Genomic DNA, 144,179 nt, shown 5'->3' with positions numbered 1-144,179 from the left:
TTCAGTTTCCACTTGTGCTTGTTCATGGTTACTCTGCTTAAGAAATCTGCTTTTATATTCTGTACTCCCGCAAGATGGAGGGCTGACAAATTCTGCAAATTTTTCTCCAACTACTGCATAATCGGTTGCAGTTCCTCCATTAATCTCCAACTGCACATTCCTCCCTGCTTCTTTATGTAAGTCACAGCCGCTAAATTGTCCATCCTCACCATCAGTGCTGCTCCCTTCAGGTAGGTACTCAATGACTGAATCGCCTTCAAGGCTCCTCTCCCCATCCCCAGGGACTGGAGTCTTTTGTTAGAGTTTCCCATTGAATCTCTTTTAGAGTCTGACCCCTGGTTAGATTGGCATTGACTTACCACCATCTCATTTGTATCTTCACCTGTTGATGAATTAAAATTTTCTGATTCCACTCTTGACTAGGGATGTAGCGAACGTCGGAAAAAAAGTTCGCGAACATATTCGCGAACTTGCGCAAAAATGCGAGCGGTTCGCGAACGGTTCGCGAACCCCATAGACTTCAATGGGAAGGCGAACTTTAACATCTAGAAAAGACATTTCTGGCCAGAAAAATGATTTTAAAGTTGTTTAAAGGGTGCAACGACCTGGACAGTGGCATGCCAGAGGGGGATCAAGGGCAAAAATGTATCTGAAAAATCTGCCTGTGTGTGCTTGGAAGAGATAGTGTAGGGGGAGAGCTGTTAGTGATTTCAGGGACAGATGATAGTAAGTTTGCTGGCTAGTAATCTGCTTGATACTGCTCTGTATTGGAGGGACAGAAGTCTGCAGGGATTTGAGGGACATTTTAGCTTAGGTAGCTTTGCTGGCTAGTAATCTACTGTTCTCTTTAAACAACTGCCATACGTTGACCTTGTAGGCATTGTTTGTCCAGTTTTTTTGGACGCAGCCACTGAAGCACAGTTGCCAGAAAAAATATGCCATATAAATGCTGAAAATAGTAATTTTTCGCCATACGTTGACCTTGTAGACATTGTTTGCCCAGTTTTTTTGGTTGCAGCCACTGAAGCACAGTTGCCAGAAAAAATATGCCATATAAATGCTGAAAATAGTCATTTTTTGCCATACGTTGACCTTGTAGGCATTGTTTGCCCAGTTTTTTTGGTCGCAGCCACTGAAGCACAGTTGCCAGAAAAAATATGCCATATAAATGCTGAAAATAGTCATTTTTTGCCATATACGTTGAGTCAACGTATGGCAAAAAATGACTATTTTCAGCATTTATATGGCATATTTTTTCTGGCCTCTGTGCTTCAGTGGCTGCGGCCAAAAAAACTGGGCAAACAATGCCTAAAAGGTCAACTTATACACTACTACAGCGGTAGTAAAATAAAAAAAAGTAAAATAAAAAAAAAATGAATATTAAAAAAAAAAATTAAAGTTGGTGCTGCTGAACTACTAGGAGCAGCAGATTAGCACACCAGTCCCACTCCCCAACACTGCTAGACTAATAGCACTGGGCTCTTATAGTAGTAGTAGTAGTAGTAGTAGTAAAACAACAAAAAAATAAATAAAAGCAGTCCTTACAAGGACTACTGTTATTGCAGCAGTCAGCAGATGAGATCAGAAGCAGGACAGCTGCCCACTGCAGCTACATACAGAGCACTGCAGTAGAAGGTAGATTACTAGCCAGCAAAGCTACCTAAGCTAAAATGTCCCTCAAACCCCTGCAGACTTCTGTCCCTCCAATAACAGAGCAGTATCAAAACGATTACTAGCCAGCAAACTTTCAACTGTCCCTGAAATCACTAACAGGCAGCAGCTCTCTCCCTACACTATCTCTTCAGCACACACAGGCAGAGTGAAAAAACGCTGCAGGGCTTCGGTTTTTATAGGGAAGGGGAGTGGTCCAGGGGAGAGCTTCCTGATTGGCTGCCATGTACCTGCTGGTCTGGGGTGAGAGGGCAAAAAAAAGCGCCAACAATGGCGAACCCAAAATGGCGAACGTCGCGCGACGTTCGCGAACTTCCGGCGAGCGCGAACACCCGATGTTCGCGCGAACAAGTTCGCCGGCGAACAGTTCGCGACATCTCTACTTACACGGACAAAGAGTCTTTCTCTAGAAGCTTGTCTATTGCAGCTCTTATCTTCTCCTTTGTCTCCTCTGGTAACATGACAATCATTTGTGCTGTCAAAATTCTCGCCCCCAGCTATATCAAATCTTGAGCTGGCTCCACTGACTCTTCTGAAAATTTAGCACCCAACAGTGATGCTGTAAGAACTGTATTACTTATTGCTTGTGTTTCTGAAGGATCATTGGGTCCTTTGCTCTGAGTAAAATGTCATCCAGATAATGATATATTAAGACTTGCAACACCTTTGCAAAAACTCTTGGCGATGTTGCCAACCCGAAGGGAAGGCATGTAAACTAATGAAGCTCTTCTGTTATTGCAAATCTTAAAAATCTCTGCAGATATGCATCCTACAAGTCCAACGATAGAAGCCAATCTCCTGGCTGAATTTCCTTGATTATTGTAAAAATGGACTCCATCTTGAAAGTTTTATCTGCAAAAATAAATTGATTGGTCTCAAATACAACACTGGTTGGAAATCTCCTGTCTTCTTCTTGTGCATGAATACAATTGAATATATTCCCTTTCCCCAAAACTATTGAGGTACCGGGTGTATTGCTTCATCAATTAACAGCTGCTGAACATACAAAATTAACTCTCTTCTCTTTTCCGTTTGCTGGGGAATCTGAGAGATAACAAAAAGATCTTGCCTCGGCATTTCTCTGAATTCCAAATAATAACCTCTTGCTAAAGTCCGAATGACCCAATAATCTGAAATGGACTTCGCCCAAACTTCCGCAAATCTTTGAAGTCTTCTGGGTATTTCTGAAGCTTGAGCTGTCGAAAATTTAAGAATGGCTTCTTTGTGAATTTAGTATTATCGCTCTTTTGCTTTTGGGCCCTAAACAATGAAGTTTTTCCTTCTCTCCATTGAGACTGCCTACCTTCACCTGCAGATATAAACGGACCTGTCACCCAGACATAAAAATCTGTATAATAACATGAATTAAACATGAAATCCGAATTCTTTTTTTTATTAAAGCATTCATAGCTGTTGTAAACGCATTTAAAAATCTCAGCTGTCAATCAAATATAGTCTGCCCCTTCTCTATGTCATAGGCATAGCATAGCATTCAGCACTTACTAGATGTCACTGCTCTCTCCACATTCCCCCTCTCTCTTTACAATTTAATTGTGTAACCCTGGCATTGGAATGGACATCAGGTCCCCCATTCTGGCGCACAAACAAGATTTTGAGATGATGCAAGGCTTGCCTTAAAAACAGTGTCCACAATATGAAGTCAATTAACAAGAGAGCTGAGAGAAAGCAAACGAAGAGGCAGAACTTGCTGCTGAGTGCTCTTTATTACACACAACATGTTTCGGGCCCAGAGCCCTTTATCAAGTGATAAAGGGCTCTGGGCCCGAAACATGTTGTGTGCAATAAAGAGCACTTAGCAGCAAGTTCTGCCTCTTCGTTTGCTTTCTCTCAGCTCTCTTGTTAATTGACTTCATTTCCTACACCTGGAGCGGGGGTGCCTTGCTGAGATTGAGAGCACAGCTGCCAGTCCCCCAGTCACTCTGATACAGTGTCCACAATATGACTCCTGCCTGCTTGCTATTATTATTAATTCCCAGACTGAAGGAAACAAGATTCAAATAATTTATACAGTGTAATTAAAGTTTATTTTGCTTGACAAACGGGATATAGAAGTATTTGGAATATTTTTTTCGGGTGACAGGTTCCCCATTAAAATAAGGTCTCCAATGAAACAAACGTTTGTCCCTTGTTGAATCTAATGGTCTCCCAATTTTTTCTCTTGAGGCAAGAAGATGCTTTTCCCTCCTGTTACTCTCTTAATAATATCATCTAGCTTTGGTACAAAAAGAATCTGGCCTTCAAATGGGAGATTGCATAAATTCATCTTCAATGCTTTATCCAGATTCCATGCTTTCAGCCATAATACTCTTCTAGCGGCCACAGATAATGCCATAGCCCTTGATTTGGTTATGAAATCCGTTGCCAAATATCGCTGCTAAAGCATCTATGATGTTTCTTCTCTCCAATCCTTCTTTTAAGGCAGTCTCGATATTCTGTAACCACATTTCCATTGCTCTGGACACAGAAGTACCGTATATACTCGCGTATAAGCCGAGTTTTTCAGCACCCAAAATGTGCTGAAAAACTCGACCTCGGCTTATACGCGGGTCATATGCGGGTCTTATACGCGGGTCATATACGCGGGTCATACCGGGTCATATAGCGCAGGACTGTCTGTGTGATCGCCGCCCGGAGCAGGTCCAGGAGCTCCGGGCGGCGCGTCCTTCCCTGCCGGTGTTCGCTCTCAAAATGGCGGCGCCCATGGCCGCCACGATCACACAGACAGTCCTGCGCTATGGGAGAGGGAGGTGTGTTGGGGCCGCGGAAGGAGCGTATCTGCTCCGGGACCTGCACAGACAGTCCTGCGCTATGGGAGAGGCACAGACAGTCCTGCGCTATGGGAGAGGCACAGACAGTCCTGCGCTATGGGAGAGGGAGGTGTGTTGGGGCCGCGGAAGGAGCGTACGGTACCTTTTTTCTGCTTTCCTAGGTGCAGCACCTCATTGATCTTCTGAGCAGCCATGACAGGTAGGAGGTCACAGGGAAAACAAGTGGCAATTGTCCAGCTAATAGTTCTGACTCTTTTAAATCGTTTTAGATAGATTTCTATGCCATAAAACATGATTACACATTTACACTTTCACATTTTGAAATCTGACATGGGGCCCCTAGGCTTATACACGAGTCAATACATTTTTCCAGTTTTCTTAGGTAAATTAGGTACCTCGGCTTATACACGGGTCAGCTTATACACAAGTATATACAGTAAGCGCTAAAGCAGGTCTACAAGTTGCTCCCAACACCGGATAAGATTTCTTGAGAGATGTAATGTAACGGTTGGCATACTGAATCTAGAACCAATGCCAAGCACCCTGGTCTCGGGGCAGGCAGGCAAGGGTCAAACCAGGAAGTCAATCAGAGGGGTTAAGCAGAAGAGGTAGTCGGTATTCAGGCAAGGGTCGGGATCCAGAGGTCAGAATAGTCAAAAGGCAGGCAGGGGTTACAACAGGAATCAAACAGGTTCAAAACAGATTAGCAAAAGCTCAGATAGCACATGGAACAAACTCCTATAATGGGCAATGAACTGCAGCCTAAAAATCCCTTTTATACCGTTTGAATTTCGTGCCTCTGCACGCTGACGTCATCACGCCAGCGCGTCCGCATCTATAAAGAAGACGAGACGCGGGCACGTGCGCCCTATGGAGCAGCCATGATGCAGGTAGAAGAGCGCCGCGGCGGGCGTCCCCGCCGCACCACTAGACCACCAGGGTGAGTTACTTTTATCACATTACCCCCCTCTCTAGGGGGGGCCACTGGACCCCCAGGCCTCTCAGGAAATTTAGAATGAAATTGCTTCCTGAGATGATCAGCCCTAATATCACCAACAGGAACCCAAGAGTTTTCCTCAGGACCGTAGCCCTTCCATTTCACAAGGTATTGCAACTTACACTGCACTAAGCGAGAATCGAGGAGTTCTTGGACAATGAATTCAGGCTGAACCTCAACCAATACTGGGGGAGGAAAGGATTGTTGGTGCACCTGTGTGGCAGGTTTCAGGGGGGAAAAATGAAAAGAATTAGAAATTTTGAAATTATCAGGGAGTTTGATACGAACAAATGAGGGGTTAATTATTTCAATGATGGGATATGAACCAATAAACCTGGGCCCCAACTTGAGGAAACTGACCTTTAACTTAATATTTTTTGTAGACAACCATACTGAATCTTCCATATTTGGGTGCCTCTCTACGAGACCTATCGGCTGCTCTTTTCTGAGCGGCTGTAGCTGCATACATTTTTGCAAACTGTTTGATAGAAGAATTGACAGAAGGTACAGGGGACAGAACCAGGAAAGGAAAATGCTTTGGGATGTAAACCGTTAACAATAAAAAATGGAGATTCACCAGTTGAAGAATGAGTTGCATTATTGTAAGCAAATTCTGCCCAGGGTAATATTTCATTCCATGAGGACTGGTCGTCAGACACATAACACCTTAGAAATTGTTCAAGGGACTGATTAAACCTTTCTGTCTGTTCATTAGTTTGAGGGTGGTATGCGGTAGAAAAAGATAACTCAATTCCAACCAAAGAGCAAAATGCTCCAAAACTTTGAAAAAAATTGTACCCCTCTATCAGAAACAATATTGACCTGAAAACCATGTAACTTAAAGATATTGGAAATGAATAACTCAGCCAAGGTTTTGGCAGAAGGGAGGTGTGGAAGGGAAATGAAGTGACTCATTTTGCTGAACCTGTCCACCACCACCCAAATTACAGTCTTCCCCTGAGAAGGAGGAAGATTGACAATAAAATCCATCGAGAGATGGGACCAGGGTCTGTCAGGGATAGGTAGTGGCCTTAACAATCTCTGCGACAAATTCCTGGAGGATTTTGATCTTTGGCAAACAGGACAAGACTCAACAAATCTTTTGACATCCTGCTTAAAGGAAGGCCACCATACATTGCGAGATAAGAGGGACACCGTTTTAGTGATGCCAGGATGTCCTGCCATCTTGGAATTATGGGCTTCGCCCAACACCTGTTCCCTCAAATTCTCGGGAACAAATAATTTCCCAGAGGGAGTTTCTACAGGGGCAGAAGACTGGACTGAGGATAATAGGGTGGCAAGGTCTGATCCTAGAGCTGCCACAATTAACTCACCAGGAATGATAGGAATGCACTCACTAGAATCAGATGAGTTGGATTCGAAACTTCTAGAGAGTGCCTCTGCCTTGGTGTTTTTGGAGCCAGGCCTGTAGGTAAGGGAAAAATTAAACCGGGTGAAAAATAAAGCCCATCTGGCCTGCCTAGGATTCAGCCGCTTGCCAGACTCGATATACAGCAAATTCTTATGGTCAGTGAAGACTTGAATAGCCTTGGGGGGCCACATACTTGGATCTGCACCTTTTTTTGTTAAATCAGTGATAGGGGCAACGATCAAGAATTTTTTTTTTAATAAATTGGTAGTAATAGTTGGCGAACCCTAAGAACCTTTGGGTTGCCCGCAAAGACTGAGCCTGGGCCCAATCTAGTACTTTAACTTTCCCAAGATCCATTTCCAGACCCTTACTAGAGATGTTAAACCCCAAAAATTGGACAGACGAAACCTCAAAGGTTCATTTCTCTAGTTTGGCATAGAGGTTATTTTTCCTCAACCCGAGTAACAGCTCCTGCACGTGTTTACGGTGATCACTCAAGTTAGAAGAAAAGATCAGGATATCGTCTAGATAGACCACTACGAGTAACCCCAACAGGTCCCGGAAGATGTCATTGACAAATTCCTGAAACACTGCGGGGGGCGTTACAAAGACCAAACGGCATTACTAAATATTCGTAGTGGCCGTCCCTGGTGTTAAAGGCCGTCTTCCACTGATCCGCTTCCCTGATACGGATGAGGTTATAAGCACCTCTAAGATCAAGCTTGGAATACATTTTGGCATTTTTAACCTGGTCAAATAATTCGGAAATCAAAGGAAGGGGGTAACGATTTTTTATGGTGACCTTGTTGAAGGGATACTGTCGTGGAAAAACATGTTTTTTACAAAATGTATCAGTTAATAGTGGTACTACAGCAGAATCCTGCATTGAAATCCGTTTTTCAAAACAAGAGATGGATTTTTTTTATATCTAATTTTAAAATTTGCTATGGGGTTAGACATTTTGACATTTCTCAGCTGCCCTCAGGTCATGTGACTTGTGCTCTGATAAACTTCAGTCACACTTTACTGCTGCACTGCAAGTTGGAGTGATGTCATTACCCCTCCCTCCTACAAGCTGCTGTAATGTAAATAGAGCCTTGTCTGCTGAGCCTGTAAATTGAACAATAGGCAGGTATCAAGATAAGCTCCCACTGACACCACTTCAGAAGGACTGAAATAAGATAGTCCTGTGATCACTGCCCCCACTTACGTTTCAAAAATAAATATATATATATACACACACACACAATTCATTTTGGGCACTGGAAAAAATATTTTATATAGATAGTTTATTATATTTGTTTACACAAAAATAAATGGCAGAAACACAGGAGTACACTCCCAGGACTGATGACAGGGAATAGAAAAAAAGGATAAAATAAGGAGGACATACTTGAAACCAGGAAAACTTAGGACAAAGTCTAGGAAGGGTTAAAATAACTAAGGAGAAAGGAGGCAGTAAGTAGTTAATGTAAAAAGAAGTATTGCAGGCAGGAAAGGAGCAAGGTGTGTGTGAGGTGGATAGCAGAGGGAACTCACAGCTCCTTTACCTCATCTAGTAATCAGTAAAACAAACTAGGAAGGCAGCAAGGAGAGAAAGCTCCCCCCTCCAAAGGAATGCAAAGAACAAACTTAAAGAACAGCAGGAGGAGGGGCTGCTAGTGCACGCTGTAGAGCAGGCAGGACGTAGGAAAGTGAAAGTAATTCCCTGCAATACGGAACGCATTTTAGGACATCCTGCTGCGAAATACATCTCCTTCATGCGATGTCCTATGTTTTCGGAATGGTGCATCTGTTGCTTTTACCGTCAGTCATCGTCCAAATCTGCAATCGCACCTGCGTCCTCTACCCTTCATTCTCAGCCGTCATACGAACTGCGCCCTCAGTCTTCCCCCTCAGCCCTCCACCCTCGCTCACCACTTCATAAAGTTATGAATAAGACTGTCGGCTGAAAAGAGAGATCTGCGGGGGAGTACTGAGCAGGGAGGGCGGAGGGACGAGGACTAAAAGGAAGAGGACTGAGGGCGGAAGGCAGAGGATTGAGGGCGGAAGGAAGAGGATTGAGGGTGGAGGATGGAGGATTGAGGGTGGAGGGCTGATGGCGGAGTTGGTAAGACTGAAGGTTGAGAAGGGAGGGTAGAGGACGGAGGTGCGATTGCAGATTTCAACGATGACTGACGGTAAAAGCAACCGATGCGCCATTCCAAAGACATAGGACATCGCATGAAGGAGAAGTATTTCGCTGCAGGATGTCCTAAAATGCGTTCCGTACTGCAAACCATGTGACTTCTCTCCTCCAAACATCACACGCATGGGCAGATAGGGGAGGGGGAGTGTACAGCTAGATTCTCATGTCGTAGTGCGACCTGGCTTTTCATTACAGAGTGCTGGCTTTTCATTACAGAGTGGCTGCCTCCAAGCACACAGGTAATGCTGTGCCTGCTGTTAGAGCAGCACAGGGTGAATGTGTAATGAGCAGAAATGGAAGCCACCATGACAAAATACAAACTAAAATAACTTATGCATGGAGTTGTGGATTAACATTTTATTTGCCAGACAGTGTTTATGGATGTGTGTTTTTTATAAAAATGCAAAAAAGATTCCCTTTAAGACCCCTGTATCTATACAAGGGCAAAGACCACCATCTTTCTTGCCGACAAAAAAGAATCCAGCACCGGCAGGGGAATTAGAGGATCTGATAAAACCTCTTTTAAGGTTTTCACTGATATATTCTCTCATTGCCTGGGCTTCAGAGAGGATAAATTCTCCCTCGAGGGGGAGAATACCCAGGGATTAGGTCAATTGGGCAGTCATACTGCCTATGTGGGGGTAAGGTCTCTGCGGCTTTCTTGGAAAAAACATCATAAATCATAAATTCGGCATATGCCACAGGTAAACCTTCAAGGGATGCAACCACCATTACCTGAGGAATGCAAGAACCCTCCCATTTTAAACCCCATTGTAAAACCTTCCCAGTTACCCAGTCGATATGTGGGTTATGTGTTTGTAGCCAAAGTAACCCCAATATCAGAGGAGAGGAAGCACTCTCAATAATTCCTCACAGTGCAAGTTGTTTGAGCACATAGATAAGACCGCAGTCTTCTTGGTTACCAAACCTGACCCCAAGGGTTTTTTGTCAACCGCTAAGATTCTCATAGGAGGATTTAGAGAGGTTAAAGGAATATTAAACTTTACTGCATCCAAAAAATTCCCCTCCCCCCCAGAATCCACAAAAGCGGAAACTTTAACAGAGCCCGTAGACCAGGTTAACATAACTGGTAACATAATCCTAAAGGAAAAATGGGGGAGAGGAAACTTCTTTACCCAAATGGAGCTCCCCTTCTCCATTTAGGCTTGGAAGTTTCCCGGTCTCTCAGGACATTGATTTAAAAAATTACCCTTTTCCCCACAATACATGCATAGACCCAAAGATTGCCTGCGAGCCTTTTCCTCAGGAGTTAGATGGGATATGCCCAGTTGAATGGGTTCTTCCTGATGTAAAGGCACAGAGGGATTAGGAGGTTTGACATTGTTAACCATATTTGGAAAGAAAGACTTAACATTGGTAACCCCAGAATGAAAGGAAGTACCCTTCTCACCTCTTCTCTCCCTCTGTCTTCTATCTACTTGGATGGCAAGAGACATGAGGTCATCCAAGTTAGAAGATAATGGATAATTAACTAGGATGTCTTTGACAGAATCTGAGAGCCCTATCCAGAACTGGCTACGAAGAGCCATGTCGTTCCACCCAGTTTCTACTGCCCATCGGCGGAATTCAGTGCAATACATCGTTTTCCCTGGCGTAATTTACGAATCGCAGAATCGGCAGATGATGCGAGATCTGGGTCATCATAAAGTATCGCCATAGTGTGAAAGAAGGTTTCTAGGGAAAAGTGGGCAAGATCAGTGGGAGGTAATCCAAGGGCCCAAATTTGGGGATTACCCTGTAATAGGGTCATTACAAACCTTACTTTTTCCTCGCCAGTAGCAAAAGACTGAGTAAAAAAGCTGAGGTATAATTTGCATGCCTCCTGGAACACGAAAAATGTTGTTCTATACCCATTTAATTTTTCGGGAAAGATAATTTTGGGTTCATGGGTTTTTAATACGTTACCCATCATGGCAGAAGAACCCACTGGATTGGCCATAGGAGGGGTGACTACTGGAGCTGGAGACTGTAGAGAAGTATTCAGTCGGCAGGTCAGATTATGGAAGCCTTGCATCAAATAATCCTGCTTCCGCTAGTGGTCTTCCAAGCACTGTAGCAGAGTGGTGAGGAGCGCTTCAGTAGTGGAAGGAGTAGCGGCAGCAGCAGCGTGACCTTCTTCATCCATGGCCCATTATAATGTAACGGTTGGCACCCTGGTCTCGGGTCGTGCTTCTGCCTGTAGCAGCCGCCTTTGGCCTCGGGAGGAGCCCTCAGCCACTCAGATGCCGCCAGGTTTTAAAACGAGAGGTGCAAGGCGAAAGGTTCTAAACGTAGTCAGGCAGGCAAGGGTCAAACCAGGAAGTCAATCAGAAGGGTTAAGCAGAAGAGGTAGTCGGTATTCAGGCAAGGGTCAGGATCCAGAGGTCAGAATAGTCAAAAGCCAGTCAGGGGTCACAATAGGAATCAAACAGGTTCAAAACAGATTAGCAAAAGCTCAGATAGCACCAGAAACAAACTCCTATAATGGGCAATGAACTGCAGCCTAAAAATCCCCTTTCTACCGTTTGAATTTCATGCCTCTGCACGCTGACGTCATCACGCCAGCGCGTCCGCGTCTATAAACAAGACGAGACTCGGGCACGCGCGCCATAAGGAGCAGCCATTGTGCAGGAAGAAGAAAGGCATGGCGGGCGTCCCTGCCACACCACTAGACCACGAGGGTGAGTTACTTTTATTACACGTCTTCATCTTTCATGGGATTCAAAAAAGATATCGCATCCTCTACTGGCAATATCGTACTTTGCAATTCTGCTGCATCCACCTTTGGTGCCTTATCCCAAATCTATTCCTCTTTGGTTGAAAAAGGATACACTCATTGTACATTTGATGGGACTAGAAACTTTGCATCCATCTTTTCCCACTCCTTAATAATCCATGCAATGCAATGGGAAAGTAGCTTTTTCTTTTTTAAGAAATTTAAACGGATTTGACAATGCTTGCTGAACTGCCATTGTCTCTGGTAAATTAAGTTGCACTCTCACTGCTCTAATTAGGGGCTCCACCAATGATGCATCAACGGAAGAGTAATTCTTATCTTCTAATGTATGCTCCTCATCTGAGTTCTCTACTTCTTCCCAACTTGAGGAGCTGGCTCAATCTGGACTACGTCCCACTTCCTCTCTGGCATGTTTTGTTGCATTTAAACCTTCTATAACTGCTCCTTTTACCCATCTCATGACATCTGCTGTATCTGCTGCTGCATCTCCCGACAAGCTTCTTGTGCATCTCTGACACAATCTTGAATGCTTTATTGCCGGATTCTCACATGCTTAATTTAGCATCCACTGCGCAACAATGTTTGCTTGATAGCTGGTCTGCAAGGTTGAATACAGTGTATCACAATCAAAAAACAACTGAAGTTAGAGTCAGGTGTCCTGATAGCCAGAACACTTGCCCTACAACTCCCAGCAACCCCATAAACAGTGCTGGTAGTAGCTTAAGACTAGTTCCCCATAGCTTAAAACATAACTTTTAATAACTTAGTTAAAAAACCACACACACCCTTAGTGTGCCACACTTCCCACGACCAAACAAGACCCACTGCATTAACTCTGTCAGTGCTGGACTGTGTCCTTAAAAACATACAATAAAATTGCCCAGGTGGACGAGTGGATGGTCTCGTGCTAACGTGACCAGATTCACCAAAGCGTTCCTATTAGGAAAGTATACCCCAATCAGGACTGTAACCCCCTCCCTTCCATTTTTCCAGGAGTACCTGCCTATCTACGTAGGGAGCGGTCGGAGCTACTCTCACCACCGTCCACCTATGCTGCCCAACGCGTTTCGCAGACTCAGCGGCTTCTTCAGGGGCATAAGTGGTGCGTGGTCGTGGTCCCCAAGTTTAAATAGCCACAATCGGTACCGCGCGGCCGCGCGCTTCCGGTGGTCATACGTCACTTCCGGTTTTGTGGTTCAGCGTGATTGTGATGCGTGTTTTCCTTTTGAAGTTCTAGCTTCTTATGCACAATTGCGCATGCATGTTTTCCTTAAGCGATAAGGGCTTATGCTTGATTGCTCCTGCGCATAACCTAGTGCCTCTTGTAATTATACTTGGGTCCTATGTTTAGGATTATTGTGCCATTTATGCCATTAGGTCCTAAATTGGTGTAACTTTCATTTGGTAGTTATAAAGATGTGTATTCTAATCATAATTACATTATCCATAGCAGGCTGCCTTTATCATCAACTGTTTTAAATCTAAAATAGAGGCTATTTATTAACCCTATCTGTACCAACGTACTGCGTAAGCAATGATGTGCCCTATAAAAATGGGGAAAATGTGAACCCCTCATTGAGACCCACTGGAGATCTACTATTCATTGCATATATCCACCTGGCCTCAGTTTGTAGCAACTTCTTGTTAACATCGCCCTCCCTCGAGGTTTGATTCAGCTGTTCCACCGCCATAAACTTCATTGCACTTGTATTGCCATTGTGATATTCATTAATATGGACTGCCACTGAAGTGTTACGTTTATGCTTAGCATCCCCTACATGTTCTTGAATTCTCCTGCGAAATTCACGTAACGTTTTGCCCACATAATGTTTTCCACATATACATTGCATGATATACACTATGCATGTGCTTTTACAATTCATGTAGTTTTTAAGTTTGTACTCGATATTATCCCTTGTTAGGATTATTGTGGACGTTCTTTCCACTAGCGGGCATGCTATACAATTTCCACACTTATAGCATCCTGTTATTTTAGATGTTAGCCATGTAGGTTTGACAGAATGAGTTTAATGACTATGGGTTAACTTGTCATGTAAATTTTTACTTCTCCTGTATGTAATCAACAGGTTCCTTCCAATTACTTTGCTCAGCTGGTAATCCTGGTGCAATATATGCCAATGTTTTTTGATGATTTTAGTGATCTCCTTATGTTCAGCATTATAATCGCCGATGAGCCTAAATACTTTTTTGTCTTTCCCCGTGTCCTGTCTCCTATTTTTCTTGACAACTAACAGATCTTGTCTATCTGTGTCTAAAGCTCTTTTATAGGCTTTTTTTTAGGGAATTGTGAGTGTATTCTCTTTCCTTAAACCGAGTGTATAGCTTCAATTTTGAAGGCCTCCTGAGTACTACAAATTCTCCTGAGTCTTAAATACTGTCCCACTGGAATCCCCCTGATAGTGTTAACTGGATGCTGACTCTCAGCATGCAGCAAGTTGTTTGTTGCAGTCTCCTTTCTATAAAGGGTGGTGGACAGATTTCCTTGTTGGTCCCTATAAATTGTAATATCCAAAAAGTTAACTGATTCTTTATGAAACTGTGCGGTTATCTTTAGGTTAATGTTGTTGGTATTCAGCCTATCAACTAATGCAAAAAATTGTTCACTCGTGCCTGACCAAATGAGCACTATATCATCTATATAGCGAAGCCATGTTGAGATTAATTGTGTGAATTCCGTTAGTTCTTCTCCAAATACTACATTACGCTCCCACCACCCCAGGAAGATATTTGCATGTGTGGGAGCACATGGACTCCCCATGGCTGTACCCCTTATCTGGTGGTAATATTTATTATTGAATGTGAAGTAATTGTGAGTTAACACAAATTCAAGAAGTTTAATGACAAATTCGTTGTGGTTAGAGTACTGCTGACCTCTTTGTATAAGGGTTTCTCTCACTGATTCCAAACCCACTAGATGCAGAATACTTGTGTATAAGGACTCAACATCTAGGCAGGCTAGATATTGATCAACTTCCAATGTGATCCCATCCAGATGTCGGATGGCATCTGTGGTGTCCTGTACGAAGGAGGGAAGACTGTTAACAAAGGGTTTTAAGATGGCGTCTAGATAGATGCTGGATTTTTCAGATAGGCTGCCTATACAGGACACTATCGGACGACCTGGGTGGGCTTTAGAATTTTTATGAATTTTCGGTATAGTGTAGAATGCGGGTATTATTACATTTTTTGTATTCATAAATTCAAATTCTTCTTTACTTATTACTTGTAGTTCTACACCCATTTTTAAAATTTTAGATAGCGCCAACTGAAATTTTTTGGTAGGATCGTCCTTTAGTTCTACATAACAGTTTTTGTCGCTGAGCAATCTCCTGCATTCAAGCACATATGCCATCCTGTCTTGAATGATGGTGGTGAGAGTAGCTCCGACCGCTCCCTACATAGATAGGCAGGTACTCCTGGAAAAATGGAAGGGAGGGGGTTACAGTCCTGATTGGGGTATACTTTCCTAATAGGAACGCTTTGGTGAATCTGGTCACGTTGCGAGTTAGCACGAGACCATCCACTCGTCCACCTGGGCAATTTTATTGTATATTTTTAAGGACACAGACCAGCACTGACGGAGTTAACGCAGTGGCTCTTGTTTGGTCGTGGGAAGTGTGCCACACTAAGGGTGTGTGTGGTTTTTTAACTGATAAGTTATTAAAAGTTATGTTTTAAGATATGGGGAACTAGTGTTAAGCTACTACCAGCACTTTTGATGGCGGTCTGAACTGGGTTGCTGGGAGTTGTAGGGCAAGTGTTCTGGCTATCAGGATTCTCACATGCTAAACAATTTTTTATTTCCTTACTGGTCCTCTTCCTAGAGGGGACACACTAAAGAAAATAAATAAAACAATTACCAATATAGCCATCTTTCGCCTGCCTAAAAACACTACAAACTTACTGCTACAGTGGCTCACCTCCTACCTTCTTTGTCAGCATTGTCTGGGCTACTAGGTACCTGGTCACTCATATCTCTTCTAAAGAAAAAGTACCTTCATGAATTCAAAAGGAACCACTGAGAAAAATCAGTTTGAAAACTGTGCATCTGGCAGTTCTTAGGCGCTTATAATACACGCCCCTGCTGTATTTGCGCCAAAACGAACACATCACATCATCTCCGCGAGTTCTATTTCCGACGTGGCTAGTTGGATGACGATCCTACCCGCGCAACACCATCTCTTCTGCATCTGAACCACCCGAAAAAGATTTTAAAGACCCTATCTAATGTGCCGCCCTGCTGACTGGTCCAGGATGCAGTCCCTGCGCCCCATACCATTATGAGTAACTCAGTCCTAGGCATGGTACAGTGAAATATGAAATCTCACCTGCTGATTTCCTCTAAGAGGAAGTACTCTGCACTCTCCAGAGAGAGAGAGAGGTTGAACTCTCTGGGTGCCGGATCCCAACACAGGTCCAGGTGAGTCACAAAATAAAATAGTAGAGGATAAAAACTCCAAATCTCATCCTATCTCCAGAGGGGACAGAAAAAAGACACAGCAGGCAGGGGAAACAAGTGCTATATAGGGTGGGTTTTCAAGGTGGAGGGCTGGGAAAACCCATATGTGTGAAGCCTGCCATAGTGACCAGGGAAATTGTGTATAATACATTTCCCTGATTTTACATTTTTCCTGGATTTTATACCATTTTTTCTGGTCCCCATAAAACATAAAATGGGGTTTCTACTGTAGTTGAAAGGGGGCCCTCTGTACAGTTATGTGCAGGGGGTTGCAGTGTTAATATTTTTGTGGGGTTAATCATTCTGGACAATACTTTGGTTTTAAAATGAATGTATAGCTCACGGCTCTGAAATAAAAATACAGATGTTTCCATCCTGAAATGCCCAGATTCCCACCTTCCCCCCCACCCAAAATAATCTGAAATTACCCTTTATATCACCATCTATATAAATGCTCAGTAACAGTATGCTGATGGGACAGATTTAAAGTCCCCTGCCTACAGGCGTAACTACAGAAGAAGCAGACCCTGCAATTACTAGGAGACCCAGGAATTATTTAAGCTATTATGGGGTCCAAGATATTATATTCATATGTTCAATGGAAATAAAATCCGAATGCTTAAGCATACAGCTCTCATGTTGCTGAACTATAGCTCACTGCATGCTGAAAGCTGTCCCATTGTGCCCTCTAGGCGCAAACTGGATGAAAACTGTAATCAACATGGGACCCCCCATCTCCCTCCCCCAGGCTCTAAGCCCCTTCTTGCCCCCCGGCTGCAACCCTTCTCTGGCTCCCCCACCAACTGCAACCCTCTCCACCCCCCCCCCCCATCCCGATCAGGATGTACCTTTTGCTTCAATCAGCAGTAACCAGGGCCAGTAAAGGAAGTCGGGCTACTGACCTGGACCAAAGAAGGCGGTCGGGTTACCGACCAGGGCCAGGGAAGGAGGTAGGGCTACCGACCAGACCAGGGAGGAAGGTTGGGGCAGGGTCAATGCTTCAAGCAGGGAGCGGGCTTGGGCTGATGGAGCCCACAAGAGCTGGGGACCACCAGCTTTTTTCCCAGTGTCCCGCTGGCCAATTCCGACCCGACACAATTTTACTGACCATAAACGTAATGATAGTGGCAAAAATATTGACCAATGGAAATGCTGATTCCCAACACTATGTCAGCCAACTTGCTCTTATATAAAGAGATTATTGTGCCATTGTTGCTTCATTATACAGTAGAAACCCCATTTTAAATTTTTCAGGGGACCAACTAGAATTAGAGATTGAATATGTTCCCTGGCCCATCCATGTTTTTTTTTTTCTCACGTATTAAAGAAGCATTCTGCAGTGTTTCTGTGCAGCTGTTTATATTGGTTCTGTACCTCTGAAAACACAGAAATAAAAATGGTGCTAATGGCAATTCTGTGTCTGACTCAGTATCAAATCAAAATTTGTGGCGCCACACACTGTCGTTCACACATGCGTGCAGTGCCCCAGCATTCACACATGAGTGTGAGGGCCCTGGAGGTTTGTAACCCGGTGGGCCCCAATGTCCAGTTCGACCCTGGATGTACCACCAACATGCTGGGGACGAGGCAACTGCCTAATCTTCAAATGCAAGGATGAGATCCTCAGCACTGATATTAAGGGAAATAACGTTATTTGGCACCAGTCTGAGAGATACAGATTATTAAGGAACATAGAACAGGGGGATGTGTCTCTCAACCCAACTGACCCTCAGTGACTCTGGAACCTACTGCTGTCGGCTGCAGATCCCTGGTTGGTTCAATGTCCCGAAGAAGGAGATACAAGTAAGTGTAGATGAAGGTGAGCATTCCTAACTCAGTTTTCAAATGTGCATATATTTGCATCCAATATTTTATTATGTTACTGATTTTATTCAATATGGAAAGTTACTCCAAACACTGTAAGGCTTTTTCTGTTTGAAACACACAGTATTGTTTCAAACAAACAGGAAAAAAGGCCTTCAACTAAGCGGTGCAACTTTTACTCTTGCAGATTAGCCATCCTCCTTGCTACACAGTGCCATTGTTGGAACAAACCATCTAAGCAACATGCACTTTATTTACTCTGCCAAGTCTTCTGGGAGGTATTATATATAGAATTGGTCCTGTATTTATCCTGCCTTGTGTTTTAGGATATTATACACGGAATTGGCACTGTATTTAACTTGCCGTGTGTCCAGGGGTATTATTTATGAAATTGGCGCTGTATTGATCCTGCCATATGTTCTTGGTTATTATACATGGAATTGGCACTGTATTTATCCTGCCGTGTGTTCTTGGTTATTATACATGGAATTGACCCTGTATTTATCCTGCTGTGTTTTCTTGGTTATTATACATGGAACTGGCACTGTATTTATCCTGCCATGTGTTCTTGGTTATTATACATGGAATTGACACTGTATTTATCCTGCTGTGTGTTCTGGGGTATTAAAGTAACATAGTTACATAGTAACATAGTAAGTACAGTTGAAAAAAGACACACGTCCATCAAGTTCAACCTTTTTTTTTTTAAAAAAAAAATCTGCCTAACTGCCAGTTGATCCAGAGGAAGGCAAAAAAAACCATCTGAAGCCTCACCAATTTGCCTCAGAGGGGGAAAAAATTCCTTCCTGACTCCAAAATCGGACTAGTCCCTGGATCAACTTGTACTATGAGCTATCTTCCATAACCCTGTATACCCTCACTTGCTAAAAAGCTATCCAACCCCTTCTTAAAGCTATCTAATGTATCAGCCTGCACAACTGATTCAGGGAGAGAATTCCACATCTTCACAGCTCTCACTGTAAAAAACCCCTTCCGAATATTTAGGCAGAACCTCTTTTCTTCTAATCGGAATGGGTGACCTCGTGTCAGCTGGAAAGACCGACTGGTAAATAAAGCATTAGAGAGATTATTATATGATCCCCTTATATATTTATACATAGTTATCATATCACCCCTTAAGCGCCTCTTCTCCAGCGTGAACATCCCCAATTTGGCCAGTCTTTCCTCATAACTAAGATTTTCCATACCTTTTACCAGCTTAGTTGCCCTTCTCTGTACCCTCTCTAATACAATAATGTCCTGTTTGAGTGATGGAGACCAAAACTGAATGGCAGATTCTAGGTGGGGCCCTACAAGTGCTCTATACAGTGGATGAATGACCCCTCCTCCTGCCCCTTTTAATACAGCTCAAGACCTTATTTGCCCTTGATGCTGCTGACTGGCATTGCCTAGTGCAGTCCCATTAAGGGTATAAGTTTGTCAAGATCGTGTTGCAAGGATGCCACATCCTGGATGGAATTAATTGGGCTGGATAGTTTTGTGTCATCTGCAAACACTGATACATTACTTACAACACCCTCCCCTAAGTCATTAATGAACAAGTTAAATAAAATTGGACCTAATACCGAGCCCTGGGGGACCCCACTAAGAACCTTACTCCAAGTAGAGAATGTATCATTAACAACCACCCTCTGTACCCGATCCTGTAGTCAGTTTCCTTTCCATGTGCAAACGACTTCATTAAGTCCAACAGACTTTACTTTAGAAAGCAGTCGTTTGTGGGGCACAGTATCAAATGCTTTGGCAAAATCCAAATAGATCACATGTACTGCCACTCCCGCACTGTCCAGCATCTTACTTACCTCATCATAAAAAGCAATCAAATTTTTCTGACATGACCTATCCTTCATAAAGCCATGCTGATTGCTGCTCATAATGCAAATTCACTAGGACAAAATTTTGAATGTGATCCCTTAACAAACCTTCAAATAACTTGCCCACCACAGATGTCAATCTTACTGGCCTATAATTGCCAGGCTGAGATCGTAATCCCTTTTTAAATATTGGAATAACATCATCTTTTCTCCAATCCATAGGCACCATACCAGATGAAAGTGAATCTGAGAAAATCAGAAATAGGGGCTGGTCTAAAACTGAACTAAGCTCTCTTAGAACCCAGGGGTGTATGCCATCAGGCCCTGGAGCCTTGTTTACATTATTTTTTATTAAAGCTTTATGAATCATATCCTGAGTCAGCCACTGACAGATTGAGCTGAACCATTAGTGCAGCTATAAAGTGAGCCTGGGAACTCAGACTCCTCTATTGTATACACTGAAGAAAAGAACTGATTTAACATATTTGCCTTTTCTGTATCTGTTACAACCATACTGGTACCATTATTTAATGGAGCAACACTCTCAACCTGCATCTTTTTACTATTAATATATTTAAAAAATGTTTTAGGGTTAGTTTTCACCTCCATCGCAATTAACTCTTCATTTACTTTCTTTGCCTTCCGGATTGCTGATTTACAACATTTATTACAGTGTTTATATTCATTAAATGCAGCTTCTGTCCCAACAGATTTGTAGTTTTTAAATGCCTTTCTCTTCTTGCCTATTAACTTCTTTACTTCTGTATTAAGCCACATAGGATGATTCTTATAGCATCTACATTTACTCTTTAAGGAAATAAATTGAGAGCAGTAATGATTTAATATCATTTTAAATGACAACCATTTCTGTTCTGTGTTTTTAGCTGAAAACAATCAATGCTCTGTAGGGCAGCCCTCAAGGCACTAAAATTAGTTTTTGCAAAATTCATGGTTTTTGTTGCCCCTGTATATATTTGTTTTTTGCACCAGACATTAAGTGATATAACTTTATGGTCACTATTACCCAGGGGTTCAATGACTTGCACATTTGCTATAAGTTCTGGGTCATTTACACGGGATGGGCACTGTATTTATCTTGCCGTGTGTTCTGGGGTATTATACATGGAATTGACCCTGTATTTATCCTGCTATGTGTTCTGGGGTATTATACATGGAATTGACACTGTATTTATCCTGCTGTGTGTTCTGGGGTATTATATTATTATACAAGTAAATCTGACACTGTTTTAAAATCCAAAATGGGATGCTATAAATTAATTTGTGTAGAAAATGTCTTTAACCAGCCTCCCCAAGCAGTGGCATACCTAGATATTACTAGGCCCTACAGCAAATTATTAAAAGTTTTGGTTATTTAACGATAACCCTTCCTGAAACAGATTTCCATTCCTCTTGTTTGAAAAAATTATTATCATAATATTATCACCAGAGAACTTTCTAGGAAACAGCTTCAACAGATCCAGCAAGTGAGGACAAGCAACTCTCTGTAATCAACATTGTTTCAGATTGTTATATATCCTTCCATTGGCTCTGATTGTAATTATGTGTACCCATTGTGTGGCTAATAAATAGTGATACTAGTGTGACAAATTTTTGAAAATGGTTTGCTTACTGCTACCTTGTACCTTATTTGTTAGTACCCCAACTTACTTCTGCCTGTTGCAAATCCCAGTACAGCAGGTGATACATGGGAAACACCCCAGAGGTAGTACTTACAGATTGTTGAACTGGTCCCCAACAATAGGCGATGCTCACAGTGGTCTTTTACTCCTGAAGTCTCCTATTCCTGAGCCTGGCCATTTGAGTCCCTATACTGGCAGGTAACGACGCAGGGTACTAACTCAGCTACCCTTCTTGCTGGATCTGGCTGCTCTACTGACTACCCCAATATTGCCTTTTACTCATAGAGCAAGCTATTACAAAACTTTCCTAGCACTTTACCTACTGAGGCCTACCTCTATCCCAGGCTCTTCAGAACATACAGTAACTGTCAGCTCCCCTCCAGCCAAGGCTCCAGTTTCCACACTGGGGCATACTTACTAAAAGAAAACTGTGAAATTTATCGCAAAACATCTTCAATTCCATCAGATAAGGGGCTTACCAGCATGTTTATGCAATCCTTGACTGAAAATACTTCATAGGCCCCAGTATATGATCTCATTATTGTCCCCAATAATTTGAACATATAAAGATAATAACCTCTGTATAAACAACATCCCCCTCCTTCCTAAGCTGCAGCTTATCTTGGGTTTTGAAATCTATTTCTTTGCAAATGGTGGAGCTTATTTAACAACACTGGGCAAATATGCCTATTGTTTTCATCAGAAAAAGTTATTTTCTTGTTATTCATTGCAATAAACAAGAAAATAACTTTTTCTGATTAAAACAATAGGCAAAAAGTATGTTCAGCACAAGCCCTATTCATTGGGCTATAAGGGTATACTGGCCTGTTCTCTAGAGACCTATAGGTATTTACTGCAAATACTACAGACCTGTTGTGTTTATAGGCAGCTTGACAGCATCTAGATTTGCCGGGGGGGGGGGGGTCTGTGGTGAGCAGATACAGAATATGATGTTTTGTTTCCACTCTGAAATGACCAGCACAGTCTCTGGCCTCAATACCCAACCTCTAAAGGAAGTATAAAGTATTTGCTTCATATACTGTAACAATTCAAGCTGAAAGAAGACCATTTGTGCTGAAGAAACATGAAGCTTTGTACTTGTGTTCTACTCTTGCTCCCAGGTAAGTGTCTTGATGACTGTATGTGACTCCAGAAGCTTTCAGCATATTATATTCCACCCCCCCCCCCCCAAAAAAAGCTTCTATACCAAACTGATGAGACAGAAAACAATCACTGACAATGCTGGGGGGATCCAGAAACTACAGTATATGGGGCTATTATGAGCACCAATCAAAATTAAGTATGATTAGCATCAATGTGCACAGCATAAGTTATTTCCCAAAGTTAAGAGACCCTAAAATGATTTTGCCATGGTAATATAACATAGTAGCATAGTAAGTTTGGTTGAAAAAAGACACGTCCATCAAGTTCAACCTTTAACGTCTGTATATAACCTGCCTAATTGCCAGTTGATCCAGAGGAAGGCAAAAAAAAAACCCCTTTGAAGCTTCTCCAATTTGCCTCAGAGGGGGAAAAATCCTTCCTGACTCCTAGAAGCAATGGGACGAGTCAACTAGTTCAGGTAATTGTTGCAACCATATATCTAAAACATAACTTTTAATATTTATTGCAGTTAAAAACTTGCTAGTACAACCAACACTGACTCACAGCATATTTCCATCATAGCTCATAACATAGAAAAGTGGAGCGCAGCCAGCACTTATGCCCCTGACGAAGCTGCTTGGCAGCAAAACGTGTAGAGCGGCGTAGGTGGAAGGTGGTGTGGATAGCTCCCACTCTTCCCAACATAGATAGGTAGGGGGTGAATGAAGGGAAGGGTGGAAAGGTGGGCACTGATGGCGACCTGAACTCAATGATTAACCCACACGGTGCAAGATTGAATCATGGATATTAGAATCCTTAAATAACTAAAATATACTATTCACCACTGTTCCATTCTACACACTTTTTTAGTAAGTGTGATTTTAGGTACAACTGATTCAGGGAGAGAATCCCACATCTTCACAGCTCTCACTGTAAAAAAAAATATTTAGGCGGAACCTCTTTTCTTCTAATCAGAAGAAGGATTAGAGAGATTATTAAATGATCCCCTTATAGATTTAAACATAGTTATCCTATTACCCCTTAAGCACCTCTTCTCCAGTGTGAACATTCTCAATTTGGCCAATTTTTCCTCATAGCTAAGATTTACCGTTTACCAGCTTAGTTGCCCTTCTCTGGACTCTCTCTAATACAATAATGCCCTGTTTGAGTGATGGAGACCAAAACTGTATGGCATATTCTAGATGGGGCCTTACTAGTGCTCTATACAGTAGTAGAATGACCGCTTCCTGCCCTTAATCAATGCCCCCTTTTAATCAGCTCAAGACCTTATTTGCCCTTAATGCTGCTGACTTGCTTGCTACATTATACCAATGAGCAACATGGAGCAATCCACTTCCGTCTTCCTCTTTCCTTCTCGCGGCGGCGCATGTGCAGTAGAACGAAAAGCTGAACTTTAACTAAAAAGTTGTCTATTTCATTCAACTGTGCATGCGTTTAAAGAAAGAAGACACCGGAAGAGGATCACTCCATGGTGCTCAATTTTCCAGGCTGGTCCAATTTTCTGTTGATAGGAGCACTGGCCCAGGGTTTCAGGTAATTAAATACAATCACTTGGGGGTGCATATAATTTCGCACCCCGAAGTGTACCAAGCCTTTCCAGAAGGAAAGAACCTTTAATGCCCTCCATGATGAGCTAGAGAGTGTGGATGGATAAATATGGAGCTAACGCATATTACATTTTTGTGTCTGACTCAGTATCATCTTCTGGCTTCTTTGCAGCCCTGTCAGTAGGAGCAGAACATGTGAGAGGATCAGTCGGGGGGACAGTGATATTACCCTGCACCTACTCTGTTACTGGAGGGACTACCAGCATGTGCTGGGGACTAGGCCACTGCCCAAAATCGAAATGTCTGGATCAGATCCTAGGGACTGATAGTGATGGAAAGAAAGTTATCTGGCACAAATCTGAGAGATACCGATTATTGGGGAAGATCAAACAGGGGGACGTGTCTCTGACCATCACTGAACTGACCCTCAGTGACTCGGGAACCTACTGCTGCCGGGTGGAGATTCCTGGTTGGTTCAATGACCTGAAGATGGAAATACAAGTTAGTGTGGATGAAGGTAAGAAGTCCAATAGAATCCCTTAGGTATTATTTATATAATGGCACCAATACAGTTGATTACATTTCTTTCCTTTTCCAAACTCTTAAGGTGGCCACTATCATGCCTCAATAATTAGTAGTTGCTATACACAGTAATCCCAGGACAGTATGGTCAAAATCAATGTCGGCATGTCGGGCCACCAGTGGTTGATGAGGTTTGAGTTTCTGATATGTTATTAATGTTCTGATATATGTTACTTTCCCTGTTTATCTCTCATAGAGGAAGAGTATTTTGATGACATTGTAATCCTACCCAAGGTTTTCGCCGTCTTTGCTCCAGAGAGAAAGGCCCTTCAGGTCCACCCAACCACGGTCACACAAGGGAATCAGGTATCAATCATTATTTTGTTACTTTTGTATTTATTTAAAGGGGACTTTACGTAAAAATATAATTTTCAGGGGGACCCAGCTTAATCTAGTTGGTAGCTTCCACTCCCCTGCATAATTTTATTTCAAATATTATATTATTATTATTTTGTTATGAGCATAAAACTAGTTTTTTTTTGTAACTAAAATTTTTTATTAAGAATTAAGTTTTCCAGAAAAAAAAAATAAAACATTCCATGCTGGTGACATTACATATGTACATTATGTAGTAAAGAGCTGATCAAGACAATAAATGTAAACATTGTCTCAAATCTGTATTACAAGCGAAGATCGTTCTGGATATCTTCATACATGTTGAAACATTAACAAACAAACATAAAACAAAGCTCTACCTTGTAAAAAGTGTTTGCGCTTTTGATTGGTACAATATTGTACATTACACTGCTTAGCAGTTCTAACGCCTGACCAAATTCCATTTCTAAGAAGACATCGTACGCTTATTATTGATTAAGAACCTATAATATTAACATCTCAACATATACCACCTGATTATCTGTAAAATTAGTTAGGGATTCTATGGTTTTGCCAACAACTCGTAAGGTGCCCATATAGCTAGAAACGTATGTGCCCTGTTTTGAGTATATGCAATCATGCTTTCAAAAGTCATATTTGAAATAAGTTTTCTATGAACTTCTTGAATAGATGGGGGTTCAACCGATTTCCATTTAGCCGCTAACAGTATTCGAGCCACTGTTAATATATGATTAACCAAAACCTGTGATCATCTAGAGATCTCTTCAATAGGTTTTCCCAACAGAACGGTTATAGGGTCTTTCACCTCATCTTTGCAAGTGACCTTCGATATTATACTGTGGATTTCGGTTCAATAAGCAGTAATAATTGGGCATGACCAAAACAGGTGATATAAAGAGCCTGGTTCAGGGCATCCTCTCCAGCATTGATTAGCGATTAGTGGGTATATTTTATTAAGCCTTAGAGGTGTCATATACCATTGCATCATAACTTTATATATGTTTTCTCTCTGTTTGACACATGTGACTCCTTTCTTGGCATTGGACCAAATAGCTTCCCAGTCCTCTAATGACAAAGTGACATTAAGTTCTTGTTCCCAGAGAGTAATATATTTATGTTTTATGAAATCTGGGAGAAAAAACTAGTTTTATCATTTCACATTTCATTTTCCAGGAGACAAAGGTGACAGATCCACTGGATCCAGTGAAAGAGAATGAGCAAATCTCTGTGAACATCATTCGGATTGTCTTAATATTTTCTCTCCTTCCATTGGCTCTGATTATATTTATGTGTACTCATAGACTACTTGTGCCTAATAAACAGTGATACTGTGCAGCTACACACAGATCAGATATGTCAGTCTTCATACATATCTCATTATGATTTCCATCTTGTTTTATATCACCTCCCCTCCCCCCAGCTTCTATGATGTTACTGGCTCTCCCTGCACTTTCAGCCTTGTGTAAGGCTCCATTGTTCTCTATACAACATTCATATGGCTTTCTATGTCCCACCATGTTTATTTATCTCAACTTAACCCCTACAATGAATGCTGTGAAACTTGTACAACAAACAACACTGGTTCTCACGTTGCTGCAGTCGTTGGACTACTTGACAATTGCAGATGCACCCACCTACAAGAGACTGACTATGTGTGTTGACATGTGCTTTAAGAAGCAATAAAGTTTTGTTGGCAGCATAATGAGGATCATAGCTTGTATGGAGTATGTACATACTAATGTCTATATAGATACATGATAGATAGATAGATAGATAGATAGATAGATAGATAGACAGATAGAGGATAGATATATAGATAGATAGATAGATAATAGATAGATAGATAGATAGATAGATGACAGATAGATATGGATAGATGATAGATAGATAGATAGATAGATAGATAGATAGATAGATAACAGATAGATGATAGATATGGACAGATAGATATGGATAGATGATAGATAGATAGATAGATAGATAGATAGATAGATAGATAGATAGATAGATAGATAGATAGATAGACAGATAGAGGATAGATAGATAGATAGATAGATAGATGATAGATAGATATGGATAGATATGGATAGATAGATAGATAATAGATAGATAGATAGATAGATAGATAGATGACAGATAGATATGGATAGATGATAGATAGATAGATAACAGATAGATGATAGATATGGACAGATAGATAGATGATAGTGTGGTGTGGGCCCTTTAACAGAGGTTGCTGAAGCTTGCTTGGCAATGAAAAAGGTAGCTTTATTTATTTAAAGCAGGAGGAAAAGTATTACACAGCTCTATTTCAGCATGGCATCAGAACAGCAGAGCAGTTTCTCTAGGTCTTTCCTTGAAGAGAGCCAACATCAGACAGAGAGTCTTGCTGACTGGGAGCGGCCTTTTATACCCAAGGCTCCCAGAATGCTTTGTGGTTCTGTGACATCATACATCTCACATTAAACAAAATGTTAAATTTTAACAATAATTGCAATTTCCACATATACATTTACATATTAGTCTTCATGGATTACAACATAAAAAAGGTAAAAAGAAACTCACATTTAAACAAAGTTTAAAATTCCAAGCTGTGAAATGTCTGTGCACAGCTGACAACAATCAGGCTACACCCATGTGTTTCACCAAACCCTGTGCAGACTCATCAACTTGGGAAACTCAGGTAAGTATTTTAAACTTTAAATGTTAACGTTTGAACTCATATATGAAGGGTATATTTTAGTGGCAAGTTGCTTTTCTAAGAGAAAAAACTAATGTTTAAGTGTTGTAACTTTATAGAGCTGCAAATAGACTGCTTTCACATGGCTTTTAACCCTGTTGTTGCCATGTTGAACACAGGAGAAAAAATATGTTTCAAGGCTGAGAATGGTGTAGGACAGACAAGAAGTAATGAAAGACAGATTAAGAAAGAGAGTTTGCGCTGGCCAGCAGAGGTAGAAAAGACAGAGAAGAAAGAAAGTAAGAAAGTACTGTCCTCCACACATATCTCAACAACAAAAAAAAGAAAAATTTATTTAAGTGACATAACTCTGTCACAGATAGATATATAGATAGATAGATAGATAGATGATCAATGATAGATAATAGATAGATAGATAAATTGATATATGAAAGATATATATATATATATCTATATATGATAGATATGGATAGCCAGCTTCCTCTATAGCGTTAAACCCCCCCCCCCTTCATGCAATCGCCGGCAGAAAATATTAGGGTACAGGTTAGCTTTTTGGCTTAACCTCACCTGTGAATTAAACCTCCCCAGAAAATATATTTATTAAAGGAGAAACATAGCGGAAAAACTAAAATCTTGGAAAATTGACTTGCTGCGAAGGCTCGAGATACTACTAGCCTTCTCTGCATTTGTAAAACTCGTTTCTATGTGATCTCCCTGCATAATGGGTTTTTGCTAAAAAAACAGTTACATCAAAGGTTGAAAGGCGTTGTAGAGTGAGAATCTAATTTTTTCCCTTATCTCCTTGCCCCCCCTGTAAACAGGGAGGGCTTATCTGCATGAATGTATAATTTGTTTTATGTCTACCTCTGTGCAAACAGGGGGCCTTGTTTATCTACACTGTGCTAGTCTGCACCTGGACAATAACCCATAGGAGCCTATTCTCTAGAGACCTATGTGTCTTTAAAGGGGACCCGTCACCCAAAAAAATTATTCAAAATCCTATTTTCTCACATTAGTCAAGCAAAATGAACTTTAATTACGCTATATAAATTATTTGAATCTTGTTTCCTTCAGTCTGGGAATTCATAATTATAGCAAGCAGGCAGGAGCCATTTTGTGGACACTGTTATTAAGAAAAGTCTTGTATCATCTCAGAATCTTGTTTGTGCACCAGAATGGGGGACCCGATGTCCATCCCCAGAGCAGTGACATCTTTTCGTTTGGCCGTGTAATGTATGGGGGGTCTGTGGTGAACAATAACATAATATGATGTTTTGTTTCCATTCTGAAAAGTTGGTCATGGCCTCAATAACCAACCTCTAAAGGAAGTCTGAGAGGTTAAACAGTCAGTTGAGAGCTGAAAATATTCTAATATTCATGCTGTAGGAACATGAAGCTTTGCAATGGCGTTCTCCTGCTCCTCCTGATGCCAGGAAAGTGCCCTGCTGCCCCTTTTAGTGAACTGAAAGCTTTGAGAAATGTATATTCCTCCAAAAATAATTAGCTAAAACAAGGAACCAGGAAGAACCACAGCTAGTGGGCAACCAACATAAATATTTTATTCTACAGATAAATATGCACCGGCTTCAGTTAAAAAATGAACCACTTTCAAAGATTGGGCATCTTGTAGGGTGGCTGCCCTCAAGTTAGTCCATAACAGTCCTGTTCCTTATTGCAAGCACCATCTGAGTGATGAGGTGAAGTCTGTAGATGCTCTTTTAATAGAGCCTGCCATTTCTTGGTGGGTACATATTCAAATAAAACAGGTTGGATGGATAAGGTGCCTCTGACATCAAACATGGCACAGGCTAGAGGTGGTTGCTTTTGGGCAGCTGAACAAGCTGAAAACAGAAGATCATTAGAAATTCTGGTTGAGGTTTGGTCAAGTTGTTTTGGCTTTCATCCATTGTTCTTATCTTGTTGTTTCTTCGCAGACCCGTCATTGGGAACAGAACATGTGAGGGTTTCAGTCAGGAGGCCAGGGGTATTACCGTGCACCTATTCTGTAGGCGTTGCACTACTTTCAGTTGTAACAATGAGATTCGCCGGACTGACGGCAGGGAGGTGACCTGGAAGGCATCAGAGAGATACAGATTAATGGGGAACATAGAACAGGGAGACATGTCTCTCACCATCACCCAACTGACCCTCAGTGACTCTGGAACCTACTGCTGCCGGGTGGAGACTCCTGGTTGGTTCAATAACCAAAAGACAGAGATTCAAGTCAGTATCTATGTAGGTGAGAATTCCTTTTACTCAATTGTATCTGGTTTTGTGCCACCTGAAGAACGTCTCTGTTATACTGTCAAAACAGAAACCTGACCAAACAAGTAGAAAAACAATCCTTAGCCTGGAATTTCTTCATTTTTATTCATAGCCAACTTCCTTCACTGCAGACGGGTGGCCAGAGGAGGGTGTTCCATGTGAAGAAATTCTTAGATTCCTATGTTACATAATTGTTGTTCATAGATTCTGCTGTAGACCTATAATGAAGAGGATTTAGGAGTACACTCACTTCTATAATGACCATCCATGCTGATAGGATCACTGGATAGTCTGTTGGAACTGACCCCCTAACCCTAAGGTCCATCTTCACTGCCAATTGTTTCCATGTTTAACAGTGACGGTGGTTAACGTTGCCTTTACCTCCTGGGCTCATGAGCACCCCTTTAATATTATAACATGGCTATTGTTTTCCCCTGATAGCTCCAATGAATGAAAGGCATGATGATATGAAAATCCTACACAAGATTTCTGCTGTCATTGCACCAGACAGAGAACCCCTTTAGTTCCACCCTACGGAGGTAACGCAAAAGAATCAGGTAATGTTTTCTCTTTTAGAGTAATCTCCCTCCAAGAATGAGAATCAGACCAAAGTTATATTAGTTGCTCCTGGAGATTTATCCCCAGCCCAACTCCTTCTACCCTCTCTGTCCTCAGACTCCTCCATGGAGAATGGGGACAGAGACACAGATCTTCCCTGCTAATGGGCCAGGATGACCTTGAGTTGCAATAGAAACCCAAAATATAAGATTTTAAGCCAAATTGTTCGTTCAGCTTTAGTTCTTCTTTAGGAATATATCTCTATGGTTTTGGCAGTGGCCTACTGCTCAGTGGAGTAACTAGTATCAACTGGGCCTGGCTGCAGGGACACGCCCCCACCAGACTCCCCTGTCCTTCTGGTTGTGATAATCCTTTATCATGGCTACAGCAGGCACTAAAGTGGGGTGCGCCCCTGTAATTACACCACTCTCATTATGTTTTAACACTTAACATGCTGGAGACTACTGTGCAGGCTTGGACTGGGGGGCCCGGGGCTCACCAAGGCTGCTATTTCGGAGGCTCCCTGCGCCCCCTCCCCGCGCCCAGAGGCATTTAGGCAATGACGCGAGTTGAGAAACTCGCCTCAGACGGCAGTGCCCCACTGGTTACCAGGTGTGGCAAAAATGCCACTACTGGTAACTGTAAAAGCCTACTTTACAGTATTCAAACCGAAAATTTGCCTCTTATAGCAGAGAGTGCAACTGTGCTCTCTGAGCTATTATCCTGCACTCCCTCCAGTGGCATCATAACCCCCTCTTGGTCCCCCTCCGTCTCCAAAGAGGTGAGCGTGTGGGGTGGCAGTGGGGCAGGAATTGCCCCTGCAGCAGAGCCCCCTCTGGGCCCGCCGCCCCAACTCCCTCCAGCTCTTCCCCCGCATGTACCTGATGTATAACACCACCATATCTGGGTGCAGCAGCACTGCCATGGAAGGTTTACATTCTCTGCAAGACAATATGGAATTGTTTTTGTCATTTAGTTGCTATGGTCATTAACCATAGCAATTTAGTTGAGAATGGGTGCTGGCCAGAAGTCTTATTAAACATTTTTACTTTTGGAATCCATCCCATCCCAATTATTATCTGTTATTATTATAGCAATAATGTAACATTTTATCTTCATTTTTAATCATTATATAATATACTGACTTTTCTAGAAGATGAAGGTTACAATTAACATGGTTCGGATAGCTTCAGCAGTCTCTTCTTCCATTGGCTGTGATTCTATTTAAATGTATTCATATATTATCAGCACATTAAACTACTTAATTTCTCTGCTGCATTACAGCCTGTAATAATACTAAGCACATCAGCCAGTGATGCCTCTATTCAATGCACGTAGTAAGGTAAGAGACTGTAGAAGAAGGTGTTACTGGCACACCTTTCAGTTGCTGCCCTCCTACATGGTTTATTTCCATTAAAAGGAAAAAGCTGTGATCAAGCTTTAATATGGCTAATGGGAGACTGCTTTGGAAGAGAAGACACTTCGGGAGCAGAATCAACCAGGTTTGGAAAAAACTCTAGGCCTGGTACCCTAGAACTGCCCTAGTGCTTGGGGGTATTCTGTAACGCCCAACCCAATACAGGACTTTAACACAAGGGCTATTATATGCTGCTGACTTGTCCCTTACAAAATTCAACCAGACATCTATTGAGCAGTTTAGAAATTCCTTTCTTACCCAAGGAAACATTGACCTCTTCCAAGGGGTCTGCAGAGGCGTGCATCATGAGATAAATCATCATTCCCGGCCTAAGCTCGATTTGAGCTTTTTACCCTTTGATAAGTGTCTACAGGGCATGAAACACATGGGGCCATTGGAGATGCTGATTTTTCAATCTTATTTCTATAATTATTATTTTTACTTTTATATCTGTGGCCCTGTGGATTTCCTAGAGTGTCTGGAGGCCCCTTTTGTTTGTTAAGCTCAGCCCAGCACACAGGTGGCCAAAGATCCATAAAATCAACCAAAGGCCACGTTTAACTTGCACAAAGTGCCAAAGAACTGGCATTGTTTGCTGTGACATTGGTCCCAGTGGTGCTGTATGAGCTACGATATGCCAAGATGTAATTTGGCTCTTTTAAATGTTATGTAAATACTTAGCAATAATATTTATTATTAAAAATAAGTGCAGGGTTGGACTGGTCCAGTGGGGCGCCGGGAAAAAAACCCAGTGGGCCCACTGGCCCAGACCCACTCCCTGCCCTGATTTCTGTCTCCGTCCCTGGTCGCTTCCAAACCGGGTAAGCACATGCGCACTTGGGGGTAGGCGGACAAGCAGAAGGTGGCTCAGGCCGGGTCCAGAGGGAAATTTGCCGCAGTATAGGGGCTCGGGGGGGGGGCCTGAGACAGCAGCCCCTATGGGCCCTGGGCCCCCCAGTCCAACCCTGAATAATCGCTATTGGTCTGTTTTTTTCTATTACTGCTTGTCCTGACTACTGACACAATGTAGCAGTTGTCAGCTCTTCTGCAGCTAACACTGTGATTACCATAATACCTTGTGTGTTCTGGGATTCTCTTTCATTACAGGATTATTAACTGCAGAACAGTGCAAGGAATGATGAGAAATGCAGTCTTGGTGTAGAGATGCTTGCAATAAACATGGCTTGGCTTCCATACTCATGTGCTCTGAGCACATGAGTATGGATGCTAAGCCATGTTTATTATTGGCTGCTATTCCAGCCACTAGATAGGAAAACTCCTGCTAGCAACAAGATTGGGCACATTCAGTCAGACACTGGGGTGATGCGGGAGAAACAAGTGCATTTTTATTATTACATATAGGGGAAAAAAATCATTATATAGTATATATGATACAAGGTGGTTTGTTTTGCCGCATAGGGAGCAGATTGTGTCAAACTTCCCTGAGTCACTCAGCAATTAGTAATTTTTTTAATCCGACAAGTACTTCTTAATTCCATCTTTTTGAAATGTGATCTGCGTTTGTATCCAGAAGGATCCATCCAATGATCCAGCCGATGCCCTGAAAGGAATATAAACATGTCACTATTTCTGTGCTATATTTATGATATACTGAATATACGCTGGAATTGAAGACTTAGGGTATTTACTTTATTTGGCACAACACAATGTCCTTATTAATTCTGCCTACATTACCCCCAGCATTCCCTAAGTACTTATTCTCCACCCCCAGGACATCCCAAACTTTAAATGGGTTGTTCACCTTAACATTAACTTTAATATGGAGTAGAGAGTGATATTCTGAGACAATTTGCAATTGGTCTTCATGTTTTATTATTTGTGGTTTTTAAGTTATTTTTAGTCAGTTTCAGACATCTAGTTGCTAGAGTCCAAATTACCCTAGCAACCATGCATTGCTTTGAATAAGAGACTGAGATATGAAAAGGATTGGGACTTAATAGAAAGATGAGTAATTATAAGCAATACCAATACGTGTAGCCTTACAGAACATTTGTTCTTAGATTGGATCACTGACACCTATTTGAAAGCTTGAAGAAAATAATTTAAAAACTATAAAAAAAAGACCAATTGAAAAGTTGATTAGAATTTGCCATTCTATAACATACTAAAAGTTACCATACAGGTGAACCTCCCCTTTAATGGTGCAAAAGAACTGAGGGGCATATTTATCAAGGGTCAAATTTAGAGTTTATAGGAGTTTATAAAAACTCCCATAAACTTGAAATTTGAAAAAAAAATCGAAATGTATTAAAAAATTCGATTTTTTTAAATTTGGGTGAATAGGATCGACCTTTTTGAGAGTTTTTTCTAAAAAAAAAAACAAAAAAAAACTTTTTTTTTAAAAAAAAAAGTATTTTCAAAAGTCCACCAAACTACTCCAAATTGATCGAAAGAGGTTTCCATAGGCTAAAAGACCAATTCAGCAGGTTTTAGATGGTGAAAAGTCGAATTCTAACTCTTAAAGTGACAGTATATGTTAAATTTCGAAATTTAAATTTCAAATTTTCTTTTAAACTCAAATCTAATTTGGACTATTCCCTAGTCAAATTACACTAAAAAAACTTGAAATTAGAATTTAAAAATTAGAATTTTCAAATCGACCCTTGATAAATCTGCCTCTGAGTGTCATTGGCTTTTGGTACCTTTATGAAACTACACCCCAAGCCTTACTCATGTAGGAATTTAATTACAGATATTCACCCAAATGCCAATGTATTTTGGTTTGGATGTACTTACTACACTTGTATATGATGAAAATCAAGAAAGGGAGGAAGAGGACGATAACCAGTCTAATAATGTTTCCCACTGGACTGCCTGTGCCATCCTGTGCCAGTTCTGTGTCTGATGTCAGGGTTACTTTCAGGATGAAAAGAGGAAAAAAAATATGAACACAGAAAATTGATCATGCCTACCAACAAAGGCATAACTAGAGTGCGCCAGGCCCCCCTGCAAAAAAAATCTTTAGAGGGGTCTAGTCGCACTCCCATCACCATCCTCTCGCCCACTTCCGACCCTGTGCCGAATTGCATCCCCCTTACCCGCAAGTAAGAGAGAGCCTGGGGAAGGGGGTTTCTTGTTACCTATAGAGGAAGCAGACCCCACAGTCCAGGCCCCCTTGTTCCCCAGACCCCCCTTTAACTGTGCTGTTTCCTCTATAGTTACATCACTGTCTACCAATGCCACTTATGGGCCCATTTATCAACTTTCTAATTTTAGTGATTTTAATGGTGTTTTAGACCACAACTAAACCTGTTTTCTCTAAAACCATGGATGCCATGGAATATTAAAAGATACGAATTTAAAAAGCATGAATAAAAAAAAAAGCCCTGAACAATCGAATAGAAATACAAATACATGTACCTCTAAAAATTATAGTTTTTTGGACAATTCCCAGCAAAAGAAAAATACCTCTAAACCTCTAAAAGCCCGAATTAAATGAAAAAGGCCCAATAGGATCAACTCGCAGTGACTTCTATGGGATCTCCACAATTTTTGCCTGGTGAATTTTTTACATAGTAACATTTTTTCGTGTTTCAAGTTTTTCGTTTTATTAAACGTTTTTTAAAACTCTATTAAATTTGAATATATTTGAAATTTGACTGGGGGGTTATTTATAATAAAAATCTAATATCTAAAACTCAAATCGAATTTGACTAAACTCGATTCGAGTTTTTTCAACGAAAAAACCTTGAATTTCAGGAAGGCTACTAACATGTCCAAATTGGTCCCTGGACGTCTACATGAACTTGCCAGGTTTTAGGTGGCAAATAGTCAAATTTGAGTTCTTAAAGGGCCAGAGTATGATAAATCTCGAAATTCACAACTCAGAGTTTTGACCATAAAAAAATGTAAGAATTAGAATTTTCAATTCAACCTTTAATAAACCTGCCCTTTAAAGGAGAAGGAAAGTCGTTTAGCATATGGGGGTGCCAAATGTTAGGCACACCCAAGTTATTGTATTTACTTACCTGAAACCCCCGGATCGGTGCTCCTATCAACAGAAAACTGCACCGGCACATTACAGTGAAAAGCCGAACTTTAACTAAAAAGTCGGCTTTTTCATTGTACTGCGCATGCACCTGCCCCGGAAAATTTGAAGAAAGAAGAGGCCGGAAGAGGATCGCTCCGTGGTGCTCATTGGAATAACCCTGGGCCTTGGGGGCTTTTAGGTGCCTAACATTTGGCACCCCCAAGTACTAAACTACTTTCCTACTCCTTTAATAAATCTTTGATTTGAGTTTTAAAGAAATATGGAAAAACCACAAATTTTTAGATAACTGAAAAAAGTCGACACTTGAATTTTAGTATATAGACCCATTAGAGTTTTCTAACATATATAGCCACAAAAACCTGACGTGTGTGTAGCACTGAGAGCCCAAAAAACAGAATCTTTTTTTGCTGAGCAGGAGTTGGCTGTTTATTCATTGGTATTTACTTTTACTTTCCTGAATCTCCAAGTGAATCTCCTTCTTGAGATCGTTCATTATCCCTGGCACCCTCACCCGGCAGCAGTATATCCCGCTGTCACTGCTGGTTGCCCCCGTGAGGGTGAGAGACACGTCCCCCTGAGTAATATTCCCCAGCAATGAGTAGCGCTCAGATTCACTTTGGATTATGTTCCTGCCCCTCGTGCGGATAATCTCACGGTGACATCGGTGTAATGGGCAGCTGCCTCGCCCCCAGCACATTCTGGAGACGTCCATATTAGGAGGGTAGGTACAGGGCAACACCACGGTCTTTCCCACAAATCCCGTCACGATCTCCTGTGCCGCCGTCAGGACTGGAAAGATTCAGAAGATAACAATGTAGCAGCTTGGCTACCGTGCCCCTTCTATACCCCACCTTCTTGGCACAAAGGGCAATTGCATATTCATTGTAGCGATAAATATAAGAGATCTATTCATTACACGAACATAAGGCATCGGATAAGTTGCATATTGTTTTAAAATATGTATATCATTCTGGTCCATCTGGATTAGCCTGATATGGAGTCAATGGAATCTAGTGACTCTCAGTGCAGGGCTTTCTCTGTAGAGCTATGGGATTTGTTATCCAGCAAGAATTATGCTGAATTATGGAAAGGCTGTCTCCCATAGACTCCATTTTATCTAAATAATCCAAAATTTAAAAATGATTTCCTTTTTCTCTGTAATAATAAAAAAAGTAGCTTGTACTCAACTAAGATATATGTAATCCTTATTGAAAGCAGAGCCATTATACAAACCATTATCCAGAAAACCCCAGGTCCCAAGCATTCTGGATAACAGATCCCATACCTGTTTAGAGATGCTCTCTTTCCCATGGTCAGGCAGGTGCTGTAACCAAATGCACTCAGTTCCAGGGCAAAAAATCAGCATAGCAAATGCGTTTGTGCTTCGGGAGTCATGGAGCCCTTATTGGAATTTCTGGCTGCATTACAGCAGACCAGGGCCGCTGTAATTTCCCTTTTTCAACACGGAAACTTATCTCTGCTAGTGCAGCAAGCGCAATGGTGCTCACTGCACTAGTGAACCTGCTTCAACGGTATGGGGCAGATTTATTAAGGGTTGAGGTGAAAATTTGAATTTTAAAATTCAAAAAAACTCTCAAATTTGAATTGTTAATTATCCAAACTTGATTCGAGTTTTAATTTGAATCCAAATTTCGAGATTTTTCATACTCTGACCCTTTAAAGGGGTGGTTCACCTTCAAACAACTAGTTGTTTTCAGATAGATCACCAGAAATAATGACTTTTTCCAATGACTTTCTATTTTCTATGTGTCACAGTTTTTCTAATATTGAAGTGTCTTTTTTCACCTTCTGAAGCAGCCCTGGGAGGGGGGGGGTCGCCGACCCTGTAAACTGTTCTAAATGGATACATTTAGTTGATACATTTCTTATTTTTGTCCCTGCTGAGCAGAATCTCTGGGTTTCATTACAGGCAGCTGTTAGAATTGATAAAATAGTTGCTAATACTCCAGAGATGCTGCTGATAAATGTATCAACTAAATGTTGTAAAATTGTAACAGTTCAGAGTCTGCACCTGAATTACTGAGCTGCCAGACTCAAACACCAGAGACTGGAATATTCAACTTTAAACTTAGATTTTGGAAAAACAGTAAAAAATAAATAATGGAAAGTAATTGGAAAAAAACTTTATTTCTGGGGAACAATCTAAAAACAACTGAATTGAACAAAAGTGTTTGGAAGGTGAACAACCCCTTTAAAGGGATACTGTCATGGGAAATTTTTTTTTTTCAAAATGAATCAGTTAATAGTGCTGCTCCAGCAGAATTCTGCCCTAAAATCCATTTCTCAAAAGAGCAAACAGATTATTTTATATTCAATTTTGAAATCTGACACGGGGCTAGACATATTGTCAATTTCCCAGCTGCCCCATGTCATGTGAGGTGGGCAATATCGGGCAGATCTGATCGTGGGCCCTAGGGCCCAACGATCGGATCCTAGCATTCGGTAAACGGGCGGTCGGATCGCGGGACCGCATCAACGAACAGATGCGGCCGCGATCCGACGGGATTTTCTGTCCCATCCGATCGAGATCTGGCCGACTTTCGGCCAGATCTCGATCGGGGAAGCCCGTCGGGGGCCCCCATACACGGGCCAATAAGCTGCCGACACAGTCTGTCGGCAGCTTTTATCGGCCCGTGTATGGCCACCTTAAGCTGAGAGCAATAATGGGACAGGCCACACCTACCTGCCATGTTGTATAAAATGTACCAGAAGCAGGGGGGTAACTACAGAGGAAGTAGACCCTGCGGGGGCAGGGTGGGCCAGGGGGTATAGGGGCCCCATAAGGCCCTAATTCATATACAATTTCAATAAATATTGGTAAAACAAGTCAACCACTAGACATTTTAGGGGCCTGAAAGAAATCTCTGTCTGTGTCAGACATCTCATCTGCATTGTGGTAAAAAAACATGGCAACTGTAGTTATAAATGACCCCTAAAGTCTATGTAGTACAATGTGTAGCCTTGGTGATTAGGGTTAGTGATGGGCCAATAAATTTGCCCGACACAAATTTGCTGAGAATTACCACATTTCATTGCAAGCAAATTAATTTGCCAGCAAAAAATCTGCCATCAAAAATTCCGCTGCATCAAAATGAAAAATTGGCGCTAGTAAAATTGACACACATTAAAATTATTCAGACGCCCATTGACTTTAATGCATTTGGACCAAATAGTTGCACGTAGTAGCTTGCGTCAAAATTGACACGGGTCAGAATTATTTTGACGCCCATTGCATTTTGTGAATTTTTGCTGTTTTGAGAATTTCAAGGCACAGATTTGTCCATCACTAATTAGGGACATTGTATAATTAATACTGTCAAATCTGAACTGCGGAGTTCCTTGCCCAGCAGCAATCCAGGTGCATGACATACAATAATATAGTTAGAAAAATAGTATTTTACTTAGAGTGAGTTCAGAATTTTTCAACAAGACTGTGCTGCTGAACTCCATCCGCCAGTCGGTCATTCAGCTGTTTTTACCGGATTAATCCATATGGGAAAACGTCACTAATGAGTAGTCTCTGCTCACTCACAAACTGTTACACTGCTTTTGACAAAGCTGCCATAGTGATGAAATGGAAACTGCCAAGAAACTGCTTATAATCCTACTCCTAGATCTTGCCCCAGTATGGCCACTGGGTGATGTTCGTCTGATCCCGTTTGTGGGCCCTAGGGACAGCTTGGTCTTTTGGCAGCTTTTATTGGCCAGTGTATGTCCACCTTTAGTCAGCCACTCCAGACACTGGGGATACAAAACACAGTCTGTATAGTATGATGTGTGGGCCCTATAAGCAGTTTCTTAGTCACATAGTTAGTTGTAGTTTAACTACTACATAATTTAAATTTCATCACTATGGCAGCTTTGTCAAAAGCAGTGTAAAAGCAGTTTGTGAGTGAGCAGACACTACCCATGTGTGAATGTTTCCTATTGGATTAATCTGGTATATGTGGCTCGCTCAGTAAAGCAGCTGAGTGACCCACTGGCGGATGGAGTTCAGCAGCTCAGTCTTGTTGCAAAAATGTGAACTCACACTAAGGAAAATATTATATATGTATTATGAGTGGCTGCTTATAAGACCTACACATCATACTATACAGAATATGTGTGCACATGATCAGTCCCACATTTGTGTCTAAAACTATTATGTAGTAGTTGAACTACAGCTAACTAGATATGTCTCAAAAGACCCACTCATTATACTATACAGAATATGTGTGCATATTTCCAGTCTACGGTTGCCACCTTTTTTTTTAGCAAAAATGGACACGGGGTGGGCTAGTGATGTAGGGGGCAGTGCAGGAGACATCAGGGGCAGGACTGATTATGTGGCAATCAGCAATTGTCATTATACTTCAGTGTCCTGTTTGGATTTCCTAATTTGGAAATCCAGACTTTTCACCCGGGCAGCCCTTCCAAAAACCGGAATGTCCGGGTGAAATCTGGAAAGGTGGCAACCATAGATCAGTTCCACATAGGGTCGCCACCTGGACGGTATTTTACCGGCCTGGCCGGTAAAAATGAAGCTTGATGCCAATGTTATTAATAGAAAAAAATGGCAAGAATATAGGAAGGCCGGTATTTTTTTCCAGAAAAGGTGGCAACCCTAGTACCACTTTTCTGGCTAAACCTATTATGTAGTAGTTGAACTATAGCTAAGCACATTATAAAGAGACTGCTAAAAGCTAACAGGTGCAAGATTACAGCTAGGAGGAGACATTGGAGTCTAACAATAATATACAAAGCTTATTACTGACTCTGAGGGGCAGATTTATCAAGGGTCAGGGTGAATTTTCAAATGAAAGAAATTCGAGTTTCAAGCTATTTTTGTGTACTTCGGCTAGGGAATAGTCCAAATTCGTTTTGAATTTGAAAAAAAATTAGACTTCGACCATTCGCCATCTAAAATATGCCAAATTGCTGTTTTAGCCTATGGGGGACCTCCTGGAACCTATTTGGAGTCAATTGGTGGACTTTGAAAAATCTAAGCTTTTTTAGGTAACACTTTGAATCGAATTAGATCAAATGCCTTATTCATTTGATTCATACAATTCAAATTCGCTCGAATACGGACCTATTCAATCCAAAATGGACCTATTCGGCCAAAATAAAAAGACTTAACGGGAAGAGGGAAACAGAAACAGGAGTGAATCATAAAACAATGGCAAAACAGCAGGAATGCCCTTAACCAAAATGGCCACACAAGCAGGTTACTACAATAAGAATAGTTATATCACCTAAAATGATCATATTTATGTTTTGCATACTTTTCTTTCTCTACAATCATTATAAGTGCAGCATTATATTTCTCAGCCATTTGTAAGAACTTCCAATTATGAACCTGTAGTGTTTAACAGCAGCCCTTTTAGGAAATGTTTGTTCATGTTTATTACTATGCAGCAGACATTAGAGGGCGCTCTCTATAGCAGGCCACATACTATGCCTTAGGGATGATGCAGCCATGTGCTGGCAACTTCTCATCTTGTTTGTTATATAGCAATAAGCTTTGTTCTTATTGGTTCAGGAATGTGACTGACAGTATTGCTTCACAGAATGGTTATTTTATCTGTTTTGTGAAACAAAACTTTAATTTTGTGGAAAGAATGAATCCTGTACTATAAAATCGTGCTTTGTGTCACAAATATCTATTTTGTCATTCAAATCTAGCTTGACATGTACTAGTTACTTTCACTATTATATATTATGTCCAAGTTTTTTTTTACATAATTCATTCTGTAAGTAACTTTGCACATAAGTGTGTCTGTTACATGGAGGTTATACATTTGTGAGACAGATTGCTTGTTAAAATGTACAGAATGGAGTTTGTGATATAATGACATCCTTTTGTGCACTAACCAGATTTTGTTTTCATTCTTTAATAGAAATAAGTCTTTTGTATATTTTTTTTATCTGTGTATGGTTACAAATACTTATATACCATGAGAGACATTCATTCTGTGTATTAGGGATAGTTTTGTATACAGAATGTATTTGGGTCAAACGTCACCCCATATGGATGCCATGGGTTACTTTTCCTGAGAAAACCTTGTGCATTTTATTGAATATGGTGTTTTGTGTATAGCATTTGTTTCCATTTAAAACCTGTATATTCTAATCGCACATCGGCTGCTTAGATGTTTTTGCCAGGGCTGCTTTTAACTCCCAGTCCGGCCCTGCTTACAATCTAATGTCACACACACACTCTCTTCGCTAGGGGCAGTTGTATCAGGAGCCAATTAACCTGCATGTAGATTTTTGTAGTGTAAAAGGAATTGTACACAGCATATAATATATATGCACATATATACATATACACACACACACATATATATATGGGTTTTATACTTACAGGAAAACCCCTTTCTAGGCCCGAACTGTCAGTGCAGACATAGTGCGTTATGTTATCCTTCACAGGACAGAAAAACTGTTGATCTTGGCTACTCCTCCTGCTTATATAGATTGACTCCACCTTCCCTCCTCATTTCTGTTGAAAAGCTCAGCTGGTGGAGACATTGCAGATAGAAGGAAGGGCAAGAGACAACAGATTGAGTAGATAGCGACAGAAGATATCCCATTCCCATACTAAAATCAGCCTGGGTAGGACTTACTGCACTGACAGTTCGGGCTTACTAGAAAGTGGTTTTCCGGTAAGTATAAAACCCCCTTTTCTCTAGTCGGCCCTCCTGTCAGTGCAGATGTAGTGGGACGTCCAAAAGCTGTCCTGTAATCTAGGGTGGGTATTATTGCGGCTGTGTAGCTGAATTTGCCTACTCACTGTGCTACCACAGCTTGAATAACTTTACGACCAAACGCTGTCGATTGAGAGGCAAAAACATTTAACTAGTGAAACTTAATAAAAGTGTTCGGTGAGGCCCAGGTGGCTGCTTTGCTGTTGCCATATTCTGAAGTGCCCAAGATGTGCTTTGTGCTCTTGTAGAATGCGCCTTTACTGAAAAAAGTCTGGGCTTTTGTTGGTAATCGTGGGCTACGTTAATAGTCTCTACTGATAGGGAATAATCCAAAGACCGGAGATCACCGAGGTAAAAGGAATAATCCAAGTTTATTATTTATATAATAAACATACACGAGCTCCGTGGGTTCTGAAACACAAGTAGGTCAGAACTGAGAAACAAAAGATTGACCACACATTATATACCCTTCAGGAGAGGAACTTCAATGGGAAAAGGCCTCTCTAGGGAGAAAAGGGAGTATTGCCAAGTATCTATCATAGTGTCTCAGTGTACAATTATCTAGTGTTAGCTAGCTATGTGAACGAGAAGGGAGTAACATAGTGGGAGAGCTTCAAGGCCAGGGCACCTGCTAGAAGCAAAAGGATAACATAACATACTACTGATAAGGACCTTCTCAGATGGCACACTGTCTCCTGGGTAGTCTTGAAACAGTTCATAGAAGGGCCCCATGGGCACTTTGAAACTGCTCAGTCTACCTTGGAGGGGGGCTTAGGAATGCGAGGGGCCATCTAGGGCCTGCAAGACTTTTCCTTCCACAATCCCCCGTTTTGTCAGTTCTTCTGACAACCATAATACAAAACAAACAATTAAACATAGCATACCTTATAAATGCAATGCATACAACCTATATGAGAATACATCTGGTATATAATGTTCATACACTGTGGTGGTTCATTGAAGTCAATTTTTAGACTTTTAGTGTTCTTAGGATAGAACAGAACAGGTTTAGAAGAGCTTGCCTTTAGAAAAGAGTGAGACAATAAGGAGGTACAGCAAGAACAACAGCAACAAATGATGTTAGGTAGACAATAGATGACTAGAAGGATGACACCAACACCAACGAGGACATACAGAATGGTATGGAAAATCTTAGCACTGATATCTTGGAACCATGTGGATGGGTCCAACCAGGGGAAGATGGATTGTTCCTTGTGATTGGTTAAAAAGGTGTCCTTCCTCTGTTAAACCTTTACCAGGTGCTTGTCATCAATGAAATTAAAACTGTACCTAACCCTCCTTGACTAGCTGGAAGATAATCTAACACTAAACAATGCGGCAGAACTTCCTTCTTCAATTGTTGGAGTTCATGACTTACTATCTTCAAACTGTTGTCATATTCATTAGTAATGTTATCAAGCAACAACATACTAGACATAAGGCTAAAGGCTTTCTTAAATGCAACATCTATTTACCTCAGGGGAAGTTAAAGAGAGCTCTTGCCTTACCTTTAGGAAGTGTGCTGGAATCTGAGCTAACTTAATATCTTTAGCTTCCATATACCAGGTGGGATGAAGCAATTTAGCAATCATACATACACCATGGGAGCCTTTTGGTAGCCACGGAAAGGCACATTTACCACAAACAAAGTAATAAGGTGAAGGTAAAGTGTAAGGAGGTGTAGATGATTAGCGGAACTGTTGATACAAAGGCCATCAGAACATAAGTGTACCAACTTACCAATATCCTTGGGCGACACCGTTTTATGAAACTGGAGAAGTGTCAAATTACCCCAAGGCCTGTTAACTATATCCTGACAGGATAGAGATTCTGCTACGTATGTCATACTGCGAGCTGACAAAGGATAATGTGTACATATCCATCAATCAGTAATAGTGTGGATGCTGTTATAACATACATTTTAACAAAAGCATTATCATTAGGCTCAAACAGTTATGCATATAAGTCTCTTTTGACAACCTTATCCTGAGCGGTTGACGACATATTAGCCTCCGAAGTTGGTGAGGCTGCTGTTTGTTTACTTGTGAGTTGTCGTTGCCTGCAGGCTTTATGAGTGCTATCGTCCGCACAGCAACAAAGATAATGATGTGCAGTACGGAGACACAGATGATAAGTCTTTTATCTGGCTTTGGGCCAAAGCATCTTGCACACAGAGACATGATGGTGCTGCTGAGGATCTTCACCCGATGGGGACCTACGTCTTTTGCACTGCACGTTAGGGTCCCTGGGACTTAGGTGGTGGAGGGAAAGAGGCGTTATTATGTCCTACAATTCCCCCCCCCACTTACACCGCAGGTGGAAGTTGAGATTTCGGTTTCCCTTCAACCTTTACAGCTGTTTCTGTGACTAGGAGTACCTGGAATGGTCATTTTCAGCGAGGTTGAAGATCTTTGGCACTGTGTCTCCTTATGAGGATCCAATCTCCTGGAATGAGAGCATGTGGTTCCAGAACATCCGCTGGATCTGGTAATGAAGAATAAACTCGAGAACACAATTTGGTCAGTTCCTTATGTAACTGAGAAACATATTCAGTCATTCGTCCATAGTTCATGCAAAGAAGATGAGTAGAAGGAAAGTACTGAGCCAAGCGTGCTTGTCTCCCAAACAATATTTCATATGGGGAGAGTTTACTTAGCCTTTGGGGAGTGTGCATGACAGACATAAGCACTATATCAAGGGCATCTGGCCACACAAGTTTAGTCTCTGCACATACTTTACTTAGCCTGCTTTTAATAACAACCTTTAGACTTTCCCACTAGCTTGGGGATGAAATGGTGTGTAACATTTGATGAATCCCAATGTCTTTGTGCAGATTAATTACATTACCTGTCCCGTGAAACGTGTACCTTGATCAGAGGATAATACCTCAGGCAGTCCATAACTGCCGACAATCTCTGCAATTAACTCATTAGCTATAGCTTCATCTGAAGCTTTTACAATGGACCCAGGGAATTGGTCAACACAAACAATTACATATTCATAGGTACAACATGTAGGTAACTGTAGGAAATCTATCTGCAATATCTGAAATTGTTACGGTGGTTTAGGTCAGTGTTTGATAGGTGTTGGAATAGTCTTACCTAGATTATATTGCAAACAAATAAAACATAATTATACATACTTGGCTGCAATAGACGAGAACCCGGGGGCAAACCACATTCCTGACACTACATCACATATCCCCCCATAAAAAGTGTGGGTGAGATCATGTGAGGCAGCAACCAAATATGGTAACAGAGCACGGGGTGCAACAGGGCAATCACTTAAATGCCAAACAAAAAAAAACATCACCACTTGGAGTTTGTGTGCATCCGGCTTTAAGCCAATGTTCCTTCTCCTCAGGTTCCATTTGGTCCTGAAGGGCTGATAAAAACAGCACTAGAGGGAACAGGTAGAGTTGGTTCTTTTACAACACATGCTTTAAACATTTTATAACACAATGCTGCTTGCTTTGCAGCTACATCAGCATAGGCATTATATTGTGCTACAGGGTCAGAGGACCCAGTGTGGGCTTAGTACTTAATGACTGCAACCTGTTTCGGTAGTCGGATGTGGCACTACCGTATGGGCTGCAATAACAACTTCGTTAACTGCTCTGAGATCCTTAACAAACCGCCACTCATTCTTGCCGGGCTTTTTTTAATTGGCAAGATGGGCATATTTACAGGGCCAATCCTATGGTTGAACACTCCCTTATCAAGTAACCCTTGAATTACGGGGCAAATCCCCTATACCTTTGCCCTGGACAGTGGGTACTGTGAGATTTTGGGCGGGGGGGGGCCCTTTGGGTCTACTTGTATGGACACTGGTGGGATGGATGACATGAACCCAACATCTGTTGGTGAGAAAGCCCACAAATCACTTGAAACACATTGTAATTTAGGAGGTACAGAATCTTCCTCCTCAGAAATTTCCTTTAGTGACAGAAGATTAGTAGTATCTAGTGCATTGGTCATCTCAGACACTTATGGAGGCAGGACAGGCACAAATACTGCATCCGGATTACAGTATATGGTGCACACTGGTTTAGAAAGGATGTCCCTACCTATGAAACTGTCAGGGATGGAGGCACTTAAAAGAAAGGCAGCTTTTGTGGATACAGGACCAATGGACACTAGCGATGGGCTTGTTTCTGCCATAGGGAGAGGATTTCCTCCAACTCACACTGCCGTGACTACATTACCAGATAATGGCAGGTTTGAGTGAGTCTTTAAAACTGAGCGGGCAGCACCAGTATTCAGTAAACAAAGTTAGGGCCTTTTAATTAATAAACACTTCAATTAGGAGGTCTGGATGGTGATTAGAAGTGTTTGGAAATACTGGTACCGGGGCTGCGTCGCACCTTCAAGCAGGATTTATGAGGGATGCATTGGAATGTGAAGGGGCTGCATCTCCTGCAGGGAAAGGGCTTTCTTTGGGGATATGCACTTATATGCATAATGCCCTTGATTATTACAATTAACACAAACAACTGTCTTTTTGTCACGGTTATCTGACCTGTTCTGCTGTCTGTTAGTTATTGTTTCTGGAGTTTTGGGAATTATCCTGGAAGTTGTTAGACTGTTGCTGAACGAGTAACACCTGCTGGGGCTTAAGAAAGGAGTTCTCAACTTGTGGCAACGGCAATTATCTTTTCTAACTTCTTATGCTTCCAGGCAAGACTATGTATGCTGAGGTTACTTTGAGGATCATTTAGTAGTCCTACCACAAATGTAATAGCATACTGGACAGCAGACTCTTTGGCATCTTGGTTAAATTTGAAAACTATTTCCCAAGAAGCTTCTGAAAGAAAAAAAATTGGTGCTTACTGTACTTTTCAGAGCATGGAAACAGACTCCGACTCTGGCTGGGTCAACAGGGTTAGTATCTCAATACATTTTGTCTAACATTTGGTAATCCCCTGGACCACACACTTTGAGTACAAATAATATATTGGTCTAATTAGGCTTATGAGCACCATTGACACACAAGAGTTCCTGTGCAAATTTGTTTGGATTAGTATGGGGCTGTGGAACATCTTGAAAAATCCTTCTAAGATCTGTGTGTTTTTAGTTAGACGCACTTCTGCAGCGTCCCCCGTCGCCCCCCTTTTTCTCTACTTTGTATTGTACGGGCGGGGTAGAGCTTAGCTGTGGGGCTGGGGACAGCCTGCTTGTCTGTATCTGAGCTATAACTTTCAGAGAACTTATTTCTGAGCTGTTTGTCTTTTTGGTGTAAATTTTTTTTTTTTTCACTGTTCTCTATTATCTAACTTAACCCTTCTGCTATCAACTTTTCTTGTTCCTCTCTTTGCTTTCTAGCTTCCTTTGATTCTGAGGCACTTTCCTGACTTTCTAGGGCACATACTTGACCATTTACCTCGTTTGCTGCCTCTCTCTTGCTTTTAGCTATTACGGGAAAACAACCCATCATAGAGTGGGGAGGCTGACGGCTCTATGTATGCCTTATGAGTTACAACCACTCAAGTCTGTGGGGCTAAAGCTTCTGATATATCACTGCTGTGCTGCGTATGTACTTAAATGCTTGTACTCTTGTCTGGTGATCCCATGTATCGTTGGGAGGAATGGCAAATGACTTACTCTCTGTAAGTGTACTCCACTACATCTTTGCCATATTCAACAGCAATCATACTACCTGGTGAATGCTCTACAGTCACTCTGCCTAGCGACTGTCTTGCGCTCACTCTCCTTGGTGAACGCGCAGAGGTGATCAGCCTCTGTTCACAATCCTCCCCGCTAGGGCGAGATGCTCCTAACGGAGTCTTACACTCATTCTGGCCAAATGCCTTAGTGAGCCTATTTCATCTCAACTAAAAAAATGCCCTCTTCCCTCAAGTACGCAGACTATCTTGGGGTATACTGGGGTCTGACCAGGTAAGTTAGTACAATTCTTATAAGCAGCAAGAGTATAGAAAAGTTAGAACTTTTTCACTTTGCAATTAGTCCCAATCACATGCACATTCATACAGGACACATGGTTAAGACAAACATAGATACCTCGAGTGATCACCTTGGGTCAGGCCTGCTTGCACAGCAACACCCTGTCCGTTTGGAACCGGAGAAGAAAGGAGACAGAACAAGGTATGCTTACCCTGTGTGGCCACTCCTGTCCCGTTAGTTCTCCGGGTCCTCACTGTGGATGGGTGATGTCAGCGTCTTGAGCCTGCCCGCATTATCTCCACCATTTGATAGGGAATAATCCAAAGACCGGAGATCACCGAGGTAAAAGGAATAATCCAAGTTTATTATTTATATAATAAACATACACGAGCTCCGTGGGTTCTGAAACACAAGTAGGTCAGAACTGAGAAACAAAAGATTGACCACACATTATATACCCTTCAGGAGAGGAACTTCAATGGGAAAAGGCCTCTCTAGGGAGAAAAGGGAGTATTGCCAAGTATCTATCATAGTGTCTCAGTGTACAATTATCTAGTGTTAGCTAGCTATGTGAACGAGAAGGGAGTAACATAGTGGGAGAGCTTCAAGGCCAGGGCACCTGCTAGAAGCAAAAGGATAACATAACATACTACTGATAAGGACCTTCTCAGATGGCACACTGTCTCCTGGGTAGTCTTGAAACAGTTCATAGAAGGGCCCCATGGGCACTTTGAAACTGCTCAGTCTACCTTGGAGGGGGGCTTAGCAATGCGAGGGGCCATCTAGGGCCTGCAAGACTTTTCCTTCCACACTACTAACCAATGGGCAATTGACCTCTTCGAAATAGCTAGTCCCTTTTGAGAAAGAGCATAGGAGACAAACAGACTATCAGAGCGTCTGTACGCTGCTGAGCGTTTGAGATAGATTCTTAGGGCTCTCACCACATCTAGTGTATATAGGAGTTTCTCTCGCTGGTGTGTAGGTTGAGGACAAAAGGATGGCAATATAATGTCCTGGTTTAAATGAAAGTCAGACACTACCTTAGGAAGGAACCCATGACCAGTCCTGAGTACTACCTTATCAGTATGCAGTGTAGTCCATGGTTCTTTGCAGGACAGTGCAGCAAATTCTGACACTCGCTTAGCTGACGTAATGGCTACCAGAAAGGGGACCTTAAGCGATTTCAGTTCATGTGATGTTAGTGGCTCAAAGGGAGGTTGCTGCAAGGCAGTTAGTACTAGTGGAAGGTCCTAGGTCGGTAGTGGCTGTGCTCTCATCACACCTTTAAAAAAATGTTGGATTTCTGGTTTGTCAGCCCAAGGTATATGGGTTAAGACGACTAGAGCCGATACCTGAGTTTTAAGTGTGCGTAAGGCCCTTTCTGAAGCCTTCTGTAAGAAATTAGAATACTATGTATTTGGGACTTGTCTTCCCAGTTGAAGCTTTGTCGCTGGCACCATGCTAGGGGATGTTCTCCACACCTTGTAGTATAGTCTTGTTTTGGACTGCTTGCATGCTTGTAGCAAGATATCTATGGCATTCTGTGAGTAGCCTTGCTGCCTCCGCCAACCAGACTCAAGAGCCATGCCATCAAATGTAGCATTGAGGAGTTGGGATGTTTGAGTGGATTCTTGTGATTACCCTGGGAAGAATGGCTAGAGGTGGAAATGCGTACACCATTTCAAAGTTCCAGGGAGTGATCAAGGCATCCACGAATGCCGCTCCTGGATCCGTTGTCCTGGCACAGTAAAGTGGCAGTTTGTTGTTGTGCTTTGAGGACAGCATGTCGATCTGTGGCGTGCCCCACCTGTTCACTAACTGGTGAAACACTTCGTTGTTGAGTGACCATTCGGCATGGTCGACTGTCGCTCTGCTCATATAGTCCGCCTCCCAGTTCAGTATTCCCTGGATGAATACCGTTGATAGATGTGTTACTGTGGGTTCTGCCCATGCTAGGATCCTTGTGACCTCCTGCATGGCTGCGAGTGCCACCCTGTTTGTTTATGTATGCCACTGCTGTGGCATTGTCTGACTGTACTCTGACTGCGTGGGATTGTAGATGTATGGTCCAGCCCTCCAGTGCTAGGGCAATCGCCCTGAGCTCTAGGACATTGATGGGTAGTGAATTTTCCCTCGGTGCCCATGTGCCCTGTAGCGTGTGATTGCGATAAACTGCTCCCCAGCCTCTGAGGCTGGCATCTGTGGTTACAATCTCCCAGTGGATGGGTGCCCAGCTCCTGCGCTTGTCGAGATTATTTGCGTTCGTCCACCGCGACAGACTTTGATTGGTTGTGTGAGATATGTTTATGATCTGTTGTAGATCGTTGTGGTTCTTGTTCCGCTGGTTCAGGAAATTGTTCTGAAGTGGTCGTAGATGGAATCGCCTCCAGGGCCGATACCATAAACCCCAGCAACCTTAGACAATCCTCTGCTGAGGTTGAATGGGCAGTTTGAAAGGCTTTGGTTACGTCTGTCTATTTTGTCTTGTGGTAAAAACACTTTGGGCATGGGAGTTGAAGTTGAGGCCCAGAAATCGAATGGTTTGGCTGTAGTGTATTTTTTGGTAGTTGATCAGCCATCCGTGTTGAGTTAACACCTTTATACAGGTGTGAGTGTCTATAGCTGCTTGAGCTGCTGAAGGTGCTGTGATCAGTAGGTCATCCAGATATGGTAGAATGTTTATTCCCAGTGACCTGAGGTAGGCTATGATCGGGGGTTAACACCTTGGTAAACACACGTGGCGCAGTACAGAGCCCAAATGGTAAGGCCATAAACTGGTAATGACGGTCGCCCAGGGCGAAGTGTAGATATCTTCGAGACTCTTGAGATATTGGTATATGGAGATAGGCATGCTGTAGATCTATGGATGTCATGAAATTGTTTGGTTCCATAGTTGCTATAACTGAACAGATGGATTCCTTTCTGAACCTCTGGTTGGACACCATGGGATTGAGTGGTTTGAGAGAGCACTGGTCTGAATGTGCCGTCCTTCTTTTTGATAAGAAAGAGGTTGGAATAGAATCCTCTGAACCTTTGAGACAGTGGAACTTCTTGTATCACTTTTGCTTGTAAAAGTGAGTGGATTGCTTGTAGTAGAAGCTGCTCTTTTTTTAGGAGTAGTTGAAGAAGTACAGAACCTTCTGGATGGTAGATGGGGTGAAAATGGAATTCTGTAACCTTGTTGAATTATTGTTAGTACCCATGTGTCTGTAACGTGCGTCTCCCATACCCCCAGAAATGTTTGTAGTCTGCCTCCAACTACTCCCGACCCATGCTGGGTCTGTTTCTTGCCAGTGGGAAGGAAGGTACTCTTCCCCCCAGTAACTTCTGATATGATTTGTTTAAGAACGGGGCTCAGTTTCGATGCAGTATCTCCTGACCAATGTTTGAGCCATAATGCTCGTCTTATGACAACTGCGTTTGCTGTTGCTTTGGCTGCTAGTCTGGTAACTTCCATAGATGCTTCTGCTAGAAATGTGAAAGTGGTCACAAGTTTGTCCACTTCAGTTTGTAACTCCTGTATTGATGATGGCGGTTGCGTGGCTAACTCTTGTGCCCAGTGTCTGGCTGTGTGGGCTAAGCCAGCAGAAGCGAATGCTGGTCGAAGTATTGCAGCCGCTTGGACATATGCTCTCTTTAATGTAGACTCCATGCGGCGGTCTAAGGGATCCTTAAATGCCTCCTCAGCTGGTAATGCGGTGTGTCTGGATAGGCGTGCTATTGCCGAGTCCACTCTAGGGGCCTTGTCCCATTGTTTTTGGTGTTCCTCTGGTACGGGATAGGTTTTAAAAAATCTCTGAGTGAGAGCGATACGCCTCTCAGGTTGATTCCACTCAGTCTCAATGGCTTGTGTAATAGAGTTGAATACTGGAAAAGTTACTTTAGAATTCTTTTGAACGCCTAGTAGTCTATCGGCTTTGGAAAGTGTGACTGTCTTGTCTTTGATTTCTAGTGTTTGCATCATCTCCCTTAGTAACCTCTTTGATACCTCTGGATTGGTAGTTAGGGTGTGTTCAGTTTCTGATTCTGAATCAGTAGATGAATGTATCTGATCGGATGTGTACTTATTTGGGAAAGGAACGACACCATCATCTGAGTCTGACAGTAACCCTTCCTCAGAATCAGAAGGGGAATCTGTTGTTAGTGTGACCTTTCTCTTCTTTGTTTCTATAGCTGTCTGTTTATTACTTGTAGATGTTGTAGGAAAAGGTTGGACTGATTTCATCATCCACTGTAGGAATTCCCCAAATTGAGGGGGTACTTGAGTCTGAGGGCTAGGGGGTGGTTGATTCCAGGGTGGAATTAAAGGAGAAGAGTCAGTTGTGCCTGGTTGTGTAGGAGTAGGTGGTGCTGGTAGTAAGGGCCCCCGGGGATGACCTGTTCTCATCCATATTGGGAGTAGAAACTGGCCCTTGTGATAAAGGAGGTTGTGGGGACAATGTGGGTGGTTCCTGTATCCCTGCTTTGTTTGTCTTAGCCTTACAGTCTGAACAATAATTTCTCTCAGACGTTCTCAGGGAGTGTTTGCAAGTTTTGCACTTAGGTAATTTGTCTGGCTTCCTAGTCTTTTTGGTAGCCTGAATGTATGCTCTGAGATCAGTTAGAGAATCTGCTTTCTCCATGTTTGAGTGAGTAGTTCCAATAATTAAGAACGCTTATACATTCACCATCCATCAGGTATAATGTCTCTAAGTCCGTGGTGGATTAGTCATGAAATGTGCCGTCTATTAGTGCCCCCAGGCTCCTATTATGGCACCTGCTCTGCTGCACTGTTCTCACGCCGCCGACCGCCTTACAATGCCTAAAGCTCCCGATAGACGGGACGATTCCTCTTGCCGAACGACCGATTTTAGGGAAGCCTGTCCGATCCTTCGAAATTATCGTGCGGTTAGTGGGATTCGAACGGTCGTACATCTTACGATTTTTCGACCGACATCTGTCAGGAAATTGATCGGCCAGGTCAAAAAATCTTTGTCGGTCCCAGTACAATCTATCTATGTTTGCAGGGCCAAGCAGGCAGCTCTCCTTTGTTTTCCTGGCAAATTGGTCTTTTTAGTTGATGGTAAATTCGTACGATCGTTCTGAGAAGATCGTGGTCTCACGATCAGGATCTGATCTTTTAAAAATCTCAACATCTTTGGCCAGCTTAAGCGCGGCTATGTGGCGCGGCTTTGCGGCGGGGATTGATGACGTCACTGCGTCTGTTGCGAAAGGCACGAAAACTCTTTGGCGCCGTGTAAGTGAACACTTTTGTTGCTAAGCAACCATTCGCGCCGGTATTGCGGCCGCCATGCCCATCCCTCAGTGACTCTAGCAGGGAATATTGCGACTGTTCGCTAGTGAGTTGCCCTGATAGACAATCTGTGCTGTGCTGGGACTCTTGGTCTATTTGACCCTTACTGTCCCTTGTGATACGCAGCGGTGGCCACAGCCCTGCTTGGGCTCTCCTTGTCCGTTGGGGTTCAGCAGTAACCTTGGCCAGAGGGTAGCTCTGTGTACCCTACAGGTTCTGCGCCTGTGACAGCTCTGCGTGTCACCTATGGCCGCCACTGAAACAACTGAGTGAGCTGGTCCCTGCTTCCTTGCTGCCATGTGGTAGCAGGATTGCCTCAGTGTGTTTCCGTTGCACCTGATGGACAGCTCAGCATGTCCTGAAGGTGTTGGAGTTGTCTGTGAAAGAAAAGAAAACTCTAAAGAAAAAAATTTATTAACTAAAATAAATGAAATTAAATAATTATTGCGGTCCAACTCCTGAGGCAGGACAAATAACTGAGGAGGGAAGGTGGAGTCAATCTATATAAGCAGGAGGAGGAGCCAAGATCAACAGTTTTTCTGTCCTGCCTCCAGAGGTGAAGGATAACATAACCCACTACGTCTGCACTGACAGGAGGGCCGACTAGAAGCTTGCGGCACTCACAGGTTTTATGTTGCAAAAAACAAAAAATGTTTATTTAGCATCAACATTTTGATCTCCCACACAGTTCCTGCTGTGTGCTGTGGTTTCATTAGCTTATATTACATAAGAGAAGATGAATTGCTCATCACTTCTTATGCAACCCGAATCCTGTTATTGCGTTATTAGGAGACTGAAGCTGGGCCGGGCAGAGAACATGCATTGTCTTTATAACATTTTAATTTAGCTTCCCCAATTTAAATGTCAACAGTCTAGCGGAAAAATTAGTATATTTAGTTTACAATAAGTTTAAGGAAAATGCCATTAAATAGTTAAAGAGAAAGATAGGGCTCTGCCTATTATGCCAATTTACTTGAAATCCACAGTTAAACACTTGCTCTTTAAATGAAAAGGAAAGGTATTATTATTAGGAGTTACCGAAAGTTAGGCACCCCCAAGTGATTGTATTTACTTACCTGAAGCCCCAGGCAGAAAACTGTACAAGCTCTGGGTTATTGCAGCAAGCATCACAGAAAGATTATTTTTGGGCTTCTTATCGCGGGTGCACATGCGCAGTAGAGCGCAAATCCAAACTTTTTGTTCTATTGAGCATGCGTCTGCCCCAGGAAATTTGAATAAAGAAGAAGCAAGAAAATGATCACTACATGGTACTTGCTGGAATAACCCCAGGCCAGTGAAGTTTTCTCCTAATAGGAGCACCGGCCCAGGGTGTCAGGTAAGTAAATGCAATCACATGGGGGTGTCTAACTTTTGACACCCTAAGTAAAAAGACCTTTAATTCTCTTTTAAAGGAGAAGAATACTCTCCATACAATCCCTGCACATTCCCTGGGCTGCTTGTTCCTCTGATCATTCTGCTCAGTGCTGAATTAAATCAGTGTTAGATGAAGAAAAGGTTCCAGTGCAGTGTTCTGATTGGAAAAAACCCTTAAAGGACAAAGAAAGTCTAAAATAGAATATGGCTAGAAATGCTATATTTTGTATACTAAACATAAGCATGAACTTACTGCACCACAAAGCCTAATCAAACAAATGATTTATGCTTTCAAAGTTGGCCACAGGGGGCTGTCATCTTGTAACTTTGTTAAACATCTTTGCCTGATCCTGACCCTGCACATTCTCAGTGTGGTCTGGGCTGCTTATGGATCGTCATAAACAAAGCTGCTTGAATTCTGCATGGCTGGTAAGTAAGGTGGGGGCTCCCCCTGCTGTTCATAAGTAGGATTGTTTCCCTGCTCAACAGTTAGGGACCGTCTGACAATTTCTATCCACAGCAGTAAATGAAGGGAGAATTTCACTGCATACAGTCAGGTTTCTTATAAAAACGGTACACATTTTTTAATTAAAGTATATTGGAGATAGGTTCCTTTTTCATTAAAGAAAGTAAAAATGGGATTTTATTTTTTTGCCTTTCCTTGTCCTTTGGTTAACTTAGTATTTATACTAAGCAACTTTTCAATTGGTCTTCATTTTATAAATTTCGTTTTTGGGTTATTTGCCTTCTTCTAGCTTTAAAATGGGGCTCACTCACCTCGACTAAAAAAATAAATGCTCTGTAAGGCTACAAATTTATCGTTATTGCTACTTTTTAATACTCATCTTTCTATGCAGGTCTCTCCTATTCAAATTCCAGTCTCTTATTCAAATCAATGCATGACTGCTAGGGTTATTTGGATCCAGATTGCTGAAATTTAAAACAGGAGAGCTGCTGAATAAAAAGTTAAATAACTCAAAAACCACAAATAATAAAAAATTAAAACCAATTGCAAATTGTCCCAGAATATCACTCTCTACGTCATACTGAAAAGGTGAACAACCACTTTAATCATTGCAAAGTATCAAAGGCATGGATGGAGCTGAATAAATTCTTCCAAAAATGATTTGCATACAGTACATTCAAAGTTTGTTAGTATTAAGTGCTCTATATGTAGGTATATACTACTGGTCCACAGATTGTGTCAATTAACCTATGGGTTAATTATCCTAGTCAAAGTGCTTTCATTTTCCAAATTCCTGGTTCTTCAAGAATATGAATAACTTGTTCCAGTTCCTGTATAAAGCTAAATCCTCCTTATCTGTAAGACTTGTTTATACAGATCTCCTTTTCTTTATTTGAACAAACTCTCTTGCTGATGAGGGAGGCCGACAGTTAAATATAAACCATGGTTCCTTAGGGTATTGGCACGCATGACAGAGAAAACTCTGTCTTCTATAACCTTTAGTGCCTTATAATATAAACTATAAAGAAAGGGGGGACCTGGCTGCCAAAATCCAAGACGCATTTTGAGTTTCCCTGTTCTAGGAGGTCCAGTAGCACTATTTGTTCAGCTTGTAGCAGGTACAGTAGCAGCTGCATTATGAGTCCATCCTGGATTGCAGCCGTCACTAAAAACGTTTTACCGATTTTTACAGGCCATAGCAAATATAAAGCCCGACTTACACTCATTAGGCCAGTGACAGATAATATAGAAGGTCAAATTTGGGAATTTGTAGGTATAATGAGCTAGTAGATCCCCATGAAAAACGGCAGGGTATAACGGATAGGCTGCAAACAAAACTAGCGGACCTAGAGGATCATTCAAGGCACAGTAATATATGTTCCCTGATGCTCATCCCTCACATATCTTAACTGATAGGGCCCATGGATGGGCAAAAAACCATATGGCCCCACAATCAGCCCCCAGGAACGTCATTACCAAAATCCCTTATTCCACACCAACGAACATACACAACAACGTGCAGTAATCTAACCATAATTTAGCCGTCTAACATAAAGGTCATCAGCAACACCATAATTTGGCACTATTTGCCCATGATCCTGGGCATCATCATCCTGATGATCACCGATCCTGACACATCTCTCCCTAACTTCCATAGAGTCCTCTACTATTAGCAAATCTAAAGGCTTATTATTAGTCATGGGCGAATAAATTTGCCAGGCACAAATTTGTGGTGAATTTTCCGCATTTCGCTGCCGGTGAATAAATACACAAAACTGCAGCAAAAGTTCACGGGCGTCAAAAAAATTTGGACGCAAGGCGGAATAGTTGCTGCATCAAAACTGTCACGTGTCAACATTATTTCACTCTAAATTTGCTAATTTTTCGGGAAAGCAAAAAGCGACAGATCACTGCTTATTATCAAAATCCCAATGGAAAACCACAACTGTAACATACTTAACTAGAAATAACCTAATCCCCTGCACAAACAAATCTAGAAAACCAGGCTAAGCAATTTAGGGAAATCAAGAAGGACCTAGCTAAATTGAGTCCTATGTTTCTCAGCTTAGACATATTACACTACTTGCCTTCTGGATAATGGATCCTGTACCTGTCTACCTCTAAACCTGTCATAATTGAACTTTATCAATTTAAAAAACACATCGATTTATATATTAGGTTTGGGGCTTTTTCTTACCTGGAATTATCAGCAGGAGAATTGGGGGGCTGTACCTTCTAACTCGCCCGTTCCTGGAACAGAGTAAGGCAATTGAATTAGGTTGTCCCCACTTTAGATATTTAAGTTATAGGCAGTACTTGAACAATATAAAAAATGTATATAATGGGATGCTAGTCTCTATAGGGCCTGTCAAAAAAGGGCCCATGGTTCTAGGGATAAAGCATCCAGTTCACAAGGGTATAATCATTCAAAACGCGTTTCATACCCCCTGGTACTTAATCAAAATGCCTATGATTAAGTACCAGGGGGTATTAAATGTGTAAGGCGGAATACCATGTGGTCTGTTTACCTATCTTTTTTTGATGATAAATGATGATGATTTTGGGATAACTTGTTTGGTTTTGAGTACTTGAACAATGGCACATGGAGTTGCAGACACCCTAACTGGCAAAACTTTGCTGCATGAAAATGCGTGAAATCACCCCAAACTGTCCCTACTCCTCGTTGTTTACTGGTAGATCTATGGCAAGTAGTAATGGAGCCTACGCCAACACAACTCTAACCATTCCCACCCGGCACTTGGGTCTACACCTTGCACTCCTTCCCCCTTCCAATTCTAACTTTTACCCTTAAGCAGCTGCACCAAATCAGCTGTTTTGTCTTAAAGGGGTAGTCCCCTTATTGCTCAGCAGCTCTACAGTTTGAAATTTCAGCAGTTTTCAGGTTGCTAGGGTCCAATTTACATTGAGAGACAGGACGATGAACAGGAGAGGGGCTAAACAGAAAGAAAAATGTAACTAACAAAATTGCAGCCTCGTTTGAGGCACAATAAAGCTGGAAAGATGAAGAAAAAGAAGGTAAAAAACTCAAAAAGCATCAGATGTGAAGACCAATTCAAAAGTTGTCATGAACAGGGTATTCTATAAAAGTTAACTTAAGTTTAAACTAAACCTTTAATAATGTCTCTTGTTACTTTTTAATCTAATGGGAGCAAAAAGAAATATTGGATGAGCGGAAGCTGCTGTTTGTGATCAAAAGCCACAAAACCAAAAAAAAAATTAAAGGGGCACAATCATGGATAACAATTAGTAGTTTGGCACAAGCAGCAAGAATAAAATGTGTAGATGGAGAAAGAAAGACTGACCAGAAGATGTTGATTGGCCCAGAAGGGTAATAGAATATAGAAATACAAAGATTGAGGGACAGAAGATGTAGATGTGCATGGTGGGGCAATATAACATGCACTTGGGCAACGATGAGGAACATACAGATGCACAATGGAGTAGAAAAATATGAGAATATGTAGATGGTGAGAAAATGATGCTCATGAGCATTGAAAGGGGGGCAATACTACAGATGGGGGAAACTATCTATTTAGCTGTGATGGATTATCATGTCCCTCTAATTAAACAGAATAATACACCCTTTCCATCTAAATGAATGCTGGCAAAATTTGACAAAATTTGCTCCATCTGTATCATCTACAACGTACTAATAGTTAATCTACAGGTGGACTTTCCCTTCAAAGTTATATATCCAAGACTTATCTCCTTTGCATATTTAGTAATCAGATACCAAAAACGGTACATTGCTGGCACATAAACATAGTACTGTATATCAAGTGCCAACAGCAAACCAGGTACAAGTGCAAATCTATAGTGGGGATTCATTGTTGGCAAGTGCTCTACGTTCTGGCAGAATTGCTGAAGGGGGGAAAGTACAACCCCAGTTATATAAAGTGTATTCATAGGCACCTACCTGACAGTATCAGGATACAGATGAGGTTCTAGGGCCCAGACTGGCATCGCTCTCCTCTTTCTGCCAACACATGCACTAGGGACCATTACATACGCTCAAAATGCAGACAAGGCTGTACCATCCCACAAAAGCCTCTGAGGTCACTTCCCAAAATTAAAATTTCAGAGACCAGAAACAGCAGTGTCACAATTTTCACATGATGTTGAAATGTCAGAATTAAGCTGAACTTAAACCAATGAGCAAAACCTCAGCAGCAACCTTAAATCTTACTCCATGAATAAAGGGCTACGTTGACAGAGGAGTCAAGGCTACTTTCATAGGGCTAACAGCTGCTTATAAGTCACCTTGAAGGGGCATTTGAGGATGACTGTAACCCCCACCATCACCCAATATATTTAGGCTAAGGAAGGGGCATGTGAATTAATCAATATAGCTCAGTTAAAATTCTTAAACAATTTTTAATTGATTAAACAAAGGTGTCAATCCGCTACTGATAATCCCTTCTGGATACTAATTCTCAAAAATAAATTTCTATGAATGCTCATTTAGCAGCGATGACCTCTTTAAACTGCTCACTCTATGTCCATGATGACCTGGGTGTTTAAAAAACCCAGGTCCCACCCTTCTGGGTTCGCAAGCACTTTAACCAAGAGCACTCACAAAAGTAGACTAGTGGCTCGGGTGCATTGCCTTGAACCCATAGCTGGAAGTGAAATGCACTCAAAGAAGAAAGTTGGCAAGCACTTAGTGTTCCACTCGGTTAAAACTATCAAATTTATTTCAGCAAGTTAAAAACATCAAACATCCCAACGCGTTTCATATCGAAGATACGTAGTCATAGTCAAAGAGTGGAACATGGAGTGTATGCAAGCTTTCTTCTTTAAGGAAGGGGCACCCTACAAGCTAAGGACCGCTTTTTCATTGTTAACACCTAATTATATTTAACGGAATAAATGCCAATACTATAACATTAGTAAGTCTCATGCCCTCTGGGGGCAATAGGTTCTATGATAGGAGCAGTATTGAATAAAACAGGATATTTGTAACTCACCGTTAAATATGTTTCTCTGTAGTCGATAGGGGGACACAGGGACCTTAGGGGTTAAGCTCCATCCTCCAGGAGGCAGGACACATCAAATTATTCAGGGGCAGTGTATGGATAACCAGCTTAACCCCACACACTTACTTAATCCATTTAGTTTGTACCAAAGATACTGCTATATTAACTTAAAGGGCACCTATCACAGCCAAAATCAAATACATATGAACAATCTGACCAGTACAAGCTAAACACGTTTAATCAAACTACATATATAGTTTTTTGAAAAAACTGCAGGTTTTAAAAAAATCCCTTACTTTGTCAAATGGGTTCTTTCACTGAGGAAGGCCATACTGAGACTATAACAGAGACTCTAATATGCAAATTTCAAGAGCATGCTCAGATTGCTTTGAGTATTCTACCCAGAATGCCTTGTTTAAGTAAACTCCTCCACTAGAAGTATCATGAGATTTCCCTATCTTGTCCCCTGCTGGTAAAATCATTATGCAAATGAAGGGCACACACTAACTTCCAGCAGGTGGCAGCACTACTGTACAGCAGCTAACACACAGGTTTGGCTGATTTGAAAATAGCTTAGAAGGGTTGATAAGCAAGCAAGGAATTTCAACTGAGCATGTGTGAGATTTCAGAGCTACAGTTGGCTGGGAAGATATAGGTAGGAGGAGCCAGTGAAATCCAAGATGCCTGCCTCAGCTAGAACTGCAGGGGAGATAGGGGAGAACTTGCAGAAGGTATAGTGAGCTGATCATTTACATTATACAAACAATTCTGTTTTAAAAATCAGATTTCTTGAACTTTCACATAGTGTATTTACTTAGTAAATGATTTTGGTCATGATTGGTGCCCTTTAATTACAAAACGAATAACCAATGGCAAAACAAAAAAACAGAAGGAATAATATTCCCACTTAGACCAACAGGTCAACAATTCCTCATATGGGCGGGAAGCCCTGTGTCCCCCTATCTACTACAGAGAAACAGATTTAACGGTAACAAAAGATAGATTTTACTTACCGAAAAATCTTTTTCTAGATGGCCCGAACTGTCAGTGCAGAACGCCTGGGTTAAGTATCCACCTCCGGAGGCAGGACAGAAGAATAGAAAGCTTCAGCTGCACCCTCTCTATATAATGCCATGCTACTCATGTTTCCCTCAGTTCCGTTCTGTCAGCTTAGTTAGTAGGAGAAATAAGAGGAGATACATCCAACATACCAGATATATAAAACATCGCACAACATATTAAACCATAGATGAACTATTACTTGTCTAACTTATTAGAAGGGTGGGGCTTACTGCAGTTCGGGCCATCTAGAAAAAAGATTTTTCGGTAAGTAAAATCTATCTAGCTTGATGCCACTGCAAATCATGGGAAGCACACCATGTTATAAATGTTTTCCAGGACCTTTGTGGTGGTTGGTTTCCTAGCCTTCATAAATATGTCCGTGGCCTGTTTTGAAAAACCCTTGGACCGCCATATTTCGAATTCAATAGCCATGCCATCAAATGCAATATTGATAGGTTTTCGTGTTTGATCGGCCCCTGAGTTAGTAGGTCCGGTAGAAGAGGAAGTCTCCATGGAGGAGCTACAGACATGTTGATGAGTTCTGAATACCATGCTCTCCTTGGCCAATCCGGAGCAACGAGGATTGTTAACCTTTGCTCCTGTTTGATCTTTTGGATTATCCTTGGCAACAGCACTAGTGGAGGGAAAGCATACACTTTGTTGAAATTCCAAGGAATGACAAAGGCGTCGACATACGCTGCTCCCGGGTCCCGAGACCTGGCGCAGTAAGTAGGTACCTTGAAATTGTGTCTTGACGCCAATATGTCGATGTCCGGCATGCCCCATTTGTGTGTGATCTCTTTGAACACCTCGGGATGGAGAGCCACTCTCCCTGATCTAACTGCTGGCGACTGAGGTAATCCGCCTCCCAGTTTAGTACTCCTGGGATGAATACCGCTGAGATGGCTGGAACATGTTGTTCTGCCCAGGCGAGAATGTGAGCAACCTCCTGCATTGCCTTGTCGCTGTGTGTACCTCCTTGTTTGTTTAGGTATGCCACCGCTGTGGCATTGTCTGACTGAATTCTGCATGGTTGTCCGTTCAGTTCCTTCGACCAGTGGAAGATGGCATACCTTATCGCCCTGATCTCGAGTACGTTGATGGGCATTCGAGTTTCCTTTGGTGACCAGACCCCTTGACATGTGCATGGTGGGAAAGTTGCTCCCCAGCCTTTGAGTCTGGCGTCCGTGGTCACAACTGTCCACTGGTGTAGTACCCATGATTTTCCTTTGGTTAAGTTGTGGTGTAATGTCCACCATTGTAAGGATTGTTTGAGATTGCTGGTCACAGAGATCTGTTGGGAGAGATCGAAATGGTTCTTGTTCCAACGGCTTAGAAAATAATTCTGGAATTCTCTCATGTGGAATCTCCCGTAGGGAAGTGCTTCTAATGCTGCTACCCTGTACCCTAGAAACCGTAGACAAAACTCTGCCGAAATTGTCTGTTGGTCGAAGACCTGTCGTGCCGTGCAACTGATTGTCTGAATCTTTTCCTCTGTTAGAGATATCGTCTGTAGGGAGGAATCGAGCCACATTCCTAAGAATTGAATGCGCTGTGTAGGTTTGAGTTGAGTATGAGCCAACCGTGTTTTTTTTAGAGTAATTTGACACAGATTTGTGTGTCTATTTAACTTTGTTCATGTGACGTTGACCTAATGAGTAAATCGTCTAGGTAGGGAGTGAGTGCAAGTCCTCTGCATCTGAGATGTGCAATGAGTGGACTGAGTATTTTGGTGAAGACCCTGGGTGCCGTGCAGAGGCCGAACGGCAGTGCTCTGAATTTTTGAGATTCCACTAGTATGGGAACATGCAGGTAAGCGTCTTGAAGATCGATTTTTGTCATGTTACAGTCCTTTGTCATTGACATCAATAGTAACCGAATTGATTCCATGCGGAACCTTTGTTTTGTTACGAATGGATTGAGGGGTTTTTAAGTTTAGTACTGGTCGGAAGGTCCCCTCCTTCTTTGCGACCAGGAATAAATTGGAATAAAACCCTTTGAATTGATCCTGTGCTGGAACTTTTGTGATGACCCCATGATTGTGTAAGTCTGTGACTATTGACTTGAGGGCAAGAAGTTTGTGTGGATTTCTTGGATTGGAAGATCTTTTGAATGTGTGAGGAGGTTGTGAGCTTGCCATGTTGTGAGCTTGCCATGTTGGAAAGAATCTTTGAAGGCGACCTCCTACGCCTCCAGTTTGTAGTCTGCGTGAGTCATGTGGATGTTGACTTGGGAGGACCAGGTTTCCTGGTCTGCCTGGATTGGTTGGCCCAGGAAGGCCAAACTTTCTTTGTGTCACCGCTCGTTTGTGAGGGGCGAAAAGAAGTGTTTCTGAAGGGACAAAAGGAGCGACTTTGTGAGCCCCATTGTCGATTGTATGGTCTACTCTGTTGCTCAGACCTGGGTCTTTTGCCGGAAGGTAAAAATGAACTCTTTCCTCCCGTAAACCTCTGTTATGATCTGTTTGAGGTCAGGCCCAAAAAGTGTATCACCTGTGAAGCGGAGATTAAGCAATTTGCTTTTGGATGCAGTATCCCCGGACCAATATTGGAGCCAAAGAGCTCTCCTGGCTACAACTGTATCCATACTAGCCTTAGCTGCTAGTTTAACCGTGTCCATGGCTGCGTCCGACAAAAAGGCTAAAGCCGAACTAATATGTTGTAATTCCTCTTGGAACTCTTCTGGTGATCCTGGATTTTTTAAAAGCTCCTGGCACCAGAATCTAGAGGTGTGTGCTAGTCCCGTGGCTGCTACCGCTGGTCTGAGTATTGCTGTAATACGTGTGAAGCCCTTTCTTAAGGCTACTTCCATCTTCTTATCCATTGGTTCCTTAAAGGCCGCTTCCTCTGTTGGCAATGTGGTATTTCTAGAAAGACGAGCTACTGCAGAATCAATTTTAAGTGCCCTATCCCAAAGCTTTTGTTGTTCCTCTGGTATGGGATAAGTGCTTTGGAATCTCTGAGTTAGAGTATGGCGATGATCTGGTTTTGACCATTTGTTCTCAATAATTTGAGATACAGATTTAAATACAGGTTGGACCCCCAAAACCCTGTCTGCTTTAGAGGCTGCCGTTGTCTCATCCTTTATCTCTAATGTTGCTAGCATTTTGCGTAGAAGGCATTTTGCTATGTCTGGGCCTGCAATAGAGCGATATTGATGTTCATTGTCTGAATCATTAGACGATACGTCACTCATTGAGAGCTGTCCAGGTTCTAGATCACTCTCATGGTCACTGTCAGAATTGGACCCTGATGAGTCGGTGTTTAAACTTAATTGTGCCTTGAAGATGGCGCCACACAGTTGCGCAATGTAATGGCGCCAATGAAGTGAAAACTGGAAGTGCGGCTACTATGCAAGCGCCTGTTTCCGTTCCGGTTGTGAGAGACTGTAAGCGCTTCTATTGCTGCGCTGATGGAATGTGGTAGCGCTCCTCCTGTAGACAACAGTGGTCATCTTTGAAAGATTTCACTGAGGCCAAGTACTGTCTCTCTCGCTCACTCACCCACAGCCCTGTGCTGTAGAAAGATGTATGGCCGGTCAGCACTGTCTATGGACAGATTTACCTGTAGCCAGTAGCTGAAATAATAAACAATAAATAAAAGAAAATGAAAGAAAGGAAAAAAATAAAAATAAATAACTGTCCTAACCTCCAGCAGGACAGAAGAAAAAACTGAGGGAAACAGGAGGAACATGGCATTATATAGAGAGGGTGGAGCTGAAGCTTTCTATTCTTTTGTCCTGCCTCCGGAGGTGGATACTTAACCCAGGCGTTCTGCACTGACAAGAGAGGGCCAGTCTAGAGAAATAGGAATTTTCACTTACCGGAAAATCCTTTTCTAGTAGGCCCGAACTGTCAGTGCAGACGTATGGGTTATGCCCAGGTTCACCTCTGGAGGCAGGACAGAAGAATTGATCTCTTGGTCCCTGCCTTAGGATATATAGGCTGGCTCCACCTCTGTTTCCCAGTTCTGTTGTAAAGCTCGGTGAGGTGATAGGAGACAGTAAGTAGGAAGGCCAAGAGACAACAGTATGAAACATAGTAGATAGAAAGATAGAGCGTCCTTTCACTCATACTAAAATCAGCTTGGGTGGGACTGGAAAATGTTCTCTAGCAAGTTATGCGACTGCAGCTTGTAAAACTTGCGGGCAAACACAGCCGTTGAGAAAGCAAAAAAACATGCAAAAACATGTAACTGATAAAACTATATAAAAATGTTTGGTGAAGACCATGTGGCTGCTCTACATATTTGTTCAGGTGTAGCACAGGAAGCACTTTGTGCCCTTGTAGAATAAGCTGTAACTTGGAATGGCTTTTGTTTATTGGTAAGAGTATAGGCTTGATTAATTGTGTCCACTAGCCATCTTGCAATAGTCTGTTTGGACACTGGTAAACCTCTGTATGATGGAGCATATGAGACTAACAGTCTATCCAAACGCATATAGGCTGCTGTTCTCTTTTTGTAAAACTTGATTTTACCTGCAAATTACTAGCTGCTTTCAAAGTAAAACTCCCAAACTTGGCTGAACTTTTATTAGACACCAGTGGGATCACCGGACAATAGTTGGGAAGGGTGGGAGCTACAACAAGGAGCTGGTCACTGCTCCTGTATAACTATAACAAACAAGGGAAAGTTGTGCTCACCACTAATTTTTAAAAACATTAGTTTAGTTACATTGCCGGTAAAACTTAGTCCCTTTGTAAAACGTATAATTAAGCAATTGAATTCTTAATGAATCAGATGAAAATTGAGCGTAGGACTGGCCAGATATGGTATGACTTTGACGTAGTTGGCCAGCTTAAATATATTGCAATATATGGACAAACAATCCCTGTTTTGTTTAAAGGGTAAGGCATTTTTCAGTAGCAGTATGCACAAAATGTCTCTGTCTTAAATATATTGATAATGAGTTGAGTGCAGAGGACTCTTGTATTTGTCTATATGTATTTTGTGGTCACAGCCTCATTGCACCCCCGCCTGTTTTAAAAGTTAGTAGTGAGCACAACTTTCCCTTGTTTGCCCCAGTAATTGGAGACAGTCTCTTGCAGTCACATTGGTTTTGTTGAGGAAGCCTCTTGTACTGGAGAGTATGGTGTCAATCTTGTCCTCAGGTAGGTGTACTAATCGTCTTATGGAGTCAAATTGTAGTCTGAGGAATCGTATGCGCTGAGCTGGTACCAAGGAGCTCTTTCGGTGCTTTATCAGCCACCCATGTTGAGTTAGTACCTTTAAGTTTATCGCTGTATCCATGATTGCTAGCTCCTTTGATGTTGACTTGAAAAGGAGGTTGCCGAGATATCGTAGGACATGGATGCCCATAGTCCTCAAATGGGCCGCTATAGGTGCTAGACGTTTTGTGAACACCGGCAGTGCAAAGTCCGAATGGGAGAGCTACAAATTGGAAGTGTTAGTCTTTTATGGCAAACCGGAGAAAGGGCTGAGAGGTTGGATGTATTGGGACATGTAAATAGGCGTCCTGTAAGTCTATAGAGGTTATGAAGCAATTGGGTTCCATGAAGGCTATTGCCGATCTGATTGATTCTATTTTGAACTTTTGGCTGTGGATGAACACATTCAGCTGTTTTAAGTTGAGGGCTGGCTGAAACGTGCCCTCTTTTTTTTGTCACCAGAAAAAGGTTGACGTAAAATCCTTTGAATTTTTGCTGTTCTGGCACTGGTGTAATAACCTCTGCTTACCATAGGGACAACACTGCGTGTTGCAGGGCCTGTTGTTTGTGCAGTTGAACAATCAATGGTACAAATCGTCGTGGGGGAAGGGTAGTGAAATTTATTCTGTAGCCATGACGAATAATTTGTAGGACTCAATCTTCTGTAACTGTGGTTTCCCAACAGGAGAAGAATTCGGAAAGCCAACCCCCTTACCTTGGGAATTGGGTTCTGACTGAGGCAGTCAGGCTGAGGTAGGTTTTGTAGTGGTGGGCTTCCTTTGTCTATTAACTGTTGCCACGGTTGTCGAATACGTTTTGTGTTGTGGTCTGTTCCTGAGTTATGAAAATTGGGGGTACAAAAGGAACGGGAGTTTTGGTTAGTTGTGGGCCACGTTCTTCTGGTATAGAACCTATTTGGTTGATATGTCCCCTCTTGCCTGGTGGCAGGACTGTACTTTTGCGTCCTGTGACCTCTGTAATTATTTCTTTGAGGTCTGGCCCAAATAAGGATTCTCCTGTATAGCGGAGCCCTAAAAGCTTGTTCTAGGAAGCTGTATCTCCTGACCAGTGACGAAGCCAGAGTGCACGTCTGGCTACTATTTAATAGGCAGTCGACTTGGCTGAGAGACGGCTAATTTCCAAAGCTGAATCTTGATCTGATGTAGGTGGTTGGTTAACTATTTCTTGTGCCCAGTGTTTTGGTATTCTGGCTAAGCCTGCTATTGCAGGTCGTAAAATAGATGCTGAGTGAGTACTTGCTCTTTTTAGAGATGACTAACTTTTTATCCATAGGGTCTTAAAAGATGCCTCCTCAGTAGGCAGTGTGGTTTGTCTGGATAGTCTAGCAATGGCAGTGTCCGCTTTGGGTGGTTTATCCCAGAGCTTACGCTGTTCTTCCAGAATTGGGTAAGTATCATAAAAAATGTTTTTTTAAAATAAATCTACGGTCTGGTTGTTGCCAGTGTCGACTGTTTGTGGAATAGGATTAAACATAGGGAAAACCCGTGTACGTTTTTGTTGGACCCCTAGGACTTAGCAAAAGTGGCTTGTTCTGTATCAGAGTCACTGTTATTTGTGTTAACCTCATCCAAAACCTGATGTTCTGAATCATTGAGTGAAAACAGATCAATATTGGATGGAGATCCCTCCTCAGCATCTGATAGCTCTTTAGGAGACTCCTGGGCTTTTCGTTTAGTAGCATGCGATTGGGCTGAAGGCTGAAAAGTGGTCCTAACCCACTCAAAAAAAATTACCTAACTGGGGTGGAATTTGAGGTCTTTGCTCTGAGGTACTCGCTGTAGGGGGAATTTGCATTATTCCCTGGATTTGAAGTTCTTTACCACACTGTGGTGCCTGCTCCACAGTGTGTACACAGTGCCTTTGTTCTGGAAAATTCCATTCCTCTTGTATCAAGTTCATCAGTTGGCCATGTGCCGGAAAGCAGGCTGAAGATGTGTTGCCTTTTGAATCGGCCTGTGATCTGACTCTTCTCCTCTGATTGCATAATATTGAGTATCTCCAGTACTCCCTTAATGTTGCCGTCAATGTCATGCTGTGCATCTTTTGCCCTGCTGTCACTCTGAGTTTCTTCGTCTTCTGAAGATGCGTTGGATGGAGGGAGTTCCCCTTCCGACTGGGAAGAGTTCTGATCTGCTGATAAAGCATCCAATATGTTACATGAAGTGGCATCAATCTTAGGGCTGTCTGCGCTTTTGCACTTGCCCGTGTGCTTATGGCTCAGCTTGGATACCACTTTGCCCAAATTTTCAGCAATGGCTGGGAGTCCCTGCAGGGAAGCCATGGATAATGAAAGTTGAGATCGCCCAAAGTGGCGTTGGTGTGTTGTGCAGCATTTCCCTGTGTCTTTGAAGGTGCCCAGTAAATCTGAGTTCCACGCATGATGGTGGCTCTGTTGAGAGTGGGTGGAAGGTGTTCCCTGTCCCCCCCGAGCAGGCTCTGCACAGCGGCTCACCCTGGTTCTCTGAAAATTTTGTCTGGCATTGTATGCAATAAATTGTATCCAAAGATATATGTCCCAAGGCTTTTCATAAATAAAAAAATTGTTTTAGTTGTATTACAATTACGATACATACTGACATACTGATAACAGGAAATTGTTTCATACATACCGTAATTTCTGTTTCCTGGTCACTTCCATGGCAGCATTCACCAACGGGTTAACTTCCCCCTGCAGGCCAGCGGACAGGACCTCCCACTATCAATTTAAAAGTTCCACCTCTTCCCTTACCCCCTAGTCTCAGTATTAAAGCTGTCCCCTATGAAGGGTGGGAAACTCCCCGGTGAATGCTGCCATGGAAGTGACCAGGAAACAGAAATTACGGTATGTATGAAACAATTTCCTGTTTTCCCTAAGTCACCCATGGTCAGCATTCACCAACGGGACATACCCAAGCTAAAAACAGAGGGCGGGACAAAAAATGCATTTAAACAGAACTTTTAATTTGTGGAAGACATTACAGACTGTAAAACTTTCCTCCCAAATTTAGCTTCCTGGGAAGACAATACATCCAATTTGTAATGTTTAACAAATGTATTTAAAGACGACCATCTTGCCGACTTGCAGATACTCTCTGGCGACTCCCTGGCTTGCGCCGCCCAGGAACTTGCCAATGCCCTGGTAGAATGAGCCTTCAACCCTTTAGGTACTCCTCTTCCTGCCACGTTGTATGCCTTTGCTATGGCCGCCACGATCCAGGAACTAATAGTTCTCTTCGTTGGGGCTTGACCTTTCCTATACCCGTTAGGTATTATGAACAAATGCTCTGATCTCCTCCATGCTTTTGTTCTTTCCATATAAATCTTCACAGCCCTTACTAAATCCAGGGTGTGCCACATCTTTTCCTCTGCAGATCTTGGGTCTGGAAAGAAAGCAGGCAGAATAACCTCTAAGTCCATATGGAACTTGGACATGACCTTTGGAAGGAACCCGAATGCTGGTTTCAACACAACTCGATCTTCAAATATCACTGTATGTGGCTCCGAAACTGACAGAGCTGCCAACTCTCCCACTCTACAGGCTGATGTAACAGCCACTAAAAGAATCACTTTTAGCGTCATATTCCAAACGGAGGCCTTCTCCAATGGTTCAAATGGAGACTCAGACAAGGTCTTCAGGACGAAGGGAAGATCCCATGGGGGCAGACAACTTCTTTTCGTTGGTCTTACCCTTACTAGGGCATTAAAGAATCTTTTCACCAGCGGTCTCTCTGCCCAATTCTTCCCTGTTAATGCCGAAATTGCAGACACCTGACCCCTCAGTGTGCTACAATGCAACCTCTTCTTATACCCCGAAAACAAAAATTCTACCAGCATTGGAGCTGATGGAGACAAAGGGTCTTCTTTTCTCTCTGTAGCAAATTCCACAAACTTCTCCCATACTCTATAGTATTGCTGGGAAGTGCTTGGTTTCCTTGACTTCAACAGAAAGTCTATGACTTCTTCCTTCTGAAACAACTGTGTTAACTTTCCCCTCTCAACCGCCAAGCCATCAAGGCTAGATGATTGTGCCTTTGGATCTGGATTGATCTCTGCGTCAGCCAACCTGGAAAGCTCTGAATCTGCATGGGCTTCTCTATGGCCAGCTTTTGAAGAAGAGGAAACCATGGCCTTCTGGGCCAGAAAGGGATTACCGCAATGGCTTCTGCTCTGTCTTTCCTTATTTTTTTCAAGACTCTCCAAATTAACGGGCATGGTGGAAACACATAAATTTTGCCTTGTGACCAACTTTGACTCAGGCCGTCCACCGCCTCTGCCTCTTTGCAGGGAAACCTTGAAAAGAACCGGTGACACTTCCGGTTTTGTGGGGATGCCATCACATCTATCTCTGGACGCCCCCACTTTCTCACTATGTCTTCGAAAATCCAATCGTGCAGGCTCCATTCCCCTGGGTCCAACATTGTCCGACTGAGGAAGTCGGCCTTCCAATTTTCCTTCCCTGGAAGGTGGACCGCGGTCAACCCTTCTAGCCAACCTTCTGCCCACTGAAATAGTGGTTCTACTTCCTTTAGCAAGGACACGCTTCTGGTGCCCCCCTGCTTTGCTAAATAAGCTACTGCTGTGGTATTGTCCGACATAACCTTTACTTGTCTTCCTTTCAGTAGGTGTGAAAAATATGTGAGGGCTTCTCTTATCGCTCTCAACTCCAGTAGATTTGACGGCACATTTTCTCCTTTCCAAGTGCCCTGAACCACTTCTTCGCCTATGTGGGCTCCCCATCCCATGCTTGACGCATCTGTGGTTAATATCACCCACTCTGGTTCTTCCAACGGCATTCCTCTTGCCAGATTCTTCCGTCTGCACCACCATAACAGGGTCTTCTTTACCTCCTGTGGTACGAACAGCCTCCTCTGTAAATGTAGATGAGGCTGCCTTACATTTCTTAGAAGAAACATCTGTAAGGGTCTTAAGTGCCATCTTGCCCATCTCACTATCTGTATAGTTGCCGACATGGATCCCAGCACTTTCAGACAATGATGCACGGACACTGTCTTTCTTTTCCTGAAATCTTTTATCAAGTCGACCACCTTTACTTGACGCTCCAAGGGAAGACTGACTAAATTTCTGTCTGTTTGAAACAAAGCCCCTAAATATTGTAGGGTCTGAGCGGGAATTAAACTGCTCTTTTCCAGGTTTACTATCCAACCGTGATCTAGCAAAAATTCCTTTACTCTGGCAGTCTGAATCTCTGCTTCTGCCTTTGATCTTGCTACCACCAGGATGTCGTCTAGGTAGTGATACACCGCCAAGCCCTCCTTTCTTAATTCCGCTATGAGAGTAACCAATATCTTTGTAAACACCCTCGGGGATTGGGCTAGACCAAACGGAAGACACTTGAATTGAACATGCACATCGTCTATTGCGAATCTTAGATACTTTCTGTGCATCTGTGCGATTGGAACATGAAAATACGCATCTTTTAAATCTATGCTCGTCAGCCAATCTCCTCTTGAAATGACTTGCATGATTGACATTAAGGATTCCATCCTGAATTTTCTCACTTGCAGGAATCTGTTCAGTTTTCTCATATCCAGCACCGGTCTTAATGCGCCTGATGCCTTTTTTACTAAAAAAAGTTTCGAATAAAAACCTGTGTGTCTTTCTTGAGGAGAGACCAACTCTATTGCCCTTGACTCGAACAACTGCTTCAAGTACTCCTGGGCTATTTCTTTGCTTGACTCTGTCTCCTTGACCACAGACCTTATGAAAAAATCTCTTCTGGGTACCGTCTTGAATTCTAGAAAAAACCCTGATTCCACCACGTTTCGTACCCATGTGTCTCGAATGGTTGTGGCCCAGACATGAGAGAAATCGGCTAACCTGCCACCCACCATGTTCTGGGCCCTGCCACCTTCATTGTCGACCGGAAGTAGATGGGGCTGAGGAAAAAAATCCCGGTTTTTTCGCTGCCCCTCTGGAACTTGGACGTCCTGATCTCCAAGAAGATTGCCTGGAATACTCTCTACCAGGCTTGTACTGTTTAGACGTCCTGAATGACTTATCCTTCGGTTTGTTGTAGTTCGTCTCAAAGCGTGGTCTTTTTGCCTGACTCTCTTGTGGCAGAAACACGCTTTTTCCACCTGAGACCTTTTTAATAATTGCGTCGAGCTTCTCTCCAAATAACATCTCACCTTCAAAAGGCAATTGACACAGATTAGTTTTAGAAACTGTATCCGCTGCCCACGTCTTCAGCCATAAAGCCCTTCTGGCTGCCACCGACAGTGCCATAGATCTTGCCGAGAAATGCACTAGGTCTATCGAAGCTTCGGATATGAATTCTGTTGCCATTTTACAATCTGTCAACATCTCTAAAAGCTTTGGTCTCTTTACATTAGAAGATATCGCTTCTCCAAGTTCTGACAACCACACCTTCAAAGCTCTAGACACTGAAGTCAGAGCAACAGCTGGTTTACAGGCTGCCCCTGCGGACCCAAAAGCTTTCCTTAGATTGAACTCTATCTTCTTCTCCATTGGCTCCCTGAAGACTGCCGCATCATCTACTGGAAGTGTTGTCTTCTTAGCCAGCCTCACCACAGCCGCATCCACTTTAGGTGGTGAATCCCAGGTTTTTGAATCCTGTTCGTCAAAAGGATACTTCTTGTTGAATTTCCCTGTTGTCTGAGCCCTTTTCTCAGTCTTCTTCCATTCTGACGCAATTATCTCCTTGATAGACGAATGTACAGGAAAGCATGCGGATTTCTTTTTTGATGATGGAAAGAGTTTATCCGCTGATGACAACTTTGTCATTTCTGTTGGAAAAGTTAGAGTCTGTCTGACTGCTCTTATTAACGGGTCAATCACCGCTAAATCAAATGTTGATTCCTCTTCCGAATCAATCTCGCCCTCCTCTGACCTCATACATCACCTTTTCCCTTTAGGGTGAGAGGCTTTCCCCGTCATACCAGGTTCCATTGGAAAAACTGGTTAAGAGAATAGATAAAAAAGTAATCAGCCACTGGTCTTAGAATACAAGAAAACTCAGCTGATACCCCCCACGTACCTGTGTGCATAAATGCTCAGCTTAACTGATGGCAAAATGGCACCCACAGGAAGTGTGTATTGCTTTAAATAGGGCAGGTCAGACTCCTGCATAAATCAATGTTTTCCTTTCACTGACTGCCCCACCAATGAAATCAGCCTTCTCCAGGCTAGGACGCTGGAGTTTTAGCGCCAAAAACCGCCTCCATACCTTCTTTTTCCCATTTTGAAATTTTTTGCGCTCTTGCCCTCATCCAAAATGGCCGCCGCGTCACTTCCGCCGCGCCGCGTCACTTCCGGTCCACGGCGATCTCCTCATTCTATAGTAAGCGGCGTGCAGTTAATGGCGCACTCCGTCTTCAGACTTCACCTGACCAGCCCAGCCGGAGGATCAGCCCCAAACATCGCCCAACACGGCCATGCTTCCTCCGCATCCCCCTGACCCGCAGACGGGAGGAGAGACACGGGCATGTAAGTAAGCCCCTGCTGACCCCTTCTCTGGGGAGCTAATATTAGGCCCTTACTGAATCTTGTAGTAGTCCTGTTTCTTCATCCAACAGGCTATCCTCTCCCTGGCCCGGACAGGACAAAAAAGACTAGGGGGTAAGGGAAGAGGTGGAACTTTTAAATTGATAGTGGGAGGTCCTGTCCGCTGGCCTGCAGGGGGAAGTTAACCCGTTGGTGAATGCTGACCATGGGTGACTTAGGGAAACATATCGTAATTTTAATACAACTAAAATATTTTTTTAACTTATGAAAAGCCTTGGGACATATATCTTTGGATACAATTTATTGCTTGTTGATTGCCTACGGAACTGGGGCAAGTCCCTTTGGCTTGATGGATAAACAGGAATAAGATATGGATTCCTGACTAAATATTGATATGGCATTTTATGCAGGCAAAATACCTGCACTTCTACTGCCGCCCTAGGAAATAAATCCCCTGACTTACTTCTGCCATTGTGCAGCAAGGTACTATGAAGAAGGTAGGCACGTGGAGTATGGCTGCTTGTCCTCTGCTGCCCTCCGTGTGTTGAGGTGCTGTAATCCTCCAACCGGAGGGATCAGTGTTGCCACAAGGAAGCTTTTGTCCCCTTGCATGCTGTTGAACGTGCACAGGGAAGAGATTACAGCACTGAGGGTGATTTTTTGCACCTGAGCGCTTACATAATGGTGCCCGCATTGGTGCTCTTATTCTGAGGCCATACCCTACTCAAAATTGTGCGCCCTCTTCCCTGCGGCCGCGTGTCCTTACTCTGCCCTGATGCTAACCAGTGGGGATAGTCGCGCCAGCGCGCTGCAGTTAATGTTCCTTATATGGAAGAGCAGCAAGAGGAAAAGAATGTGAAACTCCTGACCCTAAGAAAACAGGTTAAAAGAGCCCAGAGGATTTGGGTCATTATCAATTCAATGGCCTCTTTTTTTTTTTTTTTTTAATCTGCCTATGTACCATGTCAGCTGCACTTAGCCATTCCAGGTGCTGGAGCCCTCGAGTTTTTTTTTTTTTCAGGACCAGTGAGCATCTATACTATGGCTTAAAGGGAGTCATAGTTATTAGGATGCATTTTTTATCTATAAATTACACAGCAAATAATTCACTCTACAATATAAAATTGAATTCCTGAACCAGCAAGTGTATTTTCTTTTTGGTATTTATTGGTGTAGGCGCCATCTCAAGTCATTTGGTCTGGTCATGTGCTTTCAGAAAGCCAGTACTTTATGATGGAACTGTATGGCAGGCCATTTCTCTTACTCAATGTAAGATAGTCAGTGGGACCTGGATTTTACTATAGAGTTTTGTTCTTAGATCTACCAGGCAGCGGTTATCTTGTTAGGGAGCTCTCGTTACCTTCATTGTTCTGTAGGCTGCTGGGGGTGACATCACTCAAACTTGCAGTACAGCAGTAAGAGTGACTGAAGTTTATCAGAGCACAAGTCACATGACTTGGGGCAGCTGGGAAACAGACTGTCTAGCCCCATGTCAGATTTCAAAATTGAATTTAAAAAAAAAAAAAAAAGGCTAGAGAAAGACTTCAGTGCAGAATTCTGCTTAAGCAGCACTATTAACTGATTCATTTTGAAGAAAAAAAAAAAATACATATCCCTTTAAATATTCTCCTTTAGATAAAAGGTGCCATTATAGGTAGCCGATATGCTGTAGAGCCAGACTGCAGGTGGGTGTGTAGTGCGGGTTTGTGTGCATTTGTGTTCAGTGCCATTGGGTGCTTATGCAGTAGGAGGGTGCATATGCAGTGGGCTGGAAATAAAAAAACTGCAGTTAAAAATATACCAAAACAGCTCTTCTTGTTCATATAAGGTCCTCTAGCGGTTGCTGAAACAGTTGGCACCTGAAGGGGTCCTGGTTGCCTACAGCTTCCATGTCTTATATGTAGATTACTATAAAGGGATGCCTGGCATAATGAGGAAGGAACAGGAGCATGAATGAGAGCCTGGTACTTAATAAAGCCACTTAACTGATGGCTGGACAACCTTAGCTACACTGCTTGCACTTATCTGGGTACTACAGGAGTACCTCTTCCAATCTCACATTCACACCACTGGAGCTGAGCCAAGTAGTATTGGCACCTAATGAGACCCGCTTACTTAGCACGCCATATGCTTCCCCTGTCCCCTCTGTTCAGTAATTTGAGACAAGCATGGCCACACAACTGCATTAATATGATTCAGTGTTTATTTAAACCACAGACTTTGTCAAGATGAAGCAGCATTTAGATATGTCACATTAGAAAAGTCAAGAAGTAGTGAAATTTTAATCAAATAAGTGCAAGAGTAAATCGATAACTATGAACTAGTTCAGGTATAGATGGGTTTGGATTGGTTCCCATCTGAAAGCTCCACCTGTAAACTTAGTCCTGGTAAAGAAGGTAACCAGAAAATGTGGAGTATTTCCAGCTGCTGCCATAAATGGCTCCCCTGTGTAGGCGAAGCCATATCTGGTCTCCTTGGAAGAGCTGTAGGACTGCATGATTGCTTGCAGTCTCATGGTCTGGGGCACCATCATTGGCATAAGCAGACACAAGCACTTCCTCATTCTTCATGAGGTTAACATACAACGGAACATTCACAGCTAGCTTTAGCATGTGGAAGATGAAAACATAGGTTCCATTCACTGGACACATGAATCGCCCGACTTGGAAGTCAAACGTGTCGCCAAGGTTGTTCAGCAGCAGGTCAAACACGATTGGCTGATCTAGGGTGCCTGGGGCAAAGTTGGATGTTCTGGCTGCAGAGAAAGCCACTCTCATTTGCTGAGGGAGAGGATAGACATGGACTGGCAGGATGGTCGCTGCTTGACTTGTCATAGACATATCCAGAGAAGTGAGGCTGCGTGTTTCGCCAAGCCCTGAATCTATGCTGTTGAAGCTGTCTTCCTTCTCTGGGCTGTTCATCTGAGAAGATTCGCTAAAACCTGATGGAAAATTAAAAAAAATTCCAGCTAAGAAATGAATGAAAATGCCCAACAGAAAGTTCTAATTTATGTCCAGAGGAAATACAGAATTTAGCTGTAACCTTTTGGAATGTCAACTAAAGTGAAAGAACCTAAAACATTAAAGGGTTGCATGCCAGAAAACCAGATTAAATCTGTTTCTCTGATCAATATGGGGACACAGGGACGATTGGTTAAGCTCCACCTTCCAGGAGGCAGGAGACTTACTACTAAATTTGTGGGCGTGCATATCCAGCTTAACCCCACTCTAACTTTCTACAATCAGTTTGTCACAAAAGAGTGCTGTAACATTAAGGAAATAAGTAGTATTCAAAAACATGTAGAAGGTAACCGTGAAATTATCCCGTAGTGACCAAATGGTCAACAATAAATTCAGGGAGGGAAGCCCTGTGTCCCCCTATTGATCACAGAGAAACAGATTTAATGGTAAGTATAAAAAAACAAAAAAACAAACACTGTTTTCTTTATCATAGGGGGGACAGGGACGATTGGCACCTAAAGCAGCCCCAGAACAGCAGGGAAGAAATTGTAGAATTGACCATTACTTCAGTACTGCATGAAGCACCTTGCGTCCAAGTGATGCTTCAGCTGAAGAAAAATGTAACAACTATAGAATTTTGTAAAACGTGTGCAGGACCAGGTAGCCACCCCGCAGATCTGGTCCACTGAGGCAGAGTTGTGCCACGTCCAGGAAGCTCTGCTCTCAGAAGGAGACCAAATTCTTCAGATAAGCTTGTCTGATGGTCTCCTTGATCCATCTTGCAATGGTAGCTTTCGATGCAGCATGACCACATCGGGAGGGCCCAGTTGGTAGCACAGATCTAGATTGTTTAAAGGACTGACTTTTCAAGGTACCATCGTAATTCTCTAACTATATCAATGTTGTTTAGCAGTTGCTCTATCATTTGGTTCAGGGCAGAGAGAAGGAACTACAATCTCTTGGTTGATGTGAAATGACGACACCACCTTGGGAAGGAAAGATGGAACCGTGCGTAGGACTGCCTTATCCTTATGAAATACTGCAAAAGAAGGATCCACTGATCCCTTCAGAGATCTGAGCTTTACACCTAACCGAAGGCCGCACTGCAGGAATGACAGAACTCATGAAAGGACAGATTGGATTCTTCACACCAACTTTGGTAGGACTGCCAGACTCAGTGGTAGTATTTCAAAGACGTAGGCTTGTGAGCCTGTAACATTGTTGGGATAACTTCTGTTAACCCTTGCTTCCGCCAGATGGCCTTTTAACAGCCACCCCGTCAAGGCTAACAGACCTGGGTTGTGATGCGCCCCTGCAAAATAAGGTCTGGTCTGTACTGAAGATGTATCAGTGCTATTGACATTTCCTGAAGGTCGTAAAACCAGGTTAGAGGCCAGTATGGGGCCACTATTACAGTGATGCTGGATTGTCTGATCTTCTTGACTCGTGGCAGCATTGGGAGTGGAGGAAATATGTATGCCAGGCTGAATTTCCAGTTCTGTGTCATGGCATCCACCCCTGCTCAGTAACAAGCAAAGAATAGAGGAACATTTGCATGATCCCTAGATGCCATCAGATAGATCTGTGGCTGTCCCCAATGGTTTACTAGTTCGGAGAACACATCTGGGTGAAGTTCCCATTCTCCCGGATCCAGGCAATTTCGGCTTAGGCAATCTGCTTTGGAATTTAACACTCCTGGAATGTAGATGGCTAGCTTTGCTCTGTTTGCTTCCACCCAACAGAGTATTGGCTGCGCTAATTAGCTGCACAGCCTTGCTGCGATTACCTCCCTGGCGGTTTATGTATGCCACTGCGGTGGAATTGCCGTTCAGTTTTGTTTCTAGTAGTTCTGGACATTCGACTAGAGCTAGCCGTATCGCTTTCAACTCTAAAATGTTTATAGGTAGTTTGGAAATCTTCTGGAGACCGACCTTGGACAGAGGTTGTCCCATGTTGCGCCCCAACCCTTCAGATTGGCACCAGTGGAGATTACATTACAATCCAGTGTTGCCCAGGACTAATGGAGAGATTGGTCAGCTGTAGCCACCACTGGAGGGCTACTCTTTTAGACCGTGATGGGATGAGTTGAGAGTAAGTGTTTTTCTTCTTTCCACGATGTTACAATGTTTGCATGCAGGGGCCATAAGTGAATCAGTGCAAACAGAACAGCATCTCTGGCCAAGCCATCAGTCCTAGTACTTGCATTTGCAGATGTACTGTTGGCCTCCAATCTCAGAGGAGCAGACAGACAAGCAAGCCAATATCAAAAATAAAAGTCTATGAGGTGCACCATTTGAGTGATGGTGTGTAATTTGAGGTAAAGAAATGTCATTTGGTGACTGGGGTGCAAATTGGACTTCAACCAGTTTATGGTCCAGCTGAAGTTCTGTAGAAGCTGGACTGCCAGGTCCCGATCCTCCCTGGCCTTCTCCTCTGATCTGGCTTTCAGGAGTAGGTCATCCAGATAGGGAGTGACTGAAATTCCCTGTAGATGTAAAACTACTGCTATTAGTTTTGTGAACACTCTGGGGGCTGAAGAAAGTCCAAACAGTAGTGCCACAAATTGGTAGTGGCAGTTTGTGCATGCAAACCGAAGGAAAGTGGTGTGGGGCCCAAATCGGTACATGGAGGTATGCATCCTTGATATCTATAGACATCAGCTGCTCTTCCATCCCGCGTATCACCGATCTCAAGGTCTCCATTCTGAACTGCACAGACCTGATAAAATTAGCTATTTGAGATCCAGAACAGGTCTGAATGATCAGTTTTTCTTTGAACTATGAAAATGTTGAGTAGAAGGTGGAGAATCTCTCAGAATCTTGTACTAGAAAAATCACCCTGGCTTGTTCAAAGCTGGTGATGCAATTTAAGAAGGAAGTTGCTTTGTTGGGGTCTGAAGATACCCTGGCCATGATGAATCTTTTTGGGGTGGGGGGGAAATAACTGCATCTTGGATGTCCTTGATAAGGGATTCAGACCAATCTTGTATTGCTCTGGCCACCCGAGCAGAGGCCAGACATGAGCGCAAGGCTTATCCAGATTAATAAATTGACCTTGGGAATCCCTCCAACTGCCTGTTGGATGGGTCTTTGAAGGCCGCTCCATTTCTGACCGGTCAGGTAGTGGACTTGGCCAAGCTTGAAAACGGTGCGTCCACTGCTGGAGGATTAGTCAACTTTTCCACAAGCTCCTTAGGAAAAGGATAGGATTTGGAAAATTTCCTAGTTGCCTGAAATTTTTGTTCTGGTGAACTCCATTCCTCTTGTATTATGCGGAGGAGATGCTAGTAAGGGGAACAGATCTCTGATTAATGCTTCCTCTCGAATAACCAAAATCATCCTGCAACTTAAGGCATTTTGAGTGATAGTTAAGACTTCCAGAACACCTTCAATACCTTCCGCATCATGCTGGGTATCGCTGTCTCTGCAGTCCTCTAAACTTCCTTCCTCCTGATAATTCAGATGGAGGTAACTCCCCTCAAATTGAGAAGATGCCTGCTCAGCTGATTCATCAGATAGGGTGTGGGAAGTGGTGCCAACTTTAGGGCTGTCCAATAGTTTGCACTTGCTGCTAGTTTTGTGGTCAAGTCTGGCCAACAGTCTTCCTAAGTTTGTTAGCAATGGTGGGAAGACCTTGCAGGGAAGCCAGGGACTGTTAATTGCATGGGTCACATAGGGGCTGGTATATCAGTACAGGGCCCCTGACCTTGAGAAGCACCCTCCATAGCAGGGTGCACTGGTTATGCTGCTGCTGGGCTTGTGGTACCACCTGGAGTGGGTACTGCTCCCCCCCACAAGGCAGCTTAACTTGGCAATTGGAGCAGGCAAGAAATGTGACCTGCGCTGTTCTGGCAGGCCCCTCCCACATGAACAACCCCACTGACCTACCTTCTGCCATGCAACAGAATGTAGAAAGTGAGGAAGCAGACCACTGGTATTTAGATTGAGAAAGCTGCTTGTGTAACGCTGGAGCCATGTACCTCTCAGTGCTCAGTATAAGGCACACAAGATTGCTGCTGGAACGCAAAAGTAACGTGTGTTACGAATCTCTCCCCTCCACCCCCTCACAACTGAGTGCAGCATACGCTGAGGGAACCTCTACTTGCTGCTAGTTTTGTGAGGCGAGGGAATCCATTTGGGCAGAGAGAGACCCGTACAGGGATAGCAGTGCTCTGTATGTGAGGAAGTGAAGGGACCCAGCCAGAGGTATGGAGAAGCTGCAAAGGCAATGCTACGCGGTGAGCCGTTATGCCTAAGTAAGTCACCTCGTGCCCATCCTGCCCAGACCATCTTCCTTGACTGATCATAGCAGGAAATTGTCTGCAGGGTTATTCTAGCCAACAGGCTAGGAATGACCCTGGTGAGCCGTCTTATGTTGGGGCTATACCAAGACCGTGTTATTGTAAAAAAAAAAAAAAAAAAAAAAAAAAAAAAAGACAAAAAAACCCATGTAACAGCCAAAAAGGCAGACTCAAAATCCATGCTGCTGCATGTCCATCCTCCTGGTAGCAAGACAAAAAAAAAAAAACAGATTGTAGAAAGTTAAGAGTGAGGGGTTAAGCCGGATAGACATGTCCACAAATTCAGCAGTAAGTGTCCTGCCTCCTGTGAGGGTGGAGCTTAACACCATCGTCCTTGTGACACCCTATGATAGTTAATGAATCTAGGACCTACCTCTTGAACTGGTACGGGTAATAGCATTGGTTCTTTGTTTATGGAGATTTGAGCTTCCGTCCTAGGCAAACAGAAAATGGGTATCAGTATTGAGCGGCATGGCTACCTACACCTGGTCTATACAGAAACTCACTATATAGAGTTCAGCGGTGGCAGATGGGGAAAATAATTTTGCTCCATGGGCATCATTACCCAAGCATGTGAAAGTCAAGAGCGTCAAAACCTGGCCAGCACCAGTCCTTACCCTGGATATAAACGGTGTGGCAGGATACTCCCGGCCTGGACAATGGGCATGAACGTAGTTTCCATTGTTTACACACTGAGTCCCTCTGTAACTTTCTGGACCTAAGATGAACAGAAATAAAAAAACAAAAAAACAAACATTTAATTGACCTACCCCACAGTTATTTTGGAGTGAAAAGAATCATAGGAAAGCCATTTGAATAGTATGTGTGCACACATACTTGTGAAAGTTTCCATGCTGGCCCTTTAAAAGTGGTCCATCACCATTCTGGGGGTCCCCTTGTGATACTTACACTATACTCCAATGTGAAACAAAGTTGGCACATCTCACATAGCAATGATCCTTGCTAAAAGTCAAACCTTACCCCTTCACCAAATTCTCACTTGCATAAACCCCACACATGCTTTCAAAAGTGCACACACAATCAAAGCTTTGAAGACCCCTGCTCATTGGGCGCATTCACATCTTAAGGTAAGGGGCATACCAACCTTTATACCCAGTTGGGCAACGATACCCATTAGTTATTACCCTCCCTCTGTTTGTTCCTCTGACAGTCCCCCGACTGCTAACAAAAGGTGGGGTCATCCTCGGCAGGAGGTTGGGAGTGGATGTGTAGCATGGGAGGCTCCCATTCACCTGTATTCCAGTTGATGGATATGGGCTTCCTGTTTAGGCAGTACAGTAACAGGATTTGCTATATATAACTCCATACTATACCAATCCAAAAAATAAAGTTCTTTGCAATTGCACCAGAGAAGTGAAAGCACTGGAGTTAGTTCTGGCTCTGAAAAATGTAATGTACAATCAGCCAGCCAGCTTGCTCACCTGGAAATGGTTCTTGTATGAAAGAGTTCTGATCTCCAAAGCTGGTGTCCAACATGCATTGAGGAAGTGTTTGGGTACTTGCTGTAGTGAAGGTTTGGTGATACCCTGTGGAATATGGAGGCTCCTCTTTCAGCTCTTGCTCTTTGCGTAGAGGCAGAGGGGCATTAACCTTAAAGACCTAAAGGAAGAGCAATATCAGTTAGAGGTGGTTCAAATCCACTCCTTGTCACTGGTACTGACCAGGATCACTAGAAGGCAGATAATATTTTAGCAGTACGCCCCAAGAGATGGCAGCATAAGTAAAGCAGCCAAACATCACCAACCATGTCAAGAGTATTTTATTTAAACTGATCATTGGCTTGAGGTCCAGCAACAGATTACAAGCACTAGGCCAAATCCTAATGATGGCAACACTGCACATACCGTCTGCATCCCTTGGAAAGGGGAACTCATTGACACTGGTGTATGCCTTGGGGACAAAGGTGGGCACTGCTGCTGTAACTGAAGAACAGATGTGTGGGTGGGAGTCTTTGGAGAGGGTAGCTGGTCACTAAGCAGAGGTAGTGGAGTCTGAAAATAAGCAGAAATAAATTGACTATAGCAAGATTGACTAAGGGCATATTTATCCAAGAGTTAAAAGCAAAGGACCTATATATGATTTTAGGGAAATAATGAGATATGCACCCTTAGGAACCAAGTTAGGCATCAAGACAAAATAGGCAGATTACAACCTGAACAGCATCACCATTAGATGTTTATTTTTACCTTAAAGTGATACTGACACTAAAAAAATATTAATCTACCTTAAAGATACCTATAGGTCATGTTGATAGTTTCTGCTTTTGTAAGTAATTGTCACTTGAGGTTCCTAAACCTGACTGTTTTGTCAACATGACTGTCCCTTCTTAACCTGTCAGTTAGGGTTTCTAATAGTAACAGATTACTGCTGCACAAACATGGCAGCCCCCTGAAAAATGAACAGGGTAGTAAGAAAGGTAATGTAAAAGCATCAGGCAAGTACTTTTATGGCAAAATTATAAATAGCATTCAAAGACAGTGTTATGATACATAAAAAAAAAAAAAGTTAATTTCTGATGTCAGTATCTATTTAAAGGTTGGTTTTACTCACAGTGGTCCTCTCTGGTAGGGTCTCAAGAAGGTCTGGGCTGGCCTCAGTGATTTGCTCAACCAGGCAACTCTGCTCCTCAAGAGGTGCAACAGGCAGCTAGAAAAATCAGTACAACCCTTCAATAGTACACATTTGAATAATTTTACAGATGGTCCTCCAGATCACCTTTAAATGTACCTCCAAAATGTTAATGTAGAGCAACTATTTAGCCACCCCCCCCCCCCCTTGCAATATTCACCATGTAAATCTTTGGGCTTTCTAGTGTATTGCAGTCTTGTAAGGAATTCCTGTTGATTATCTGCTAAAAAACTGGGGTTATGGGTATACCCTGTTTTCATGTAGGAACTCAAATGATTTTAACCACATTACAGCAGGGCATCATGCTACGAGGCAAAGAAGCTTGGCTCACATTATAGGTTACTAGGATAGCAAAGTGCCAAATTGCTATATGTGAAATAACTGTAGGACACTACATAAACTTCTTGGTCTTTGGGGAAGGCCAAGTCTCCTTAAATTATGCTCATCTGAGAAGGATTAGGAAATGGTCAACCTGGTGTACCCACATTTTCCAGTTCTGGATTTGGTTCCAATGGTTCGGCTATTTCTGGTTCAGACAACATCTCACAGGTGACTCCATCCTTCTGTGTGTCCAGGGATACAGAGGAAGCCTTTAAGCAAGATATTTTAAAGAGGAAGAAAAAAAAAATATATATATAAAAAAACAAAAACTACAGTTAGATGATATAACTGCTGTAAAACCATACCTCCTCCAGCTGTAGAACTGGGTCAATTTCATTCTGTTTTGGTTCAGAGGAAACTGAAAATGGGGAAAAATATAGTATGAATACAGCTGGTCAAACTTAGAACAAATCGTAAAATGAAGTCATTCCTGCTTGTATTGTGATCCAAGTGGTACTCTGTAGCACCCTCTAGATCAAAGGGGGGTCCAAACAGGCAGGACACTGGTTTAACATGTCCCTTATGTTGCTGTACTGCAGCACCCAACATGCTGTAGGTCCTAATGTGAAGGTAGACCAGCACTTTAGGAAAGATAAACTTTCCCTTTAACTGGGAAATGTGCCCAGCTGTAAGAGCAAGTAGTATATATGCACTTCACCTACCTACAGAAGTTTCACAGGGCAGCTGAGAAGAGAGGAGTCTTTGAGATGGCATGTCAAAATCCAGCATGGAATCCTTTTTAAAAGTCAAATGGATTAATGGAAGACATTAACAGGAAAACCAAGACTAACTGCCCTTTCAGTGCATGTAATGCCGTTACCACTCCCCGATTAGGAAAAGCAGTCAGCTCTTGCTTTATGGCACAGCTATAGTGATCTGCAGGTTGACAAAGTTGACCAGCCTTCAACCCAAACACATTCTTCCAAACGAACTAGGTTTGTAAGCAATCCTTTCCCATACCTGCATAAAGTTGTATGTTCCCTTTATCTGATCTATAAGATCTTCAAGTCTCTGCTTCCTCAACTTGGGATCTTTTGGGAGAGTTGGAGAAGAGCAGAACTCATCCACAGCCAGCAATGGTACCTTGTGGGGCTAAAGCAAGGACACAAGAACCTCCAGTTAGAACTCATATCCCCCACAAGCTGAAGTCTTCAAAGACCAGCAACCTGAATATTTTATAGAGGTAAAGCTTGAAGGTTAGATGTCAACCTGAGTATTGTTCACTGCTGGAGGCAGCTGCCCATTAGCCACAATGGTGGGAAGAACTTCCCTTCTCTTCATTGGAAGTTGCCCATTTACAGCATTTGGGGGCTTCAAATCTGTGAGACCTTTACTGAGCAGCTAAAAAGAACAGAAGGTAGTATTGGCAAAATCAGCAACTCATAGGACACTTGTCGCCCACCCAAAATTCATATAGCTTCTAACTTCCTTCCAAGCTCTGATGTATGAGAGGTTGACCCTAAAGGTTCCTATATTTATGAGAAACTGCGAGAGCCCCCCCCCCCCCCCATGTGGTTATCCTATCAATTATACAATCTACTCATTCCTCAATTACTTGACACTTTATATCTAGGATCTCACCTTTATGGAAGCAACTGGTTCCACCTCAGAAGGAACTTTTGGCACACGCATCCGCATCTAGGTGCAAGAGAGGCACTTTTATGCAAGTTGCCCTAAAACCTGACTTCAGACAAAATGGTAGTATGGCCTACTTACTTGATATGGTTGTACTTTAGAAGGTATATTTGCCTCTTTTGGATCAGGGTCACATTTCTTCAGCCTGGGTGGCATAGCTTCCCACTGTTTGATCTGAGGGGTCAGCATTGGGGCTGGGTTGGGTCCCAATAGAGTGGATGGCAGAGGAGTTGGCACAGGAGAAGTCTGCCATCTTCTTGGTTCTGGATGTCTGACATTGGGAGACATCCCCCAGGGCTTCAATGCTGAATGATATTTCATGTCCGTTGCTTTATACGTGTCTGTATTTTGCTTCGCTGGCTCTGGTTTTGGAGTTAGAGCTACAAAGTGCCTAACTGGAAGCTGAAAGAGATTTTTGTACTTAACGTTAAATCTTTTTCTCTTGTCCTATATTGGGGGACACAGGCACCATGAGGAATGAAGATGCTGCAGCTTGGACACTAACTTGTTAACTTTGACTCCTCCTCCTGCTCTGGGCTTCATCCCCTGCCTCCTCCTACTATACTCAGTTTCAACCGAAGAGGAGTGTAAGATAAAGCAACCCAAAACAGAGAAGGAGTCGCTCAACCCCCTCATAACAAGGACTCCCAACACGGAGTAACTATAAACAACCATAAGACGTTGCACAGCAGTGTACAACATGGCGGGAAGGCCCGTGTCCCCCAATATAGAACAAGAGAAAAAGATTTAACGGTAAGTACAAAGATCTCTCTTGCCTAGTTGGGGGACACAGGCACGATGGGGATGTCCTAAAGCAACCCCTGAGGGGTTAATGACAGTCTGTAACACCTTCCTCCCGAAGCTGGCTGAGGCCTAGGCCTGTGTGTGCAGCCTATAGAATCGCGTGAAGGTATGTGGAGATGCCCAAGTAGCTGCTCTGCAGACTTGCCCAACAGGACGTACTTAAGGACCTTGTCGAGTGTGCTCTCACTTGTAGTGGAGTCTCCTTGCCCTTCACGGAATATGCTCTGATGGTGGATCTGATTCACTTTGCTATCGTTGCCTTGGAAGCTTTTGTTCCCTTCTTGGGACCACTCGGGAGTACAAAAAGGGAATCTGATCTTCTCATCTCCTTTGTTGCTTCCAAGTAGTCTTTGATTGCTCAAACCACATCTAACGTGTTTAGTTTAGTTTCCATGTGGTTCTGGGGCTCCGGACAAAGTGAAGGAACTATCATGTATTGGTTGAGGTGAAATTCTGAGACAACCTTAGGAAGGAAGTCAGGAATGGGTCTAAGTACTACTTTGTCCTTGTGGATGATGGTGAATGGAGACCTGCAAGAAAGTGCTGCCAGTTCCGAAACTCTACCTGCAGATGTAATTGCCAGTAGGAAGACAACCTTTTCAGTAAGTGTGGCTAGCGGGACGATGTCTATAGGTTCGTATGGATCCTCCTGTAGGACTGAGAGAAGCAAATTGAGATCCCATGGGGGAACTGGACATCTATAGGGAGGTACGATTCTAGTTGCCCTTTGTAAAAAAGTTCTTACATGGCTCCGTAATGCCAATTTTTTCTGGAAGAGAATGGAAAGGGCCGATACCTGCACCTTTAGAGAGCTCAATGCTAACCTCTTGTTGAGCCCATCTTGGAGGAAGGATAGTATTTCACTCTGTTGCCTTTTGCGGATCTATGTCTTGTTGTTCGCACCAACCGATGAATGTTTTCCACACTATGATATACCTTTGCAGATACTGGCTTTCGTGCCCGAAGAAAGGTTGGGATGGCTGCCGTGGGGACCCCATATCTTTTAAGGACTAAGGTCTCAAGAGCCACGCTGTTAAAGCCCAGCGATGAGAATTCGGGTGTTTGATGGGTCCTTGTGTCAGCAGATCCTCTCGTTCCGGGAGACGAAACCATTAGTCGATGGACAGGTCCACTACATCAGTGAACCAAGACCTTCTTGGCCAGTATGGTGCCACTAGAATAGTCCGAGTTCCCTCTCTTTATTTTCTTTTAGGAGTCTCGGAAGAAGAGCTAGTGGAGGGAATGCGTAGGCCATGGCGAAGTCCCACGGAATTACTAGAGCGTCTGTCGCGTGAGCTAGCGGGTCTATGCTTCTGGCAACGAATCTTTGAACCTTTCCGGTTGCATCTGGAAGACCCTACCTTTCTACTATTAGTTGAAAGACCTCCTGGTGTAGACTCCATTCGCCCTGGTCTAGAGAGTTTCTCTGCTCAGGTAGTCTGCCATCCAGTTGTCGACCCCTGGGATGTGTACTGCTGACAATTCTGGTATGTTGTTTTCTGCCCAAGACAGAATCTTGGCAGCCTCCTGTAGGGATGCAGGACTGCGTGTGCCCCCTGGGTGGTTCACGTAGGCCACTGCAGTCACATTGTCCCAACTGAATCCTCACTGCTTTGCCCCGAAGGAACGCAAAATAATTGTTTTAGTGAGTATAGTATTGCTCTTCGTTCCAAAAGGTTGATCTGTAGAAGTCTCTCCTCTTGGTTCCAGCAGCCCTGGGCTGTTCTTTGCCCTAATACTCCGCCCCACCCCGTTAAAGCTTGCATCTGTCGTGACCACCTTCCATATGTGGTTGGGGGAAGGGTCTTCCCTGTGTTAATCGTAGAGGGTGGGTCCACCAGAGTAGGGAATTCTGAACTCTCTCTGGGATCACTATCAGGAGGTCTAAGTTCTTTCGGTCCCTCTGTTGATGCCTGAGAATCAGTGGAGAGGTCTGGTGTGGAATTGGGCATATGGGATTGCCAGGAATTGAGAGGTCTGGTGTGGAATTGGGCATATGGGATTGCCGGGAACAAAGCGACCATGGTTCCCAGCATTTGCATAGCTGTGCTAAGAGGGACAGAGGTGGTTGTTCTGAGAGTCTGTATGTGCTTCTGTAAGACATTGGCCTTCTCTCGTGGAAGGAAGACCGTCGCTCGTTTGGAGTCTAAAATCAGTCCCAAGGATTCTATGTTTTGGGTCGGACAGAGGTGGGACTTCTTGTAGTTGATGACCCAACCCAGAGTCTCCAGAGCCTTGAGTGTCTGAGAGGTGTATGACTGGGCAATTGCTGCTGAATGGCCCTTTACGAGAAGGTCGTCCAGGTAAGGTATGACTGTGATGCCCATAATCCTGAGCTGTTCTAGTGCTGTCGCCATCACCTTGGTGAAAGTTCTTGGGGCAGACGGTAAGTCTTAAGACCGGCCTCAGGGAACAGTTTTTTTTTGGGGACCATGAATAGGTTGGAATAGTATCCCCATCCTCTTTCCCCTGGAGGCACTGGTTGAATAGTCCCTGCTGAGCAGAGGTCTTTGATTACCGAGAGGACCTTTTGCCGCCTGGGAACATTGAGTGGTAGTCTGGATACGAAAAATCTGCGGGGAGGATGTTGTACAAAGTCTATGAGCAGTCCTTGAGACACTACTTTAATGACCCATTGGTCCCTTATTTGGTCTTTCCACACCTCTCGAAAGGACATTAGACGGCTGCCTAAGGGGATCCCTCTGAGGATGGGTACACCTTCATGCTGTGGCGGATTTGTCCTGGGAGGGCTTGGCCTGTCCCTTTGAGGATGACCAGTTGGCTCCTTGCTTGTTCTGGTAGCGCTGGCGAAAGTTAGAGTTGGACTTGTCTGTTTGAGGCTTAGTCCGCTGTCCTTGGCGAAAGGGCCGAAAAAAACGGTCTTCTCTTAATAGTGGTTCTCTTTGCTCTGGTCTGAGGGAGCAAGGTATTTTTACCGCCAGTGGCTTGTGATATGATCTTGTCTAACTCGGCCCCGAAAGGTTTTTCTCCCAGGAAGGGGAGGCGAACGAGTGATCTTTTGGATGTCAGATCAGCTGACCATGACTTCAACCACAGGAATCTTCGGGCGGCTATAGATTGTGCTGATGCTTTTGCCACCAGTTTTGCAGCATCTAATGAAGCATCACAGATACAAGTTGTGGTGTCTGCTATTTGCGATAAGAGGGCATCGGTAGAGGGGTCTTCTGACCCAATAAGTTGTGCTGTTTGTTCTACCCAAACTTCCATAGCCTTGGCTACCCAGGCTATAGCAAATATCGGTCTGAAAGCCATACCGGATGCTGTAAAGGTGGCCTTGCAGAATCCCTCTAGACGCTTGTCTATTGGTTCCTTGAAAGACGCTGCGTCTGCCACTGGGATAGTGGTGGCCTTGGATAGTCTGGAAACTGGTGGATCAACCGCTGGAGGTGATGACCAGAGATCAATGCAATCTTGTGGAAATGGATAGGTTTGGGAAAAACGCCTGGAGATTTGCACTCTGATCAGGGGTCTTCCATTGAGATTTGACAATCTCCTCTAATTGCTCATATGCTGGGAAGATGTAGGTGGTTTTCTTTTGTCTCTTAAAAATGTTCTTTGCTACCTCTACAGTCGAAGTTGTGTCTTCGATGTTAAGCGTTGTAAGTACTGCCTGTATAAGTCCCTCTACCTCCCTTTGGGTTCTGGGTGTGTCTTGATCTGGGTCAGGCTGATCCTCTGACTCGTCGCCTGAAGGGATTTGTCCCTCCTCAGAGGGGTTAAACTGTTCCCCAGGGGAATCTGGGGGCGAAATAATGGATGGTTTTGAGGCAGTAGGTCTGTTGACCTAGTAGGATTAGACAGTCGTTCTAAAACCTTGTCTAAAGTCTCAGGAATGCGGGATACATTTTGTAGTCCAGCAAGTGAGAGAGAGAACAGACCAAGTCAGTGTCTGATGTGCTGGCAACAGGTGGAGTGGGAGAGTGTCTACACGCTGCGCACACAGATTCAGATGAAACACTCTGAAATTTGGTGTTGCACATGCAAGGTAAGATACTTGTGCTGCCTTGCGAGAAGGTGCTGAGTACTATGAGGTCCTGGGCTCCTCGGTTTTGTCTGCCATATCTTAGTGGCAATACAGCCTAAACTTGTATAAATAGGATAGATGTATTTAAAAGGAGGGGCAGGGGATATCCTGGTGCAGGGCTTTGTAATGGAGCCTGCAAGAGAGAAGGGAAATGTTGACTTATCCCAACTCCCCAAGTCACATGTTGCAGCATAGAAAAAAAAACCCATCTCCCTACTGCGCAATTAGAGCTAAGGCAAAAGATTTTACTCGCCTGAAGATGCGGCTGTATTAATGTGAGGAACCGGCGTCTCTAGGAGTGGAGGTCTGGAACTCCAGTCGCATAGGAGAGAGGGAGAGCTGAGGAGCGCAGGAGGTGATAGTTTGGCGCCAGTGACAATGTGCGTGTCACCTACACATGGCGTCCAGGGAGCAGAGAAAAAAAAACAAAAAAAAAACGGAAGTGCGTGCCGGAGAGCTGCGCTAATCGAAAAAACGCTGTGACTTTGTAACACTTATGGAAAAAGTAAGTTGGCGCCTTTGGGAGGGGGGGGGGGGAGAGGCGGAAAATAGGTGAAATATAGGTACTCACCCAATCCGTCCAGCCGCTGAGTGCCCATGGAGATTTGTGTTCCCTGTAGATATAAAATCTATCTATATACACAACGTGCTTAGCACAATTAAAATAAGGTGATTAGAAAAGCTGGTTCAGACCTCCGTGGAGTGGAAACACAGCTACAGGGAATGAAGGGAGCTAGCCTGCAGACCTCTGTAGAGCGGAAAGGCTGTTGGGCACGTAGATTTTTTAGGTTGGAACCTAAACAGCTGGTGGGACACGTGAATGTGATCAATGGTCCCCATCTGTGGCATGATCTTAACTGTGGTCCTTGATTATCTGCTCCAGCCACAAGTTTTCCTGTGTCTTCTCCTCCGAGGACACTAAAAGAAACTGGGTATAGGAGGCAGGGGATGAAGCCCAGAGCAGGAGGAGGAGTCAAAAGTTAAGTTAGTGTCCTTCTCCAAGCTGCAGGATCTTCATTCCCCATGGTGCCTGTGTCCCCCAATTAGGCAAGAGAAAAAGGGTATAGTTAGTGGATACATCACAAAGTTATGCTCTAGAGATACTGGGGTTGAGACCAAATATGGTCTGTTTCAGGTGGTACTAATTATTTCCAACTTGCACTGGTCTAGCTGAACTACACCTCAAAGCATCCAGGGCAGTCACAGGACATTGCTACAAATATTTGAGCCCACACAAGAACATGGCCAAGAAAGCAGTGTGCCTTTTCTCCCAATAAATGGTTACGTGGTGAACACTTACCCCTTGAGGGCGACTGGTACATTTTGCATATTCCACAGGAGGCTCTAGAAAGAGAATAGCTTTGTAAATAAGAAAATGCACTCCCATTACCAGCCAAACGCCTCATCTACCAGAATTGTACATGTTTGTAACTGGCTCCTAATAGACTATTGTTTCCTATATACAAATGCAAGTTCATTATGCTGTTAAATACATGTTTATCCCTGGGCTCCAGGCCCAGACTGGCAATCTGTGGGTTTTGGCAAATGCCAGAGGGGCTGCTATAAGGTACCATTGAAAGTCAGTATTTAGTGGGCTGGTTGGGGCTGTTCGAGCCTCTGTGTACCTGAAATGGCAGGGCCCTCAGTCTGGACCTGCTGGGTTCTTTGCCCCCCTAACAGCATATACTGTGTGTCCACAGATTAGGTTCACCACAGTTCCAGTAACAAACGACCTAAATTAACGTAGCATAAAATGCATCACTATCTCTATTTGAAGAGGTTCAAGGAGAAATGCCCAATAAACCAAATAAGTGTTTACCCCCACAAACCTCTAATTGAGCTTTTAGATTTAACTAGTAGAGCAGAAAAACACTCCCCAAAACCAACCTTGGGTATCCTTTCAGTGCTCCACCAACTTTTTCCAGTGGAATTAGTTTTGGGCCAATTTACAAAATCCTTGAAATTTCATTCTTATGGTCATTTTGCTTAAACCCCCACCCCCATTCAAAAAAATATAGATATAGCAACCTGGTTCTTCTATTGCAGCTTTCCCAGCTTCGACCTTTGTTGGAGGCACTTCTGGAATATCCTCTTTCCTAGCCTTCATTACAGGGGGATCTCGAACACTTTCAAAATAGCCGCAGTCCAGGAGCTTGGTAGCCAATTCCTTTAAATATTTATCTGAAAGCAAGACAGCTTTTCCTTAAACACAATAATGGCTTCCTTACGCCTCAGCCACCCCCATGAACCCTAAAAGTTCCAGCTTCACAACTTACAGGTTGTACCAGCCACTGTTTTCTCACTGCCTTCAAACAGGTTCCAGAAGTAGATTGAAGACTGATCCATCTGGTCTTCAAGACTTAAAAAAAAAAGAGAATTTTGATCCATGAGTAATTTGTACACCTCATATACAAGTAGAGACCAGCAAGGCCTTCTTTGCAAAGATAATAAGTGCCACCATTTCCAATGTTACCTCATGTGGTGACACTGCTTTTGGCAGCTTAACTTGGCAAACTTCACGAGGTGGTCCATTTCTTTGGAAGAGAGGCACACCGCCCCGTTGGATCCTTCCTTGAAGTCTTTCTGCACATGGTCGTGGCGCAAGGCTTGAAGCATGTACTGAACCTGCAGGATGGCCCTCAATCGCTTCTTCTCAGCTTCAACTTTCAGCAAGTGTTCCTTCCTCAGGGCTTTCTTCTGGGCTTTTAAAAGCTGTAGGAACAAAGGCCCGAAGCATACTAAAACCAGCAAAATAAATACTGTGCAAAATCTAGACCTATCAAATGGTAAACCTGGGAAGAGGCAAAGACATAAGCTACATGCCTTTTAAAGGGCACATCCACCTTTGGATCAAAGCAAGGCCCAAAGCAATTTGTACTAACCATAAAGAGGAACCTACCACCACTACTTACCAAGCAGGAGGTAGACTCAGTCCCTTCTCTAACCTGCTCTACAGTAAGACTAATTAGTGGTAGGACCAATCTAATGCCCCACTGGCATTTCTGCTGCAATAAGCTTTTGCGGCCAGACAGTATTGCTCTTATCTTCCCTGGCACAAGGGGTTACTCCAATAAATGCCACCACAAGCTCATGATAACCCCACATGTGATTTGTTTTAGTGCTATTGCATCAAAGTACTTAAAAACCATAATACTCTGCTGGAAGAATCCTATGGGTACAATAAGAATAATGAACTTACATCTTGGCTCAGTGCAGAGAAGGTTTTTTGAAGTTCTTTGGCAAACTCCAAGTTATGAATAACTTCTTCGTACTTCTCAACTGCTTCCTGCAAAACAATTTCTAGATATGAGATCATTTGCATAGTTTCAGGGCTCAGAGCTGCAATGGATTCTGCATGGGTGCAAAGCACTCTTAAGTACTGAAGAGCAGGGGTCCCCAACTTTAACCTGTTAGCCACATTCAAATGTAAAGACAAGTTGGAGAGCAACATAAGCATGCCAAAAGTACCTGGGGGTGCCAAATATGGGCTGTAATTGACTGATGGTAGCCCCTATGTGGACTAGCAGACTACAAGAGGATCGGTTTGGCAGTACACCTGGTTTTTATGCAACTAAAACTTCCTTACAAGCCTGGAAATCAAAAATAAGCACCTGCTTTGAGGCCAGTGGTAGTAACATCCAAGGGGTTGGAGAGCAACATGTTGCTCACTAGCCACTCGTTGGGGGATCATTGTTTAAGAGCAAAGCAATCACCATCATAGGCAATGATCAAACATGCCTGTATTTAGGAGATCCCCAAATACATTTCCCAGCCAGGCAGAGAAGAATATATCAGCAAACACAGTTCCAACCTCCATGGCAATAGATGGCTGGAGAAAGTGCTCACAGGGACCAACAGACTGTACCATCACCAGGTAAATATGGAAGTGAAGGTACATCTTTACACACTTACTTGCTGGTCTTGATTGAGGGTCTCTCCATTGCTTAAGCGATCTCTGTAATCATCTAGTTTAACCTGGTTAAGAAACAGAACAGTCAATGTTGGTAACTAATACTAATGGAGCAGTAGGTCAACCAGGTGCTCAAGAAAGTGTTTGCTGAGAAAGACTAATGGACCATGGTTTGTTATTGTGTCCTAGACTAATTAGTAAATTCCTCAGTGCAAGTAAAGCAGAAATATGGCACTAACCAATACATTGGAATTGAAGAATGCCACCAACCTAAGGCGTTACAAGCACAGGCTCTAGAAGGTTCGAAGCAGCAAGTCTTCCATTGTTCCAATGTAAGAATGGCTAGTTTGAATGAGAGGTTCTCTACCACTCACAACTAGGTTATCACATGCCTTACCCCTCTGGCCAGCCACTGTGCACCAGAGAGCAAATTGCTCTACACAGGTCAAGTTTTAAGCTAATCATTTTAGAAGAGGCTGTTTGAGAACTGGCAGGCAGTTAAAGGAATATTTTCTACTTGGGGGTGCCAAAAGTTAGGCACCCCCAAGTGATCACTTACTTACCCAACACCCTGGGCCAGTGCTCCTATCAGCAGAAAACTGCACCAGCCCGGGGTCATTCCAGCAGGCACCACTGGGCACTCCCCTTCCCGCTTCAGGTATTTTTGCGGCTGAGCATGCACAGTAGAGGGAAAAGCAGACTAACGAAAAAGCAGACTATTTCCCTCTACTGCACATGTGTCTGCCCCGGGAAATTTAAAAACTTCAAATTTAAAAGCTCCATGGTGATCACTAGAAGCCCAGGCCAGTGTTTTTATGCCAATAGAAGCATCAGTAGTAGTCACTAAATGGTTACACCCTTTTTAGGAGGGACAGAGGGATTAAAAAGGATGGATGAGTGTGTTTGTATGTAAAGCCTGAATTAAAGCCATGATCTAAAGCCTGAATTAAAGTCATGCGCTAAAGAAATAATAGCTGGCACTGGTGAGGGTGTAGAATCACTCTGGGTAGAGATTTTGACTGGGCAAAAGGTAACAAAAAGGATCATCATTGGTGTATGCTATAAACTACCTCTTATAAGTGTCAAGTATGAAGCCCACCTACTCTTGCAGATACAAGCGGCTTCGCAGCTGGGTCAAGTTGTTGCTATGGGTGACTTCAATTATCCAGACATTAACTGGGGTAATGGGGTTGCGAAGACAGAAAAAGCTAGTAGGTTTGTAAATATGCTGAATGACAACTTTTTATTCCAGCTCGTTCAAGTACCTACTAGGAATAACTCTTTTGGACCTTGTAATAACCAATAATAAACTCATTTCTAACATTTGTGTGGGTGAGCATTTAGGGAATAGTGATCATAACATGGTCTCCTTTGAGATTCTGTTGCAGAAGCAATTCTACAAGAGAGTAACTAAAACACTAAATTTCAGACGTGCAAACTTTGACAGAATAAAGGGCATCTCTGCAACATATTAAGTGGGAAATGCTTTTCACAGGGTTAAACACAGAACAAAAATAGGAAGTCTTTAAAATGCTGCTTAATAAATATACTTGTCAGTATATTCCACTTGTAAACAAAACCTTTTTGGTTCAATAGAAGCGTTGGTGTTGGGTAAGAAAAGATGTGCTTTTAAGGCTTTCAAGTTAGCTGGGACAGCTGAATCATTTATAAGGTACAAGGAGGCCAATAAATCATGCAAGGAAGCTATAAGGCAAGCTAAAATTGCTATAGAAAAGTATATTGCAGCAAGCAGTAAAAAAAAAAAATCTAAAATTATTTTTTAAATAAAACCCGTCTACATCTTTGAGGGATTAGATAAATCTAAAAAAGGACAAGACACCACAGCGACCTTAGAGAACAAGCCCCCATTGAAGAAGTTTGTCAAAATGAAAAATTAGAACACAGAAGGGGACTTTATCCAACAACTTTTGGTAAGGTTCTGTATCCACAAGGAACAGGAAACATTTATGAATGAGTGCAAGACTCGTCTTAAACACATACACAGCTTAATGCTTAGAATGAGATGTTTTCATTATGCATATTGTACCCACCCCCTGGTGAGTAGCGCTTACCTTCTTTTTCTCAATGTTGCGGATCTTGTGCTTTAAGCAGATCAAGCCATTGTCTATGTAGGTTTCATAGGCTTGGAAAGGGGTGGCAGACGAGAGTGAGGACTGCAGGGGGCTGAGGGCTTGCTGGCAGTGATGTCTGTAATCCTCAGAGAGGTTCCCCATCTGCCCTTCCCCATCTTTGGGACTGGAGGGCAAGAGCTGCACCATGGCTGGACATGAAAACAGACCAAATTACAGAACCAACTTCATTCCATTAGATAATCAGGATCCAGACCTGGAATTTACTAGGGGTGGGGTAATTCACCTTACAGTTAACTCTTAGTATGTTCTATTCTATTAGTATGTGGCTTATTGCAAGCAACTTTTTAGTTGGAATTCATTTTTTTTATTTTTTTTATTATTATTTGCATTCTACTGACTTTCAAATTTTCAAATGGGGGGGGGGTCACGGATCCCATCTAAAAACAAATGCTCTGTAAGGCTATAAATGTAATGCTACTTTGTAATATGAACAGGAGAGGCCTGAGTAAAACAAGTAATAGGGATGGGCAAATTTTTCCGCCTTGTTTCACCACGGAAATGACGCCCATAGACTTGTGTGGCGTTGTGCGCCAAAAAAAAAAAAAAAAAAAAACACGCGTCCCAAAAATTTTGCTGGTGGTGAAAAGGGTCAAATTCACCCAAGCCTAATGAGTAATAAAGTAACAATATATTTGTAGCCTTATAGTCTAAATCAAATCAATGCATGGTTTCTGGGGAGCTGCTGAATAATAAATAAATTAAAAAAAACAAATAAAAACCAATGGCAAGTTATCAGAATATCAATCTCCATCACATTACACATGAAGTCAAAAGGTGGACAACCCCTTTAAGTTAAATATGTTCTACAATGGCCAATTCAAATCAACTTTTCAATTGGTCGCCACAATTTTTTATTTTTTTTTTAAAGTTTTTTCATTGCCTTTATCAGTCAACTTTTCAGCTCTCAAATGGGGGTCACTGACAACCCCTTTAAAGGCTCAATTCAGCAGAAAACCAGTGCAGGATAGTGCATACATGCAATGCATCTAAAGGTTGCCATACACGGGCCGATAAAAGCTGCAGACAGACCGAGTCGGCAGCTTATTGGCCCATGTATGGGGCCCTCCGACGGGCTTCCCTGATAAGATATCTGGCCGAGAGTCGATCGGAGGGGGACTAGAAATCCAGTTGGATCGTGGCCGCATCTGTTACCCATAGTTCGGATCCAATCGTTGGGCCCTAGGGACCACAATTGGATCAGCCAGATATTGCCCACCTCAAGGTGGGCATATTGGCGATAGAGCTGCTCATTTGGTGACATCACTAAACGAGCAGATCTCTCCATGTATGGTCACCTAGACACAAAAATCTGTATAATAAAAGTCCTTTTCAAATTAACATGAAATCCACTTTTTTTTATTAAAGCATTCATAGCTGCTGTAAGCTCATTTTAAAATCTCAGCTGTCAAATATTGTCTGCCACTCCTCTATGCCAGTGGCATAGAGGCGGGGAAGACAATTACTTTCACTTTCCATTCAGCACTTCCTAGATGTCACTGCTCTCCCCACATTACCCCGTTCTCGTTACCATTTAATTGTGTAACCAGGGCATGGGGATGGACATCAGGTCCCCCATTCTGGTGCACAAACAAGATTCTAAGATGATACAAGGTTTGTCTTAATAACAGTGTCCACAAAATGGCTGCTGCCTGCTTGCTATAATTTTGAAATCCCAGACTGAAGGAAACAAGATTCAAATATTTAATATAGTGTAATTAAAGTTCATTTTGCTTGACTAATGTGATAAAATAGGATTTTGAATATTTTTTTTGGGTGACGGGTCCCATTTAATAGTCCACATTAACCAATTAGAAATTGGGCAATGGTCTGATGTTTTATTTTGCCCCCCAGCTCTACAAGTTCAGCCATCTTTTATATACAGAAAACTACCCGTGTAGAGCATTCAATGCAACTTAATATGAATCAGTGATCAGATCACTTAAACTCCGGGGCAGTAATAAATGCAGTTTTCTGGGTTCAATTAAATCAGTGCAACCCTTCCAGCTGGATTTTAAAGTAGCCTTAATACACAATTCACGAACTGCCTTAAAGGAACAGTAACTAAAAAAAAAAAATCTGGTTTAAAGTAATACAAATATTATGCAGTGTTGCCCTGCACTGGTAAAACTGGTGTGTTTGCTTCAGAAACACTACTATTGTTTATATAAATAAGCTGCTGTGTAGCAATGAACTATAGTGTTTAAGTAAACAGTTTTACCAGTGCAGGGCAACAGTACATTATATTTATTACTTTAAAAACACATTTTTGGTGTTGCCGTTCCTTTAATAGCACTACTGACAAAAGTATGTGCACAAATAGGTCACACTTTCTAGAAAACATGCTGCAATTTTATCAGGCTGAAGTTAATGGACGTGACCAAGTTCCAGGTGTTACTGTGCCTTTAATGCCAGAAAAACCCCACCTATAAACATATGCCCCTACATTGCATGAATTTAACAAAAAAAGAAGGTAGTTGTGTAGTAGAAATAGCACTTATAAATAAAACCTGCGCCGATAAAGACTATTTAAACCCTAAAACTACAATTTTAATCATTGATAAAGTGCCAATGGTTGTGCGTCGCAGAGATTACATAATTCCAATCAGACTCTGCCCCAGTGGATTTTATAATCACACACATTAAAGGGGACCTGTCACCCTAAAAATTTTCTCTTCTCAAATTAAATATTTACATGATTTCAATCTTTATTTTAGTCTTGGAAATCACAATCACATTAAGCAGGCAGCAGCCATTATGTGGACAGTTAAGCCAAACTAAAATCTTGCCAAATCATGCCAAAATCTTTTGTTTATGCACCATAATGGAGCACCTGATTCCCATGCACTGGCTACAAAATTAAATGTTGGAGAAGGAGGGGTAATGTAAGGAATGCAGTGACATAGGAACTGCAGAATTGAAAGTGAAAGAAATTGCCTGCCCCGTCTATGCCTAAAGCATAGGAAGGGCAGGCAATTATAATTTGACAGCTGAAAATTTTAAGAGTTTATAACCAGTATGGCTGTTGGAAAAAAAAAAAAAATATATATGTTTCATGTTTCATTTTAAAAGGCCTTTTAGTTAACCGTTTTTCATGTGTGGGTAACAGGTACCCTTTAAGGGCAGTTTTTAGTCAGGGACCAATTACCCTGCCTGTATGGGGGACGAGGAGAAGCCCCACATAATCAAATAAGAATATACAAACTCACTGCAGTTAGTGCCCTGGCTGGAATCAATCGAACGCATGACCTTGCAAGGCAGCAATGGCAACCAGTATAACCTGCTTTCAATAGCAATCATAGTAACATAGTAAGGTTGAAAATAGACACGTCCATCAAGTTCAACCTTTTTTTTTTTTTTTTTTAAATCTGCCTGCCAGTTGATCCAGAGGAAGGCAAAAAACCCATCTGAAGCCTCACCAATTTGCCTCAGAGGGGGAAAAAAAATTCCTTCCAGACTCCAGAATGGCAGACTAGTCCCTGGATCAACTTGTACTATGAGCTATCTTCCATAACCCTGTATTCCCTCACTTGCTAAAAAGCAATCCAACCCCTTCTTAAAGCTATCTAATGTATCAAGCCTGCACAACTGATTCAGGGAGAGAATTGCACAACTTCACAGCTCTCACTGTAAAAAAACCCTTCCAAATATTTAGGCGGAGCCTCTTTTCTTCTAATCGGAATGGGCAACCTAGTGTCAGCTGGAAAAACCTACTGGTAAATAAAGCATTAGAGATTATATGATCCCCTTATATATTTATACATAGTTGTATCTCCCCTTAAGCACCTCTTCTCCAGCGTGAACATCCCCAATTTGGCCAGTCTTTCTTCATAGCTAAGATTTTCCATACCTTTTACCAGCTTAGTTGCCCTTCTCTATACCCTCTCTAATACAATAATGTCCTGTTTGAGTGATGGAGACCCAAAACTGAATGGCATATTCTAGATGGGGCCTTACAAGTGCTCTATACAGTGGAAGAGTGACCCCCCTCCTCCCATGACTCTATGCCCCTTTTAATACAGCTCAAGACTATTTGCCCTTGATGCTGCTGACTGGTATTGCTTGCTACAGCCAAGTTTATCATCTACAAGGACTCCAAGGTCCTTTTCCATAATGGATTTGCCTAGTGCAGTCCCATTAAGGGTATAAGTGGCTTGGATATTTTTACATCCCAGGTGCATGCTTTACATTTATCAACATTAAATCTAATTTGCCACTTAGCAGATTGCCAGTTTGTCAAGATCGTGTTGCAAGGATGCCACATCCTGGATGGAATTAATTGGGCTGGATAGTTTTGTCATCTGCAAACACTGATACATTACTTTCAACACCCTCCACTAAGTCATTAATGAACAAGTTAAATAAAATTGGACCTAATACCGAGCCCTGGGGGACCCCACTAAGAACCTTACTCCAAGTAGAGAAAGTACCATTATCAACCACCCTCTTTACCCGATCCTGTAACCAGTTTCCTATCCATGCGCAAACGACTTCATTAAGCCCAACAGACTTTCATTTAGAAAGCAGTGGTTTGTGGGGCACAGTATCAAATGCTTTGGCAAAATCCAAATAGATCACATCTACTGCCCCCACTGTCCAGCATCTTACTTAACTCATCATAAAAAGCAATCAAATTTGTCTGACATGACCTATCCTTCATAAAGCCATGCCGATTGCTGCTCATGCCATTCACTAGGACAACATTTTGAATGTGATCCCCTTAAAGGGGACCCGTCACCCAAAAAAATTATTCAAAATCCTATTTTATCACATTAGTCAAGCAAAATGAACTTTAATTACAATGTTTAAATGATTTGAATCTTGTTTCCTTCACTCTGGGAATTCAAAATGATAGCAAGCAGGCAGCAGCCATTTTGTGAACACTGTTTTTAAGGAAAGCCTTGCATCATCTAAGAATCTTGTTTGTGCACTAGAATGGGGGACCTGATGTCCATCCCCATGCACTGGCTACACAATTAAATGGTAAAGAGAATGGGGGAATGTGTGGAGAGCAGTGACATCTAGGAAGTGCTAAATGGAAAGTGAAAGTAATTATCTGCCCCGCCTCTATGCCCATGGCATAGAGGAGGGGCAGACAATATTTGATTGACATCTGAGATTTTTAAATGAGTTTACAGCAGCTATGAATGCTTTAATGAAAAATAGAAACTGGATTTCATGTTTAATTTGAAAAGGACTTTTATTATACAGATTTGTGTGTCTGGGTGACAGGTCCACTTTAAACCTTCAAATAATTTGCCCACCACAGATGTCAAGCTTACTGGCCTATAATTGCCAGGCTGAGATCGTAATCCTTTTTAAATATTGGAACATCATCAGCTTTTCTCCAATCCATAGGCACTATACCAGATGAAAGTGAATCTGAGAAAATCAGAAATAGGGGCTGGTCTAAAACTGAACTAAGCTCTTTTAGAACCCAGGGGTCTATGCCATCAGGCCCTGGAGCCTTGTTTACATTAGTTTTTATTAAAGCTTTATGAATCATATCCTGAGTTAGCCACTGACTAGATTGAGCTGAACCATTAGTGCAGCTATAAAGTGAGCCTGGGAACTCCCGACTCCTCTATTGTAAACACTGAAGAAAAGAACTGATTTAAACACGTTTGCCTTTTCTGTATCTATTAAATAATGGTACCAGTATGGTTGTAACAGAGTAGCACTCTCAACCTGCATATTTTTACTATTAATATTTTTTAAAAAAAAAAAATCTTTAGGGTTAGTTTTCACCGCCATCAGAGGAAAGAAAAAGCTGATCACAATCTAAAAATCATTGGAAAAAAAATTATATATACATATTTTAAAATTGCTTAGAGTTGGGTGGGTGGGGTTACTTTCTGATACAACCTAACTGGTTCCAAAACAGTGGGACAGTAATAACCATAGCCATCCCCTTTGCAGGGGTTTGAAGTGAAAGTGAACTTAAAGAGCTTTGGGCCCTTTAAACAAACAGGTTGTTCAACTTTATATTAACTTTCAGTTTGATATAGAGAGCGATATTCAGACAATTTGCAATTGGTTTTCATTTTTTATTATTTTTGGTTTTAGCCATTTAAATCGTGAGGGGTCATCGTCCAATTTGGGGGCGCCAGTGTCCATTGTTGCAACCCAGTTCAGGACTGTCTGTGGCCCGGTGGTTGGGGACCCCTAATGTAGAGTGTGAGATTCTTGAGATATTTTGCAACTGTTTTTTTTTTTAAATTGTTTAAAGGGGTGGTTAACCTTTAAGGTAACTTCTATTATGTTATAGAACAACAATTCTAAGAAACTATTTATTTTTTATAGTTTTATAGATTTGTCTTTTTCTTCTGATTCTTTGCAGCTTTCAAATAGGCATCGCTGTCCCCTTAAAAAAAAAAAATGCTCTGTAAGGCTACAAATGTATTGTTACATTATTACTCATCCTTCTATTCATACTCCAGCATCTTATTCAAATCAATGCATGGTTGATAGGATAATTTGGGCCCTAGTTACCAGATTGCTTAAAATGCAAATTAAAGAGCTGCTGAAAAAAAGAAAAAAAAATTACAAATTCTCAGAATACCACTCCATCATACGAACAGTTAACTCAAAGGTGATCAACCCCTTTAAGGTTTTTATTCAGCAGCTTTTAATTTGAATTATAAACAATCTGGTAGCTAGGAACCAAATTAACCAAGCAACCATGCATCAATTCAAATAGAGACTGGAATATGAATAGGAGAGGGCCTTACTAGAAAGATTAATAAAAAGTAGCAGTAAGAATAATAAGTGAGTAGCCTTACAGAGCGTTTGCTTTTTAGATGTGGTCAGCAACGCCCATCTGAAAGTCAAGACGAAAATGGCAAATTAAAAAAAAAAAAAATGAAAACCAATGGACAAGTTGCTTAGAATTGGCCATTCCATTACATACTAAAAAGGAACAATCCCTTAACAAGCACCATGATTAGGTTCAACACGGTAGCACAGAAGAGAAACGCCCTATGCCATATGATAGGGGTCACAGGGGTGAAAATATCAGGTATTTTAGTCTGCAGCTCGATCAACTACAGCACCCAGAATACAGAACGGTTTCAAGGTGGGAGGGTCGGTGTTTAAAACAGATAAAGCAAGACATAAAAGGTTATATTTTACACTCAAACTCGGGACCCACCAACAAACATTCCAGCCACACCCAGGACCTTCTGATCTGTAGCCGTACCTACTCACTAGCAGCAATAGAAGTAGACTGCATGGCCACACTACAATCAGTGCAGGCTGCAGCAAGCATCTAGACCAGTATTGTAACGTTAAAAATGCATTTAACAACAAGCTGCAGGAATTTAACCGCCTATTACATGGGCTGGCTCATTCACCCACAGTTCCGCAGGGGCGGCGATAGATATACCTCAGGATAAGCGAACCAGGACGGAAAGCACTCTAATGATCGTCAAAATCCACTCGCGAAGGTTCTGGTGTGAGCGCACACCTGCTCTATCCAGCCGTAATAACTCTACCAGACCCACGTGGCTGAGATTTGCTCAAGCCCACTCCCTTTTATATAAACCGGGCAGGGGCGTGGCCATCGTTAGCGCTTCTATAAATCCCCGCGCCGCCACCAATCAGCGTGCAGCAGTTATCAAAGCCACGCCTTAGGACTGCTGGCTAAAGCCTGATAATGATACTGACCTGCAGCTGGCAGCCTTTCATTCTGGGATGTGTAGTAAACAAAGGCCACTGGTTGTGGTTATCATTTGTTTTGCTGTCAAGGAATGTAAAGAGTATGGAATATTAAATCAAAACTATATGAATAGTAGAGATCCTGAAAGTGCCTTAAGGAATAACTGTACCAATTGTAGCTGCTCAGGCAGTTGTATTTTGGTTACCCGAAACACTGAAAACCAGAAAGCAGATTTTAAATCAACTTTTAAAATGATGCCGACTGTGATATTATGAGACAATTTGCAATTGGTTTTCATTTTTTTTATTATGGTTGTGGTTTTTGAGCTATTTAAGTTTTTATTCAGCAGCTCTCCGGTTTCAACAATCTGGTTGCTAGGGTCCAAATTACCCTAGCAACCATGCATTACTTTGAATAAGAGGCTGGAATATGAATAGGAGAGGGCCTGAATAGAAAGATGAGGAATAAAAAGTGGCAATAACAATTCATTTGTAGCCTTAAGGCCCCCGGACATGGGCCGATAAATCAGCAGCTTATTGGCCTGTGTGTGGGGCCATCCGACGGGCTTCCCCGATTGATATCCCATCTCGATCAGGCAGGTTAAAAAATCCAGTCGTATCGCTGCAGCATCTGTGCGTCTATGTGGTCCCATGATCTGACCGACCATATCAGGTCCATTATGATCTGATCGTTGGGCCCTGGGGCCCGCGATCGGATCAGCCTGATATTGCCCACTTCAATGTGGGCATATCGGGGAGAGTTCCGCTCGTTTGGCGATATCTCTACTGTGGTGTTTATACAAATGGCCTGTAGATGTTACTGTGCCCAGACTTATACTGTGCATACTTCCTGACAGCTTAAAAATGAAAGTTACTGTTGTGTAATGGCTGCATGAAAGCCTGCTAATAAAGCACTGTTACTCATCCTCGGCTACCCAAAACATAACATCTACGTCTATGGCCACCTTTACAGAACATTTGTCAGTGACCCCTCCATTTGAAATCTGGAAAGAGTCAAAAGAAGAAGGCAAATAACTAAAAGTAGGTCCAATTGAAATTTGCTCAGAATTAGCCATTCTATAACATAATAAAAGTTAGCCAAGACGCAAACCACCCCTTTAGGGCTCTTACTGACGAGCGTTTTTACCTGTGCTCTGCTTTTCTGCGTTCAGCCGCATGGGATCGCAGGAATAGACGCATTACATTTTTTCCAATGGAGCTGTACTCACACAGGCGCGTGTAGGCGCCGAACGCAGGTTGAGAAGCAACATGCTTCATTTTTCCTGCGTTCGGCGCCTACACGCGCCTGTGTGAGTACAGCCCCATTGGAAAAAATGTAATGCGTCTATTCCATGCGCTCCGCCGCGGCTGAACGCAGGAAAACGGAATGCAGGGGAGCGCAGTTAAAAACGCTTGTCAGTAAGAGCCCTTAAACTGCAGCTCTGCAAAATAAATCGGAATAAATGAAAAGCTGCTTATCAATAACAAATTTTAGAAACTTCAGGGGACCTATATTAAGGTTGGGACTCACTTGGGCCAAAACAATTAGCTTGTAATTAATAATGTACCTTATTCCCTGTCGTAGGTTTTTATAATGCAGATCCATGACATACTTCAAGTTCAGTTTCCCCTTTACAAATGATAGGTGTAGGCAAACGAATCCCCCCTGCAGGATATATAGTAAAGAAGCTATTCTCTGGGAGCAGTGGGGGTCAGAAAATAGTTGTGCTGTTGGTGCTCAGCAATACCTACCCTAGCCCAGTGCAATTTTATGAAATGAGTAAATTGAATGACCTGGGGGTACAAAAATAACTTGGCACCTCCCAGTGATTTTTGGTTTCCTTCTCAATTGAAGAGGTGATCTGAGCAGCTTTATAGTCAGGCCCGGATTTGCGGCAAAATGTTAGTGGCGGCATGCCACCGCCGCATCCTAAACTACATTGGGAACTCTGAGTTCCCCTGCGCTATGGCCGGGTTGTGCGCGCGGCCGGCAGGCGATAGGACCCTCAGGCCTCGGGGCATCAAGCAGGGAAATTGGTCCCTGTTTATAGTAACATTAGAGCAGATTGCTGTGACTTTGGCACTTGAGGGTTGGGTGAGTTTGGCAGTGGTGTGACTGCACTGCAGCCCACGCCCAGGGGCTTGACAGCAGTGGTGGATTAATGAGATGTGGGGCCCCTAGGCTAGATGCATAAGAGTCATGTGCAGGTCAAGTTTTCCTTGATCCCCAACCTCCCAACTTTAACTTGGTCCAGCCCTCTCCGTCCCCTCTATTTATAGACCGGCGCCAGCCCCCGCTGTGATGTCACAAAAGGGGCGGGGCAGGTGCGAGTCTATAAATTGAAGGGCAGGCAGTGTGAGGTCACAGGCAGGATGAGTGGTAGCCGGCCCACACATCATTAATGCACAGGCCCCCCTTCTAGACTACTGCTGGGTTTGGATGCATGCAGATCCAGATACACGTGCACCTGAGCTCTCTACACTGGTTCAGGGGGAAATTCACTAAAGGTTGAAGTGACTAACGTTAGTGAAAATTCGCCAGCGTGACATCATTTTGGAACTTTTTACTAACGGTCACTGGCGTAAATTTGCTAGCGAAGGAGATAGACTGTAGCGCTACTTCACACTCTAACGCTGGGCGAATTTTCGCTCTGGCGAATGGACGTAACTACGCAAATTCAATAAGATGCGGATTTTAATGAATGTTACCTCTTGCGCCAGACTTACCTTCCCCACCTCATCCCAGGCAAAGTGCAATAGAGTAGATAGGAGTGCCAAAAAACGATATCGACTTCAGTTTTTCAAGGTGATAGGCTGCAAAAGATCGTAATTTTTTTTACCCCTACATTACCTTACACATGGCACATAAACTATACACTGGGCACATGTGTGGGCATTATAACAACTCTATTTTCTTTTATTAAGGTTCCCTGGGCTTGTGTAGTGTAATGTATTTGCTGCAACATATACATCCATTGAAATTTAACTTCTCGCTGTATGCAAATTAGACAACGCTAGCGCAACTTCGCTTTGCTTGCCGAATTAATGCTAGTGCAATTTAGCATTTTAGTGAATTAGCTTGTCCTTTTTTTTCGGAAGAATCCAGTAATTCCCCTGGCTCATCTGCATTATCTGTGAGAACCATATTATCTTCGGCTAAAAAGGAAGAATCACTATGGCTGATGTCTGGTCTTGTCGAATCTTTTTTACAGATCATTGGGATTGGAGGAAAAATATACACTAGATTGAAGTTCCATCTGATCGACATTGCATCTAGTAACCATGGATGATCGTTCTTGTAAAGGGAACAAAACCTCGGAAGCTTGGCATTGCTCCTCGTCGCCATTAAATCTATTTCCGGTCTCCCCCATTTTTGAACCAGTTCCTGGAATATATTTTCAGAGACCATTCCTTGGGTTCTATGCTGGATCTGCTCAGGCAATCCGCTAACACATTGTCCCGTCCTTTGATATGGACTGCAGATATTGCCAATAGATTCGCCTTGCTCCATGTCAGTATTCTCTGTACTTCTCTGATAAGAACTCGTGATCTTGTTCCTCCCTGTCGGTTTAAATATGACACAATTGTGACATTGTCCGACTGGATCTTTATTGCATTCCCCCTGATATGTGCCTGGAAGGCCAACAAAGCATTCAACACTGCTTGCATTTCCCTGAAATTGGATGACAGGGATTTCTCCATAGCATTCCAAAGGCCTTGAGCAGTCTGATCTTCGCAATGTGCTCCCCATCCAGTGGTAGAGGCATCTATCGTGACCAACAGCCAATCTGGCTCCAGAATTGGTCTGCTCTCCCTCCGTCTGTCTGGGTGTAACCACCAATGCAGGGCAGACTTTGTTTCTTCGGAAGCAGAGGCTATCCCAAATGGTAATACTCGGAACTGAAGATGAGTTAGTTGTCCCTGAATAAAAACTGCAATTCTTAGGTATTTCCTGTGTGCTCTGGACATTGGTACATGTGGGTATGCATCTTTTAGATCGATAGTCGCTAGATAATCTCTGACTTATAGAATATGAATTATTGAATTGATCGTTTCCATTCGAAAAAAAATTTCTGGATATATTGGTTCACAAATCTTAGGTCTATTAAAGTACGGAAAGTACCATCTGGCTTGGGTACCAAAAAAAACGATGAAATAGGTACCTTTTCCTTGCTCTGATTTTCTAACCTCTTCTAGTACTCTCTTTATGAGAAAAGATCTTATAGATTCTTCCAGAGCCACTTGTTTCTTGTGAGAAAAATTTACTGGCGTAAAAAGAAATCTTGGAGGAGGAAAGCTTTGAAACTCTATGCGATATCCCTCCTGTATCAGTTGTAGGACCAATGTGTCTGATATTAACTATTGCCAGTGGTCTAGAAAAAAAGAAAGTCTTCCTCCCACTGGCAGACTTCTGGCGTCAGAAATCCCACTTATGGGCAGAAGAGGAACCTCTAAACCTTCCTCTTGTGGATCTTTGGAATCTTCCCTGATTCCTAGCTGGCTGATTTCTCTCTTTCTTTTTTTCCATTTCATCAAACTTAGTGATTGCCGGCGAAAAAAAGATCCTCTCCACCTCAGCCTCTGCCTATCTTGAGGTAGGTTCTTACCCTTTTTCATTAGACATTTTTTCCATCAATGTGTCTAACTTAGAACCAAAAAGATGTCCCAGTTCATAGGGCATATTACATAGATTAGCTTTAGAGGTGGTGTCTGCCGACCATGGTTTGAGCCAAATCGCTCTGCTGGCTGCAGTTGATAATGCCATATTCTTTGAGGCTAATTTTAATGTCTCTATAGAGGAGTCACATAGAAATTCCGTAGCTGACTTCAGCATCTTCAGATGCCTTAGATTCAATATCTCCCTCTAACTGGGTTAACCAATTTCTAAAATGAAAAATTTAAACCACTGAAGATGCCACTAAAGGCTTGCATTGGGCTGATGCTGTTGAGTATACTCGTTTTAATTAATTTTCAGCCCTGTGATCCATCGGGTATTAGTCCCGACCCATCTTCTACAGGGATAGTCGTTAGAAAGACGAGCAACAGCCACGTCCACCGCCGGTGGAGTCTCCCAAGCTTCAGCTTCCTCATCAATAGGAAATAAAGCTTTAAATCTCGTATTAATTACTGGAGCTCTATCCGGATTTTTCCACTCAAACTGTATTAAAGGACCAGTAACATAAAAAAATTTTTTCAAAAAATTCGTTAGTACACATCAAAAAAAAACACCAACACAAATTACACTTTAAAATCACAAAGCCTTTATTAAGAAATAACTTACAGAAACTGCACTTCCTGTCCTGTTCAGAAAAGGCGAAAGGGCGACCATCGATCCTGCTGGGCTCGATTTCTCCTCCTGGCTACTCTACTGCATGTGAAGGAGCAACATGGATGCGATGCAGTAGCCCTCCTCCTCCTGCACTATAGCTCGTGTTGCTGGTGATGAGAAACGCCCGATGCTGCTGCTGCAGCTGAAATTGTTCTGCTGTTCCCTCCGCTTCGTCGCTTCCATCTAGTTGAGCAGGAGAATGGAGTGTGCGCGCTGCTCCGCTGCAGTCTTGTTCTGAAGCTGCAGCCCCCAGCGAGCCAGGAGAGAGAGAGGCTGTGCGGCTGTGAAATGCAGGCCGATGCCGATCATTCCGGTCAGGGGATCTGGCTGGGGGGAGCAGCGAGAAGGAAGCCGATGCCGATCATCCATCATTCCGGTCAGGGGATCTGGCTGGGGAGAGCAGCGAGGAGGAGGGAAGCCGATGCACGGGGAAGGAGAGAAGAGCCTGAGACATGTTGCTGCTGGACCCCGGGAGGAGGATGCCTGTCAGTGAATAGCCAGGGAGGAGAAATCGATTGATGCAGTATGGATGGTCGCCTTTTTCGCCATTTCTGAAGAGGACAGGAAGTGGATTTTCTGTAAGTTATTTCTTAATAAAGGCTTTGCTTTTTAAAAGTTTCATTTGTCTTGGTGTTTATTTTTCGTTGTGCACTAAAGAATTTTTTAACATTTTTTTTATGTTACTGGTCCTTTAAATCCTTTATAACCAGATGGAGTGGAAAGGATTTACAACTCTTTTGTCTCTCCCCTTTCTTCAAATCATCTTTTCCTTCATGTGCCTCAATTTCTCCTCTAACAGCTTTAACAAGCTTTGGAATAGTTTCAATCTGAAATATTGAGGTATCAACTTCCTCCTCTGACGAGGGGTATTACCTGGATCCCCCTGGGATTTTTCCTTATGAAGGGATTCTCTGAATTCCCTGAAGGTCTGCTGCAGAATATCCTTAAAGGGATACTGTCATGGGAAAATTTTTTTTTTTCAAAATGAATCAGTTAATAGTGCTGCTCCAGCAGAATTCTGCACTGAAATCCATTTCTCAATAGAGCAAACAGATTTTTTTATATTCAATTTTGAAATCTGACATGGGGCTAGACATTTTGTCAATTTCCCAGCTGCCCCAAGTCATGTGACTTGTGCTCTGATAAACTTCAATCACTCTTTACTGCTGTACTGCAAGTTGGAGTGATATCACCCCCCTCCCTTTTCCCCCCCAGCAGCCAAACAAAAGAACAATGGGAAGGTAACCAGATAGCAGCTCCCTAACACAAGATAACAACTGCCTGGTAGATCTAAGAACAACACTCAATAGTAAAAACCCATGTCCCACTGAGACACATTCAGTTACATTGAGAAGGAAAAACAGCAGCCTGCCAGAAAGCATTTCTCTCCTAAAGTGCAGGCACAAGTCACATGACTGGGGGCAGCTGGGAAATTGACAAAATGTCTAGCCCCATGTCAGATTTCAAAATTGAATATAAAAAAAATCTGTTTGCTCTTTTGGGAAATGGATTTCAGTGCAGAATTCTGCTGGAGTAGCACTATTAATTGACGCTTTTTGAAAAAAACATGTTTTCCAATGACAGGATCCCTTTAAATATCTGTACTGACGATTCCATAGGATTTGATAGGATTAGCCGAATCCTCCTTGGCTAAACAAGTTTCACATCTGCCTCTAGGATAATTATCCCGTTAAGGAGTTTCACACTCCCTGCAGACCAAATGCTTTGATTTGGAAGTCCTTTTTCCTCTGACCACATCCTTCATTGGACATCTATGGGAGAAATCAGGCATTGTAATAAAAGTAATTATGACAAAAACCAGAGGATCCAAAAGGAAGCCTACCTTATCAGTGTCGGACTGGGACACCAGGGGCCCACCAAAAAAACCTTAGACCAGGGGCCCACTCTCAGTACTGTTATTCTTTCTCTCCTCAATTAACCTCTATTCTACTAGTCTCTTTTCTTTATATACTATAATCTGTTATTCCATCTATGCAGCCTCTTTGTTCTCATAGAAATAGGGAATGGCCATGAAAAAGGCCAATTGGTTAGAAGCAAGAGGGCCCACTTTTTTTCACCTGGGCCCACAGGGAGTTTTCCTGGTATCCCGGGGGGCCAGTCCGACACTGTACTTTATAGGCTTCCACAGGCAACTGCAGCCCTCAGAACGTGTAGTTCACGTAGAACAAGGGCAGCACGGCTTATATTTTTAGCTTTTTTAAAACTCCCGGGTCGAAAACGCCAGTGAATTGACGCTGGCGTCATTACGTTGCGTGTCAGTGCGTCCTGCGTTCCACTGTGCATTTTCGCAAGCGCTACTTCGCAACCTGTCTGCCTGAGGGATTCCCCTCCGGAGTTGCCAACTAGGGATGTAGCGAACGGCGGAAAAAATGTTCGCGAACATATTCGCGAACTTGCGTCCAAAAATGCGAACGGTTCGCGAACGTCGCAAACCCCATAGACTTCAATGGGAAGGCGAATTTTAAAAGCTAGAAAAGACATTTCTGGCCAGAAAAATGATTTTAAAGTTGTTTAAAGGGTGCAACGACCTGGACAGTGGCATGCCAGAGGGGGATCAAGGGCAAAAATGTATCTGAAAAATACATTGTTGACACAGCGCTGCGTTTTGTGCTGTAAAGGGCAGAAATCACACTACGTCACTCAGGTGATGTTTCTGGACACGGAATGTGAAAAAGCTCACACAGCTAGGTGGCACTTGGTTAAAGACTGGGCAAACAATGCCTGCAAGGACAACGTATACAGTAGTGGATACGGAATATATTATTGCTGCTGTAAAAACATCACTCAGGTGATGTTTACGGACACGGAATTATTATTGTCATTTAGACAGAATGTGAAAAAGCTCACACAGCTACGTGGCACTTGCATACCTCCCAACTGTCCCTCTTTTGACCACTCAACCCCCTGTCCCTCTTTTGTACTGGAAAGTCCCTCTTTTCTCTGCACTGAACAGCCAGAAAAAAAACAGTTTCTAACTTAATTGGCTTTTGGCAGAGAGCTCAGAACAGCTAACAGGTGCAAATAAGATACTTTGTAACAATTTTGACTCTGGTTGGTGCTGGTAGTGGTGAACTACTAGGAGGAGCAGCACACAAGTCCCTCTTTTCTCTGCACTGAACAGCCAAAAAAAAACCAGTTTCTAACTTAATTAGCTTTTGGCAGAGAGCTCAGAACAGCTAACAGGTGCAAATAAGATACTTTGTAACAATTTTGACTCTGGTTGGTGCTGGTGGTGGTGAACTACTAGGAGGAGCAGCACACCAGTCCCTCTTTTCTCTGCACTGAACAGCCAGAAAAAAAACAGTTTCTAACTTAATTAGCTTTTGGCAGAGAGCTCAGAACAGCTAACAGGTGCAAATAAGGTACTTTGTAACAATTTTGACTCTGGTTGGTGCTGGTAGTGGTGAACTACTAGGAGGAGCAGCACACCAGTCCCTCTTTTCTCTGCACTGAACAGCCAGAAAAAAAAAACAGTTTCTAACTTAATTAGCTTTTGGCAGAGAGCTCAGAACAGCTAACAGGTGCAAATAAGATACTTTGTAACAATTTTGACTCTGGTTGGTGCTGGCGGTGGTGAACTACTAGGAGGAGCAGCACACCAGTCCCTCTTTTCTCTGCACTGAACAGCCAGAAAAAAAACAGTTTCTAACTTAATTAGCTTTTGGCAGAGAGCTCAGAACAGCTAACAGGTGCAAATAAGATACTTTGTAACAATTTTGACTCTGGTTGGTGCTGGTAGTGGTGAACTACTAGGAGGATCAGCACACCAGTCCCACTCCCCAACACAGCTAGACTAATAGCACTGGGCTCTTACAGTAGCAAAGTAAAAAAAACAAAAAAGAAAATAAAAGCAGTCCTTACAAGGACTATTGGGTTACAGGCAGCAGTCAGCAGATGAGAGATCAGCAGCAGGACAGCTGCCCACAGCAGCTACATACAGAGCACTGCAGTAGAAGGTAGATTACTAGCCAGCAAAGCTACCTAACCTAAAATGTCCATCAAATCCTTGCAGAGTTCTGTAAAGGGCAGAACACTACATTTCTAAACTTGTGTAATAAACTGCTTTAAAACGTCCGGCGTCTACATGCCAATCAAGTCGTGTAAAGGTTACAGCCTGTTCACACGCAAAGACAAAACGCGGCGCTTACTGCAACGCAAAAAAAACGCAAAGAGCTTTAATGAATGATACCGTCAAGTGAGCAAATAATAGTTTTTAATTACTAGTTGCTTGTCACCTCCAGGATGTTCGTCCTGTTGGTGGCAATATTTCTGTAGTGGTGTGTTTAGCAGTCACCGTGCTTGTGCGCACGTGCACGGTCAGGCAGAGGTAATTCAATGTACAGTGAAGTGAACCAAAAAACACTGATTCTGCAGTGTGGGCCCAGTTTTGGTCTACTTTATTGATCACCTGCGGTGACCATAAAAGATGCGATTTTGCCACTGTTGCAGAACCCTGAAAAATTAGGCATGTGTACTTTCCTGAAAAATTATGTTTTTTTTGTCGCAGCCACTGAAGCACAGAGGCCAGAAAAAATATACCATATAAATTCTGAAAATATTAATTTTTTTTTGTCGCAGCCACTGAAGCACAGAGGCCAGAAAAAATATGCCATATAAATGCTGAAAATATTAATTTTTTTTTTCGCAGCCACTGAAGCACAGAGGCCAGAAAAAATATGCCATTTAAATGCTAAAAATATAAAAAAAAATTGTCGCAGCCACTGAAGCACAGAGGCCAGAAAAAATATGCCATATAAATGCTGAAAATATATATTTTTTTGGTTGCAGCCACTGAAGCACAGAGGCCAGAAAAACTCAGGATTTACCTGTCCAAAAAGTTTTGCTTAAAATGAAACCGGTAGGGTTTGCACCCTAGTTTGTAACGGTGGCGGAGGGAGGAGGACACTAAAGGACAGCTGTGTGTGGAGTCATGCGGCGTGCAGAGAAGGACAGCTGCATGGGGAGTCAGAACAAGTCTTCCGGCGTGCAGTAACCCTCCGAGATCCATGCCTCATTCATTTTAATAAAGGTCAGGTAATCCACACTTTTGTGACCTAGGCGAGTTCTCTTCTCAGTTACAATCCCTCCTGCTGCACTGAAGGTCCTTTCTGAGAGGACACTTGAGGCGGGTCAAGACAAGAGGTTCATGGCAAATTGTGACAGCTCTGGCCACAGATCAAGCCTGTGCACCCAGTAGTCCAGGGGTTCATCGCTCCTCAGAGTGTCGATATCTGCAGTTAATGCCAGGTAGTCCGCTACCTGCCGGTCGAGGCGTTCTCTGAGGGTGGATCCAGAAGGGTTCTGGCGCTGCCTTGGACTGAAAGACCTTTGCATGTCTGACGTTACAGAGTGGCCAAAGTGCATTGTCCTTGCAGGTGCGCTCGTGGCAGGATTACTGGCACCTCTGCCCCTGGAATGTTGATGAGTTCCTGAAGTGACATCACCCTTAAAAGCATTGTACAACATGTTTTGCAGGCTGGTTTGTAAATGCAGCATCCTTTCGGACTTGTGGTACGTTGGTAACATTTCTGCCACTTTATGCTTGTACCGAGGGTCTAGTAGCGTTGCGACCCAGTACAGGTCCTTCTCCTTAAGCCTCTTGATACGGGGGTCCTTCAACAGGCATGACAGCATGAAAGACCCCATTCTCACAAGGTTGGATGCAGAGGTATCCATCTCCGCTTCCTCGTTATCAAGGACTACATCATCCACGGTCTCCTCCCCCCAGCCACGTACAAGACCAGGGGTCCCCAAAAGGTCACCACAAGCCCCCTGGGAAGCCTGCTCCTGTTGGTCCTCCTCCTCCACAAAGCCACCTTCCTCCTCTGACTCCACTTCTGACACCTCTCCCTGCGTTGCAGCAGATGCCTGGGCTTGTTCTGGTGATTCCTACCAGAAATCGTGCGCTTCCTGCTCCTCGTCACGCTGGTCTAACCCTCATCTGTCACTCGTCGCACGGCACGCTCCAGGAAGAAAGCAAAGGGTATTAGGTCGCTGATGGTGCCTTCGGTGCGACTGACCATGTTTGTAACCTCTTCAAAAGGGCGCATGAGCCTGCAGGCATCGCGCATAAGCACCCAGTAACGGGGGAAAAAAATTCCCAGCTCTGCAGATCCAGTCCTACCACCCAGTTCAAACAGGTATTCATTGACGGCTCTTTGTTGTTGCAGCAGACGTTCAAACATGAGGAGCGTTGAATTCCAGCGAGTCTGGCTGTCGCAAATTAAATGCCTGACTGGCATGTTGTACCGCTGCTGAATGTCAGCAAGGCGTGCCATGGCTGTGTAGGAACGTCTGAAATGGGCCGACACCTTCCTGGACTGCCTGAGAATGTCCTGGAATCCTGGGTACTTCGAGACAAAACGTTGGACTATTAAATTCAGAACATGTGCCATGCAGGGCACATGTGTTAAATTGCCCAGTCTCAGTGCTGCCAACAGATTGCTTCCGTTGTCACACACCACTTTTCCGATCTTCAGTTGGTGTGGGGTCAGCCACCGATCGGCCTGTGACTGCAGAGATGACAGGAGTACAGATCCGGTATGGTTTCTGCTTTCCAGGCACGTCATCCCCAAGACAGCATGACAACGGCGTACCTGGCACGTCGAATAGCCTAGGGGGAGCTGGGGGTGCACAGGTGTGGAGGAGGAGGACCCAGCAGCAGAGGAGGAGGAAGCAGAGGAAGAAGACGATGTAGAGAGCGAAGGAGGAGTAGAGGTGGTGGCAGAACCGCGTGCAATCCGTGGCGGTGACACCAACTCCACTGTTGTTGTTGAGCCACGCATTCCCTGCTTCCCAGCCATAACCAAGTTCACCCAGTGGGCAGTGTAGGTGACATACCTGCCCTGACCATGCTTGGAGGACCATGCGTCAGTAGTCATATGGACCTTTGCCCCAACACTAAGTGACAGAGATGCGGTGACTTGGCTCTGCACATGGTGGTACAGGTGTGGTATTCCCTTCTTGGAAAAAAAATTGCGGCTGGGTACCTTCCACTGCGGTGTCCCAATTGCTACAAATTTGTGGAAGGCCTCAGAGTCCACCAGCTGGTATGGTAAAAGCTGGCGGGCTAAGAGTGCAGACAAGCCAGCTGTCAGACGCCGGGCAAGGGGGTGACTCGCAGACATTAGCTTCTTACGCTCAAACATGGCCCTCACAGAAACTTGGCTGGGGGCAGATGACTGGGAACTGGTGGTCAAGGTGGAAGGCGGAATGGAGGGTGGTTCAGACGGGTCAAGGACAGCAGAGGTAGAGCAGTAAGATGCTGGACCAGAAGGAGGGTGGCTTTTAGTTTGTCTGCTGCCTTTGAGGTGTTGCTCCCATAGTGATTTGTGCTTGCCGTTCATGTGCCTTCGCATAGAAGTTGTACCTATGTGGGTGTTGGGCTTCCCAAGACTCAGTTTCTGACTGCACTCATTGCAAATTACAACGCTTTTGTCAGAGGCACACACATTAAAAAAATCCCACACTGCTGACCTTTTTGAAGCTGGCAATCTGGCGGTAACAGTAGAAGTTGGCGGCAATGGCGGGTGCGTTGGCCGGCTGACCACAGGTGCCGATACATGTTGTTGCCCTACTGTTCCCTGCGAGCTGTCCTCCCTGCTTCTTCTAAGTCTTATTCTCCTCCTGCCTCTCTGACTCTCCGTCTCTCCATCTGAACTATCCTCCTCTTGCTCTCTTCTACTGGGCACCCACAAAACATCAATCTCCTCATCATCATTCTCCTCAGATGCATCAATTTCTTCTAACAGCTCACAGAAGGAAGCAGCAGCGGGGACCTCCTCATCACTCATTATGTCCATCTCTGTTGTGTTGTCTGCCAGAATTATATCTGGTGTAACGTCCTCATCTCCTTCATCTTCTTCTGCCAATAATGGTTGGGCATCACTCAGTTCAAGAAACTCATGTGTAAATAACTCCTCTGACTCCAGTGAAGAAGGGGCGCCGGTGGTGGAGGAAGTGTTACGTGGGGTGCCCATAGCAGAGGAGGATGAGGATGTTGTGGCAAAGTTAGAAACGGTAGAGGATGGGGTGTGCTGTGTAAGCCAGTCAACTACCTCTTCAGCATTTTGGGAGTTCAGGGTAATTGCCTTTGTAAAACTGGGCAATTTCCTAGGGCCACAGGATAGCATAGCAGCACGGCCCCTAGTGCCTCTGCGTGGCGGCCTGCCTTTGCCTGGCATTTTTTTTTAAAACAACAACAACAACTCAGGTGATGTTTCTGGAGACTGTATTATTATTGATATTTAGACAGAATGTGAAAAAGCTCACACAGCTAGGTGGCAGTTGTTTGAAGAACACACTGGGCAAACAATGCCTGCAAGGTCAACGTATACACTACAGCAGTGGATACGGAATATATTATTGCTGCTTGAAAAACGTCACTCAGGTGGTGTTTCTGGAGACGGTATTATTATTTTTTATTTAGACAGAATGTGAAAAAGCTCACACAGCTAGGTGGCAGTTGTTTGAAGAACACACTGGGCAAACAATGCCTGCAAGGTCAACGTATACACTACAGCAGTGGATACGGAATATATTATTGCTGCTTGGAAAACGTCACTCAGGTGGTGTTTCTGGAGACGGTATTATTATTGATATTTAGACAGAATGTGAAAAAGCTCACACAGCTAGGTGGCAGTTGTTTGAAGAACACACTGGGCAAACAATGCCTGCAAGGTCAACGTATACACTACAGCAGTGGATACGGAATATATTATTGCTGCTTGAAAAACGTCACTCAGGTGGTGTTTCTGGAGACGGTATTATTATTGATATTTAGACAGAATGTGAAAAAGCTCACACAGCTAGGTGGCAGTTGTTTGAAGAACACACTGGGCAAACAATGCCTGCAAGGTCAACGTATACACTACAGCAGTGGATACGGAATATATTATTGCTGCTTGAAAAACGTCACTCAGGTGGTGTTTCTGGAGACGGTATTATTATTGATATTTAGACAGAATGTGAAAAAGCTCACACAGCTAGGTGGCAGTTGTTTGAAGAACACACTGGGCAAACAATGCCTGCAAGTGCACTACTATTGGTGCACTACTATGAAGAACAGCAAACAGCACTGGACACGTTAAAGAACAGTAAGATAAGTAAAATAAAAAAAAATATATATATATTAAAAAAAATTACTCTGGTTGGTGCTGAACTACTAGGAGCAGCACACCAGTCCCACTCCCCAACACAGCTAGACTAATAGCACTGGGCTCTTATAGTAGCAAAGTAAAAAAACAAAAAATAAAATAAAAGCAGTCCTTACAAGGACTATTGGGTTATTACAGCAGTCAGCAGATGAGAACAGAAGCAGTGCCCACAGCAGCTACATACAGAGCACTGCAGTAGAAGGTAGATTACTAGCAAAGCTAACTAACCTAAACTCACTGTCCCTCAAATCCCTGCAGAGTTCTGTCCCTACAATACAGAGCAGTATCAAGTAGATTACTAGCCAGCAAAGTTACTATCAACTGTCCCTCAAATCACTAAACAGCTCTCTCCCTACACTAGCTCTTCCAAGCACACACAGGCAGAATGAAAAAATGCTGCAGGGCTTCAGTTTATATATGGAAGGGGAGTGGTCCAGGGGGTGTGGGGGTGGTCCAGGAGGGAGAGCTTCCTGATTGGCTGCCATGTATCTGCTGGTCTGGGGTGAGAGGTCAAAAATAAGCGCCAGCTAAGGCGAACCCAAATCGGATTAGTTCGCGGGCGAACAGTCCGCGACATCCCTATTGCCAACCAGATGACTCTCCAAATGGCCATCGGGATCTACTTGTCCCGGAATATTCGGGATGCCGACTGCACCCAAAAAGAAAATGCTCTGCCTTCCTACCAGGTAGGACAGAAAAAACACAATGGAGGGGGTTTGGGGGAGTGAACTTATGGGATTCTTGCTGTTTTTTAAATGGCTCTTGTGTGTCCTATCAGAATAAGGAAGGGTATTTAACCCATATGTGCTGCTGTTTAGGACATAAAGGAATTATGAATTCCCAGACCGAAGGAAACAAGAAACAAATAAGTTATACAGTGTAATTAAAGTTCATTTTGCTTGACTAAGATAATATAGGATTTGGAATCATTTATTTGGGTGACGGGTCTCTTTGAAGGTTGAACTTGATGGATGTGTGTCTTTTTTCAACCTAACTTACTATGTTACTTACTATTTTACTTTATTATCCATCAGTGGGTCCCTGGCTAGGGGAGCACAGCAGCAGTTTTTGATGGTGGTATTGGCAAGCTGGTGGTATTTGTAGGGTATTCTCAGAGAGAGGCAGGGGATCTGGTGCCAAAGTTTGGTAGCCAATTTAATTCTGCTACTGTGGGTGATTATTAAGGGCTGGCATTTGGAGATGGGGTTTGAAGTGATACAATAGGGAGGGTGCATAACAAATTGGTGCCATCAGAAGCTCCCCTAGTCTATAGCCTCAGTGTGATCAGGGGCCCATCTAGTTTTTTCAATTATTATTTCTATTTTATCTTTGATATTTATTTGTATTTGCGCTGCTGGGTCTGGCTGGCCTGACATAGAGAGCTTGGGTGCAGGTGTGCCTGGATTTGCATGCATCCGGCCTGTGGATTTAGTCTAGGGGTCCCACATCCCCCCCAGTGATTCTCCCTTACTTGTCCAGATAATCCGAGCAGAACTGATTGGTGGTCGGTTACTGGTAGCTCCTAGATGGCAGGCAGTGCAGGAATGCTTGTAGCAGCAGAACTACACCTACATGCTCCATTTTCCACCAAAACCCCAGGAACATGACCTGGTTTGTGAGGATATATTGAACTTTTCAGGTAATGTTTGGCCTCACTGGGCAGCTGATATTTATGGGCCCACAAGTAGTTACAGGCTCCACTTCACCTAGACAGGGCTCCATGAAGGGATGAAGGATAAAACCACTGTTCTGCTCAGCGGGGGTGGATTTTGTTATGGCAAATTATGCCTATAAATGCATATCAGAAGAAATGTCAGATCAGAAGAAAGCAGATCATTTTCTCTCCCAGTGTAGCTATGCCAGTGAAGAAACCAGCTGCCATGGCATGGCTAATGATCGCACACGTTATGCATCTGCTTATCTCTGTATATAGATGGATGCACTCCCAATCTGCTCCTTCCTGTATTTACATTGACAGGCACAGAATTTGCCTGTGTGCAGATTTCAGACAGGCCCAGATTTGTGGTGAGGCCACAAAGGCCCAGCCCTAGGGTGGCAAAATATTAGGGGCGGCATGCTGCCCAGCTGCTCTCATGCATCCTAAATCTCTCTTGCCCAAATCTCCTGGAAGACGAGAAGTCTTGCCCCTACAGGAGGTAGGGCCGAGTGACCATCATTGTGGCTTAGGTTGTTGCTTGGGGGATCTAGAAGTTTTATCCTTGGTAGATCTGAAGAAGTTACTTTGTCCAGACCGCCAAGAGGCAGGTCTAAATTCTCTTCCAGGGCGATAGGCTCTGGAATCATCTCGTCTTTTGAAGAAAGAGTCAGATTGCTTTTTGGAAGGGTCACGGAAAAAACGTTTTGTTTGTGGAAGAAAAGTACTCTTCCCTCCTGTTGATTTAGATATAAGATCATCCAAATTCTTCCCGAACAGCCTCTTGCCTTTGAAGGGCATCTTGCATAAAGTGTTCTTGGTAGCTGTGTCCGCAAACCATGACCTGACCCAAAGAGCCCTGCGGGCTGCTACCCCAATTGCCGTGGCATGTGCTGATAGGCGGGTCAGGTCCAAGGCAGCTTCAAGGCAGAAGTTCGCTGCAAGTCTAAGATCTTCTAGAGCCTCCAGAATTTTATCTCTTGGAGTCTTTTTTTGACTCTTACTTCCAGATTTTCTGCCCACATGGATAGAGATTTAGTAACTGAAATTAAGGCAACTGCAGGTTTACATGCTGCTCCTGAAGACTTGTAGCTCTTTTTAAGCTCAGATTCAATCCGGCGATCCATGGGACGCTTAAGGGCTGACACATCATCAATTGGTAATGCAGTCTTTTTTGACAGCCTGGCAACAGGTGCATCCACAGAGGGAGGAGTATCCCAAATTTCCAGCATCTCATCAGTAAAAATATATAATTTTTCAATTTTTCTTTCCACACGAGCTCTCTTGGAAACTTTATTCCACTCCAGTTGTATTAAATCCTTTACTCCCTTATGGATAGGAAACACAGGTTTCTTCTTTTTAGAGAAGAGAAGTAGAAGGCTGCTCAGGTTCTTCAACGCACAAAGTATGCCTAATAGCTTTGATAAGGGGATTTAAATGTTTTTGGTCAAAAACAGAGGATAACTCATCCTCATCCTCTTCTTGAGAAGAAGCCTCTTCATCTGAAGAAAATTCCTGTACAGGAACATTGGTTAGAGCAGTTTGAGAATTAGGCAGTACTGTCTCTTTAAGGGTCTGAGAAACTGCATCCTTAATCCAACTAAGCAGCAAATGTTGATCAGGCATCTGTGAAGCCGATCTAGAAGGAACAGCTAGAGATTCCAGTGGTTGTGGGTCACTGTTAGTGGGAATTTCTACTTCTCTAGATATAAAGTCAGAAAAACAGTCTCCACAGACTCTTTTATCTCTCATGGCAGGCTCATGGCAGGCTTTACAGCGTCTCTCAGAATCATGTCTGTCTCTTTTCTTACTGGGCTCTTCAGAATGGGCAGAACCACTAAGAGAAAGAGAGCAGAGTACTGAATAAGAGGAGTTATTTTCCCAGTGAGGAATAAAAAATAAAATAACAAACAAAACACTCACTTAGTATAATTGGAAGCGGTTCTCTTAGAGGCAGTGGCATCCATAGTGACCAACACTAGGAACAGCACAGTGCGAAAAAATGACATCATCGCGCATACAGAAGTAATTAGCGCAACCGGAGCTGTGGAATACAGCAACAAAAAACCCCAGCCGCAGAGGGGTCCCTGCCCAAGCAACGCAGTTGCCATAACGGGCTAGGGCTACCGGCAGAGAGAACTCCTCCAGAAAAACTGTGCCTGGTAATCCGATCCCAAAAGAGATTCGAGAGAGTGTTAACAAAAAGTATATGGGGAAAGAAAAAGCCTCTTCCCCCAACGCTCTGCCCAGGTAGGACAGAAGGAAAAAGACTGATTGGGGCCCGGGACGGGCTTTATAGATGTTAATTAATTAAATATCCTTCTGTCCAGGTTAAGGGTCATGGAAATAACCCATTCGTGTTTTCTCATGTTGACGGAGGATGGCCAGGAAAGGCATTTTCTAATTAGGGGGTGGCAAAAGTTAAGCACCCCCAAGTGATTTTATATACTTACCTAACACCCCGGGCTGGTTCTCCTATCAGCAGAAAACTACACCTGTCCTCAAGTTCTTCCAGCGAGCACCACGGAGCGATCGTCTTTCGGCTTCTGCTTTCTTTTCTCGGCTGCAGAAAACTACACCTGTCCTCGAGTTCTTCCAGTGAGCACCACGGAGCGATCGTCTTACGGCTTCTGCTTTCTTTTCTCGCCTGCACACATGCAGTAGAACAAAAACTTTAACAAAACCCCCCCTCCAGCTATTTTGTTCTACTGCGCATACACCTGCCCTGGGAAATTTGAAGAGAGAAGATGTCGAAAGCCGCTCGCTTGAATAAACCCTGTGATATCGTAGAAATAAATCTTTCATCTTAATGGACAATCGATCCGGAAACCTTGATGTATCGTGTGGTGATGTTGCGCAATCCCCCGGAAATAACGTCACAGCAGTCGTTCTCAGCTGGGGTCCAGTATTCTGCCTCCCTCTACAATGGCCAGTGGTTTATTATACACCAAGACAAAAGGTGGTCTTACAATATATCCAATCAATGAGCATGTTATGCTATGAATCAATTGGTGGAAACAGCACACAGACACATGTCCATAGAAGAGGGGGGGGGAAGGTAGACTTCCCTAGGCAAACAAAAGACACCAGGACAAAAGGCACTTCCCCTGGTAATATACATACATACAGACACAGTGATCTTAGCATGGCTTGTACTGATCTTGTAAAAGTTCACCTTTGTTCAGTGGTCTGTATTCCTCAATCCCAACCGGCGCCACACCCGGCATGCTGCAGTCATGCCTGATGAACACAAATCGGATGGGAATCGGAATGATCGGGTCGGTCGTAAAGACGCTTATCCAGCATCGGTGGCGGCCATATGGCGATGAAAATGAAAAATTTCCACGTCAGTCCCTCCTTTTTCGCCATATGTCATCACAGCAACGGCTTCCTAACACTACAATCACTCCAACCAAAGCTTCAAAAGGGTACAGAAAGAAAAGGGAACATGCTACACTACAAATGCACTAACAAGAAGAACCGGCCTAATATTCTTGATCTTCTTTATATCTTGATCATGAGGTCCAGACTGGCCTTCAGGGAGGTGATGTCATCAAACAAGGTTTCTGGTTATGTCTTCTTTCAGAAGAACAGCCCAAAAAAAAAAAAAAGTCTCCAAGAAGGGAAGAAGTCGGTTCTTTTAGGGACACTCCATAATTTGTGTTAAAAAGGTGGTGGTTCTTCCTGTGCTGATCTTCCTGAGGTAAAGGGTTGCGGATGCTTCAGGCGATGGCTCTTTATGGAATCATCACATGGTCCTCTGCACGGCTCTTTGCAACTTGGTTCACCAAACAACAGGTCATTCTCGCCGTCACATAGAGGAGGAAAAGAAAGCAGGGCAGCATCAGGACATACACTCCAACTTCTTTAAGCCATGATCCAATAGAAAACAACATATCACTGAAGCCCCCTAAATCTTTAAAGGGGTTCCAACCCTCCTCTGCAATAGCGCGTGCTTGTCCCTGTAATGCTTTCACCTTGTCAAGATGGGCCTGAACCTTGTCCCAGTATCTTTCACCCAGGTACAGCAAACCCCCCCTTGATGCTAAAAGATAGTCGAGAGTCATTTTCTCCTGAAGCATAAGGGTTTTCAGCTGTTGTTGTTCAGAAGAAATTTCTCTCATGGCTTCGACTGTCTCATTAAACATCTTGTCCATTATGATGGGAAAATTGTTTAGCCGCTTCATAAGTCCTATACCCCATCCGGTCCATGCCGGAAACCATGCCCATGCACGGTCCCATGCAGAGAACAGCTCTCTCCTGGTCCTTCTTCCCACACTCACCCTCCTCTGCACCATCAGGTCCTTGTGACTGTTGGCAATGTAGGAGGCAGGGACTAACCTGACTAAGGAGCATGACCCTCTAGTATTCAGGGGAACGACTCTATAGGCAGGCCGCACAAAAAGTAATAGGGCCCAGTTAATGAGACACAAAGGTCATTGGGGTTACGGTTATTGCGCAACAACTGGATGGATAATGGGATTGCTGCACCCTCCTGAATGTCACACCCTCCCCCCCAGCAGACATAATCATGTCTGGTGGTTAGGTTGTTACCGTCAGGGACTCTATGGTCGATCTGGATGGTTATCCCAGATGGGCATTCGGTCCTCCCCAGGGACTTGGCTCCAAAACCAGAGCTGATATTAAAACAAATCCCGGGCTGGCCTAATTGACCGGATACCCACACGGGTCTGCTAAGTTTAGTACAAGCCTCGGGGCTGACATCAAGACCATAGGTGACATTACCATCTAAGAATGTTTGATTAAATTCTATGGACAGATGGCGTTCTGCTGATCTACCTGAAGGACTAAATTTTCTCATGCCCACCCTGATGTCATAAAGGGCATGTACTGCCGCCATCGCCAGGATGCTCTGGCTCGGAGGAGGTTTGGAGCACACCCAGCAGTTGGACCTATTTGCCGTCTTTGCTAATTGTAAATGCATCTTGAACAGTAAATTCGGATGTGACTCCTCATAACAGTATCAAAAATACATTAAACAACAAGTGTATATAGAAACAATGCACCTGATCATTGCACTTGATAGTCCAGCAGCTTCTTGCAGTGGCTGGCGAGGATCCACCCGTCACGTTCCTCGACCTTAAGGGAGGTGAATGTTGTACTGCTTCTGTCTCGGGTTCCATGAGTTCAAGACATTTGTGATTGTCTGTTGGTTCTGTCATGGTTGGGTTAGAGTCAGTCACAATCCCTTCGTCCCCCCCTCTTCTTCCGAGTCAGAATGGGTCGGGAGAAGAGATGCGGGATTGAGGATTGTACATCGTCTCAGTGTGAGGTTAGTAGGGGTAAGGAGAGTCACTTCAGATTTGGTCAGACGTGCTGCTGAAAGATGTTTGGTCTGGACCTGGTTGATAATCTATTTTACAGAGTGTGGGGTGAGAAGGGTTAGAGGGGAATCTAAAACTATGTCACCAACTTTCTGTAATAACACAGCACAGGCGGCTGTAGCTCGGACACACCCAGGTGAACCTTTGATGACTGGATCCAATTCAGTGGAAATGTACATGATGGGTCTATACCTGGATCCATGTAATTGGGTCAGTACCCCAGTGGCATGCCCTTTGCTTTCGTGACAAAAGAGATAAAAGGGTAGGTCATAGCTGGGAAGACCTAGTGCCGGGGCCCTGGAGAGTTCCTGGATCAGATCCTGGAGGGTTGACCAGTGTTCGTCAGTTAATTTAAATGGTGTCTCATAGGGTAAAGTATAGAGAGGACCCATTTTGAATGAAATATTAGGGATCCAATCTCTGCTGTAATTGATCAGACCTAGAAGGGCTCTCAACTGTCGGGCATTATGAGGTCGGGTGAAGTCTTTGAGAGTCTGTATCCGTTGTGTTGTCAGGTGTCGGGTCCCTTTTGAGATACAGTGGCCTAGAAAAATAACCTTCTCCTAACAAAACTGCAATTTTTCCTTGCTAGCCTTATTCCCAGTGGATGCCAGATGGTTCAGTAGCGAGATAGTGTGTCTGTAGCATTAATCCTTGTCCGGGCAACAAACTAATAGATCGTCCACATATTGTAACAGTGCGACCTCCGGATCCTCTGGCACCCACTGGTCTAATACCACCTTTAGCTTGCAACTTTATTCCGATGGACTAGTCATGGACCCCTGTGGTAACCGGGTCCACGTCAGCTGTCTATCCTGGAATGAAAAAGCAAAGAGGTATTGACACTGTGGATCTAGTGGAACAGAAAAGAAGGCATTAGACTAGTCGATAACATTAAAGTATGAAGCTTTAGGAGGGATGGACGCAAGTAATGTGTGAGGATTAGGCACTAACGGGGCATCACTGACTACGATTTTGTTAGTGGCTCTGAGATCATGGACCAGTCGGTAAGTGACTTCCTGACCCTTGGCTGATTTTTTTTGCTACTGGAAATAAAGGTGTATTACAGGGTGATTGTGTTGGGGTTAAGACCCCGATTTGGAGATATCTATCAATCTGGATCTTGAGACTGTCCATCTGCGCTATACTCAGAGGATACTGTGGCAATTTTGGTAGCATGTAACCGGGGGCAATCCGTATAGTGGCTGGAGGTACTAGCAGCAAGCCGACATCATATTTGTCAACTGCCCAAACCTTTGGGTCTACCTCAGCTAGTACATCCAGGGACAAATGTGTACCAGGTTCTCCAGTATACGGGACTGCCACCACTGCACATAGCAACTCGTCTGTGAGTACACTAGTTACCACAACACCCTCTGGGGTATATGTGATGTTGGCCTGAATCTCCGACAGAATGTCTGCTCCCAATAGGTTGATAGGGACATCATCTGAAACTAATAGAGATCTGACTGCTTCGGTGTGTTGACCTAACCTGCAGTACAATGGTTTCATCTCCCTAAGAGTCACGGGATGACCTGTAAGCCCAGCGCCGATTCTGGGGCTGCTGCCGCCTGAGGCAGCAGCCCAGATGCCGCCCCCCTCCTCTCCCGCTCCGCGCTTAAAAATTAGCGTCGGAGCGGGTTTCAGGGGGCTGTATCGCTAGTGCATTGAGCGCTGGAGCGCTCTTTGCACTAGCGGAGCCGAATTTCCGGGTTAAAACCCGGAAGTTCGGCTCTTAAAGTTACAAGAGGCGGCTTTTTGCCGCCCCTTGTAACTGGCCGCTCGCTGCCGCCTGAGGCAAGGGTTTCACCTTGCCTCATGGCATAAGCGGCCCTGTGTAAGCCCAATGGTGGGGGTTGTGTTGCCAGAAAGTGGAATCCTGCCTTTTAGATCTTGTGTTTTTAGAACAGTCCTGGCTGCGCCGGTGTCAATGAGGCAGAACAGAGGATATGGCAATTCCTCAAGAAATAGATTGACATGGGCCGACACCGGTTTGCCTTTCCCCTAGTGGACGAAGCTATGGGACTGTGTAGCAGCTCTGATGGTTTTAACCGTTTCAGGGTCTGGTATGAAATGGTAGGTTCCCAGGGGGCCCTCCGTATTACGGTAAGATTTCCCCGGGTTTGAGTTATGTGCAGGAGGCCGGTCAGGAACAACTTTATAAGGACTAGGAGAATTTTGTTCTTTCTTGTCCTCATTTTCTGGACAGTGGAGCGCTAAATGTCCTTTTTGATCGCAATTAAAACAAGTTATATTAGTACGTTTGTGAGTTTCTTTTTCCTAGGATAGGGATGGTGGTCCTGGACTATTAGCTCAAGAGCTGCCATGATTTTGGCAGACTTGGCCTCTTTCCTGGCATGCAGGTCCAGTTCTATGGCCTGGATTGTTGCCATAAGGGAGTGGAAACTCATAGAATGGGCCGGAACTTTTCCCAGATCCAGACCTCAAACGTCCCTTCCTTAGGGATGGACCATTCTAAACCTGAAGACCATTTGTGCCAATCTTTGAGGGGCTTAACAGTCCCTCCTCCATATGTGGATTTCATGTGCTGCTGAGCCGTCTTGAACTTAGAAGTGGTACCCTTCTGTTCCCTAGATTTCCCTACACCAATACTCAAGTCTCGAGCTTTTTCCAAGTAGATGCGTCCACCTAGAGTGTCTACGTCCACCGCGCAGACCACCGTCGATCCTTACCTGTTCGTCCTCTGAATAGCTCTAGGGCTTCAAATACGAACCACGGACATTATCCACCGTAGCCCACTCAGAGAGAAGGATCAGCGGCCGAGGGATCCGGACAGGTACGAACCACGGACACCTTCCTTATCCCTCATGCTAAATTGGCTCAAAACAGCGCCCTGACTGCAGGATAAGAGTCCCCAATGCCTGGAGTGTTGACAGCAAGTGAGAGGGAGCGACAGGAAATGAGAACAAGGGAGATATAGTTGAACCTTCCTAGGGATTCCAGTACGAACCACGGACACCTGGTCACCCCAGTCAGGCCAATAGGTTTTGAGAGAAAGTGGCTAGAAAAACAGATAGAAACAGAGAAACCCCTCCCCAGTTCACCTCCCCAAGTTCCGTCCCCCAAGCTTCCGGTACGAACCGCGGACACCTGGTCACTCAGTGACGAAAAGTCAAGAAAGCAAACAAGAAAGGGAACAGTCCTCAATTATTTCCCCACGAACTCCACCCCTGGGCTTTGGTACGAACCACTGACACCTTCCACCCTTAGATGGACCTCAGGGGGGAAGAGAAAAGAGAACAAAGCTCACGCGACAATTGATGAACCCGAGTAGGCTTGGCCCACTTTTTCTCCTCACAAAAAGCTAACCAGTTCACTGTTTTTCGCCCTATACAGCCCGACGTCGCAGCACAGCCCTTATGGTCGTAACTAACAGGAATTTCCTTCCTAACAGCAACTTTCATAAGCAGACAGCAGCTATCTTACACTACCAGACTTCCAATGACGGAAAAGATGTCTTCCAACCGAACCTACAGAGAATGTGTTGGTTTGAGAACAGATTAAAACAGAAAAGAGGGCTAGCCAAAAGCAAGGTAAAGAGTTAGTGTGGTAGTTATAGACACAGAGAGAGAGTGGGTAAGCAAAAGTGTTTTAAAAGAGAGAAATGGAGAAAAGTGAGAGAGATGGGGAGAATAAAGGACAGAAGGAAGGATAAAGAGAGGAAAATAAAGAGAGAAAGAGCAGGAAAACAAGGAGTATAAAAAGAGAAACAGCTAGTTAACAAATAGCCTTATGTTGTAAACCATGCAACACTCTTCCTTCACTCACACAAAAGGACAATTACAATTACAACACCATGTGATGGTCTCTTCCTTAGGAAAACCCCCTATCCCGGAGGAAGTAGGAGTCAATAGACTGCAGGGAACAGCAGAGAGGTATAACAGAAATGTAAAAAATGTTCCAAAAAGTTCAAAGAGAACTTTGCTGTTATGAAATGTAAAGATGAAAATCTATTATATACAATAGAACAACTGTTAAGTTTATATGCAGGGAATGTGTCTCCCACCAATAGCCCAATATAACGTTTCAAAAACAAAGACAAAATGGCCGCTGGCACATTTGCTTAAAGACAAAGACAAAAATGGGGTAGGCTCCCTCTGTTCAGCGCTCAGCAAGGGCTAGAAACTTGGTTTGTAATTCAGATTGGTCGGATTGTTACCCAACCTCCAATATTGAAACTTGTAATAATAAAAGCAATACAATCCTCCCAAACAAAAGATTTTCTCAAGGATGAAACCTATAGAGTCGCAATTTTAAAACAAACACCACTTAGTAGACAGACAGAAAACAAACACAAATGAAAAAACAATGATTCTAAATCCCCTCTAGATACTGTTGGCCATATCTGCCTGCTACAAGATTATCCTACAACCACCCGGCATACACGGAAACTCCCTCCACTGGTCTGAATCACTCACAGATCCTCCAGCAGGGTGCAATAACAGTCCCTTATGGTTAAAAAATAAATAAATGAATAAAACCCCACAGCAGTTATGCAGATATGCCCCAACCAGTACCTGGGCAGTTAATACTGAAAAACACCACACATACACCCAAAAGGTTCTTTTGGTAGATTTTTACCTGATTCCAGCAGCCTAGCGGCCACAAATCAATTTGCAGACAGCAAAAATATCTCAAATATGAGAGCATCAAAACAAAAAGGTCTTACCTCAATGCCGGCCTTTTTGCTGGCCGAAAAAGATATGGCCCCTTTTAATTCTGCTGAAATTAAGGGAAAAATTGAACCACCTGCATTAGGCTCGCCATCTGATATCGTAGAAATAAATGATCTTTTGTCTTAATGGACAATCCGGAAACCTTGATGTATCGTGTGGTGATGTTGCGCAATCCCCCGGAAATAACGTCACAGCAGTCGTTCTCAGCTGGGGTCCAGTATTCTGCCTCCCTCTACAATGGCCAGTGGTTTATTATACACCAAGACAAAAGGTGGTCTTACAATATATCCAATCAATGAGCATGTTATGCTATGAATCAATTGGTGGAACCAGCACACAGACACATGTCCATAGAAGAGGGGGGGGGAAAGGTAGACTTCCCTAGGCAAACAAAAGACACCAGGACAAAAGGCACTTCCCCCGGTAATATACATACACACAGACACAGTGATCTTAGCATGGCTTGTACTGATCTTGTAAAAGTTCACCTTTGTTCAGTGGTCTGTATTCCTCAATCCCAACCGGCGCCACACCCGGCATGCTGCAGTCATGCCTGATGAACACAAATCGGATGGGAATCGGAATGACCGGGCGACGGTCAAAGGTGCAAAGGTCGGTCGTAAAGACGCTTATCCCGCATCGGTGGCGGCCATATGGCGAAATATGAAAAATTTCTACGTCACCTGGACCGGTGCAATTTTTGGCTGATCGGAGCAGGTAAGTAGATAGAATCTAACTTTTGGCATCCGCAAGAAAAAAACACCTTTCCTTCTCCTTTAAAACAAGTTCTTCATTATTTTAAATTATTTATGATAGTGTCTCTGTATGCAGGACCGCCATCAGAAATCACAGGGCCCCACACAACAAAATTTCCCTGGCTCCCTGGGCTGCGTCCACCGCAAGCCCCACCTACAGGTCCGCCCTCCCCACCCCACAGGTCCGCCCCCACCGCACAGTAAAAAACAAAAAAAATATTGGTGGCTAGGGTTCCCACATGTTAATAAAAAATAAAAAGATATTGGTGGTCAGGGCCCCCCATAAAAAAAAATTTGTGGCCAGGGCCCCCCCAGGCCCCCCCATTAAAAAATATTGGTGGCTAGGACCCCACGTGAGAAAAAAAATTGGTAGCCAAAATTGGTGGTCAGGGCCCCCCCCACATTATAAGAAAATTGGTGGTCAGGGCCCCTTAAATGTCCATGCCTTCCTGAAGTCAGCAGCTCTCAGAAAGATGGGGGGCACAGGTAATCAAGTAAGTGTGGCATGGCCGGGCCCCCCTTACCCTCGGGGCCCCCTACAACTCTCCCCCCTGATGGCTGCCCTGTCTGTATGTGTGAAATTTATTGCACTACAGCTCCCAAATCCCCTGAAAGCCTTCAGCTGGGACTTACAATAAAGTCAACAGAGGTTGACTCTGACCAGTGAAAAATTGAATGCAGTGTATTTCTGAGTATATATAGCTACCTTTTCACTTTCCAAATAAACAGGCCAAAATATTGTACTTCAAATAGAAAAGAATATAACACATATACTATTGCACAGCTCAAAGTTAAGAACATCTATTTTATTTAAGATAATAACTACATTATAACTATGTTAACCCCATTCACACAATTTTACAAACAGAAATGGTAGTTTTAATTATAAATGTAATAAAAAAAGGAGGCAGGATCAAACATCTATCATCTACATCTATCTATGTACACAGTAAGTACAACTATAGCTGTCTTTAATAAATAGCACTTCCATTGCTGAAAAACAAAAACTACTGTAAACTGAACAAAAATAACGAAAATTATGGAGACAAAATGAGAGTCAGGGTGCCGGGATTCCAACAGCAGCTGTAAAATAGGAAAAAATGATTTAATTACTAACATGCTCATGTCTAAACAAACTGAATACAATAACAAAGAATATTTACTAAAAGGAACTAGTTCTCTGAATGAACCCTTTAAGTGCCAGCAAAATTTCCTCATTTCAGTTGCACGAAATGCCAGAGGTTTTTGGAACATTTTGTGCTCGCTCACTTTAGGGGCACTTTCTAGGGGGAAACTTTAAATTAACTAGGAAAAGGATACTTTTTTTTCTGGAGAACCTGAGATTTCAAAATCTAAATCAGTTTTTGTGTATTCCACCTCTGAGAAAAGATTTATAGCTCCAAATACTAAAACAAAAGAAAAAATGCTATTTTTCATGATATAGGGATTTATACCAGAAAAACATATATTTCACATTCAGGTGAATCCAAAATGGGTAACCGTGTCTCTCTACTCCTAACTACAAAACATCAGAGCTTGTCTGAACTTTTACGTTTTTATAAAAATGTATTAAAATTCAGAATAATCACCTCAAAGCTTTTATCTTGCAGCTCCTTATCTCTCACACAGTATTAGGTAGCAAGAAGCAACTGCCTAAATATGAATTCCAGGGGTCCTCCAAACAGTTTGATGCCCATTGTGCATAGGATTACCAAAGTATCTGGCATTTAGAGGCCCCAAAATGAAGTTAATGCATACAAGAGTCCTGTAGATCACTTCAGCTAATGAAAAATCGACACATTTACTAGATTTTGTGGGGTAAAAACACAGAAAACCCCCCACCTCATAGTTTTGGAAAGTATACATGGTACCCATGCCATCCTATTCAAAACTGGCGGTTTTGGTGACAACCTCAAAATTGCCTCAAAGAATCAAATTTCTAGCAAATTATCTCGCTGGTATGATTACATACCGATAAAAAACATCCAAATTATGATTGCTAAGGGTCCACTGAACAATTCATTGCCCATTGTGCATAGGTTTACCCAGGACCGCTCCAGCCATGAGGCAAGGTGCAAAAAGCCGCCTCTGGTAACTTTGCCAAATTTCCATTTTTTAAAACTGAAACTCGGCTCTTCGAGTGCAGCGAGGGCAATAGCGTACGCTGCACTAGTGAAGCGGCCCCTCCTCCACCCTTTCCACACTAGAAGTAAAAAGCATGGAGCAGGAGGGGGGACGGCATGGGTTTACCAAAGCGTGTGGGGATCATTCTCCACTGTACATTGAAGGATCTCCGGTGGAAATCGTCAAGAGTACCAAATTCCTCTCCTAGACCCTTAACACCAGCTCTTTAGTGAAGAAGGCACAGCAGCGTCTCTACTTTCTGCGAAAGCTGAAAAAAGCCCACCTTCCACCATCTATCCTCACTATCTTTTACAGAGGGTCTATTGAAAGCATTTTATGCAGCTGCATCACTACCTGGTATGAAAACTGCTCTGGATCGGATCGCAAGATCCTGCAGCAGGTGGTGAGGACAGCAGAAAATGTACTGTATTACTGTATATGGCTGAAAATGACAATAAAATCCACTTGGCTTGACATAGAAACCCCAAAATGAAGTTAGTGCATACACATTTCATGGCATATATTTCTACTACCAAAAAAATATATATTGCCTGGATTATCTGTGGTAAAAGGAGCAAATAAATCATCCCAAATAATCTTCACATTCTACCCAATTTAAAATAGGTAAATATTTATTTTTTGATAAAGCACCAAGTGGCAAAGCTACACTAAACTTTTCAGTTTTCATGCAATTTCTGAAAAACTTCACAAAGCTTGCACTTTACCCCATTATATACCCCACATTTTGTAACGTAGTAGGATAAAGCATCATAAATAACGCCAGGGGTATTCTGAATAGTTTGATGCCCAATATGCATATATTTACCAAACTAAGTGGCATACAGAGACCCCCAAATCCAAATAGTGCATATGAATTGTAGAAGCCAGAATTTTCTGGCTTCTACAATATAAGCACTCAGTATGTGTATTACGTGCCACGAGACCTCCTAACAGTATGGAGACCCCAGAAAACCATATATTTTCCGAAAGTACACATTCTGACAAATCTGGTAAATATGTCTTTCTACTGCAAACTACCAAACTGCAAAGCTATGCTACATTTAACTTTTTTTATGTTTTACCCCATTATATGTACCATATTTTGTAATATACCAGCATAAAGCCAGGGGTCTATTGAACAGTTTGATTACCAATATGCATAGATTTACCAATCTATTTGATGTTCATAGATCCCCAAATTAATACACAGCAGAAAGAATTTCCATGAACAAAACCAAACAAATAAGGACAATGCCCAATGGAATAAAATTGCTAAAATGCAATAAGGGGATTTATTGTACTCACCGTTAGATCCTTTTTTCGGAGTACAGTCACAGCAGCAAAGGGACAATAGGGTTAATTTGCTGTTCCCTTTAGGAGGCAGGATGGCTTTAACTTTAAAGAATGCAGGGGTACTCCCCTCTGGACCCTCCCTTTCCCCCACATTAACCTAATCTCCATCAGTTACTACTAGAACAGCTGAAACAGGTAAGGGAGAAGAAGTACAGAAAAGGGTGGGGATCTGTGTTCCTGTGACGGGACTCCAAGAGAAGAATCTAAAGGTGAGTACAATAAATCCCCTTTTCTTGGATCATCCCTAGGCAGCACAGGGACAGGAGGGTTAGTCCCAGAGCAGACAGTATAGTTTGGGAAGAGAACAGAAAGGATAAACAGAGGGAGAGTAACACTAACATTTTAACTGAGACGGCCTTTAATAGATGCCTCATTCAAATCACTACCCGGTTGCTAAGGTAAAGAAGTTCCTAGCACCAAACAGCTGCTGACATTCCAAACTAGAGAGCTGCTGAACACAAAGCTAACTAACTAAAACACAAATAATAAAAAAAGAAAACCAAATTGCAAATCGTCTCAGAAAATGTTTGTCTACATCATACAAAGAGTTCATCTAAAGGTGAACAACCCCTTTAAGAAGGTGTGGAGACATTTAGGTGCCTCTGAGAAGACAAGAGTGTTAGAGGTCATCCCTATGGCATATCGGTGAAACAAAGTACACTTTATTGGCAGGTGTAGCTATACAAGTCCAATGAATACCGGCTGCACTGTTCATTATCTGAATTGAATCCATACTTTTGCCCACTATCTCCATACCTCCCATATAGCAAGTTTATTCAGTAAGGTTTTTTTTTGTGGTCAGATGTTATGACCTAGGTGGGATTTATTTTTTCACCATTATTACCCAGTATTACCCGGCAAGACCAGGTCCACACATCATTAATATTTTTAAGTGTTTTAACCCCATGAATTGTTCCATTGATTTTAACTGACCAATTAAATGTTACGTTTTAGCATAGCATAGCAGATGATGTTTGCTCACAATTAATTATTAGAGTAATTAATACAGGGCACTTTATAACTGGAAGCACTTTATATTTATTTATTTTTCAATGAATTCATCATAAATTTGACCACATGAATGATTAAAGATGTTTGATACCAATTAATTTATTTAAAAAGACGCACAAAGAATTTTCCTTCACCTTGAATTATTCCATAAAATGTCTTCTTTTTATCACACTAAAATTATGGTAGATGAATGGTGCGACACAATACAACTCTTCTGGTAGTTCTTCTGTAAAATCCAATTCCTTCTGGTGCATCCTTAGTGGTTGATGTAAGTCACTGCGGTGGTTTTGTCCGATTGGATCTGGATGGTTTCCTAATAGTGAGGACCAGTGGCTGAGAGACAGATAAATTGCTTGTAGCTGTAAAATATTGATATGAAGCTGGGTCTCTTTGGGGGATCACTTGCCCTGTATGGTCCTGTGTTACAATATGCCTTCCCAGCCTATGAGGCTGGCATTGGTATGTTGGTGTGGAAAGTTGTTGGAACTAAAGGACCGTTTGGAGTTGAAATAGGTCTGTTTTGTTCTCTTCTCTTGAGAAAGGAAGTTACTCTTCCCTCCTGTAATTTTGGATATGAGAGAGTCCAATTGTGGTCCAAATAGAGAAGATCCTGTAAACAGGACTGGTAGCTGGGTAGGCATTCCATGTTTTCATCCAAAGGGCCCATCTAGCGGCTATGGACAGAGCCGATGATCTAGCTATCCATTGTAGAATATCCATTGTTGAGTCACATAGAAGATATACTGCATTAAGTACCATACACTGATGTGATTGCATATCAAATTCTGGATCCTCCTGGTCTTTGAGGGCTTTTCCAGCCACAGGAGTAGGGTTCTGGAGACACAGGCCAACGCTATTGTTGGTTTAAAGGTAGTGGAAGAGCAGAGAAAATGTTTTTGGAGTAGATTTTCTGCTTTTCTGTCCATCGCACGTTCAAACACAGTACCTTCTTCCAGTGGAATGTAGTCCTTCACTTTGCGAGTCTGGCCACCAATGCATCAACTTTAGTTATAGTGTCCCACTTGTTGAGTTGGGCTTGCGCAATGGGATATAGTGTATCTAAATGCTTATCATTGGATAGCCATTTGTCCAGATTTTTCCATTCTTTCACGATAGCGTCAGTGACCGTTTTGTGTACTGGGAATTATCTTTGTTACTTTTGTACTGATCTAAATAATTAGTTGAAGGTCACTCTTGCACTCGTGATGGCCCAGGGGCCCCTTGTTCCCCCGCTCTGCTTGTTGCCTAGGAGTGGGGAGCAAAGAAGCGGCTTTCATCTTTGCTCCTTTGATTCCCCACTAAGAAATGCTGCAGAAAGTAGAATCTATGTTCTGTGGAACTTTGGTGATTCTATGTTCTGTGGCATTTAAAGGGTTAAATCATAAACTAAACTAATGATACACAGATAATGAAAGCAGACTGACATTGCACAAATGCATTTCAAAACACATGCACCCATCACACTTCACATGCTTTACACAGCACCTCATTACACACCCTGCATATAGGGTTGCCACCTGTCCGGTAAAAATGATGCTTCATGCCAATGTTATTAAAGGATGCAATGTAATTTTCCTACCGCACACCTGTAGTTTAACAATACTGCAATGGTGGTGCGTTCTTCCATTGGCCCGGCCGGGTCCCTTAGCAATGTACAAGTGTAGAAACGGATCCGCACACACACAAGATTATGCAGTTGGGGAGTATGCCCCTTTTATTATGCCACCAAACAAATCAACGTTTCAGGGGGGAAACAACCTCCCTTCATCAGGATACTATTCTTAGTGCAGAAACTAATTTAAACCCAACTTCCCACGCCTTCTTTTCCCAACATGCAATATTTCTCAGGCATTTAACCCTATGTGCAATTCTTAAATCATTAATAGTCTGATTAAGGAAAATTAACATCTTCACATCTTAAAGTGTAACAAGTGCAATCCATATTAATATGTTCCATGTTGTGTATAAAAAATTACAAATTTACTTCTGTTGTCACACTGTTATAAAAAATCAGTTACAATACATCAAAATTTTTGTAATTACATTTAAAGAGCACCTGTCACCTTGAGACATAAGTAATATATATCTTTTCCCTCCTTAGTTTAACCCTTTAGTCAGCTGTTTTTGTCTATATCTGAAACGGATTAGAAAATCTCCTACATGTAAAAAGTGCTTCATAGGCGCTGCCATGTTGAAACAGGACCCCTTTGTTTTCTGTGTGTGGATTGTGCCAAACTGCCAAATCTCATGGATGCTTAGTGATAGAGTATACTCTGTGATAGACTGGCTCTGTACCACTCATGTCACACCAACACTTGTTATTCTATTAGGATTGTTTGAAACACAATGTTCTATTCAGATTGTGTGGGCTTTTACTAAAAAATCTCATAAACTATGAAATTACCGAAACGCTAAAACCTGCTAAAACTGTGCAGTTCTTGGGGCCCATTCATAAACACTGGGCAAATCTGCACCTGGACAATAACCAATTAAATGTTTGCTTTCAAAGCAACCTGCAGCTGCCTGTAAAAAGCCAGTCACCGATTGGTTGCTATGGGCTACTGCCCAGGTGCACATTTGCCCAGTAAATGAGCCCCCTTTAGCTTAAAGTCAACCCCAAAATAAAAATGTGCCTAATAAAATAAATAAATAATAAAATTAATAAATAATAAATAAAGACACTGCTGGGATTTAGGGTTAAATATAAAAATCAGGAAAGTGTGTGTGAAGGGTAAAGTAACTCAATACTTTTGCTTGTCAAGAGTAGACTAATTGTTTACATGAAGAGCAGAAAGCAGCAGCATTATGGTTAAACTTTAGCTGCTACTTCTGCTAATACCGGCAAACGGAGCTCCTTATCTGACATATGACACCCCCTTCCTTCTTCCTCCTCCGTGCTGATAAACCTTACCGATGTTGTGCTTCCCAGTACTATCTGTGCTTAGAGCAGAAAGCAGCAGGACTATAGTTAAACTTTAGCTGCTACTTCTGCTCTGTAATGCCGGCAAACGGAGCTCCTTATCTGACACCCCCTCCCTTCTCCCTCCTCCGTGCTGATAAACTTTACCGATGTGCTTCCCCATTCTGTGTGCTTTTGAACTCCTATACAAATTCACGACCTGTAGTCCTCCAGCCCCTGACAACTGCAGAAACTGGAGATATCGCGAGAGGAGTGTGCAGGGCTGATTCTAACCATGATGCCTTGCTCTCCTGACTTTCAGGAAAGTCTGGGCTTCAGTCAGTATCTCGTGGACATTTCCAAAAGTAGTTATAAATTGAGATTTAGTGAGATTTGAGTTGAATTAATTGAGGTATGTGGTTTGTTTTAACAGTTTTATTGCCTTCCTAGTGTTAACTAAATCGTGACAGGTTTCCTTTAAACGTGATACCTTACTGCCTGTGGGATTTCTAGTATCCCTTAGTAGTTATCACCCGGTAGTTCTTATCTGTAAAAAAATAGAAACACGTAGGAAGATTAAAAACGTGTCTATCATAAGAAACACGTATAGCTAAAATTCTCATTGAGGTCTTTCGGTGTAAGTGTTTTTAACTGCCAAATCCAAAACGCATCCCATCTCAATAAAGACCTTTTATCAACCTCACCTTTCTCCCTATGTATTTTTCCATCTGAGTTGTGAGATGTGTTTTGCCTCATAAAAATGTTTTGCTAATAGGGTCTCTTTTTTGAATTTCTCTTTTTCTGACCTACAGTGGCTCCTTCCCCTTTGACTTTAGGTTTGAAATTTCTTATTCTACTCTTATGTTTGTTCATTCTGGTTTTGAAGGCTCTAGCTAGAGGTCTGACCCACGTAGCATAGGCCACACGGGCACTTTAGTACAGGGCCGCCATCAGGGGGGGTAAGGGGGGACAAGTGTCCCGGGCATGAAGGGCAGTGCTGCAGTTTAGAAAGAGCCGGGCCACCCTTGCCAGCAGCGAAGATCTGCGGCCAGCCGAACAGCCGGAAGTGCGGAAAAGCCGAACTCTCGAAGCGGCGAAAAGACCCGAAGCCACGAAAATAGCCGAAGCCGAAGTGCCAAAAAGAGCCGAAGTCCTGAAGCGGCGAAAAGACCCGAAGTCACGAAAGGAGGCGGAGTTGAAATCCTGAAGCAATGAGTTCAATTCTACTGAACAATTAGTGTTTTTTTTTTTTTAATCCCCTGGCCACCGATGTATTATTTTAATATTCTATAGGCCCCTGCCACCAATTTGTTTTTTTAAATATTTTTTGGGGCCCCAATTTTTTTAACTTGTAATGGGGGCCCTGGCACCAATGTTTTTTTAAAAAATATGTTTTTGGGGCCCCAATTTTTTTAACTTGTAAGAGGGGCCCTGGCACCAATGTTTTTTTAAAAAATATTTTTTTGGGGCCCCAATTTTTTTTACTTGTATGGGGGGCCCTGTGACCAATGCTTTTTAAAAAAAAACTTTTATGGGCGGCCCTTGTGCCAATATTTTTTTTTTTTTAACTTATAAGGGGGCCCTGACCATCAATAGCTTTTTATAACTTGTGTGTGTGGGGGTTACTTTTTTAGCACTGATGTCTGTGTGGTCTTTTAACTGTGATGTGGAGTGGGCGGGGTCTGGGGCGGGACTTGGGCGCCAGGGTGGGTGGGGCCCAGGGGGCCCCGAAAATAATGATGTAGGGGGCCTTATGATTTCTGCTTTAGTAAATACACCACCACTTCAGTGTCACATGTTGCAAACTATTTTAATTTGATATCATGGCCCAGAGTGGGGTGTTGGCATATTTCCCCTTTTATGACCCCATTGCAATGACCACAATGGTAACATGGATATGTGCCTTTCTTATTGGATGTAGATTTCTTTACACTTATTCTAAAACCGGTTTTAGTAATCCCATTAGCTATACTTTTAATATGGATTGCACTTGTTACACTTTAAGATGTAAAGATGTCAATATTCCTTAATTGGACTATTAAAAATTCAAGAATTGCACATAGGGTTAAATGCCTGAGAAATATTGCATGTTGGGAAAAGAAGGCATGGGAAGTTGGCTTTAAATTGGTTTCTGTATATCTTTATTTAGTCGGGAATCCAGGTCTGATTTCTGTATATCCTCAATCAAGCCAGAGGGACTTGCCCCAGTTCCAAAGGCAATCACCATGCAAAAAAGTTATATCAAAAGATATATATGTCCCAAGGCTTTTGATTAGTTAAAACAAAATATTTATTTATATTTGCATTAAAAATTTGATACATACTGACCCACATGGCCCACCTTTAAACTCTGTTACTCCCTCCCATTTTACTTTAAAATCAATCAAAATTCAGAGGGGATTAACCCTGTTTTCTTAATATAAACCCATAACCGCCTCTGTGGGGCATTCGTATCCTATCCTATATCATATGTTACAAGTTAGAGTTACATATTGATTTTAACAATGTTAATTAAACACTTGTATAGCATGTCATATTAAAAATGTATAAAATCAAAACATGATTTACATCAGTCACTTTGCACAAATTATTAACTATAAAAGCTGTCACTAAATTCTTTTGTTGAAGATTCTCTAGTAAAGATATAACGAATAATTACAGCAAATCTCTGTTCTGTCTCATTCAGATGTAGCAGGTAACGTCAAACACATCCTAAGGGCAAACGTGTCCCGAAATGGAAAATCCAAAACACCTCTCTCCTTTCTAAAAGGCTTAAATGATCTCCCCCTCTCACTCCCAATATTACTCTCTCTATCCCTTGAATGGAGAAGAAATCTATATCTCCCCCATTACATGTAACAAAATGTCTAGTTTTGTGCTGTTCGTTTTTTTTATCTGACTCGTGTTCTCTTGCCCTTTCCTTCAATGACCTAGTCCGTACAGCCCACGTATTGCTTCTGACACTTCAAACATGTAATCAAATAGATCACAAAAGTGGTGTTACAGTTGATGTATCCCTTAAAATCAAATTCCCTCCCTGTCACTGTCGATTTGAATTTCTTGGAAACTTTCATATGGTTACAGGTTATACATCTGCGGCTCCCACATTTATAGTTTCCTGTCGATGCTAATGGCCCCAAGTCCCATTTCTGACCCTCTGATCTAAAGTGACTAGGCGATAGCATGTCCTTCAGGGTATGAGCCTGTTTAGGGATAACATTTATCCAATATCTTGAAGAAGTGGCAATCACCATAAAGGATAGGTAAAAACTTTTTTACAACTTTAGATATTTCGAAAAACTGTTTACTATATCTGGTGGTAAGTGCCACTTTTTCTGACCAATCCAGACTCTTACTTCTGTTTCCACTAAATTTTTTTTAAGATTTTCTTTATTGAGTTTTAACATTGATAGAATAGAAAGAGAGAGAGAAGAAGAGACTTAGAAGACATTGAAGAGCAGTCCCCTGGTACCGGTACATGAATATGACTGAGCTATACAATTTATAGTTTCTTTAGACCTTTTCACCCTGCCATGTCTGTTTGTGGGTCAGCCAGCCACCTGTCCCATATTTTCCCAAATTTGCTAGGGCATCCCCGGGCCTCATAAATCAGCTTTTGCCTTGGAAGAATGTCATCAATCAACTTTATCCAGAAACGTAACGTTGGAGGCTCAGGTGCTTTCCAGGTCAGTAAGATGGCTTTCCTGGCGTAGTGCAGGAGCTGTTGTAAGCATAGTCTGTCACCCTGGGGTAATGATAAGTCCTCAAAATGACTTAACAAACAGAATGCAGGCGTTCGCACTGCTGGCAGTCCAAGAGAAACATTTATAAACCCAAGAATTGCGACCCAGTATCGCTGTAGTTTTTGACATTCCCAGAATACATGCAGATAAGTGTGAGAACGCTCGCTTGCGTCCCGTCTGACGTGGGACGCCGGCGACGGTCGCGGGGGCGCCGGCGACGGTCGCAAGGACGTAGGCGGAAACGCCCGTGACGGACGTTCCGTGATGTCAGCGCAGGCCAAAAAGATGGATCCAGCTGAAGGGGCGTCCCCGTTTGCAGTCCTGACGCAACAACTATCTTCTCTTACGCAAGCAGTCCGGGAGCTGCAAAGTGGCTATGCTCAGCTACAGGCGCACATTAGGACCCAACCACCGGCTGTTCTCCCTTCCACGGCCGCTGCAACTCCTCCGGCTCCAGTGGAAGTCCAGGTGATCACGTCTGAAATTTCGGAACCTAAGGTGGCCTTTCCGGAGAAGTTTGCGGGTGACCGAAAGTTGTTCCGGAACTTTAGGAGCAATTGTAAGCTGCTGTTTACGCTCAAGCCTCATACCTATCCCTCTGAGCAGACCCGGGTCGGGGTGATTATCTCTTTTCTTACGGGAGAACCACAGACGTGGGCCTTTCGTCTGATGGATCGCCACAGTCCTGCATTGGCCACAGTAGACTCCTTCTTTGATGCCATGGCAGTTCTTTTTGACGATCCTCACAGAGCCACCACTGCTGAAGCAGCCCTGCGTGCCTTGAAGCAAGGTAGCCGCCCAGCGGAAGACTACACCCTGGAATTCCGGCAATGGGCAGATGACACGGAGTGGAATCCGGCTACGCTTAAAAACCAGTATCGCTTCGGCCTTTCTTCCGAATTAAAGAATGAATTGGCCCGTACTGGCATTCCTGACAGTTTGGAGGACCTCATCTGTCTGGCCATCCAACTCGATCGGAGGCTCAGGGAGCGCAGAGAGGAAGAAGAGGCAGAGAGAGCAGGTCTTCCACCTCAGTCTTGGATGTTACCAACCGCTCCACCTCCTATCCGAATGCC

At 43.1% G+C, this 144,179-nt stretch overlaps 2 protein-coding genes and 1 long non-coding RNA gene across 4 annotated transcripts; all 3 read right to left on the bottom strand.

Annotated features, from left to right (window-relative positions):
- Nucleotides 1-33,388: 33,388 nt before the first annotated feature.
- On the bottom strand, nt 33,389-59,878 carry timd4.L (T cell immunoglobulin and mucin domain containing 4 L homeolog). 2 transcript variants are annotated; one of them, NM_001094362.1, is made up of 5 exons: nt 59,754-59,834; nt 58,014-58,066; nt 36,521-36,865; nt 34,822-34,941; nt 33,389-33,625 (listed from the first exon to the last, which is right to left on the bottom strand). In NM_001094362.1, exons 1-5 carry the CDS (start codon nt 59,798-59,800, stop codon nt 33,516-33,518), a joined length of 675 nt encoding a protein of 224 aa, NP_001087831.1. In that variant the 5' UTR covers nt 59,801-59,834; the 3' UTR covers nt 33,389-33,515. The 2 variants fall into 2 exon arrangements, with proteins under 2 accessions (NP_001087831.1, XP_041441110.1); XM_041585176.1 differs by lacking the exon at nt 34,822-34,941 and having other exon boundaries at nt 59,754-59,878.
- Nucleotides 59,879-76,708: 16,830 nt separating this feature from the next.
- On the bottom strand, nt 76,709-104,855 carry caprin2.L (caprin family member 2 L homeolog; the record flags this gene model as incomplete). The annotated part of the gene is given in 23 exon segments (NM_001127871.1): nt 76,709-77,468; nt 82,161-82,221; nt 82,405-82,505; nt 82,893-83,069; nt 83,230-83,407; nt 83,653-83,799; nt 84,359-84,454; nt 84,922-85,026; nt 85,123-85,175; nt 85,480-85,552; nt 85,778-85,909; nt 86,027-86,158; nt 86,399-86,455; nt 86,534-86,854; nt 92,602-92,645; nt 93,330-93,482; nt 93,578-93,660; nt 93,775-94,013; nt 94,501-94,523; nt 94,526-94,587; nt 95,214-95,276; nt 97,284-97,492; nt 104,746-104,855. Coding segments are annotated over 21 exon segments (2,829 nt in total). The 3' UTR covers nt 76,709-76,905.
- A 20,876-nt stretch (nt 104,856-125,731) lies between these two features.
- Nucleotides 125,732-128,179, bottom strand: LOC121401408. The gene is made up of 2 exons (XR_005966214.1): nt 126,714-128,179; nt 125,732-126,672 (listed from the first exon to the last, which is right to left on the bottom strand). It is a non-coding gene; the product is annotated as an uncharacterized LOC121401408 (long non-coding RNA).
- Between the last annotated feature and the right edge of the window lie 16,000 nt (nt 128,180-144,179).

This window comes from Xenopus laevis, chromosome 3L, assembly GCF_017654675.1.
Source record: "Xenopus laevis strain J_2021 chromosome 3L, Xenopus_laevis_v10.1, whole genome shotgun sequence".
In the NCBI taxonomy this organism is placed as follows: domain Eukaryota; kingdom Metazoa; phylum Chordata; class Amphibia; order Anura; family Pipidae; genus Xenopus; species Xenopus laevis.
This window is presented reverse-complemented; position numbering and strand designations above follow the sequence as displayed.

What these genes read in the sequence shown, in the direction of transcription:
- timd4.L (NM_001094362.1), bottom strand. Translation starts at nt 59,800, where the DNA reads ATGCCAGTCTGGGCCCTAGAACCTCATCTGTATCCTGATACTGTCAG. An exon ending in CTGTATCCTGATACTGTCAG is followed by an intron (nt 58,067 to 59,753) that starts GTAGGTGCCTAT and finishes ACTCTGTTCCAG; the next exon opens with GAACGGGCGAGTTAGAAGGT. An exon ending in TTTCATCATATACAAGTGTA is followed by an intron (nt 33,626 to 34,821) that starts GTAAGTACATCC and finishes TATTCCTTTCAG; the next exon opens with GGCATCGGCTGGATCATTGG.